Source organism: Rattus rattus, chromosome 15 (genome assembly GCF_011064425.1).
Source record: "Rattus rattus isolate New Zealand chromosome 15, Rrattus_CSIRO_v1, whole genome shotgun sequence".
NCBI classification, from domain to species: domain Eukaryota; kingdom Metazoa; phylum Chordata; class Mammalia; order Rodentia; family Muridae; genus Rattus; species Rattus rattus.
The window spans coordinates 2,181,700-2,325,878 of NC_046168.1; the positions used below are offsets into that span (position 1 = coordinate 2,181,700).

Consider the following 144,179-nt stretch of genomic DNA (forward strand, 5'->3'; position numbering starts at 1 on the left):
GGCGCACTGGTGCATGCCGTGCTTGCTCTGTGCACTGGGGATCAAATCAGTGCACGCGAGGCAATTGCTTTATCTCACATCCTCAGGCAATCATAGGTAACCTGCATTATTGGCTTGTATGCAGGAGTGTGTGCGCATGGGTGTGCGTGCCTGGGGATGAACCCAGGGCCTGTATGCTGGGCAATGGTGTGCCCCTGAACTCTGCACCAGCCCTTTGGTGTGTTCACTAGCAGCTCTGTGTTGTGGCTGGTATGTAACAGAACCTATTTTACTTGATTGAGAAATAGACCGAAGGGGTTGGGGATTTAGCTCAGTGGTAGAGCACTTGCCTAGCAACCGCAAGGCCCTGGGTTGGTCCCCAGCTCGGAAAAAAAAAAAAAAAAAAAAAAAAAAAAAAAAAAAGAAAAAAAAAAGAGAAATAGACCGTGTTCATCATTTGTTGCTCTCTGACAGTTCATGAGCAACTTATGTTTGGTATTGGAAACCAATGGCTTAGATGGGATATGACTTCCGATTGTGCCATAAGCAGAGAATCAGAAGTAAAAAAACTCTACTGGGGCAATTCATTTTATTTTTAATGTTTTTTATTGGTGTGACTTGGGTATATAGGATGAAATCAGCATTTACTCTTCGCTCACTATCCTCATCAACCTACCACAGACCTCCTTTCTAACTTACCACCCTGCATTATTTTCCTGGGCACTCAGAAAGCCCACTCTGTAGCATGGACACACGGGCAAACGAACATTCCAGTCCCCTCTCAACCTTGCTCCACCCTGTGTGGTGTACACTCAGCCCCAAGAGATTTCTTCAGGCAACTAGCTTGCTTTCCCCTCAGAATGTCCCAGGGAAGATTTGTCTCTCCTTTTCCTTCCACATGGGAGGGTTGAGAGTAATCACTCTTGCCCATCTCCTTAGCCTTGTTATGGGGAATATTTAGTGCTGCGGCCATGATGTGCGGGCGATATCTTGGATGTGCTAATGTTCTTTCCTGCATCGGTGCACACAGTATTGATTGTAAGCTGTCAACCTTTCTGCATGCCTTTCAGGGTCCCAGGAGGCTCAGCTGCAGGGAGGGTAATGCATCAGCCAGGAGCACATGTGCTCTGCTAACCAACACTACTCTGAACTCGCTCGCTTGCTCGCTCTTAATGCATCTTGGCTCACTGCCTCCCAAATTTCCCTTTTAATCCCCCTGACTCTTCTCAAATCCTTTGGTGCTGTTTGGGTCTCCATATGTGGAGTTGTCCTCACTCAGTAGCCTCTGTTCATCATGCCATCCTCTGAGGGCTTGGGCTGGCACCGACTTCGTTGCTCATATGCACCATGCTTATTCACTCAACAAACATTTATTGAGCATTTAGTGTGGGCCAAACATTGAGATGAAGATAAAGAGTGGGCCAAGCAGTGTTTCATTCCTGTGGAACTTAGGGAGGTAGGAAAAGGCCTGACTGAGGAGGTGACAGCAGCTGCGGTCATCAGTGTATGCCCTAGGACTGGATAACTAACACTTGCTAAGGTAGGATGGAAACTCTAGCTTCTCAGGTGAGTGACTCCTAACCTGGCTTTTCATAGGCCCCATGGGTGACTTTCGTTAAGGCCAACCACTGCTTTCCCATCGTGTCCCTTACCTCTCAGGACTGTCTGCTTCCTGCCTCTTATACTCAGCTGCACTGTACCATGGTAAGTTCCTTAAATACCCCCTCCCCCGTGCTCTTTTTCCTGCATGTCCCACCTTGAGGCCTGGAATATTCTTTTCTGTTCATCTGGAAAACTCCCTCCCATCTTTCTTCCAAGATTCACCCCAGGAATTGCCTCCTCTGTGGCCCCTCTGTTTGGATGACATGGTTTTGTGTGCTCTCGATGCCTGTCCTGCCTAGCACGGCAAAAATTGTTCTATCTTATAGAGCTCTCACGGAGCCATACGGTACCTAACAGTGTGGGCCCGGCACCCATCTGCGAGCTTGGAGAGTATCAGATCTTTCAGTGTTCACACTGAATTTACTGGCTATCTGTCTATTAGGAAGGCCACTGAGGCACAACGATGTTATTTGTCCAGGGTTGTTCAACTTTTCAATGGTAGAGATCTGGTTTCTTCTCAGGAGGCAACCAGAAGGGCTGGTGGGCGTGGCCCTGGAGATGCTTAGCCAAGATCCCCAGCAGCTGCTGTTGCCTGTGAGGTTGCTCTCAACTGTGTGGGACAGGGTATGTGAAGATATCTGCATCGCTACTGCTTGCAGACCAGCCTGGCACAGGCTTGCCAGGCATTGCTTGATCAATTATTAAATGTTTAGTGAATGACGATCACTCAGAGTAACAAAATGTCATGTTAAATTTTGAGACAGACAACGTTTAGCTCCACTCTCTGGGATCTTTGACACCCTCAGAGATATCATTCTGTCTGGAAAGGCAAATTCTGCTGCGACTGGGGCAAGATCACACTGCAGGCTGGTCCTGGAGGCCTCTGGGTTTCCTCCCAAGGTTCATTTTTGGAGAAGTAGCCTCTACATTCACCCAGATGGGTGAAAACAGCTAAGGGTGCCTGAGATGGTGGTCTGGGGGACTTTGGTGGGCTTTGCCTAACCAAGAGCACCAAGGATGACTTTCAGGGGACAGTGACAGGGTAAGGGACTAGCAGTGGATGTTCTGGCCCCACAACAATCATTGTCTTTAGTCTCTAAAGGCAGGAGAAGGCAGAAGTGAGAGGTCAGGCTGGGTCTGTCCTAATGGTTTACCCAGTGTGGCAGACCTGAATGGGGGTAGAGTGGGAATAATCAGAATTGAGGTCAGAGTTGGAAGTTTGAGACCTATGTGGGTATCTGGACTTTTCACTTATTCCAGGGCAGCCACCTATCTGCTCATAGAGTGGCCTTTTCCTGAGACTCCTCATTGAATGAGTAAGCCAAGGTCTCTATGCATTGCCCATAACTATGGGGGAAGAGGTATAGGATCTGGAGAAGGCCAAACCTGGATAATACTCTGGGCTGTCTGCAAATCTTTTCGTTTATATCATGGGAATCTATTTCTTTCTTTCTTTTTTTTTTTTGGTTCTTTTTTTTCCCGGAGCTGGGGACCGAACACAGGGCCTTGCGCTTCCTAGGCAAGCGCTCTACCACTGAGCTAAATCCCCAACCCCGGGAATCTATTTCTACCCATAAGGCATTGCAGTGATTTTCACAGTTACATGGTGACAGTTCAGTATACACTTTCCATCTATTATGCTTAAATTCTTGGGTGTGGAGCTTAAAAAATAATTGTAACTGTGACTAGGGATGTGGTAGCTTAGTGGTGGAGTACTTGAAAGGCATGTATGGGGTCCTAGGTTCAAATGCAAGTAGCAGTAATAACATTGTTACTGGATGAGTGAAAGCCAGCAGGGGAGGTTAACACTGGGGAACTGAAAACTAATTTCTAATAGCACAAGGGGAGCTTTGGCTTGGCATCTTGCTCTGGTGATGCACCACACCCACTCCAGCTTCACCTCCTTGTCAGAGGGCTTTGAAGTTCTGTGTCATGCTTGCCTGCTGGGTGAAATGTCTTAAATTGGTGTCAAAAATTTCAAGTAACCATTTTCTTATCACTTTGTTCATCCATTCCCTCTGTGGTTTCTGAACTCCCTTCACACCTCCTAGTGCTGATGGTATGTGCAGAACTCCTATATGCTTGTTATTCCCAGCAGAGGCAGAGTACTGTCTCAATACCTCCATCCCTTTGCTTGGGATCTGGTGCCTGATCCCCTACCCCTACCCTCAAGCCATGAGGTTACCTTCAATGTTGGTAAATTTAGGCTCACAGCAAGGACTGACTTTCTAATCTGTACTTTTCTTTATATGTAGGAGGAGATGGGGATGAGACCTTACACTTGGAAGTTTTGTTGTTTGTGAATTGTGTAAATGTTGTCATTTGTTTCCTTTACTGTAATACCACACAGCAGTGTATTGGGAAGGGGTGACTCACATGATTATATGATTATAGGAGTTGACCGATTCTTCAGTATCACCTTGGTTGTCCTGACATTGTTGCCATCCTTATGTCCTGAGGTAACACCTTGTTCTTGGTTGCAGTGACACTGGTATATACAAACCTGTTCAGATGCATTTAGATACAGAGACACTGTGTCTTGCAGTTGCCTGTAGTGTTCAGCATGGTAACATGTCATGTAGGTGTGTGGCTGAGGAGCAATAGGTGTAGCACACCTGCCATTGGACTGTAGATTATCAAGTGAATCCAAAGGCAGGCTGGACTGATGCTGGGAGTCTCAGAACATACCTGTTATATCATGTCTAGAGTTTTGTGGGTAATTATGTTGATGCATATGTAATTTTTAGAACAAAGCCTTGCCCATGAGAAGTGCTGGGTGATGTTAGCTTTTCCTGTAGCTAACAGGATTCTAACAGCTCTGCTTCCCTCAGCTACCTTGAGTTAGAGTCCAAGCTCTCAGGGTGATGCTCTTTGCTGGCTCTTTGCCAGATGCTGAGCAGTGAACCCTTTATCATCTCCTATCCTTGGCTAGGCTGACAGGCTGTCATTTCTCTATTGGCCAAGTGGGAGTCAATGGTGTGCATTGAGGGAGGAGACACCAAAGTGAGCATGGAAAAGTTCATCCTCCTCAAGGAGCGTGGCTGTTATGACTGGTTTGTTGGGCTTTTAATCATGATCAGAGGAAAGGCAGGAGTTAGACTTTAAAGACTTAAGAGGCAGGTTCCCACCACCTGTTTACCTGGCACCATACGCCCTTGTTGCTAGTTTAGGTGACTCTTATTTCTTATAACCTATCTTTTTTCTTTGGGAGAGAAATCATGGCAGCCTATTAAGGTCCAGGTTGTTGAGTTGCTTTACTTTTAGACACTGGGAAACTGAATGTTACCTTGGGAGAATTTAAATCAAAGCACAGAAAGATGTGCTTCTCATTTTACTTAATGAACCCATGCCCTCCACTTGTAATCTGATAGCATTTACAGCATACAGTGCAGGGTCCTTAGCACCACACCAACTGCTAAAACCATAGAGGTCTAGTTTTCAGGTAGCTCTGAGTGTCTTCTGGGTTTGCTAAGTACAGCCTACCTGCGGCTCAAGGAGATGATAAAGGGTTCAGTGCTCAGCATCTGGAAGAGCCAGCAAATGATGATAGATGGAGGTCAGTGCTGCCTGAGGCTTTGCTTTAGTGATATCCTCTCCTGTTCCTGTCTTTATGGCTGTTTGTTCAAGGTTTCCTTTCATGTGCAATGAAGAAGAGTCTGGTGGCCCTGTGCTCTAACTCATCTGACGAATCTGCACCCTTCCCATCTTCAGCTCCCAGTGCCCTGAACTGAGTTTGTTAGACAATGTGAGGCTTGTAGTTGAAGTCCGCTGACTTCAGGGAGTCTGTGGGCTCCTTAAAAACCACTATAATTGTTCATGAGTATGTTTTAGGGAGCAATGATGACTTCAATATGTGCAGACCATGGATATATGCTAATGCCTACAAAGGCACTGATGTCATGCTATCTCAATGGTTCCCAACCTTCCTGATGCTGAGACCGCTTAGTACAGTTCCTCATGTTGTAGTGACCCCCAAGCATAAAATTATTTTCATTGCTACTTTTTAACTGTTACTGCTATGAATCATAATGTAAATACCTGATATGGAGGATATCAACTCCTGTGAGACGGTCGTTGGATTCCCAAAGGAGTCGAGATCCACAGGTTGAGAACTGCTATGCTAGTTACTTGGAGTTTAGTGAGCACACATTTGGTGGCTCACCCAGGAGGATGTGGATGTGTATTTCATTTATGCACAGTGAAGCAAGTTATGCAATTACTGTTAGAAAGAAACATTAGTATTTCAGACCCAACATTCCAGGGATGATGATGTTTGGATGAGGGTATCTTGCTTCTGAAGAAAGGTGACTTAGATACATGATAAATGAACAACAGTATAAGGGAGTGCTGATGCTCAGTTTGATAGAAATATGATTTATACAAGCCCACTTGGCATAGTCAGAGGTGGGAAGTCCCAGGGAGCTAGAAAAGCCAAGAAGACAAGCATCTTCTTGGGACTGGATGCTCCTTGTCCATTACAGCTCTCTAGGAGCTGGAGGACTTTCTGGTCTCATCAAGCTACTTCCTGCCCAGGGAGCTTATCCAGGGGCCATGAAAGATGCTCAAAGGGCAGCTTGAATTGCAGAGAACTTGAGAAACATAAGGAAAGTCAAATCTTCATCTAATGTGCCGCCGGGTGGAGACACAAAAGCTTGCATTAAAGCTTCTGAAATTTGGATGTATATTACAAAATTACTACTTAAGTAGCTAGTTATTTCTTGCCAGAAAGCTGTTAATATACAGACAACAGCTTAGAAATAGAGACAACAAGATACATCTATTTTTTCTTCTTCCAAGCAAACTCAAAGTTGGGAGTTTTAATAAATACAGAAATTGAAGGAAAATTTCTTTTTAGCAAAAATCTCCCATCTCAAGTTATTTATTGCCTACTAGAAAGAAATGAAGTTAGGGATGGGGTTGGGATGGGACAGGACATATCAAGACAGAGCAACAGACAGAAGCTAAGGTCCCATTTTCTGGACACACTTAAGTACCTTCTAAGTGTAAATCCTTCATTTTCTACCTTTCCTTCGGAAATGACTTTTGTGAAATGGTGAGTTCATATTCTCATCTCAAGAGAAGGATGGACCAGCTGTTGTGATTAGTGTAGAAAAGGAATACTGGCTGTCAGAACTGCTATTTCTTGGAGGAATATAAATTTTGCTGTAAGCAAATGTGACTTAAACATAAGGTTGGTCTGATTCCCTCTCCCCCGCACCCCTCACCAAATCTCATTGTTTGGCGGGAAAGAGCCCTTAAGTCTATTTTTCCAGTTTGTTGAGTTTGAAGTGGCTTAGAGATGTGGGCTTAGGCTATACAAAATCAGCATCATTCTGGCCTTTGTTGTAGACACAGCGAGGACTGATGGATGGCTATTTCTGAAAAAGAGGAGGGAGTTACTCAGGAGGCATTAACCCAAAAGAACAGGCCAGTCTTTCTTGCGGGGAGGGCAGCTATGCTGTTCCACCTCAATGCTTTATTGAGAACCCCTGATACTAAGCAACCGGGGCACGGTCTTTAGAAGCCAATGGGCAAATCCTCTGGCAGAGGTTGAAGGGAAAGAGGCAAGGACCATGTAGGCGGGGGATTAGATGGAGCCATTTAAAAGGAAACAGAAATACAGCAAGAGTGACAAGCAATGGAAGGATCTGGTCTCAGCTGGTCTTGCCAAGTAAACCCTGGGAAGCCCTGTGGAGAAAGGACTCTGTTTAAGTTCCCTAAAGTGTTTGTGGTGGTTTGGCCAATCACATTCTTAGTCTGTTTCTATGGGGTTTACCAAAAGACAGAACAGTGTCATGACACCCCTTCCCTTCACATTTTGCACCCTTTTCTCAGCCTCATGAAATAAGTCTCTGGCTTCAATAGAGCTGTTTAAAAGGAAATGGGTGGGAGATACACTGGTCAGGCCTGATTTATTATATTTTTATCCACAAAGAGGAAATTCTTAAGAGTAAACAGTGTTTATTTTTTGTTGTTGATTTTTTTTCAAACAAATGGAATTGCTTAATTAAAAAAAAAACCTTATCTCTTTTTCTCCTTAAATACTACAGACAATCTCATTTTATCGCAGCAGACACCTAGAAACAAAACACAGAACCCACCAGAGAGAACTGGGCAATGAACGAACGCATCAGAAATTCAGTGGACTGTGAAGAGTTACTGCCGTTGGCAGCTCTCAACTCTAAACAGAAGTGTCCCAAGCCTACCGAGTTTGACAGACGTTTCTTAGAATTGGGGAGTTGAGAACATTGAACTCCTTTTAAGTTCTATTCCAATTGTTTTATGCATAGGGAAATGAAAGTCAATGCATCAAAATGAAGACCCAAAGAAACATTTAAAAACTTGTTTAACTAGTATTCAGTATGTGAGACTAAGTAGTAACTCATCCTCCTAATTAACCTTGTCCTGGAATATATATAAGTTATTTGTAGCCGCCACTGCTATAATATTTTCTGAAGGATGCCAAGCTGTATGCAAGATCTTTTTGCTAAAGTCCAGACTGTCAACACTGATCTCATCTTTTCTTCGCTTGCCCCCGACGCACACTTTTCGGGGTTTGAGGATAGCCCGGGGTTTGCTGTTTTCCCTTGAGGCCTCAAGGGTCACATCACGCTTGGTGTTTCGGTCGAACATCCTGAAGAAGTTATTGTAGGAGCCCGTCATGATGACGCTGCAAAGGAGAGGGGAAACAGAGTGACTGAGTATTGTAGAATGGAGAGGTAACACATCCTCATGATATCTTTCAGGAGCAAAGGATGCTTATCCTGGCCACTCACAGGGACCGTATAGGTTTAAACTAAGAACATTGATTTCTTTCTGACTCATCAAAAGTGCCAAGCTCTTTGGCGAGGCTTGGAACAAAAGGTTGCAATAACCATTGGTAGCACTCATTTTTACTCCACAGATAACTTTTGCTCTTGAGTCACCGATCTGGTCCAATTGTGATGATCCTAGGGTTACCTACTTTCCACTAGTGTTAGGAGATCACGATGAACGGGTGTAAATGGGAATCAGCACACCGTTAACCAGCTTTCGTACACAGTGGTTTTGGGATTTCTGAAATCAGAATGTAGCTTAGCTCATCTGCCTGATGTGTCAAGTACTGAGGCACAGCTACCACAGAGCAGCCTCTCTCCTTGTAGGAGTCAGCTCTTTATTCTGCTGCTTCATAAACACTTGTCCACAAAATGGATGCCATGGTCTAGCTGGGAGAGGCAGGAAACAGATTTAACCACCCTAAATCTAAACCTTGATTAAGGCATTACGCGTAGAAGATACTTCCATGTTTTTGCAACTTAACCATTTGCAGGGATATCTATGATTCAGCAGAAGAACAGTAAATACTGAAGGCTTTCCAGCAGCAGGGTACTGAATCTTTAAAGCTGACATTTAAAATAGGTGGCAGGTATTGGGGAGATACAGGGCCTGTGCCCTCTGGGTACCATCTGGGGGTGGTATATCAAAGACAGTGATGTAGACTGTGTCTGGGACTGTCATCTGTTTTTTGGTGGAAGAAAGAAACTGATAAGGCTGGCTTGCTTTTGGAACTTTGTCAACAGTGCAGATTAAGGTTGCATTTTGTTTCACTGGCTCAGTAATGGGGTGCTATGTATGGTAAAGGTGTATCTGGGTGCTCCGTGGGGTTTACTTCCACATTCACAGTTAAACTTTCAGTAGCTCATGCAAGGGATTACACTGACAGCGAGAGTGGGAGCTCAGAATGCGCATGTGCAGGGCCAGGGAGGGGTGGGAGGTGGGTTGTAATCCAGCCTCCTGGCTCCGTAGCTTCCCGGACAATGATGTCACTTCTCCAGCAGGATCTGATTCACTATTAAACAAGTCATAATAAATAAATTTTATCCTTAAATACCTTAAGTTTATCTGAATCCTGAGCAAAATTCCAGGTTATGATGCTCTGGAAGAACTGATCTCAGGACTCAAAGTCAAAATTTCTTTACTTTTGTAGTTGCTGCTTGGTGATTTATGAGGTTAGGATATCATACTAATTCTCAACTACACTGATTCTTAGCTTCTGCAACTGAGAAATGGAGAAAACCTGCTGGGTTGTGGCTGGGATGGGTGCATGTGAGCAACATCCTTGTGCCTAGGTACCTGGTAGTCATTGGTTTTGAATCTAGGTTAATGAAGGGTGAGCTGGATAACAACAGTTGTATAAACAGTATCAGCTAACAATGGCTAGGTGGTAAAGTAACAGACTTGCTTCTCTCCCTAAGGACTCTGGTTCCTGTGGTTTAGTTCCTTTGTTCTCTTAACCAGTATAGACTGGATAATATAAACCTGGGTCCTTTGCTACATGTTTGCAACACCTAGTTCAGCTAAGTAGAAGATGGATTGGTGGTTTGGGAAGAAGGGCAAGACAGTCAGAGACCATGGTACAAACTCAAAGTTGAACTTGCTGGGAAAAAGTTCCTTGCTATTGAACGCTATTTCTGCTGCCACCTTCATCAAGGAGCTAACTGAGCCCCAGCAGCCTCTGCATCTAGTTTACAGATTGTCAAAAGAATCATCTGTATTTGTCAAACTCAAAATGAACTATTGGGAGGTAATATGAAGTATTGTAGAAATCAAAGACCTTAAAACACTAATAAATCACCCTGAAGGAATGTGATTAATGAGGCTGGCTAGAATTCTGCTAATGAAGCACTAGAGCCTCGGTCAGGTCTGCTCTAGCAGCTTCGAGGGAATGGGTCTAGAAAGCCACTTGGCAGTAATCGGAACCAGGCAGGAGAGTTCTCATCATTATCAGTGGTCTTTAGGAGGCTTGTGGCCCTAGCTTTTCAGTGCCTTTGGGTGCTTTGTATGTCAAAGACAGCATTTCCTTGTTGACATTTGAACTGTTGCCTGTGCCAGCTCTACAATGAACTTGGGGCCACACAGACTACTTCTCTCTGTAGATTTGACCACAGTCTCCAATCAGTGACCCTCATAATAATGTGTCCTGGCCAGGTCTTGGGGAACTTGATCTCCATTTGCATGTACCCCATTTGTGAAAAATTGTCCAGAGTTTCCTCAAGGGAAAGGTTCTCAGCCTCAGAGCATTTCTTACCTGTCTGACCCATTCCACACACACTCGAATTTATCAAAAATGCAGTCATTTTCGTAGAGGGAGCACAACTTGCTACGGAGGTAGTCATGAACCTGGGAGGAAACACCAAGAACATGTCAGCATCAAATAGGGCAAAGGTTCCTGTGAATAGCAACTTGGTGACATGTGATCTTCATTCCTTCTGTGTGTCCTTGCATTGCACCGGGTGGCCCTGTACTGGATGCAGACTCAGCCCTCCCTGTCTTTAGGGGCAAATCATGGATCAGTGAGCTTCTTTTTTTTTTTTTTTTTTTTTTAAAGATTTTATTTATTCATTTTATATATGACGAGTATACTATCACTGTCTTCAGACACACCAGAAGAGGGTATCAGATCCAATTACAGATGGTTGTGAGCCACCATGTGGTTGCTGGGATTTGAACTCATGACCTCTGGAAGAGCAGTCAGTGCTCTTAACCGCTGAGCCATCTCTCCAGCCCCAGTGAGCTTCTTTTATGCCAGCATGGACTGAAGAAGGATTGCTTGAAGAGATAGTGGTATAAAGAAGGAGCCAGGAAATGGCAGAATTATGTTTTATTATTATTATTGTGTGTGCCTGCGTGACTCTGTGTGTGTGTGTGTGTGTGTGTGTGTGTGTTTATGTGTGTGTTTGCATGTGTCGTGTGTGTACACAGATAGAGGGCAGAGGACAACTTTGTGGGGTTGGTTTTCTCTTTCCACTTACATGTGGGCTCTGGGGATTAAATTAAGGTCAGCCAGTGTTAGAGGCTAGCATTCATTTAGATTTTTGACACATGGCTGTTCATTAAAAGTCGGCTCCGGGGCTTGAAGCAGAACATTGAAGAAGCAACCACAGAGTGGAATAAATGCATGAGAAGTTTCAAACAGTGGTAATGTCACAGAGTATGAAAGTATAAAAAAAGGGCACCAAGAGATGAGGGGCATTACTTCCTGTAGAGCAGGATTCAAGGTTTCTTGTGGGATGGTAATGTGGCCTCAGAAGCCTGAAGATGGTGAATGAGTCTGGACAATATGTGGGAGGAAGGCTTTCCAACCATAGGGGAGAGAATATATGAAGGGCTACAAGTCCAGGAAGGAGTATGACAGACAGGGGTGAGTAAGGAAGACCAACACAGAACTTGCTGTGTTCCAATAAGGTGTGAGGGCAAATGGCTGAGACCAAGGGGACTGGTTTCTGTCTCTCTGATGAATGGCAAGAGCAGTAGCTAAACTCTAGAAAGGGTGTGGGGCTGGGTTGATAGGATATAGAACAATTCTGAGTGGGTAAAGTGGAAATCTGATGTCAAAGATGGTTCCTGGTCTTCTGAGTATGAGATAGCTGGGCAGTAGGGGCTGCTGAAATCCCTTCTGAGCAGACAGGTGAAGCCCTGGATTTGAAATCTGGATTCGTTAAAGAAATAGAAACATCAAGAAACATTGAGAATGAAGATAGAGTTGAAAGATCCAGTAGCTCTAAGAAAACTCAGGGTGAAGCCTCATAAAGAGATGACAAAGTATCAGAGGAATTCAACCACACAAGCAAAGAATATAAAAGTTAAGTTTACACAGGAAGGGCTATATGCAGGAACTATGCAACACCATAAAAAGACCAAATCTTTGTACTATAGGTATCAATGAGGGAGAAGAACTCTAAGTCAATAGCATAGACCAGATCTTCAATTATAGAAAAAACAAAGCAAAACACTCCCCTAAGGAAAGACACACACAAACTGATACAAGAAACCAAGAACAACACGCAGACCAGAAGAGAAACTCCCCATAGCATATCATCAACAAAACACTATGTATATAGAATGAAGAGCAATAAAAGTTGCATGAGGCAAAAACAAACCACAGACCACATATAAAAGAAAATCTACCAGAACAACAGCTGATGGGAAGTTTGAAAGCTGAAAAAGCCTGGAGCAACGCATTCCAAATTAAAAAGAGCACGGATGCTAAGCTAGACTACAAATCCAGCCAAACTATCCGCAATAGTTGAAAGAGAAAGGAAAACTTCCCATGGTACAAACAAACTAAAAGAATTCATGCCAACTAAATCAGTCCTATGAAGAAAACTGGAACAAGCCAAGAGACTCTAGAAAGAAAACAAAGTTGTAATTAATGAAATGTGAGCTTGAAGATCACAAATAGCAAAACAACACACACCAAACCCAAACAATCCTAAAATCTATAACCAACACATACCTTTCAATAAAAACTTTAAATATTAATGGCCTTAACATTTCAAATAAAAGACGTGTGCTAGCTAGATGGATTAGGAAACAAAACCAATCTTTCTGTCTGTAAGAAATTCAGCATTAAAGATAGGCACATGTCTATAAAGCATGGAAAAACATTACAAAGAAGCAGGAAGCAAGCTGGTATTATGATATTATGCCTTCATATTAAAATTAATCAGGCAGAAAAGCAGGTAGGCTAACTGCAGATCTTCTTCACCTTGCCTCTCCAAATCCAAACCCCTAATTTGATTCTCAGCTCTTATAGCAAGTCATATGCTGAAACCCTTGCTTCCTCTCAGCCCCCATCTCCAGAGGATCAAGCAAATCCCCCCATTGTTTCTGCTTATTAACTTTAGTGAAATCCCCTTGGAAACCACAGACTAGGAAAACAGGTAGGCTAACCTCTCTCTTCCAAATCCAATCCCCTAGTCTCATGTCAGCTCTGTAGCAGAATACCTGCTGTGGTCTGGCCTTACTCTCTGCCCCAATTCCCAGGTGGCTAAACAGATACTGATGAAACACCCTGATTTCCTCCCTCCTTGTGGACCCTCTCAGCCCTGCTTCTAGTCCATTCTTATTCCTATGTGCCAGCTCCCAATACCTAGGAACACATTGCACCCAGAACCACAGTGGCCACACCAGGCCGGATTCCAAAAGCATTCCACACTAGGCAACACACAGTCACCACTCTCCTAAGAACCAGAGATCAAGGAATAAAACACCCACCCATAAAAGACAGGACCAGATATCAGGACCTAGAATTATAACCACCCCAATCCCAGATGCCAGGGTGAAAACACAGTAGCACCCAGGACATATCTCCATGACATTGCAACTCCACTATAGTAGTCCCTGAGAAATGCAGCTGAAGCACACGATAGTCTTTATGAATATAATAGGGGTCCTTAGAGAGGAAATGAAAAGGTCCCTTGAAGAAATCTATGAAGGCACAAACAATCAGTGGAAGAAAATGCATAAAACAACTCAAGACCTGAAAGTGGAAACAATCATAGGAAACCCAAACTGAGGGAAATCTGGACATGAAAACTGTAGGAACTCAAACAGAAGCCTTAGAGGCAAGCCTCATCAACATACTACAAGAGATAGACAATAGAATCTCAAGTATCAAAGACAAGACAGAAACATAGATAGCCCAGTCAAAGACAATGTTAAAAATCTAAACTCCAGGCACAAAACATCTAGGGAATCTGGGACACCAAGAAAAGAAAAACCTATGAACAACAGGAATACAGGAAGAAGATACTGGTCAATGGCACAGAAAATACTTTAAAAAAAAAACCATAGAAGAAAATATCCCCAACCTAAAGAAGGAGGTGCTCATCATGGTACAAGAAACATACGGATCACAATAGACTGGACCAGAAAAGAAATTCCCCTTGGCACATAATTAAAACACTAAACTTATAGACCAAAGAAAAATATTGATAGTTGCAAGGGAAAATGACCAGGTAACATACACAGGCAGACCTACTAGAATTACACTTGACTTATTAACAGAGACTCTAAAAGCTAGAAGGACCTGGGCAGATGTTCTTCAGACTCTAAGTGACCATTGATGCCAAAAGACATTCCAAGATAAAACTAAATTTAAGCAGTATCTATCTGCATATTCAGCTCTATAGAAGGTGCTAGAAGGAAAACTTTAGGTTAACCCAAACAAGTTAACAACACAAAAGAAAACACAAGGAATAAATAATCCCACCAAATCAAAAGAAGGTGGGAAACAGTGAACTACCACAACAAAAAATAAACAATAACCAATGAACAGTGCTCAGTGATAACCCTCAACATCAATGATCTCTATTCCCCAATAAAAACACACAGACAGGCAAACAGTATGAGACTGGGGCACTAGATTTGGAGGAAAAAAGAGATGGGAAGATCTGCAGTCAGCCTACCTGTTTCCCTAGGAGGTGGCCTGCTGACATTTCACTGGAGTTGAGCTGGGACAAAGGGGTGCAGTGGGGGAAGGCTCTGGAAGGAGTGGGGCTGAGAGGAAGGGTGGGCTGCAGCAGATGATTTGCTACAGAGCTGAGGATGAGACTGGGGGTTGGATTTGGAGGCGAGGAGGGTGATGTGAACAATAGGACCCATCCTTCTCCTGTATCCAAGAAACATACCTGAACATCAAGGATCGCCTTGGTTAAACATTACCTCAGGGTAAAAGGATGGACAAGGATATTCAAGGCAAGTTGGTGTAGTCACTTTAATATCTGACAAAATCGATTTCAAACCAAAACTTATCAGAAGAGACACTATATACTGAGAGGAAAAATCCACCAAGATGACACTGCAATTCTTAATATCTATGCCCCAAATGATGGCACCCAGGTTCATAACAGAAATATGATTATAGCTTAAATCACATATTAACCTTCACACACTGATAGTGAGTGATCTCACCTCACTCTCACCAAGATACAAAGATTATCCAGACACAGAACAATCAGAGAAATGCTGGAACTAATCTACATCATAAACCAAATGGACTTAAATATTTTCAGAACATTTCACCAGAACACAAAAGAATACACTTTCTTCCCAGTACTTCATGGAACTTTCTCTAAAACTGACCACATACTTGGCACAAAGCAATTCTCAACAGATGAAAGAAAATTGAAATAACACCCTGCATCCTGTCTGATTGCCATGGAAAAGCTGGATATAAACAACAACAGAAAGCTTACAAACTCATGGAAATGGAACAACTCACTGCGTTGAATGAAAAATGGGTCAAAACAAGAAAGAAATTAAACCTTTTATGAATTGAATAAAAATAAAAATACAATATACCCAAACTTAAGGGGCACAGTGAGGGCAAGTTCATGGTAATAAGAGCCTATGTAAAAATATTGGAGAGATCTCATACCAACAGCCTACCGGAAAACTCTAGAACAAAATAGAAATCACACCTAAAGGGAATAGATGGCAAGGAAGAATCAAACTCACAGCAAAAATTAATAAAATTGAAACAATCAATGAAACAGAAAGTTGGTTCTTTGATAACATCAATAAGAACAACAAATCCTTAGCCAAATTAACTAAAGGACACAGAGAAAAAAAATCCAAATAAACATAATCAGAAATGAAAAGGGGGATGTCACATGGACATTGAGAAAATACAGAGCATCATGTAAAAACAGACATGGAAATCCAGAGAATCATAAGTACATACTTTAAAAGCTGCCAAATTGGAAAATAAAAGAAATGGGCAATTTTCTTGTTACATACCATGTATCCAAATTAAATCAAAATCAGATAAACAATTTAAACAAATTTACAACCACCAGTGAATTGGAAGGAGTTATGAAAAGTCTTTCAATCAAAGAAAGCCCATGACCAGATGGGTTTTATGCAGGATTCCACCAGACTTTCAAAGAAGAGTTAATTTTAATACTCAATATTCCTCAAAATAGAAACACAATGAACACTGTCCAGTTCATTTTATGAGGTATCACTTATCCTGATACTCAAACCACATAAAAGACTCAACAAGTAAAGAATTGCAGACCAATTTCTCTTATGAACATAGGGTGCAAATATTTTTTGATAAATACTTGTAAAACAGAATCAAAGAACACATCAAACAGTTCGTCCACCATGATCACATAGGACTCATCCCAGAGATCCAAGGATGATTCAATGTAAGTAAATAAGCTATGGAGAGATTAGGGGATACAAGGGAACATACCAAAACATAATAAAGCAGTATAAGGCAAACCTATAGTTAACCTTAGCTTAAATGGGGAGTCACTCAAAACAATCCTAGTAAAATCAGGAACAAAAAAAGGTTGTTTATTCACGCCATACCTATTCCGTATAGTTAGTACTTGAAGTCTTAGCTAAGGGGATCAAGTGGATACAAATTGGAAGAAGTCAAAGAATCTATTTGTAGATGATATGCTAGTACATAAATGATTCCAAAAATTCTACTGGCGAATGCCTACAGCTGATCAATACTTTCAGCAAAGCAACAAGATACAAAATTAACTCACAAAATTGATAGGCTTCCTACATGCAAATGAAAAAACGGACTGAGAAGAAAATCAGGGGAATACTGCTCTTCACAATAGCCTCAAAATTATAAAGTATCTTATGGTCTCTATAGCCAAGCAAAAGTTTGGTGAAAGACTTGAGACATAGAAAAAAAGAACCTGAAGGAATCTGAATATGGAAAGTTCTCCCATGCTCACGGACTAGTAGGATTAATATAGAAAAATTGCCAAACTCCTAAAGCAATATATAGATTTAATGTAATCTCTATCAAAATTCTAACATAACTCTTCATAGATCTTAAAAGGACAATTTTCAGCTTCATATGGAATAAACAAAACAAACAAATAAACAAAAATCCGAAAACAAGATAGCCAAAACAATTCTGAACAATAAAAGAACTACTAGAGATATCACTATCCCAGACCTCGAATTGTACTACAGAGCTATATTAATAAAATCAGCATGATATTGGTACACAAACAGACATATTAATCAATGGAATCTAATTGAAACACCAGACAAAAACCCATACACCGGTGGCTACCTTATTTTTTTCCTATAAAGAAATCCAAAAATACATAGGAAAAAGGATCTTTAATAAGTGTACTGATAAAACTGCATGGGTGTGTGTAGAATGCAAATAGATCCATACTTCTCACCCTGTACAAAACTCAACTCCAAAATGGATTGAAGATATCAACCTAAAACCAGATATATTGAGAAAGTGGGGAATAGCCTTGAACTCATTGGCACAGGAAAAGGCTTTCTGGACAGAATACTGGTGGCAGAAGAACTAAGAACAATAAATGGGTCCTCATGAAGCTGAGTAGCTTCTGCATGGCAAAAAACATCCTTAGTCATTAGGTAAATGCAAATCTAAACCATTTTGAGATTTCATCTTAATACTTGTCAGAATGGCTATGATTAAAAACAAACGAACAAACAAAACAAACCAGTCCATACTGACATTAGGATAAAGCATCAGCCTACAAAATGGGAGAAGATTTTTACCAACTACTCATCTGATAGAGCTAATATCCAAAAAAGAACTTAAAGAAACTTGACATCAAGAGAAAGCCTAATTAAAAAAATGGAATATAGATCTTATCAGGAAATTCTCAAAAGAAGAAATGCAAATAGCTAAGAAACACTTAAAAGAAATTTTCAGCATCCTTAGTCATCAGGGAAATGCAAATCCAAACTACTTTGAGATTTCATTTTACACCTGTCAGAATAGCTAAGATTAAAAAAACAAAAACAGTCCATACTGGCGAGTCAAGTAAGGGAAACACTCCTGCATTGCTGGTAAAACTGAGAAATTGTACAACCTCTGTGGATATCAACATGGAGGTTCTTTAGGAAGGTCAGAATCGATCTACCGTAAGGTCCAGCCCTTCTGCATATACCTAAAGGATGCTTCAGCACACCACAGAGACACTTGCTCAAACATGTTCATTGCTGCTCTGTTCATAATAGCCAGAAATTGGAAGCAACTTAGATATTCCTCAACAAAAGAATGATTTAGAAATGTGGTACATTTTACATGACAGAATATTATTGCTCAGCCATTAGAAAAGCAAAATCCTTGATATTTGTAAGTAAATTGATGGAACTAGAAAAAACATCCTGAGTGAGGTAATCCAGACTCAGAACAAAAATATAGTAGATATTTGCTTATATGTAAACATTAGCTGTTAAGTCAATGATCAGCAAGCTACCATCTGTATGTACAACCACAGAGGTTAGGTATAGAGATGAAATCTCAAAGTGGGACTCGAAGCAGATCTTCCCAGGAAAGGAAATCATTGTTATGGATGAGGGGAAGGTGACTGGCACAGGAGGATCAAGTAGAGAGGGCGAATAGATAGAGAAGATTAGAACAAGAAAGGGAATGTGGGGAGGGCTAAAATTAAGGGGAAATTGAATGGTAGTATGGAAGCCTGATACAGTAAAAGCTTACTAAAACATATATCTATATGAAAGTTATCTAAATAAGATGACCAAATAATGGGGAAGTCAGAGACCCAACTGGACATCTCTTATCACCAAATGGAGCTTCCAATATGAGGAATGGGTTATATCTAATTGAGGTGTTGGCCAAAGGGGTCCCATGAGAATCCCCAAACAATCCAGGCTATTGCCAAGTTGGTCTCCACAAACTGATGGCAAGGCTCTATTGCTGATGACAAGACCTATACAACCAACTGAACATGGAGAAGTCAACCTGGAGCCTACCTGGAGCCTTTGTACCTACGTTCTGGTCTCTTTTGTCATAAGAAGGCACTGTGTGCTATCAAAGGAGAAACAGAAACTAGTCCAGCTGCAAATCCTTTGTCCTGCCTGCAAAATATGCTAGGGTAGTGGTGGTACAAATCTTGTGTGAGTGACCAACCAATATCTGACCTGACTTCAGACCTACTCCACTGCTTAGCTGACCAAGAACTTGAAACTAGATAGAGCCTAGGGTAAAACTAAATACTACTATTCTACTAAAGCACTGGTTCTTAACCTTCCTAATGCTGTGACCCTTCAATATAGTTCCTCATATCCTGGTGACCACAACCATAAAATTATTTTCTATATTGCTTAATAACTGTAATTTTGCTACTGTTATGTCTCATAATGTTCATAATGTAAATACTGATGCTTTCCATTGGTCTTAGTCCTGTGAAAGGTCATTCAATCCCCAAAGGGGTCATGACTTACAGGCTGAGAGCCACTGTACTAAAAGAATATAGCAATAAAATGATTCTTAATGATCTTCTGCTATGGATAGTGTCTTGCTCATCTTTCTTCATAGATCATAGATCAGTGCCTTGCTCAGTCTTTGTTAGGGACTCTTCCTCTTGAAGCAGATGGGAACAAATATAGCGACCTTTAGCCTGACAATGTACAGAAAGTAAGAGACCTCTGAACACTCAGCCCTAAGCAGGATGTTGCCATCAAATCCCTCAGGGCTCAGGGAACCCTGTAGAAAAGGATGCAGAAAGGCGTGAGAGCCAGGAGGGATGGAGAACACAGGAATAGAAGTCTTCTAAATATAACAGGATCAACACACACATGAACTCACAGAGACTGAGGTAATATGCACAGGATCTGCGTGGGTCTGTACTAGATGGGGTCCTAGAGCTGAAAGGAGAAGTGGACATATACCTACATTGCTAACCCAGAAGCAATCTCCAACTGATAAACACTGACAAAAGGAAATTTAATTTTCTCCAAGGGAGTCTCAACTGAGAGAGAAAAGCTACTCATAAGGGTAAGTAAGCTGCATGCCCAGTAGTAGATGGACTACAGAAAACAAACTCAATGACATCTTTGGATGTTCCTTTTCTCATAATGTCATGACAAGGCTTCTCCCTACCCTCTCCTCCCCTCTCCTCCTCTCCCCTCCCCTCCCATGCCATTCACCCCCACCAACTCCACTCCCCTCCTCCTTTTCTCCCCCTTTCTTTTCCCTTCCCCTCACCTCTTTCATTTTTTCTTTCCCCTACATGTTCTTTGAATATATATAATGGCTTCTGGTTTTGTGTTTTGGAATACCTGAGAGTACAAATAAGTGGGTCTCTGCGTATATGTTTGTTTCTTGTGCATTTTCTTGGACTCTTTCCTTCTGTTTTGTCCTATTCTGATGTTTGTTTTATTTATTTTTTATTATCCATGAGATGCTTGTTTGTTTTCCAACAAGAGACATAAAGGGGCAGTTCTGGATGAGAGGGGAGGTGGGGGAGGAACTGGAAGAATAGAGGGAGGGAAAAACTTTATTTTCAATAAATAAAACTAATTAGAAGAGATTAAGAAGGGCTGTTTCTCATGTAGGGAAAAATTAATGAAAGTGATATTACAATCCTAAGCTCGTACATCCCATTTCATAAAAAGTGTACTGCTGGAATTAAAGGGGCACATTAACAGCAACTCAGTGATAACAGTTGATTTCAATATCTGACTTTGACTTTCCCCAACAGGTCATCTGCATAAACAAACAGATATCAGAAATAACATGACATTGGTCATCGAATGGACCTACCAAATCTAGAGAATATTCTACCCAAATACCAAAGAATATACATTCTACTGAGCAACCCATGGAATCTCCCCTGCAATAGACCATATCTTGAGATACAAAATAAACCTTAAATTCAGAAACAGGCAAGATATCCACCAACTTATAACTGAATAATGAAAACATAATACATATGTACAATGGAATACTCTTCAGATATAAAGGAAATGGAAATAATGGAATTTGTAGGTAAATGGATGGAACTGGAAAATATTATATGGAATGAGGTAACCAAGAAAGCCTGCATATTTCCTCTTATTTGTGGATTCTGGCTCTGAATCCTTATATTTGATCATATAACTCGGATAGCCAGGAAAGTAGACTATGATCACAGGGGAAAGGCGGAAAAGGCTTGCTAGAGAGTGGGATAATAGGAGACAGATGCTAGGATGAGGTAATGGGGGGTGCTGTAACTGGAAAGCTGGAGGGAAGGTAACATAGGAAGAGAGATAGGAGGAAAGAAAAATACTATGAAGGATGCTTAAAACATCCAGAAGAAAACATTCTTTTATAGGTTTTCTTTAAACATTTATATATCTATAATAAGTATAAATATATTATTTCTGAATGGAATGGGGTGATGGTTTCTTCTCAAAAGTCATGCATTATCTAACAAAATCCCTGATGACAAATATCCCTTCAATATGTTCTGAGATTTCATCTTACTCCAGTCAGAATGACTGAGATAAAAAACAAAATGGTGACTGTGGTGGTTTGAATATGTTTGGTCCATCGAGTGGGATTAGGAGGTGTGGCCTTGTTGGAGGAAGTGTGTCACTGTGGGCATGAACTTTGAGACCCTCATCCTAGCTGCTTGGAAGCCAGTCATCTTCTAGCGGCCTTCAGACGAAGATGTGGAACTCTCAGCTCCTCCGGCACCATGCCTGTCTGGACACTGCCATGCTCCCACTTTAATAGTAATAGACTGAATCTCTGAACCTGTCAGTCATTTCCATAGTCATGGTGTCTCTTCACAGCAATGAAATCCTAACTAAGACAGCAGCAGATATTGGTGGGAACATGGGGAAGAAGTGAACCCTCCTTTCCTGTTGGTGGCATTGCAAATTGGTACAGCCCCTCTGGAAATTAGTGTGGCCAGTTCCAGAATAGCTAAAAGTATATCCACCCTATGACCTAGTTATACCGGAGGAATATAAGAGGTCCCTCTTCTGCCCCAATATGGGTTATTGCCATTGTCCCTTATTGTCTTTCAGAACTTGAAGATAAGACTTTGCTGGGGATACTACAAGTTTTAGAAACAGGATTTGGGGGAACTGAACTAGAGCTGACCTGGAAGCTTCCTTCCTTATGACTGGCTCTTATGTGAGAATTAGCTTGCTGTACAAATTGCTGAGGGAGAGGAATAATTGGTGTCCTACCCAGCTGTGAAAGCTACAAACCACCACAATGACTGGACTAGGAAGGTATGTACAGTGGGGCCCACAGTGGCACTTTTACCTTGGAGTTAAGCAACAGCTGTCCTGTTATACCTCATGCCTGCTCAGGTGGAGGATCTTGTACAATAAGCCTAGTTAAGTACCCATGTCTGGAGAAGTATAGACTTGAGAAGAGAACCCAATACTGCCATTTTCTTAAGCCAGGATGATTCTTAAGTATATTCTAAATACTTATCCTTATATTTAAAATATAGTTCTCAATTCTCATCAAAGAAACTTCTCATAACAGACGGAGACAATTACAGAGACCTATAAGTGGCCACAATGCAGAGAATAAATGACCATGGGGTTCCCATCCCCAACCTATACATATGCAACAAACCCCTACACTGAAGGCTCGGAAAAAAAGATCACAAAGAGAGGGTAGAAGGATTGTAAGAGCCAGAGGCCCAGGACACCATGATTCTAGATAATGACCCCTAGACATATGGGAGAAAATTTGCCCATGGATTCTTAATAATATGGTTTCCTGAACAAAACCTGGATTGGTTGACATGCCAACTCAGACAGGGGAAATTCTACATGACCCTACTCCTAGACAGAGAGCTACAGGTAGTCAGTGGCTGTTAAGAGAGGGAGAATCAGTTTTCTCCAGGGACAAGCTCCTGCATAGATTGTCTAATTCAAAACAGCCAGCCCTACACACAAATACATTTCTCTAACAATTAGATTATGTGAACAAAAGGTCAAATATCAGAATTAAATGCCATTGTTCATCAAAGAGACCTAACAGATATGTCCAGAATATTGTAGCCAAACACCAAAGAAGAAACATTCTAATGGACTCAGTAAATGGACTCAGTAGGCTGTACATACACATGTGCATCTGTATTTACACACACACACACACACACACACACACACACACACACACGTAACAATAAATAAAGAGCTCATAAGTTTGGGAGGGAGAAGGGATGCAGGAGGAATTAGATGGGTGGAAAAAGGGCAGGAGTGAGGTAGATGTGCAGTCCTCATGTATGAAGTTCTTTAAAAAACAAGATTAAAAAGAAACCTTAAATTAGTGGGAAAATAAAACCTGTTTATCCACCACGATCAAATTGGATTCATCCAGGAGATATAGAGATGATTCAACATACATAAATCAATAAATGTAATAAACCACATAAAAATCAGATACAAGGACAGAAACTACATGATCATCCTCTTAGATGCAGAACAGGCCTCCGACAAATCTAACATCCTTTAATGAAAAAAATTATCTAGGGATACAGGGGTCATATTTCAATGTAATAAAGACAATACATGCCCAGCTCACAGCCAGCATGCTATGTGGAAAGCAAAAGAAAGCATTTTCTCAAATTCAGGAGCTACAAGGATGTCCTCCTCGATTCCCCATTCCAAGTACATGCTCGAAGCCTTAGCTGGAGCCATAAGACAAATGAAAGAGGACACAAAGAGAGACAGGAAAGCGTCCTTCTTTGCAGAGGATATGATTCAACACACAAGAGTCCAAAGACTCCACCAGAAGGCTGCCACAGTTCACAGCACATGAAAAGAGTGGCAGGATAGAAAATTAATATGTAAAATCCATAGCTTTCCTATATTCAAATGAGGAACACACGAGGAAGAAATCAAACAAATGGTCTCATCCATGCCTCAAGAACATCTTGGAACAAATCTACCCAAGGAGGTGCAAAGCTTGTATAATTAAAATTCCAAGACATTGGAGAAATAAACTGAAGATATGTGAAAAGGGCCATCCTAATGAAGCTATCTACAGATTCAATGCAACTACCTATATTTAAAAGCCGGCAGGCTTTCTTAGTAAATATATGTGTATGTATGATATATATATATATATATATATATATACATGTATACTGAATTTCCCTCATTCAAAACACTTTGGAAAGAAGTATTTTGGATTGTATATATGTAATGAATCAGTACAAATATGAAATTTGTTTACATTTCATATACCTTATATACAGCCTAAAGTTATTTTTATATAGTACTTTAAAATGATATGCATAAAATGAAGCTTGTTTTCGTGAGATTCAACATGGAATTTTCCACTGTGGCCTTAATGTTGGTATTCACAAAGTCTTGGGTGTCGATCGTTTTGGGTTAGATCATTTATAGTGAACATTTAGGTTCATGATGATATGACGGTCTCTGTTCTAGCTACTCAACTGTTCTCATGTGGCGTGATAGCAGCTGAAGGCTGGTATTTATCAAAGTCAGGCAGAGTGGGTGGTTTCAGCCTGTTAGATGTAGGTGGTCTACCTCTATTCTGTAGGGAAGTTTGAAAACAGCAAATGATATTGAAGTCTATATTTACAGAAACATGCCGGGTTCTGTTGGTGTATGCACAAAAATGCATAGTGGGAGCACTGCCCACACATGTCTACCAGCTCTTGGCCTACTGTTTCTCTGAAGATACTAGCAACAGTTGATCTAGCAACAGTCTGTGTCAGTGGTTCGTAACCTGTGGGTTGGGACCCTTTCACAGGGATTGCCTAAGATAGCCAGAAAACACAGATATTTATATTATAATTCATAACAGAAGTAAAATTACAGTTAGGAAGTAGCAATGAAAGTAATTTAATGGTTGGGGGTCATCACAACATGAGGAATGGTATTGAAGGGTCACAACATTAGGAAGGCTGAGAACCACTGCTCTAGGGGATGCTGGGGATCTCTGCTCTCTGCCCATGGGCCAAGGTTGTATAAGTGGATGTCTTGCTGCTCATGAAAATGGCTCCCATCTAAAGATCTTTTCCCCAAGACCATTCTAGATACAAACTGAGAGTTTATAAATTATAGATAGTATATTATTATCTTTGATATAGTATTTAAATTTAAGTGGCTCTGAGGCACGCTTTTCTAAGTTAAAATAAAATGTGATACTTCATTTGAATACACGTGCTAAGCCACCTAGTTCTTAGTGTTCTCCACATACGATCTCCAAGTCTGGCACCAGCCAAACGTGGCTTCAGAACCAGGACCTGTGGTCTAAAACTAGATTTGTTCTAAAAGCCTTTTCCCAAAATAAGAGTAACTGTGTTTGCTACCATGTGTCCCTACTCTTCTCTTTTCTAGCCAAGGCGCTCTGGCAGGCTGTCTGCTGCAATCCCACCCACCCTCAGGTTCCAGTCACAGCATTCTCTCTTTTGTTTTGAGAAGTGTGAAACTATAGGGTTATCTTCTGCAGCTGGACAAAAAGCACTAGTACCACGCTGGCCCAAATACCCAGGGCTGAGAGGCCAGTATTGTGTAGGAACATTTTAGCTGAGCCTTGAAGTCTAGGATTTAGGGGAGAATCCAACTCTTGTACATGGGGTGGTATACTCTTTGAACCATGTGGGTAACACAGTGATCATGGTGCCTATTGGCCCTGAATTCTGGTTCTTAAGCTCCATTGTGATGTGCTGTGGAACTCAGTCAGCCTTCCTAGAGTCCAGTGTCTATAACCCCCATTTTCTCCCTGCTCTTGTCTCTGAAGACATTGCTACTTCTTACAACTCTCCAGGGGATGATGTGGAATTTTGTTCCCAAGTCCATAAGCCAAAAATGGGCTGCCCTGTTGCTCGTGGCAACTGTTCTTGTCTTGTTATCAGTTCCTTTGATGTTACACATTCAAACTCAACTTCTTGCTATCTGTCCACTGGTCTCACACCATCAGAAGCACTGCCATTCCTTGAAGCAACTTGAGTATCTCCCTCTGCCTTCTATTCTTCCTGTGATCATTTTTAGTGACTCAAATACCTGCTTCTTAACTACAATCATACCCAATGGTTGTCCTCCCTGCCCCCACTGTCACATGACTAAAGCAGTATATTCTGTGATAGTCTCTTTCTATTGCTATTTCCTTTCTGTCAGGTCTTCACACCCACTGACTCAAGTGCTTTGTTCTTTGCTAGCTCCTTAAAGTTTGGCAGTCCATCATGACAACTTCACTTTTAGTGAGTATCTTAACAAACCTCTCCTTTTGAATTAAACCCCTGAAACAAAACTGCACCTCTTGTCCGTCATCTGTGTCAAGCTGGTAAATGGAAGACAAGTTTATATATATTTGTCTTACTTTATTAAAATAATTTTTGAGACAAATTTCATCTATCTCAGGCTGAGGATGTCTTTGAATTGATCCCCCTGCCTCCACTTCCTGAGTGCTGGCATTACAGGTGTGTACTACCACACCCAGTTTACACATTACTGGGGAATGAGTCAAGGGCTTCATGCATGCTAGACAAGTACTCTACCAACCCCTTTCAAGGTCCTCAAGTTTATATGAACTTCAAGCTGATCCCCCAGTGATGTTATGGCACCTCCCTTTGTTAAATGAACATTTTAAAGACTTTTTCACTATACACAGCAGATGACTTTTGTCATTCTACTGAGAAAACGGAAGTGGTAAGAAATGTGGGTGCTCCCAGCATGGCATTTATCAGCCCCTGCATCTGAGCTCCTTACACGCACTCTCCTTCCTCTGACAGATGAGCCACCCGCCCCCCTCAGGCCAGGTCTTCCCTGGACTCCGCCCTTCTTGTGTTCCTTGAGGATTCAGCACCCTCATTTTTCTCTCCACTGTTTACTCCTATCAGCTCCAAACACACCAATTTCCCTTTTGCCTGTATCCTACATTCCACCTACCAATCCACTGTGTTTTCATAGCTAGCTTCTGTGCTCAGACCCTTTTTTCATAGTCTCTTGAATAGCCTCTGAGCAGATACTCACACTTTCTGCATACTCCTCTGTGAGGACACTGGTCACCTCTACATGTCTAAGGCTAGTGCTTAATGTTCAGTCCTTTTCTTTTGAAGTTTAGCAATAGCACGGTTGGTGGCTTTTTTTCACCTTGAGATTTTTGTCCACTTGGCTTCCTCAACATTCCTAGTTTTCCTTACACTTCTCTGGCCCCTTCCACTCAATCTCCTTTACCAAGTTATCTTCCTAGTCTCAACCTGAAAACCCCAAGGGCAGGTCCTGGTCTCTTCTTTAAATATACCCACCACCTAGGAGGCTTCTCCCAGTTCTCTGGCTTTGAAGACCTACTGTGTACTTTCACTTGCCTGCCTACCTCCCATTCTGTTTCGGTTTTATTAGCTTAACCTGTTCAAAGCAAAACTCTCAATCTCCTCATCTAAATAAAAAGGCAACTCCACTTCTCTAGTTATTAAAGACACTAATCCATGGGATATCTTTCGACATTTCCCTTCTTACAACACACGTAAGACCCTGTGATGTCAGGAATCTGGGCCCCTCTCTTGTTGCTGATACCCACATTAAAGCTGCTACTCACCCATTTGCCAAAGATTGTGTACTGCCTGGTTTTAAGTCAACTTAACACAAGTTAGAGTCATCAGAGAAGAAGGACCCTCTATGACATCACGCTGTAAGGCATTTTCTCAATTAGTGATCAATGGGGGACCCGGCCCATCGTGGGTAGTGCCATCCTTAGGCAGGTAGGTCTGGGTCCTATAAGAAAGCAGTCTGAACAATCCAGGGGAGGCAAGCCAGTCTACAAGGCCTCTGCATCAGCTCCTGTCTCCAGGTCTTGCCTTGTTTGAGTTCCTGTCCTGATTTCCTTCAATAATGAACGGTCACATGGAAGTGTAAGTTGATGCAGCAGTGGGAACCCTAAGACAGTTTGTAATACCTTTAAGATTCTTCTTTCTGTATCTTCAACTGTCTCTGTTACAGGTTTTCCTCCCCAGTGCAACCAGAATGTTCTTTTAAAATTATAATGACAAAATATTCTGGGGTTGGTGATGGATCTAGAGCTCTGCGAATACACTAAACCCCGGAGAGTTACATACTCCGAAATGAGTGAATTCTGTGATAAATGAACGAATCTCTAGTAAAGCACTATAAATCAAATCTGTCTTCCTGGATGCCCTTTTCTCTGCCTCATTTCTTTTTATCTAATTAAAGATATATTAAAATAAGAATAGTTATTTCTGTCTCTTGATTGATCTCCATGGCTTTCTAATAGCCTTTCTGACGCCAAGTCTGGTCAAACTCTTTCAGTGAAAATCCCTGGAGACAATGCTTTCTCCTTTTTTCTCCCTCCACCCATGTTCCTGCCACCTTTACCCAGATTTTAGGCAAGTGCTTCTTACACAGTCTTGGCTTTTCCCCCTTTCCCCTTCAGTAAGCAAGCAGATGTCACCAACTCTCCACCTCCCTGCCCTTCCCCCATCCCGCCACCATTTAGCTTACATCAGCATCATCTCTTTTCCTGTAGCCTGCTTCTCACACTGTGAGGCGAAACTCATTGTTTTCAGTGCCATTTCCTTGTAGATCTCCACTGTACCCAGCTGGAGACAAGTAAAGCTCTCGGTACCAGAGTTTGCAAGACCCTACCCTGGTTTTGTCTTCTGGCTTAGCTTTCTGCCTTCTGGTCCACCATCAAGGTAAACTTTCTCAACCCACAGCTCTCTTTACTTCAGGCCTTTGGCTGTGGAGTTTTCTAAGCACATGCTTTTTCTAATGAGGTCATGACAGTTTCTCCTTTACCTTCCTTACCCTGAAAGGCTTCCCTGTCTTGGGCTCCCCCGGTCTCAGCACCATCCCTTTCGCAAGCGCAGTTGGTTCCTTGTTTATCAGTCAGTTTTTTCACTAGAGAATCATGGGAGCAGGGCCACGCTTGTTTTGCTCACTGTAGCTATGATATCTGTCTCATATAACATTTCCAGGTGATAACTACATATAACTGGTCCATGTGCATCCTTATTGTAAATCATATGGCACTTGTGGCCTGTAGCATTTTATCAAATACATCACTAGGAACAGCCTTCCAACATCTGCAGGCAGAGGCTGATGCAAAAGCACACAAAGGGAGTGCACTGGATACTGAGGGCTGGGCAGTGGTCTGTACCTGGTATGTCTCTACGGGGCGATTTTCCATGTTGAGATCCCAGACTTTCGCAGTCAGATAGTCTCTGGTCATGATATACCTCCCACTGTGGCTGAACTTCACATCCGAAATTGAAGAGATAATTTCAGAGAAAAACGATCTGTTGCTTGGATCTTCTGGCTCTTCAAAAACTGTAGGGCAGAAGAAAGACAAAGGGAAAACGTGATGAATACAGATAGCCCAGGCTTGTGAGCAGGCTCTGGAGTTGGGGCCAGCCAGAGAGCTAACAGTGAACTTCTAAGTAGGGCGGGTGTCTGTGGAATATAAAAGAGTTGCCAACAGTGTTAGCACTCTGAAGACAGAAAAAATGTGGATTACTGCTTTTTTCCCAAGGGATTGGCATGGGACCTGTCTCTTACTCTGCTTGCTGGGACACTGACTGTTTGGAAGCCCCAAATCTGGATCACTTTTCCCCTCATCTCTGAATGTCATGTGCATGCCCACATTGGGAGACACCTTAGAATTCTCTTTTTCTTTTACCTCTCCTCTTTCCTTCCCTTTCCTTCCCTTTTCTTCCCTCTCCTCTCCTCTCCTCTCCTCTCCTCTCCTCTCCTCTCCTCTCCTCTCCTCTCCTCTCCTTTCTTTTCCTTGTCTTTTTTTTAATGGTGTTTGGGAACAAACCAGAGTCTTATGTGTGTTAGGCAAATACCACTCAGCTATACCCCCAGCCCTTGGAATTATTTTACATGCTTAAACACTTTTCAGTTTTTTCTAAAACATGTAATCTACATAACTCTAAAATACTCACAATGCACAACTCAGCAGTTTTATGTATCATGATGTGTTTATGTAATCATACCACAATCTAAATTCAGATGTTTCTAATAACTCCCTCACAAAACAAAACAAAATAAAACACCATGACAAAACCCTTTATTTTCCATTCCTGCATCTCTAGGCAAACATCAATCCACTTTCTGGATACTAATCCTAGCAATTTCATATAAATCAACCATAGCACATAGGTTATTTGTACCTGACTTAATATAGCATATTGTTTCCAAAGTTGATCATGTTGTAGCATGTTCTTTGCTAAATCATTGCATGGAATTTCAGTATTCTGTTGACCCATTGGTCATTTGATAAACATTTGAGCTGTCCCCACTGACAGATAATGGCACCATGATTATTTATGTATAGCATTTTGTATGGACATGTGTTTACATTTTTCTTGGGTTGTGATGTAGCAAATCCCCAGACTGCCTTAAATCAAAGGTCAGGACATCCTTTGCTTGGGTGACTTAGGTGCCCCAGGTATCCTTATATATAAATGGTATCTGCAATGTCCTTTAGGGACATTGTCAGCCTGATCTTTTGATTCTCTTTCTTGCTAGGTGTGACTGATTTCTACTTCTTGTTGGCATGGCTCCTCAAGAAGTCTTTTTTTTTTTTCCTGAAAGATGAGGAGAGTGGAAGAAGAAAAAGGAGGTGGAGAAAGAAAAGGAGGAGGAGGAGGAGGAGGAGGAGAAAGAGGGGATGATGATGAGGAAGATGAAGAGAAGGAAGCAACAGCAGTAACAGCAGCAGGAGAGGTAGCAGCACCTCAGGCCTTTCAAAGGCCTCCTGAGACAGTGAGCCTCTCTCTCTTGTTTCAATGAATTTCCTAATTTTCTGGTTCTATTCTCATTGCTAAGGGCTTTATTTTTATTGTTTTGTGGATGTTAGTGTTTGAATTTGGTTCCAGTTTAACTCAGCAAGGTTCGAAAGGAACTCCTTTTGAACTACTCCTCCATTTCCTTTAGTAAAGAGCTGGCCTTCCAGGAATATCAACTCAACACAGTATAACAGGTTTCAATAAGGCACAGGCTGCTTGTGTCACATATACCTATCCTCATCAGTGACTGACTGTGGACACTGTATTGATTGTTGTAGCTTCAGGTTTACCAGTTGCCAAAAAGGACTTCACATTACTTAGCACATGAGCTTGCGCATAGCAGGGTCTCAGTAAATACTTGTTAGTACTTTTATCTTTCTTATATACTGCTCTGTGATGGCCAGTCATATTTCATTAAGACTGAGCCCCGGAATTGGCTGGCTAATCCCAAGTGGCTGGCCCTGAAAAAAAAATAATAATAATACAAACAATACTAAATGGGCACAGGGCCTCACAGGGTCGGAGGAGACAAATGTTACCAAATCACACAAACTTAGCTACAGTTCAGAATTGAGGTTTACCATGTTATAAGCTATGTATGGGCGAAATGAAGGAACTGGGACCCCCTTTTGCTTCAGTGTTAGAGACATTCAAATTTTTTTCTGGGCATATGGCAAAACATGCTTCCTAAAATTTCCCCTGAGATCACCTAGGCTTGGCATCAGAATTCAGTTGAACTTCAAAGTTTCCAACCAGATTTCAGGAAAAAGTCATAGGAGAAGAAAAAAAGGGAATATGAGAGGTGAGATGAGCTTTGCTCTCTCTCCTAAAGACATATTCTTGATGGGAAGGAATCCTGGTAGCCTAGACCTATGCTATGGGTATATGGCAGATTCACAAACAGGCATATATATATGTTTTATAGATATCAATATAATGCAAATTACATTTCTTATGCACTTAAGTATCCATCTTTGTACCTAAGTATCTATCTTTGCAACTCTGTATCTATTTACAAACTCTGTATCTATGTATTTATTGTTTCATCTAATGCTCAGATGTATGAGAATTCCCATTATGGAACAGGGAACAGGCCAACAAGACCAAAGGAGCAAACGTCCCAGGACCCCCACTCTTGTCCACTCCACATAGTTACTTTCTCTTGCTTTGTTCCTATACTCAGGCTGACCCATAATGCTCATATGCGTAATGCGTGCCATGGACTCTCCTCCTCTACTCTTCCCACTCCTGTCATGGGGCACTGAGTGAGAATTCAGGCTGGGATGAATTAAAACCAACTATATCTTGAGTTTCTATGTACTGCATGGTATGAATCCATTCAACATTCATAAATCTTTGAGCTCTTTCCCATGAATTAATCAGTCAATAAAGGTGTCCTCATAGCTGGCAGGAACACAGTGCAAGTTTGGACTTCGTCTGCATTTAGCCTTTGCTTTTCCTTCTTTTTTCTTAATTATTGTTACATATACATATACATATAAATACATAATTACAATCTGCTGAGTCCATTTATTATCATCTCTGGAATAGGTCACCTCCAGGCTATCATTTGACACGCATGACTTTGGCTTAAAGGTCTCTCCCTTCTAAGCCACTATCACCTTGGCAGATGAGAGGGATGTAAAAGGATTGTTTGTAATGAGGGAGGACTGAACTCAGACTCATGCATGGGTTTTACATCGATCACTTCTGCAGACTTGTCTGCCGTGGAGAAGAGCAGCTGCCAGATTTTTCCATTCTGAGACCTGGTTGACAATTTCTCCATAACGGGGACACAACTGGCAATTTCTGTACGGAGTGAGGCAGATGGTAATTTTTCTTTGGAGATTTGCAGGCAACAGTTTTGCCCCTGGAGAGAAAAGGCTCACCGATTGAGATGCAGCCAGCAATTTTTACTACATAGGAGACACATCCAATAATTTTGCTCAATGAGAGAATTGGCCCACGGTTTCCCCACAGAGGGTAAGAACTCCCTAGGGCTGAAGACTTTGGCCTTTGCCCAGCTGAGAACAGTGAGAGAAATACTTTAAGATTTAGTTAGTGGCTACTGTATTTATTATGTTGGAGTCCTGATTTCCAGACTTGGGCTAGAGATTGGGGATTGAGATCATATTCAGCATTAGAGGATTCAAAAGTAGGGAACACTGAGGCCCAGTGGCTCAATCCTTGAAACAAGCTTTTCATAAATACTTCACAAACTACTATCCTTCAGTGAACACTGCAGCCACATGATGTATTGCACAGCCAGGTAGAGAATAAGTGAATGCAGAAGGCAACATATCTGCCCTTAACTTTTACATATATCTTTTTTAAAAATTCCCTATATATACTTTCTTCATAAATGTCTTTAAAATATGCTTCCAGAGCTAAACCCTACTATGAGCCAAAATTTACTTTGGGGACTTGGGAGGGCTCAGTGGCCAAACTGCTCGCTCATAAGAATGAGGATCCCTGAATCTGGATCCTCAGCATCTATGTAAAAACCTGAACTTGGCAGTGCACATCTGGAACAGCAGCCCTGGTTGTGGGGGTGGGGACAGCCTGGCAGGCAGATCTTGGGTACTCGATGGCAAGCCAGTCTAGCCAAAATGGTGAGCTCTACGTTCAGTGAGAAAGCCTATCTAAAACTGTAAATTAATGTGTGTGTGTGTGTGTGTGTGTGTGTGTGTGTGTGAGAGAGAGAGAGAGAGAGAGAGAGAGAGAGAGAGAGAGAAAGAGAAAGAGAAAAGTAGCAAGGTGACAGTAATACCCAACATGTCCACACATACTTGTATGGGGATGTACACATACACATACCTTGCATGATGTTATACACCTATAATCCGAGGTAGGAGGGTTGCTATGTGCCTAAACTACACAGAGAGAACCAAGGAAGCCAGGGCTTCAAAGCAAAACTCTCTTTCAGAAATAAAGGGCTGGCAAGATGCTCTGTGGGTAATGATACTTGCTATCAAACCTGAGTTCAATCTTTGGAAGCCACATGGTAGAAGGAGAGAACTGATTCCTATATTTAGTCCTCTGACTTCCACATGTGTACAAGGCATGCATGTCCCACTCCCACAATGGAAGTATATATTTTTTAAAAAATCAAAGTGGCATAAGTAAAACCCTATTTTTTTCGTCATGTACAAAGCTTCACAGGAAGAGAAATGAGACAAAGAGGAGCTACACATGATTAAGAAAAACTTAGTTAGGAAGTGCACCAGGCTCTAGAGGCTTCTGTTGCAACAATCCAATTCTTCCCCATAGCACAAAAGTAGCATCAATAATAAGGGGAATAATGAATACTTAGGCTCATCTTTGGCTCAGAGATGCCAGGGTTTCAGTTTCATGAGACACCACCATGCCTGGCACATGGCATACATCCATAAGTACAAGGGTCACACGTGGCACACAGAAGGCTTAAGGTACATGGGTAAGATCTGAGTTGTATGGGTGAGCATACAGAGTGAGGTTGCTGTGTTCCTCCTCATTTATTGTGACTCGGGGTCTGTGCTAGGCCTCATTGGAAAATGTACTCCTTTTCTGTGGCAGACAGAATACTGGAACTCTACCATTTAAGATGTCCATACTCCCATCTCTTGAACTTGTAATATGTTGTAGATAAGGGCAATTACAACTGCAAACTGACAGAGAATGTGATCTGGATGTAGTGGCGCACACTTGGCATCCCAGCATTTGGGAGACCGAGGCAGGAGTTCCAGGCCAGCCTGAAATATAGAGTGAGACCAAGTCTCAAACAATGAACACACACACACACACACACACACACACACACACACACACACACACACACCCCACCCCCAATCAAAAGTGAAATCCTAGTACTTGGGAGGCTGTGGTGGGATAATTGAATTTGAGAGAATTTATCTCAAAAACTAAAAAGAACTAGAAAGTGCTATCACATTATCTGGTGGGTCTGATGTAATGACAACAGTCCCCAGAACTCTACTGACACTGGCTTTGGCCCAATGGAGCTCAAATCAGACTTGACTTCCAGGACTCTGTTTTCTAGTCCCTAAGTTCTCTAAACTGTGATAATTTGGGACTGCAGGAATAGGAAACTGTTGTCCCTCTTCCCATATCAGCAGCAAAAGGAGGGGACAAGAGTTCATGGGCTCTCTACTAAACTTCGTAAGCTGCTCCTGTTTCCCTAGGTCATGACAACTCCTCCTCTCTCTTTGGGTACTTGAAGAGCCTACTTGCTAAGCAGCTGTCTTTGCATGGCTCTGAGCTGCAGAACTACCCTGGATTAGTCACTTTTTCCTTTCCATTGCTGCTGGTAAGCTCACGGTATGATAGACTCCAGAATCCAGGAGCTTCAAACAGTGGACCAAGCATTGAGATGGTTGAGCAGATTAGTGAGAGTGCATACGACTTCAGGATACCAGTCATGTGCTAGATGACTGATTCCAAAGCTCCTCCCTGCTCAGATGTCGCCAGAGAGTCCCTACTGTCCCCAGCCTGAAGGCCAGCCTACACCGAGCCCTATATCAGCATGTCAGCATCCCAGGCCTGCCTGGTCTACTCATCATCTGCCTCAGGACCAGGCAGAGAGTGAACAGTATAAATGCACACAGCATGCAGCAGAGACAATGGGGTCGCTTGACTTGAGTGTCTTTACTCTATACAAGCAACAATTTCCATTCAGCTCCATTGATGGCTGCCAGGCAGGAGAAGTGTGTCCCCCACACAGTCAGCTTGTTTCATCTGCAATGTCTACACATTTCTGGAGAATCCTGATTTTGATTTTTAACATTAGTAATTAAGTATAAAAAATTAAGAGTGAGATTAAACATAACTCACCTGTGAGCCACATAGGTTAAATAGCTTGTGACATATGGTTGACAAGCTCTAAAGGTGCTGAGGGTGTTTATGAAGCATTGTGCACATTCTCTGACTTGGTCCTTTCTCTTTTGCTAATCTGTCTTGCTCTTGTTTCTCCCACTTGAGATTCAACTTACAGGGCATTCCCGAACCACTCCAATGCCTGCATTGTCCCCTCCCCATTTTACAAGTAAACTTGGCCTAACTTCAAACTTGTGTTTTGTGTGTGTTTGTGTATGTTTGTGCACAGATTTGTGTGTTTGTATTGGTACCTGTGTGTGTTACACAGATGTCTGAGGTCAATGGCAAGTGTCTTCCTCTATCACTCTCCACCTTATATTTTGAGACAGGGTCTCTCACAGAACCCAGCACTCGATCATTTGGACACTGGCTCACTGGCTGTCTGAAAAGCTGCAAGGATCCACAGTTTTGGGATTACAAGCATCTGCCATTGCATCCCGAGCTGGAGAAGAGAACGTAGGTCCTTATGTTTGTGTAGCAAACACTTATGACTTGGTTACTCCCAGATCCTCTTCCTATTATTTTCAAAAGTCTGTAGATTCACGAGGGGTTAGAAAATTCCAGGTTGAAGAATAGGCTTTCCAGAAAGAAAGAAATGGTGATCGCAGCAGCACCTGTCCCTGCCAGGCACAGCGGAGGCAGAATCAGCTCTACTGCATAGCTGAGGAAAACAGGATGGGGAGACTGGGCCCTTCAGGAGCCTCTGGTCCCTGAGTGTGCATATCATATGGGCTTATTAGCTCTGAGGGTGGGACCTTCTCATGCGGTAGCCTTGGCTAGAATCTATGATCTAAAGGGAAGGGAAGAGAGACCTGCGCTTAGCTCAGTACTGGCCTGTCAATTTAAAGTCTGCATTTGGGCTAGTGTCCACAGAGAAGTTCATTAACTGTGGACCTATTTGTCATCCTTTTGTGAAGAATAGTCATTTATTAGCTATACAGGTCTAGTCCCTTTTTGAGAACTGCCATTCTGGAAGGATATTGATTGAAGGGGACGTCTCTGAGCACAGTCTATCCAGCAGGCAGCAGCAATAGGAGGTGGCTCCAGTCCAGACAAGATGATGAGTTGGCAGTGGGGGTCTCGACAGGAGCCTAATGAAGAAATCTGTTAACAGGCAGGCCTGGCTTTATGAGGGCTCATATTGGTCTTTCACTCCATTATAGCCCTCTCCCTGCAAGGCTAGTGTGGGGCAGGGTATCCATGAGCCTTATGCCTCTCTCTCTGCAGAACTGTACGTTCCTGTGACCATGAGCTCCAGAATCATGAAGGCAGTGTCCTCAAGTCCTTGGATTTCCTGCCACACATCACAGGTTAGAGACTCAGGACTCTCTGCTCTGCCCTTTTTCCCCTCAGAAAGAATTCTCTTTGATCCCTCCTTCTCTGTCTCTGATAATTTGTTCCCAACAGGAAGCTTCTTGCAGCTGTTCCAAGAACAGCTTCAGCCCCCTAGGGAGTCTCTGCCCAGGTGGAGGAGATGGCAAGTGAGTGGCCTGTTATTAGGGGTGAACGCTGGGAAGCTGGTTGTCATGGTACCGTGAAGGCTAGGGCTGCACTCTCAAGCTGTTCCTGGTTCCCAGGCTTTATACATAATCATGGCTAGGAGAGGCAGATGCATGGAGGGGAAGAGAAGAGCCATATCCTGCTGACAGCGATCTCCTAGCAGACCAAGGTGAGCAGTTCACACTGAGTGGGGGCAATCTCCCTCAGCAGGGAACAGGCATCGCAAGGACCTTGTGTGGGCGGCTCACAGCCCCTCTGTCTTCTCACGACCCCTGCATGAATGACTGTGTGCTCCCAGAGCTTATTTTCTCCAGAAATACATTGTCATTAACCCACCACTAATCTAGTGTCTGGTGGCATCTAAAGCATTGTACAGGTGGAGTAGAGACATTGTTAACGGAGGAAATTCTAGTGCTGGGTTGGAGCTGGTAGCGGACTGTCTTACGGGCCAGGTCACATGTTAAAACTCTTAAGCAGGCAAAACATGGGGATTTAGAGTTGCCTACCATTGGTAATTGACTAAAACATGAACTGAGTGTTGACTCTTTTGTCCACTTCTATCCCCCTAGGACCTTGCCATATCTTGCAGGGAGAGATGGTCTCAGAAAATGGACGTAAGCTAATCTAAGCTTTAAACCTTTGTATAAATAGGCAAGCAAATGCTTCATTATCTCGGTGCTCTCAGCAACCACAGTTAACAAGTAGAGTGATCTCTTTGTGGAATTAACATAGTGTATCAGGGCCAATTCATAAAGCACCTACTACCTGCAGGGCTCTTTCACAGCTCTAGACAAACCTTCAACATAGGCCTTTCTTTCCTTTCCTATTCGTTATTTTGCTGTTGCTATGACCAAACACTTGACTGCTGTGGGGAAGAATAATTTATTTTGCCTTAAGATTTGAGAGGCCACCATCATGGTAGGGAAGGTATGGTGTAGCTCATGGTGATAGCAACATTTAGCTAGGACTTCTTATATCTCTATGGGTCAGGAAGCAAGGCAGGAAATGTTGGCACCTAATTGGCTTCTTTTATCCCTCTTTATTCGTCTGGGGACTCCAACCTTTCCTCAGACAAATATCTGTGGGAAGACCTTCACAGACAAATCCAAAAGTATGTTTCTAGGTTCCACCATTTGACAATAAAGATTACTATATATTCCAAGGTAAATCTTAACTTTCTAGCCATCGTGCTTTGATGGAGAGAGAAGACATTTTATAACCACCACAGGAAACAAAGGGTTATCTTTCAGACAGCATTGTTGCTCATGGACTCCCTTCAGTGCATGAGGTAAGCCCTCAGCAGGTTCTACAGAAATAGGTCTGTATTGTGTTGAACTGGGCATGATGCTACATGCTTGTGATTCTAGTGCTTGAGAGGCAGAGTCAGGAGGATCAGGAATTTAAGGCCAGTATGGGTTACAGAACAAAGTGTGAGGTCAGCCTGCACTACAAGAGACCTTGTTTCAAAAATGGAAACAAAGCAACTAGATGATAAAACCCACAATGTGTTGATTTCCCAAAAGTCAGACTCTTGTACAAAATGCTGATGCTTGCTCTAGCTTTCTTAGGTGCCTGTCTTACCTGGCTATATCTTAGGCTTGGTGAGGCAGAAGGACAGGTTATATTTATACCTGTCATTACCATCAATGTTCAGTCATGGGTTTTAGAGATTGGTTTGCATTTAGCATTTGGCTTTTTGTAATTAACTTGCTTTTCTGAGCCCCAATTTTCTCATTTTTATCTCTGACTCCATGGACTTTTGTGAACAATAACACACTAATAAATGCTGAGTGTTTGCCAAGGGCAGGCATCATTTCACTGCTCCTCATGGCAATCCGAACATCCAGTAATTGACCTTGTTTCATAGAGGTAGACGGACAGGCTTGGAAGAATTAAGCCAAGAAACCCAAGTTACACACTTGAGTTGGTTTCACCCCAGAACAACACTGATGGCCACCATGGTTATATATATATATTTTCCTCATCCCCATTAAACCCAGGTTTCCAAGCCTCAGGTCTGTCATAAACTGCGATAGCTGGTCTTTGAGATTTCTCCTATAAACCTCAACAGAACACAAGGAAGACACCTTCTTGCCAGCAGTTGTTCAGTGGATTTAAAATTCTCTAAAAGACAAAAGTTTTCTTAGAATTAGACTTTGCCCTTTTAACTTTCCCCCTTCCCATTGCCATTTGATATCCATTTCTGGCCCAGAGACCATGACTTTCTTCTGTGGTCTTCCAGATCAATGTTGTCAAGATCCAGTTATGACATCGAGGTCAATAAAGAGCACCAGATAATAGGTTGATATTAATATAGATGACAGAGACCCATCATCACTCGGAGTCACTGGGCATGTAGAAACACCATTGAAGTACCAATGAAAACATTATTACAATCAACACTAATGCTGGTGAGTTCCTAGTAAGCAAGCATTACCTTTTCCTATAAAGAAGCAAAAATGTCGAGGAATGGGTCACTTTGACTCCCCAGAGAGCAGCTGTTATTCTCTTCTCTGGTGTCCTGGCTACCTTGGGCAAATGACTGCCAACCAAACACTTGGCTGAGTACCTTTTATGCCAGGACAATCTGTTTCGAACACTCCACTTTTGAATGCCTTGAGAAAACACAGGACAACGACAGGTGCTTGCTCCAGCTCTTGCAGGAGCCATCTCTAGCCTGGACTATTTCAAATGGTTTATAGTAGACTTCCTGCTTTTGGTGACACTGAAACTATTTCTACCTGGGTCAGAGGGGAAGCACTTCACCTGTTCACCTAGCAAATGGACTACTGTGCTTGGTATAAAGGAACAAGGCTGTGTGTGATTGGTACAAACATCCCCTTTGTCTGTCAGAGTAGGATTTCCAGACAACATGTTGAACCAAATGAATGGGAGATAACCTTCAGAACTGTTTACCATCATGATGTTTTTCTTAAGTGGTTGTGTCTTGTCCTCTCTTCTCCCCTCCTTTCTACCTTTCTCTTCCTTTCTCTTTCTTTTTTTTCTGTACTGGGGATTGAATGTAAGTCTTGTTGCATGCTAGAAAAGTTATTTGCTGCTGAGAGATGGTCTTATTCCCTTCAAGTGTTTCCCTTTCCCTTTCCCTTTCTCTTTGTCTTTGTCTTTCCTTCCTTCCTTCCTTCCTTCCTTCCTTCCTTCCTTCCTTCTTTCTTCCTTTGTATTCCCGTAGAAGAGGCTGAACTGGTATTACAAAGAAAGAAGTGGTAGCTGAGGCAGTAGCAGTGAGTAGCCAATAGGCCAAGATGCAAAATCTAAGTGGTGCGGCACATGACAGCTAAAGGAAAGGCAAAACCATGGAGAACATCACAGCTATAGAATGAACCACATGGCCTTGACAGTACCAGGGGCACAGCCATAGGAACCACTGAGAGGTTCTGATAACAGCAGAGTCTGAGCCAGGGAGCTACAGTATAGCAATGTCAGAGAAGCACTGGCAGCAACCACAACAGACTCAGCAGCAGCAGCAGCAGCAGCAGCAGCAGCAGCAGCAGCAGCAGCAGCAGCAGCAGCAGCAGCAAGAGCAAGAATAAGAGCAAGAGTAACAGCAACAGCAACAGAAACAGCAACAGCAACAGCAGCAGCAACAACAACAATTACAAGTAAGATGATAAAAGCAGCATTGGGGTAATTAAGGGTCAAAGGGTTTAACACCCTTGTCCCAAGAACAATGGTAATGCTGGCTGCTGTTGAGGGAGGAGGAATCTTGGCTTCAAAGGCCTGCTCAAGAATTTGTTACTATAGGACTAAAGGTCTTAGGACCCGTGGACTTGGTGAGAATTTTGGGAACACCAAAGAGTGTTTCTTGTTGCTGATCCTGCTTGTCTGCTGGCACTGACATCAAATGTCCAGAGATAACAAAAGTTATCACAGAAGAGAGCTTCTGCTTCCAGTAAACTCCCAAGTAGAGCAGGGCCCTGGCCAGTAACAGTACCATCCTTAAGTTACATATAACTTTGTATCAAATAATAATTTTGTATATGACTCTATTATAGAGCCATGGGATGACTCAGTGAGTAAAGGTGTTTGTCACAGAGCCCAAGTTCTTTCTGTGGAACATAAAAGGTGAGAGGGAGAACTCACTCCCAAAAGTTGTCTCCTGACTTCCATATAGTGCATGTATGCATTCATGTACACACATGTGCTAAATCGATTTAAATGCAAAAATTAGAGTTCATTACATAGGTTATTAAAAATTTCAAGAAAGCTTGTAGGACAAAAATGTAAAATTGAAACAATTCTGAGTCTGAGGTAAAGTTTTCTGGGAACTGGAAAATCTTATACACAATACCTCCATCACAACTCATTTAAGAATCAGCACTAATAAATGAATGTGGCAATAAAACAAGTTCTAACAACATATCGTTATACCTGCAGACCAATGTATATCGCTCAACCCTCAGCAGAGAAGCTTCTTGGAGTAAAGGGGAATTAACGTGGAGACCCACGACTGGACCCTGTGCAGAAAGTAAGAGACCTTGGAGCATTCGGCCCCGAGTGGGATGTCTTCATCAGATCACTCCCCTCGGGGCTCAGGCATCTATGCAGAAGGGGAGAAGTGGAGAGTGTAAGTGCCAGACGTAGTGATTTTTAAAGAATGGTCCTTTGCAGCCTCAACAAAGTAGATGCACTTACGAACCCACAGAGACTGTGGCAGCACACATAAGCCCTGCAGAAGCTCAAGCCAGAGCAAATTTCATCACAGATGAGGGAAAGCTCCATAAAGACCCACCCCTAGCCAAGAGGCTCCTGACAAGTGAAAGATAGCTGCCAGGAGAAAGATAAAACAGTTCTCTGATGGAGTGACACTGGGTATATCAATCACACTGCAGGAAAGGCTGCATGTTTAGGAGCAGTTGGCCAACACAAATTGGACTCCATGTTTTTAGTGGCTTAAAAAAAACCCTTCCTTCCAGAGAAATAATGTGAAATTGAGTGGATATAGGGGTGGAGAGGGTCTTAGATGGAAAAAAATTCTATGAAATTCTTAAAAAAAAAAGAATCACTTTTATTATGTTCTGAGAAATGTGATGTTTAATCTCACATTTGATCTCATGACACTCATTCATACTTTTAACCACCATGGTTGGCTATGGTTGGCTCTGCCTCTGGTCCCTACCATGAATAACTTCCCCAGGACAACAAGTATGCATTTGACTAACACCAGTTCATAATTCTGTGGTCCAGCGATGACAGGAACATAGGAGGTTCTTAACAGAGATGGATGATGTTTGAGAACACAGAGGGTACACTGGGGAAAAAGGCATGTGAAGTCATTTTTCAGCTCAATTATTTTACACTTTATTCAGAGTAAACTCTTTTTGGGTGGTGCTGGGGTTTGACCTCAGGGTGAGTCAAGCACTCTACTCTGACGTCACAGGTGCAGTTGTTCGGCTTGCAAAGCTTTTTGTTTTGTCATGTTTTTCAAGAGAGGGTCCTCTGTGTAGCCTTAGCTGTCCTAGGACTAGTCCCGTAGACTCGGCTGGCCTTGAACTCACAGAGATTCACTTGCCCTGCCTCTGCCTTCTCAGTGCTGGGACTAAAGGCATGCGCCATGAGCACTACCTGCTTGCATTGTTTAGTCAGCATCTGCTGTCTTTGACACTGGGAATCTAAATTCCATGTTCAGCTTAAAATAAACTCTATGTTAGAAACACTTCATAATTCCCTGTCCTGCATCAGCATATGCCCTTCTATCCCACCACACTCAGCACATTATTATGTTAATATTTGCTTCAGTTTCCATGTTTTCTCCCTAAGCTTAATGATCCTTTTTTCCCCCCTCACATGTAAAATTTCAATTCACAACTTTGTCTCAGTGCAGGGATTTTCAAAAGCCATTACAATTTCCGGATGTACTGGATGACCCCAGGGTTAAGGACGCCCATACAAAAGATAAATCCTATTGAAATGCTTATTCTGAGGTTAAAGATAGAAAAGAGACTGTCACAGCTTGAAGGAGCTTTGCCTAGTGGAGCATTCATTGCCTTCCTTCTGCTACAGAGCTCTGTTCTGTGCTTGGTGATGATGGGAGGGACAGCAGGTCCTCACAGCAATCCAACAGATAAAGGACCTGTAAGACAGACTGAAAGCCGGTGGACAGGATGGCAGTCCCCGAGATTCAGTTATTGATGCCACCTGCTGAGCTGTCAAAATAGAATCATGTGACACACACAGGGGCTTGAATTAGCTGATATATTTAACACGGGTCAATTACACACATAAGAGAGCCTCCCCCTTCTCTGTCTTTCAATGCACACAAGTACTAAGGGTGGTGGTATTCATTTAAAGTAAGAAAAACCAGATCACTGTTAATGTTCCAGTCTTCCCTGAATCAGTTACCAAAAACAAAAATCAAAACCAAGCAAGCAATTAACCAAACAACCCAAAGACACACAAGTAGACACAGTGGCACATACCTGTAACTTTAGCATTTGGGAAATCAAGGCAGGGCTGTCTGGACTAAGCAAAAGCTATGGCCTTTAAGAGTTTTCATTAAGATCATTGAAGATAAAAAATGAGGAGGGACTGCCAAGGTTTCTTAGTGAAATGTGTCAATTCAAACATTTTATGAATTTTTCCAAGAATCTTAGAGCCCACAGAAGTTATGAATTGGTCTGTGCTCAAACCAAAACCTTGTTTCTCTGTATGTGAATGCATATATATGTAAATGTATATGTATATGTATATATGTATATGTACATATATGTATGCTTGCGTATGTGCCAGAGGTCAACCTCAAGCATCCTTCCTCAGGAACCCCCATCTCAGTTTTGACTCGGGATCCCTCATTGGCCTGCAAATTGCCAAGTTGTCTAAGATGGATGTTTATTGAACCATCAAGATTACAAACACGCACCGCCACATCTGGTTTTTGTGTATGGGCTCTGTAGATCAACTTAATGCCTTCACAACTGCAAACACTTTACTGAGCCATCTCCCTAGCCCCCCTTATCCTTGGCTCTCAGCCTGACCCTCCACAGCTAGTTTACAAATGGACTTACTAATGTATACCCTGGCATTGCTCCAAACCATGAGATTTGACATCTTAAGAACGTTCTCATTTCCCAGTATTCACTCTTCCTTCTGATGCTTCATTCCTAAATGGTCGCAGACACCCATCTACTCCTCTCCCTAAAACCTTCCTCGATGTCCCTTTCCCTACTATAGTAACATTGAAAGTCCTTACCATGGCTTGCAGGGCTATCATGTTGCCCAACTCCCATGTCCTATGGGTGGCATACAGCAGGTAGGGTACCAGTTGTGTGAAGGGGGCCTGAATGTAGGTCCTCACATGCCCTAGGTCACCAGCTGCCCCAGCTGCTCTTTCTCATAACAGACTGCCCACCCTCTCTCATTGATGCTCACCTACCAAGCACAGTCCCCCCCAGAGCCTTTGTATTGCTGCAGCTTCTGCTCCAGGATCTCTCTTTGCCAAATATGTTTGTCCATGTGATTGGTGTTTGATTACTTCTCCTTGAGTAGGTACTGCAGGGATGGAAGGCTCTGTCTTTTGAGTGCTTGGCAGTGATACACAGAAGCGGAAGACATGAGTAATAAATGGCCACTATTTCACAGACTCCTCCCATACTCAAAAGTTACTCTGTGTTTTCCAATTTATAAAAGCATTGCAGCTTTTGAAATCATGGCCTGCTTATTGCCATTTTCCCTGTTTTCATGAACTTTAACCTTAATATAAGTTAAGTATATATAAATTTATATTATATATAATATGTAAATATATAATATAATAAAATATAAATTAACCTTAATGCAAGTTAAACATGATAAAGTGAGTCCTTTTCTCCATCTCTTTCTGTTCATTCTATCCCTCTCCCTTCCCTCCCTCCCCAGGAGATTGCAAACTCTTCCTCCCACTTGCTAAGAACATACTCTATCACTATTCTAAACCCCAGCTGCTAGAGATGCATTCTTAAAGTGAGAAATGAATGAATCCCGTCAACTACTCCTTTATGTGAGCCTTCCTAGCCCTTCAAAGAGAAGCACCAGATGCAACTATCATTTTGCATGATTACAGTCGTTTGCTTTTATAGAGGATTTTTTCAGCACTCTGTTATGTGCCTAGGGAGCCATAAACAGTGTCTAGCCATAGGGGAGATTTGATTTAGTGAGGGAAAACAAAACAGATCAGTCAACACATGGCATTTGATGTTCAGAGAGGACACCTAAACTGGCTTGGGAGTCCAGGAAGTCTCCTTGGTAGAAGGTTCCTTAGCTGAAACTTTAGGTGTATGGTGGGCAAAAAGTTGGCCCCAAGGATATCTATATCCTAACTCCGGCAGACTATGGACCCCTTCCGTGACAAAAAGGAAGTAAGACTGGATGGCATTATGGCTGCTAATTAGCTGACATTAAAATGAGATTTTTCCTCTTCATCTGGGTGGACTCCATGCGAATACAAGAGTCCTTAAGAAGATGGGGCAGAAAAGAAGGCAGCGGTATGATGTGAGGTTTTCATTTCCCTATTGCTGGATTCTCAAACCCTGGAGTGGGGGCAATCTCCACAAGCTTAAAAGCTCCAGAAAGTCAATTCTTTCAGTGTTCTATGGGAAGGCAGCCTAGTTTTAGCCAGTCACACCCAAGCTAGATGTCTGGACTCCAGAATGGCAAGATGACAGCAATGTGAGGCTTGAAGTCACTGGGGCTGTGGGGTCTTTGTTACAGTGTTTAGGAAGCACTGGATTTCCTGACATGCCTCTGGCATGAAAGAATGGGCTACCTTAGGATCCTGACAGCACAAGATAACATACTTGAGAGGTCAGGGAGCCGCCACAGAGAAAATACATGCCAGGTAGTCCCCTGACTCTGTTTTCCTTGAGCTATTTAGATACTCATCTGTGCCCTTGACTTGTTTATAATGGCTCATCATGGATGGCAATCACAGGTAAGGTGGCCCAGACATGTTCTAGGGCCAGAGCCACCTGGGACCTCAAGGTGACCTTCTTGTCTTGTGTGTCTTGGTTGGGAGTAGGTGGGGGAGGCTGTAGCCATGTGCAGGTGGTAATTTCAACCTCTACTGCTTTCTTGCCCAAGACCCTGGGCAGAGGAGCAGGCAGGACCTGGGACAGTGTCAACTGTTAATGAATGACGCTTACCTCCAAAATTAATAAGCTTTCTAGTCCTTAGGAAAATCCACTCAACTGCAGTCTCCAGGATGACTAATTGACAGAACTGGTAAATTAATCAAAAATGGAAATGAAGACGGAAGAAGGGGGAAGGGATTCTATTTTTACTTGGATGTGGGGCTTGTCTGCACTGCAGTTAATTGCTGCTAAAGTTGAATGGAGTAGACATCTGAGTGTGTGTGTGTGTGTGTGTGTGTGTGTGTGTGTGTGTGTATTCTGTTTCATGTAGAAAGGCTGTTTGGCTCTTCTTCAGGTGGGGTGTGTGTCTCCGTGTGTTTGTAATCCTGTCATCAGGAAAAAGGCATTTTAATAAAGGGCTTTGTTTCTCTAACCTAACCAAGCTCGCCTGCAGTAAACAGTGTTAATTACACCCCAGATCAATACTGAGCCCCCTTTGGAGACTTTAGGATGAATTGCAGCTGCAGTTAGAGTTGATGCCTTTGGACACATTCCATTAGGGGCCCGAGAAAGGAGACACAGGTTTATTAGGGCACCTAGTGGCTTACAGAACCTGGGCTTGGCAATTAAGTTTGGAGATGAGGGATGAGAGTAGATTTTACTGCCCATGCAGAGCTGACTTAAAATTACAGCCAGAAAAGGCCAGGGTAGGGCATGGGGCCAATGGGAGTTGCATAAATTGCAGACCCATAAGTTATCATTCTGAAAACAAGAAAACAATCATGTACTTTCCCCTGCTAAATACACAGGAGATAGGTGAGGTAGATAGACATAGGTTCGAATCTGATTCTAACCCTGAAACCTGGAGCTAGTTTCTTCACTTATATGTCTTATCTATAACTAGAGCACTGATACCAATCTGCAGGGCAGTTAGATAAGACATAGAGATTTCAAAACAAACAATGCATCCTCCTACATGCCTTCTACCTTTGGAGGACAATGACATTTCTGATTTGTGTTTTTGGGTTGGGCGTCAAACTTGGCTATGTTTTCATAGCTGTTTTCTAAATGAGGCTACTCACTAGAACATGTCAGTGTTTAAGGCCTGAGGTACCGCCATCTTTGTTTCCTGAATACAAAAGACCTGACGGTTCTTATACACTGTCCACGCGAGACACGTTTACATGCTCTCTGGGAATGAAGACTGAATAGAAAGTCTGCCTTGGTGCCACCCGAAGGAAGGAATTCCTGCGAATTTGATTTAGGCTGTGGTCTTGCCCTTCTGAAAGGATCTACTTGGTAAAAAAGAACCATGAAGACAGGCTTGCTAGTGGAGTCTTTCGAGGGATCGGTGCTGTGGGCTCCCCCACTACTGTAGAGAGGTACCCTGGCTCCTTCTTCAGGACCTCCATGACTAGCTGGATCTCCTCTAAATCCCTAGTGCAAGCCAATTCCTCCCAACAGGGTGGAATCATCAGAGGCATGCCAAATGAATGCAAACATGGCCAAAACACAGTGGAGTAAAGATTCAGGTGAAAGACCTAATCCATACTTGGAGGGTGATCTGATATAGGCATCACATGACTCATTTCACTAAGCAGATGTACACTACAGCATATCAGGCACTACAGTACACTTTTCCTTTCCCTTTAATAGTGAAAGGCTATCACAGGACCAAATCTCATGATCATGTCCCCAGTGTCATCTTTGGTGGCATCACAGAAGAATTTGATACCATCAGTCCTAGTATTTTTTTTTTTTGCCATTCCCCATGCTTTGCTTACACGCCTTGATTTCCTCTTACCCCAAGAAGCTCATCTCCTAGCTTCTCCTCTGTACCCCATTGTTAAGTGTTGACAAGCCTTGGTCCTGGGTCTCCACTCTTCTCTGCCCACACTATGTCTCAGTAAAATCCTTTGGTCCCACAGCTTGAAATACCATAATATGTGCATGACTCCTCAACTTTATACCTATAAGGTAATGTCTTCCTGGGCTTCCGCATTAATGTATATAGTTGATCATTAGACTTCTGTAATTGGATGACTCATAGACATCCCTATTTGGGGATAGCTGAAGAAGCAGGCTTCTTTCTACAGCAAATCAGTTTCCTCTTCAGCCTCCTCACTTCAGTATCTTTCCACTGTACCATCACCTAAACCAATACATGGCTTCAAATTTCCCCCTTCCCTCTGCCTTATCATTTCAAATCTCTCAACAAGCCTTCACAGCCTTACCTTGAAGTAGACCACACCTATGTCCCTCCCTTGGTCAGAGTGTCTATCAATTCTCCTGAGATAATGGAAAGAGTCCCCCAATTGGTTTCTTTGCTCCCAGGCTGGCTACTCCATTCTTGAGAAGCCTCTTAAGGTTATAAACACATTCCAGCATAACGGTGCTCTCTCTGGAGTGTGCGTGCATGCATGTATGCGTGTGTGTTTGTTTGTTTCATTGGCATGGGGGAACATGCATATGTATGCATATGTGTGAAGCCAGAGGTTGATGACAGATGCCTTCCTTCCTCTCCACCTTATATATCGAGGCAGGATCTCTCAATGAACCTGGAGTCAATGGATTCAGCCAGTCTAGCTGGCTAGCATGCTCTGGGCTTCTCTGTCTCTGCCTTCTGAAGGTTGGGATTACAGGCAAGGTACATGCTTATCAAGCATTTACATGGCTGCTGAAGATCTTTAGTCCAGTTCTCATGCATAAGGGGGAAGCACTTCATCCAGCGAACCATCTCCATAGCTCCAGCTAAGTCTTTCTTCATGCCAGAATACATTCTGAGTAATGCATTGTGAGAAACTGGGCAGTATAAAAAGTGATGGGTTGTCAGTAGGTAGTATAAATTTAGGGGATCCTATCATTGACCAAAATGACTTTATTCAGCATAAGACTATATTCAGTTTCCTGCTCATGACTCCTTAATCCCACTAGGAATGAAATCAATGGATTTTTCCTGGTTACACAAAATATGGCTCATAGCTCATTGTTTTTGGCCTCCTTTTTATATTGCTTTCAGCATAATCATCTCCATCCTCTGGACCTTGGTTTGTTCTTCAAATATAGGCATTCCTGAATAGAACCCTCATCATCACTGGATAATCCTAGTAATTTACCTCTAGCTCAGAGGCTTTCCCTCACAGCACTCTGTAGAAACAGCTTCACCCCAGGTACCCTCTGCCCCTCTATTATTTCCTATTGCTTGCACCACTAACTAAAAACTGTTTGCTTATCTGTATTTTGAATGTACTTGCTCCCTTGCCCCATGGACTGTCGCCTTCTGGATGGAAAAATCCAGAAGATGTTTGATAGATCTTAGTTGTATAAATGAGTCCTAGTATTCTGATGAAGTAGAACAGAAACGTGGACTGAATTCAGAGTATGCCACCCTGGAATGGCCTGTTTAGCTCTTGTGACATGGATACCTTGTAGCAGGGATGTGATGCTTTCCCCCAAGGTGGTAAGGGTGGGAAGAGAGCACAGTCAGGTTTCTCACAGCCCCTGCACAAAGTGAGCATACAGTATGTCCCTTATCAAGAGCAGTGGGGAGATGGACAGATAAACAAAAGGCCAGAAGGATAAGAAGGCAGTGAATTGCATAGATCTGGGTCAAACCATAGCTGTGTTTGTCTCTATAAACTCTGTAATTATATCAGTTTTTCTCTTTTCCGATTGAGTAATGATGGTGGGTGCCTCACAGGGTAGGATGCACTGGGCCCACACTTGCACATTTGGCTTGTTTCCTGGATGTTGTGAAACATCACAGAGGTCAGCTGTGATGATGGTTGATGAAGTCGCTACTTCTTCAACTATTGCTGCCTCTCCTCCTGGTTTCATTCTTAAAATAAGATACACAGTAGGGAAAAGAGGGGAAGGAAGTGGGGGAGGGGGAAAGAGAAGGGGAGGGTCTCTATCTTGCATCATGTTTATGTGTCAGACACTATTTTGAGGGCTCTTGAGTGTTTCTGCATTTAATCCTCCAAGTACCTACAAGGCAAATATGGCCACTGACTACTGTTTGCATGTGAGTGAACTGAGGCAGAGAGATGTAACCTTCTCAAGATTGCTCAGTTTGGTCACTGTAACATAGGCTGATAGTGGTCACCTAGTCGTCCTTGCACTTCTTAGCCCAGTCTCTTGAGTTCACTCACTACTGTTTGGAAGGAAAGAGTAAAACTTTCTTGGGCCATGTGTAGGGAATACCAGGCTGGACTCCACAACGTCTGGCACACTTCATACACTCATGATGGGCACTTTGGGGCATGTAGGGAGTGTCCCTTTCCCCCTGCAGACCCCATGTTGGCGTTAAGGTACCCTGGGTGCTCTCCTTTTATTCATGGACTCTCTAAATTATACAAGTACATCTACCACCAAGAGCCAATCTATAAAACAGGCTCCTTTCCCATGTCTTCTGACATCCTTCCTTATAGGTAGTCTCTTGTGGTCTCTGGGAACAGCCCCACAGTGCTATATTGTAGCTTTATATCCTGCTAAGCTCTTCACAAGCTACTCACTTGTTCTAGTCTTCAAGTGTGTCCACAGGACCCCAGAAAGTAAATTCTGTTTATCCCTGACAAAGTACTTCATTCCTACTTGTGGATTTCTTTGCTTCTTTTCATTTTTAATTAGTGTGCAAATTTACTTTCATTTTTAAATAAATCGTTTATATATATATTAAGGACATTTTGAAACAAAATGCTTCATGATTTACTATCAACATTTTCTGCCTTTTAAATATTTATGTTGCTAATATAATTTGATTTATTAAGGTTTAAACTCACACTATACTTATTATCACTGAAGGGTGATTTTTGAGTAGGAAGTAGACTTCTTAGCTTAGAACCTCTGAAACAAGTCAAAATTCTCTTTAGAGAAAGCTGGTTTCAGCACCATGGAAAGTTCCCAAATGACTGTAGAACTGTGACACATCAGTGTACAGTTCTCATGGACCTGTTCCATTCGTCCTGTGTCTCCACTACAACTGAGTGACTACAAAGAGCCTCACTTACTATGCTCACTCTGTATGAAGACTGTGTGAGCCTTGTGTCTGTCAATTTTTCTGTCCTTACTGCCTGGAGGGATAGCAATAGTTTGGAGGAAGGAACAAGACCAGGACACACACACTGTGCCTACACACTTGCATAATTCCTCATGTCTCCTTCCTGTAGGAGCTGAATTTTGCCACCTTCAGCTAACATTGGTTCTATCTTTCCCCCATGCCTCAGAGTGTGACTGTTTAAAAGATGTGATCGTATGGACATGACATCACTAGGTGAACCCTAATCCAAGACAACTCTTCTAAAGAAGGAATGTTTTGAATACAGATGCCTACTGGAAAGAGGATGTGTACACACACAGAGCAAACAGGTCTCTTCAAGTGAAGGAAAGAAGTGAGTGCCCAGCCAAGTCAACCCTGCCAGCTGCCACCTTTCTGAGAAATATGAGACAGGGGCCCACGAGATGGCTCAGCTGGAAAGAATGCTGCTGCACGGGCTTGAAAACCTGCACTGATCCCAGAGTCCACAGACAAACACTGAATACAGCAGCACACATCTGTAATCCCAGCATTTCTATGGGAAAATGTGAGGCCAAGATGGGAGAATTGTCCAAGAGTCTGCAGGACAGCTAGACTGGAGTATGCAGGATGACACAAGCCACACGAGGAGGAGAAAGGAGAGAAGGGACTCCTGAAACTTGTTCTTCACACAAGCTTAAACATTTAAGTTAACAGAATGAATAAAGGTGTGGTAATGTATGTCCACATTCACCTACATGACCCATGTTAAATAAAATTTTAAAGTTGAAAACAGAATTGTGAGACAGAAACATCTTGGTGTCTGGGTCACTCAGTTGAGGTACTTTGTTAAAACAGCCTTGATAAGTGAATACACTGATAGTCATTGGACCATCCACCCGTCTCTTTCCCATAGGTGCTCAGTCTGGGTCCACACCAGATACATGGCAATTAAGGGTCATAGTGGAATAGTGTTCCAGGTAGAGGTAGAATTTATGTAAAAACCCTGAGACAGGAAGCGGGGGAAAGATGTTGGAAGTCCTGGAAGCAGGTTAGGGTGGTCAGGATCCCTGGAACCTAGAAGGTGGAGACAGGGCAAGAGATGATCCCTGCAGATTCTGGGCGGAGTTCAGACTTTAACTCTTTCTGTCTTAGCTGACATTTGTACCACCTGCCCAGTTTCCTCACATACTCTGCAAACATGTATGTGGAAGGAGAGAGGGCAGGATCTGCCAGCAGAGTGTCATACTCCGCAAACATGTATGTGGAAGGAGAGAGGGCAGGATCTGCCAGCAGAGTGTCATACTCTGCAAACATGTATGTGGAAGGAGAGAGGCGGGATCTAGCCAGCAGGTGTCATACTCAAACATGCAGGAGAGAGGCAGGGATCTGCCAGCAGAGTGTCATACTCTGCAAACATGCATGTGGAAGGAGAGAGGGCAGGATCTAGCCAGCAGAGTGTCATACTCCGAAAACATGTATGCGAAGGAGAGAGGGCAAGATCAAGCCAGCAGAGTGTCATACTCTGCAAACATGTATGTGAAGGAGAGAGGGCAGGATCTGCCAGCAGAGTGTCATACTCTGCAAACATGTATGTGGAAGGAGAGAGGGCAGGATCTAGCCAGCAGAGTGTCATACTCTGCAAACATGTATGTGAAGGAGAGAGGGCAGGATCTAGCCAGCAGAGTGTCATACTCTGCAAACATGTATGTGGAAGGAGAGAGGGAGGGCAGGATCTGCCAGCAGAGTGTCATACTCTGCAAACATGCATGTGAAGGAGAGAGGGCAGGATATGCCAGCAGAGTGTCATACTCTGCAAACATGTATGTGGAAGGAGAGAGGGCAGGATCTAGCCAGCAGAGTGTCATACTCTGCAAACATGTATGTGGAAGGAGAGAGGACAGGATATGCCAGCAGAGTGTCATACTCTGCAAACATGTATGTACAGGATCTGCCAGCAGAGTGTCATACTCTGCAAACATGCATGTGGAAGGAGAGAGGGCAGGATCTGCCAGCAGAATGTTGCTGCCTTCAGCACCCTTTGTCTCAGGCGCCTCAAACTACAAATGCAAACACCTCACCACCACCAGAAGGGATAGGAAAAAAAAATCAGAAAATAGAGAGGGAGAGGACAAATCATCCCTTCCAACCCCTGCTGAGCATGCAGAGTGAGGGACATATGGAAATTAATATATTCGGCTCTGATAACACTGTTTTCCTCGGCGTTTTGATTAAACGCCGACGGTTATTAAATACCCTCCTTCTCCCTGCTCATCCCTGAAAGCCAATGTTGCTTTTCATTTTGAACTCTGATGAACTGTCGTGCCGTTCACACACCTCGGCTGAGCCTCAGCCAAACCTCAGCCGACTGCAGGCTGGCACTGGAGGAGGATGGAGAAAATCAATATGAAATGTCAGGCAGGAGGTCAGGACACCGGCCTCCCCAGCTGGCAGGAGCTGGGGCTGGGTGGCTTTGGAACAAAGGGAGGTGTGCTCTGAAGAAGGTCAGTCTTTTGGCCCAGTCAGGAAAAGGAATCTATTTCTTTTTGATTAGGTTAACAGGCTCGTGTCTTGCAATGCAGAGCTAGGCTGGGCTGCGGTGCATAGTAGGCAGGTTTGATGATGAAGGCTAGCTTACAGGCCACTCACTAGCTCCTGGGACTCCCTAGGGACTGTCCTCTGGACTTTGATCTTGTAGGGGTGCCTGGCATCAGGCCTGGAGGGAAGAGCCTGGGGGGGGGCTCCTGGGTATGTGCCCTTTTGGACTTCCTGCTTCTGTGCACATGGATGAGGCTTCCCTATACGCTTCTCTCTCCTTGGTCTTTACATTTCAGATGAGCAGCCATTGCTTTGTGAGATCCCCACAGTGGTAACACACAGCACAACATGCTGCTGTTTTCACGCCCCTCAGCCCATGGGCAATGCTGATGGTTTGTGATTCTCTGATGGAGGCAGGTGTCTTTACTTTTTAGCGTGCCTAATTTTCTCTGTCAACTTGACTGGTCACAGGTGCTCACATGCTTGGTCTGACATTCGGGTGTTTCTGCAAGGGTGTTTTGGGATATGTTTAACATTTAAATTAATAGACTGAATAAATATTGACCTCTTAATGGGGATGAATCTCAGCCAGTCAGGCAAAGCCTTGATTGGGAGAAAGAGCTGGTCCTCTTGTGAGTGACAGAGCCATTCTCCACCTTACTGCTTTGGGGTTGGGATGATTTTCATGCCTTTGTAGTTGACCTGAGACACTTGGATCTTCAGCCTGGTGGCCTGTGGTGGCTTGCTGACTTCAGATCTCAGGACTCAATCATTCAATCTTCACACAGAGGTCAGTACTTTATACTAAATCTCTGTATACATGCCACCAATCCTTCCTCATCCTCTGCAGGACCCTGGCTAATACAGTGAGCTCTAAGAGACAGAGAGATGTGCATCTGCCTTTGCTCCTCCTTGTACCTCCAGAGTTGGATACAGTGCCTGGCATACGGTGTGTGCTCAGCGAATGTGAATTAAATTATGAACAATGGGGCTCCTGTACCTGGCAAAATGGTAGGAGTTCTAAGTGGCTTACAGCAGTAGGCGTGGGGATTCTAGAGGAGTGCAATGACCATTCTGTTGCCATCGATTGTTCCTACCTCATGCCCAGAAGATGCCAGCAGTGTCTTATTCATGTAACAGTATTGATCTTTTCTGCTACCTGCCCTGTAGGGACTCTGGGGATTCAGGAGGATTGCCTGAGGTCACCAAGTGCCAAAGCTTAGCTGTACTCCCCAAGTACTGTCCTAAACCATTCTCATTCTAAACCCTTCAAAGGCCTTAAGCGTTCTCCAGTTTTTGTTCTGGGCTTAGCAATTTCTCCAGTCAGTTCAGTGTTTATGACTCTGCATTCAGGATTCAGGTGGGCCTGACTATCTCTAAAGCCTAGGCTGACATTGAGGCACTGCTGTGAGGCACTTCTTGGGGCCCCCTCTGGGATATCTCTAGGCCAGTGGTACTCTCTGGGATATCTAGGTCAGTGGTACTCCACCTTGTTCCACATTCACTTACCAGAGAGAACCTGTCCCTCAAGGCAGGTCCCAAACTGAACACAAATGCTTCATACCTAGTATGACTTCCAGTAGCCCCCATCCCACACGCTTTTCATGTCAATCACTGGGTGTGTCTTCCTTTCCCTATCCCTTCCCCTAACCCTGGATCTACTCCTACCTCCTCCCACTCTCCCAGTGGGCTAACCCAGTGGTTCTCAACTGTGAGTCGTGACCCCCTTTGGGATCACATATGAGATATTTACACTACGATTCCTAAGAGTAGCAAAATTAGTTATGAAGCAGCATCAAAAATAATTTCACAGTAGGGGCTCAGCACAGCAGGAATAACTATATTAAAGGGCTGCAGCATTAAAGGACAGGAAGATTGAGAACCACCATCTGATCCTTTCTTCACCCCCTTAGTATCTTCACTACCTTTACACTCCAGTAAATCTGCCAAGATCTACCTGGAATACTCTACTGCTGACTGTGAGTGCCGTCCTATCTCCTTATCCGTATCACTGTTTAACAATCTCTTCACCATATCTGTGGCTACTCCTTGGGGTCATCCTCCTCACAGCAGTGAGTGATCTCCACACAGAATTCAGATCAGCTCGCTGCTCAGCCAGTCATGGCTGGCAAGGTTTCCTCTGCACCTGCATGCTTCACACCCCAAATGGGGCTTCCCCTTCCCAGAACGTTAAACGTTAAACGTGGGGCTGACTCCCAAATTAGCTTAACACTTGTGATTTCTTTGCTCCCGGTGTTAAATGAAATGGAACCCTTCCAGGATCCCCCCTCCTCCCGAATGCCAGAGGCCAGGACACCTCACCCCCAAGGCCCTTGTGGTGATACTCACACTTGGTGTGCCTGTCACACAGCGCGGATGCCCGCATGTCACACAGCCGGATTGTCCCCTTGCTGCTGCTGTATACAAAGGTGTTGCAGTGGTGGGGGTGGAACTCGGCTGCTGTGATCACTTCTGTGAGCTCCTCCATATTGGCTGGCTTGATATCTACGATATCTGGCACAGACGAGTCAAGGAAGGACCCGGGACGGGGGAGAACTTGGGGCATTAGCAGCTCTTGCTATGAGTAGATGCGAGCCTTTTCTACACACAGGGGGATCTCATTGGCAGGCTGGTGGCGGAAGGGCAGGTAGTAGTGATTTCTGGTAGCTGGGGCTCAGGGGCTTTAAGAAAAGGGATTTTCAGTAATCAGAGGCAGAATTAGAACTTAGGTTTAAGATGGGTGTGGTGGCTCATGAGCCTAACTCAACTCAGGAGGCTGAGGCAGGAGGATTGCTGTAAGTTCATGTCCAGCCTGTGTCACGCTGTGAAGCTGTGTGTCAATGAACTTATGTTTCCTGACTCTTCCTCTCAATTTCATCTTCTGTGACTTGTAGAAGACAAACTGAGTCTTGCCCACAAGACCACTCACGAGTGTTTGCCACTCTGTAATGACAGCTAAGGAGCTACTAAGTCCATGCTAGCCAGACTATTCAAGTTGAATTCTTACTGGGATTCCTTGGTGATATATTTAATCTGCCTTAGGCTGCAGATCCTTTCCCATGAAGTATCTGAACAGTACAGCAGCTGCTCAATGAAGGTTTATTAAAGGCCTCTCAGTGGGCATATCCTGAACTTTGTCTCCTTTAATCCTTACACCAACACTGTGAATAACACCCTTTATAGCCATTTACAGGGGTGGAACTGGAAATTCTGTGAACATTCAAGAAGTTTCCTAAGAGACATGGCTAATGGACTGGGGAGATTCTCAGCAGGTCAAGGTGCTTGTTACCAAAACTGATGACTGATGACCTTAGTTCAATCTCTCGGGTCCACGTGGTAGAAGGAGACAAACTTCCACAAGCTGTCTTCTGACTTCCACATATGTGCTGAGGAACACACACACACACACACACACACACACACACACACACACATACACACACACACACATACACACATATACACACATCACACACACACACACACACACACACACACACACACACACACACACACACACACACCCCACACACCCACACCACACACACCACACACATACACACACACACACACACATCACACACACATCACACACACATTACACACCCCCACACACACACACCCCCCCCCCCCATCTCACACACACCACACACACACCACCTACACCACACACACACACACACATCACACACATTACACACACATATACACACATACACACACACACATACACACACACACACACATACACACACACACATATATCACACACACACACACACACACACACACACACACACACACACACACTTCATCAACCACAGCCAGTGAGTGACAATACTGGATCTTTACTCCAGGTGCAAAGCCTAGGAGGTTTCACAAAGCCCAGTTTCCCTCCTTTAGAATATTCAGGCTATCTAGTCTCCAGGAGCTGTGATTTACTAGGGCTGAGAGTTTGAGTGGGAACTTAAGGATTAGAAAGAAACCATCTATGTGTAGTGAGGAATTTGGGATCATGTATAATATACTCAGTTTTAGCTTCCAGGTTCCCATCTTCTCAACACGTTCCTTTGCCATAAAAAGTGTGTGTGTGTGTGTGTATGTGTGTGTGTGTGTGTGTAATATACATATTATATATGTATATGCATGTGCTCATATGTACATATATATTTTCTTGTATATCAGAATGAAAAACTTCGGCTTTTGTTTACAAAGGCAATCCAGTGGAAATAAAAACAAAATCTCTTCAAAGGCTGTTCATCCGAAGGGAAGGAACTGGCTTGTATGTGCCCTGATACCACCTACCAAAAGTTTGAGAGGCTCCTGCCTGGAGCTGAGGCTCAGTCTACGGACCAGCTGCACTTTGTCACTGGATGATGGGTGCAGCAAAGTTGAGAAGGGGACCTGCATGTCCCTGACTCCACTACTCATAGGTTACCTGTGTGATGTTTGCTCCTGTATGCATCACCAGGGTTTTGTTTTTTTTTCTTAAAACCCATCTTTAAATTTTGTCACATTTCTGTCTCAGCTAAGCAGAAAGGCAACATTCCCAAAATGATGGGCTTAATTGTTTACATGAAAGCAAACAGATAGTGCTTAAAATGAAAATGTATGGGCTAGGAATCATCATGTACATGGGGACAGACATGCTCCCAGTTTGAGCCCCAGTAGCACCAATTAGGTAACAAATGTGGACACATACTAGCAAGCGCCACCTAGGCTCCTGCTACATCTGTCGCCACATACGATTTGCTACAATGACTTTACACCAGGCTGTGCCTCTTCCTATTCGATTATCTCTTAGGAACCCCCACTGTGTTCCTTCTAAAATTGGTTTGAGCCTGTGCTAACATTGCCTGTTGGCACATTTTCATCTACGAAAGCCAGATTCAAAGATTTCTTGGTTGGTTGCACGGGACATATGCACTTCTGGATTCATACAACACCACCTCTCAACTCAGCTTCTGCATTTGGGGTATACACCTGGAGCACAAACACAAACAGCTTGGGAGGGTGCTGCAGGCTGCAACTCTGATGTGCTTTCCGGTGGCTGACCTGTGCCTTAGGCTTGGTGGGTATGGCTTTGGGTGGGGCAAGCAGAGTTTCCTATGGGCTGCTGTCAGGTTCCATCAGAAAGTGTGCCTCCATACCCTACAGTGCCAGCAAGCATGTTTTCCTTTTCCCAAAGTAAGGAGAGAAAATCTGGTGTCAGCTTCTTTGCTTCTACCAGTATAGCTCAGCAAGCAAGCTGAACTGGAAGACATCTTCCTTGTGTGGGAGAGGGAAGTGATACAGACACAGATTATTTTTCTCTACCTAAAAATAAAGCTCCAAAGTCAGGAGATGTGAAAACAAAAGAGCCTAAGCACATCTGTGCCTCCAGGAGCATCTTCCTACCAGCAAGGACATCTTCCTGGAGCAGCGCCCAGTGGATCTGCCCCTGTCCACTGTTTCTAGATCCATTCTGCCTCCCACCCACTTTCATCTGAAGCCACTTGAGTCTTCTCCAAGGTCTGAATCTTCCTCCTGTTCACAGAGCTTGACTTTGACTCAGGTTCGGCCAAAGGAAGAAGCCAGGATTCTATCCCGTTTTAGCATGACCACAAATAGCTGGTGTCTACCAAGTGTTGAGCTTGTCTGGACTACATGTCTTACAGCTTCATCCGTCCTTCATTTCAGACAGATGGAGGCAGTGCCATTAATAGCCCTATTTTACAGATGGGGAGATGGAGTGAAATGGGTTTTTTTCTTTTGTAACCAGGAAAAACTTCTGTGTCTTAAATTTGTTCTTTGCCATTTTCGTCCATGTATTCATTAATTTTGATTATTCTTGACCTCACCCACCTCTGTCTCCCTTCTTCTCCTTTTCCGTTCTGTAAGTCCCTTTTCTATATTCATATGCTTTTTTTGTTGTTGTTTATTTTTTTCAGAGCCCATGAGCTTAACAGGGATGATCAGTGTAACAGTGGCTTTACACCACTTATTTATTTGGAGTCTGCCAAAGTGCACAGAGGACATGTTGGTGGAGCAGGTTTCCCTTCACTGTGTGGGTCCTGGGGATTGAACTCAGGTTGTCAGTCTTGGTGGCATGAGATTTACATTGCTGACCTCAGAGATAAATCCCTTAGGGTTGTCGTATAGCTGCATGGGGCAGAGCTGGGGTTGGCTCTCAAGCTTCTGCAAGGATTTTTTACACGCAGCCACACTGCATTCTATGGGGAATGGCCTTGCCCGGCCAGTTTCCCTGAGTGGTTTTGCCTGTCTCTAGGGAATGAATACTGGCTTACTGGTGAGGGCTCTATCTCCTTCCCATCATGCCCCTGAATGCTCACCAACTGCAAGGCAGTTGGTACTTTCTAGAACCAGAATTTTGACTTCTTATGATATAACTTTCTTGAAATAGAAGTTGGGACAAAAGCCTGACAAGGACTTTCTTGTCCTATTTCCTAAGGGAAGACTTTGCTGAATTCTAGAAACACGTGAGAGAGTCTAGTTGGCCCAAATTTGATGTCTACTGAGGAAGACAGGAAAGAACACTCAAAGATGCCCAGAAATCCTAACCATTATTCTCTCAAGTTCCAAGGGACACACATTTTCCCCCTGCATATTGGGATGGAGGGGGAAAGGGGCTTAGCAACACAAGGTGCCCTGTATTACTGGAAAATGGAATGAGGTCTTTTAACAGTCAATTTCTCCATCTGATCTTTTGAGCACTCTAAATCATTTCCTGGTTGTTTCAAAGAACTAAACAGCAGAAGATATCACTAGGCTTATGACTAATACACAACCCAGACAGCCAACAGATTGCCATTAAATTAACCCTGGGGCCTGACGGATCCGTTCTTTTGACCCCAACTGCTTGGAGTCTTCCTTATTAATGCTAAATCCAGGCAAATTACCTCTGCTAACAAAAGGGGTTAATGTGGCTCTCCAGGGGGACTCTGGAGACAGCTCTGAGGATGGGAAGGGGCACAGCCAGCCCAGCAGCTGAGCTTCATTCTTGCAAGGCAGAAGGCGGGAAGGTGAGGGCACCCCTGTGCCAGGCAGTTGCCTAGGGCATCCTTGAAAGTAATAATTGAAGACACCAGGAGGTCACCCCTCCAGGGATTTGCTTCAAACAAATAAGCAGCCCAAACCATAAATTGCATCAGCAGTAGGATGAGGGGTGGAGAGGATCAGGGTGGGAGGGCAGAGGGAATGGAAGGCCTTTCACAGTCATTTACAGCATCCAAGTTGGGAAACCCCAAGCTCTATCACTTGGGGACTATCACTCCCCTGCTTCCAGACAGTGGCAAGATTATGAAAGATTGACAGCCACCTAAATAAATAGACAGAAACACACGATAAAGTGAACTTTCAAAAAAAAAAAAAAGAAAAAACGATGTCGTTAAATTATTTTTGCAGTGCAGTGTCTGAGTATGGGAAAAAATAGCCACTGTATGCAAAATTCTAATTCTGGGGACATAGTACAATTTAAACCTATACCCAAGAGCCATGGGCTTAAAGACAGGTGGGCCATGTAGTGATGGGTCTATGAGGGTGGATCTGTGAGTGGTTTTTTTTTCAATCCACACCATTCCCACATCTTCATTCAAGGAGGTAGTATTTTAGAGTATAATGATATTTAAGACAGATTTTATGTTATCATATATTATTTCGGGTGAGGGAAGTTAGGCACAAAGTAGATTCTATAGTCTGGTGATTCAAGAAAATACGATGAATGAGAGACAGAGGGGAAAGGACAGGAAACACAGAACAGAAGCAATGTGCATGTCACCTGTGACTAACTGGAGTCCACTCATCTACTTATGCCATGATGTTCCTGGAAAATGAACAACCAGCTAGTGGTCTTATAGGTACAGTGAATATGCCAGAGACCAAAGCAGAAACAACCCTGGTCTACAGGGTCTGTGTTAGAGGAACTGTGCTTGACAGATACGGTAGATAGCATCTCTTTCTCCCTCCCTCCCTCCCTCCCTCTCTCATTTGCTTTTCTCTCTCTGTCTCTCTTTCTCTGTTTCTTTGTCTCCGTCTGTCTGTCTGTCTGTCTGTCTGTCTCTGTGTGGCGGTGTGAGGGGTGGAGTACCCCAGAATATACAGAAGAAAAGCTCTTTACAAATAAAGAGTTTGTATTTCTCACTCCCCACCCCCCACTCTCTTCTTTTCCAACCAATATGGCTGAATTAGCAGGCCTTCTCACAACGAAGGGGCAGAATCAGAGGCACGAACTCATTGGTTGTGTAGTTTCATTGTCCAAGATCTCTATGGTGAATATGTCCTATTAAACCAAGAAAGCAGCCAGCATTTAATCAACAGGAGCCTCTTTGTTTAGAGTCATCCCTGAGAGCTGAGACAGGCTTCTCAGCTCAGTGGGGAGAGTTCAAGACAACACTGGGATAGACACCGTAACTGTAGCAAACGTGGCTGGGAGAACAGGCTTTGGTTTTCATCCCATTTCTATTTAGCCGAGAGAACTTGAGAAAGTCACTTTATCTCTCCAGGGTTCAGTGTATTTGCCTTTAAATGAATAGAATCCCATTAACGGCCTCTAAGGATTTTAATTTTCAGAAGAGATAATGGAGAAAAATTACTTAAATCATTTTCATATTAGACAAAATCCTATCTTCTGGCGCAAGTACATGTATCCAAGGAAACCATTTCCTCGCAGTGTCTTGGGGTCAGAGTGGTTGTCCATGCGTGCCTCTGATTCATCGCACTAACTTTTTTGATACATAGTGATTTTCCCCATGTTCTAGCTAAGCCAGCCAGGTTCACAAGAGCTGAGAAGGATCCTTCAGGGCCATTACAGACATAGGCAGGCTGTGCTACCTTTACTGGATGAAATTATTTGATTTCAAAAGCAACAGAAGTTACCTACATGCTATAGGCTCTGTAGCATAGGTTCTCCTAACCTGAGACCCTTTAATATAGTTCCTCATATTGTGGTAACTCCTAGCCATACAGTTATTTCTCTGCCACTTCATAACTGCAGTTTTGTTACTATTTTGAATCATAATGTAAATTATCTGATATATATATATATATATATATATATATATATATATATATAGCCACTGTGGGGGTTGTGATCCATAGGTTGAGAACTGCTGCTATAAAAGTCTGCCAATTCTGAAGTAGAGAAATAGTTACATGTCGGCTTTGAACTCTGACCTAGAACAGTTGGATTTCCTTTCAGGGACATACATTGCCATGAGATCCTTATTTTTTTTTAAGGTTCAAATTTGATCCTTGGATATTAAGCAGTGATCACAAAGTAATCACTTTTATTAGCCTAAAAGGACATTGGTAAGACATTGATGGTTTCTGAAGCGTACTTCAGGGAATATTCCTGTCTTAGCAGCTTTAAAAAGCCAGTGTGCAAATATCCATGGACTATTTGCCAAGTGCCAGGCTCAGGCTGAGGGGCTGACAGAGATGCATGATGCCATATTAAATCTACAGGCTGCTTCACAAGACTGGCTGTGGCACTCCTTATGACTAGGGAGCTCTTGAGAGGCCCATAACCACAGATTCTTCCTGTACACAAGTCAGAAGGCCCCACATTGTCTTAGAGGAAATTTCGGATCCAAGAGTCCATTCAGGTGCCCTTACTGTCTATGTCCCAGAGGACACATGTAGGATATTATGTGTTTGATTGTGTTGGCATGGTTGAATGTAGATTTACTATAATTTGGAGAAAGGCTGCAAAAATTTTAATCTTCAAATAGAACCAGTTATAAAATCTCAGATGATCTTGAACATGGAAACTCATGTATAAAGAAGGGGAGAGTTTCGGGGTGTGGTACCATATACCAGTAATCATGGTTCCCAGGAGGCCAAAGCACTTAGGTGGTGAGTTCCAAGCCAGCCTAGGCTATACAGTGAGACCTTGTCTCAATAGAATGGAATGGAATGGAATGGAATGGAATGGAATGGAATGGAATGGAATGGAATGGAATAGAATAGAATAGAATAGAATAGAATAGAATAGAATAGAATAGAATAGATAAAGAAACTCCAAGAGATAGCATATATCTGTAATCTCAGTGTAGTCATGGAGGGATTTTACAGATACAATTAAAGACCCCCCTCATCAGCTGAATCTACATTAATAAAAAAGGATCACATTTAGGGTGGGTCTGTCTAGAGGGCATTTATTTATTTCTTTATATTTATTTATTCTTGAGACAGGGTTTTTCTATGTAGCCCTGGCTATCTTGGAACTCACTTTGTAGACAAAGCTGGCTTCAAACTTAGACATCCTCTTGCCTCTGCCTTCAGATGCTGGAATTGAAGGTGTGCACCACCATGAATGGCCTAACTGAAGGACATTTAATAGCCCAGGCCTCATCTGGGGATAGGGCTCATTTGGTAGAATGTCTAATGCACACAAGGTTTTAGCCCTGCATGCCCTAAGAGTGGCAGCACAGGGAGGTAAAGGTAAGAGGATCAGAAGCTCACGACTGTCCTTGGCTATAGAGCAAGGCCAACCTGAGTTATCGGAGACCTGTTAAGAGAAAGCCTAGACATTTCCCTGAGAGCTGACAAATTTAGTTTCTGTTGATTGCTGCTCAGCCTTCCCTCCCGACTACTGCCTGTGATAACCTTCTACTCATGTCTGTGGGCTTCTACCTGCCTGTCCTTTAAGGTCTGTGTGTGTGTGTGTGTGTGTGTGTGTGTGTGTGTGTGTGTGTGTGTGTGTGTGTGTGTGTGTGTGTGTGTGTGTGTCTAAAGATTGTACTTGCCTGGATAGCCATACACCTACAAGGCCAACTCATGGGCATGGGTCCATCACTAGGTTGCTAATCTCTCTTTCCCAGCTCAAATATTTTTTTCTGCAATCACCTGGATTCCACCTCTCCAACTGAACTCTATCCTACTCACTTTCCCATATTACAGGGCCATGCCATGGGGAAGGAGCTCCGCTCCTGATGTCACCTCAGTTTACATAGCAAGTGCTCAGGAATGTTTATGGTTTTTGCTTGACTCATTCTTGTGATTCAGGGGTCTCTTCTAAGCATCCTTTCATTTTCAAGAGCAGAAAACCCATGAAGGAAAAACCTTTCAGGGCTGCTTTCAATGGGTTTTGGGGTGATGTCTCAGTACATGCAGGCTATGTGCTGTGCTTGTCATCAGAGGGATGCTCTTCAGGGCCAGGGATCTGGTTCATGGTAAAGCATTTGCCTGGCATGCATGAACTTGATCCCAGCACCAGAAAGAAGAAGAGGTGTGATATTATTTTATATGAAATGCCAGCCTAAAATTAATTTGTGCCATTGCCCCCACGGTGGGATAAAAGACATCTTAAGAAGTATGTATCAGGCAACCGTGTCAGGCTTGTCTGAAACTGATCCATTAGTGTAACGGGAGGCAACTAATCCATGATGCTACCTACCAAGGGCGGTACTAGAAACTAGAAATCAAAGATTAGAGACTATTTGCACCCTGGATGGCACAAAGTGACAAAAGAAGCCACCTTACAAGGATGCTAGGTGCAAGGTAAAAATATCCAGGTTTTTGTTTGTTTTAGAGGCATCCTGAGACTGAACTTATACAAGGAGCAGCCTCACCTAAACACATCTCTGTGCCAAAGTTAGCAAAAGGTTAGTCTTCCTCTGAATATCTCAATTCAATAATCAGTCCCTCAGCAAAAATTCCTTTATTTCCTGGTCCAAAACACGTCTTTAAAAATACATTTGAATAACTAGATGTTTTTTTCCTTAAAGAGCTTGTCTCGGGGAAACACTCACATGTGTTGTTATTTGTAGCATGTCATTCTGAAAGTGCATTTCATTTCCTTTTCTCTTTTCTGTCAACATCAGGCTTAGTGCAGTGCGCTTGGCACTTTATATGAAGATTATTAACCTAGAAATGTGCTATTATGGTCCTGATGCATTGAGACAGTTTTGCTCACTTTAAGATGGACCTGTTATACAGGAGATCTGGTTGGCTTTGGATGCAGGAACGAAAGGTAGGCTGATTGGTATGCTGTTCTCTGGTGCTAAATGTGAGACCCTGAACCTCAGAGACTCTTGTGTCTATATGCTGATTAGAATATAGTAAGCGACCTTTTATAATATCGTCCAACTCTAGAGCCAAAGGAGGAGTCTAGAATTGAGATACGATCCAGGCAGTGAATTCAATAGAGCACAACCACCTCCCTGATTGACTTTTCAGGTTTTTATCCTTTTGAGAAGAAGCATGATTTTATCAGCCCTTATTCTACTGATCATTTACTTAGGAAGCTATTTCTCTAAGGTGTGGTGTGTGTGTGTGTGTGTGTGTGTGAGAGAGAGAGAGAGAGAGAGAGAGAGAGAGAGAGAGAGAGAGAGAGAGAGAGAGAGAGAGAGAGGGGGGGGGGAGAGAGAGAGAGAGAGAGAGAGAGAGAGAGAGAGAGAGAGAGAGAGAGAGAGAGAGAGAGAATATCTCACAAGCCTTTGGTAGAGTTCTCCCTTATGAAGGATGAAGTGGAGAATCAGGGTCTGGGGTCTGGGTGGGTAAAAAGCATACTGTGAGAATGTTCTCAGTCAGAAAGTCATGGGCCTGGGTGAGAATTCATTCTTGTTAGACTCAAAATCCTAAGCTGTCTGCTATGAAGTTAGTGTTGGGCTTCCTTTTGCCCAACGAGACTTCCTTTCTACTTGTCTTCCTGAGTTAATTCTCGATATACGGTTTGCAATTTAAGTGGAGATTTTAGTGTCTCTGAACTCACGGGGCTTGTATTTTCTACCACTTGGTATAACTAACACACAACTATGAAAACAGTCCATACACTTCTTTGAAGCATCTTGCTTCCTACCTCAGTGGTTCTCACACCATGCTTTGCAGGAGTCCCAAGCCATGCTCCAGTCTCCTGGGGAGATAAAAGGCTCAACAGCAGAATGCACTAAATTGGAGGCATTTAAGAAAAGGGTTGTTTTTGATACTTTTTTGAGGCTGTTGTGGAAAGGGCTGCTACCTTCTCCAGAGGTGGCTACACTTCAATGCTGAGAGGCAAATGGCCCTAGTTTGCATAGCCTTCCTGCCCGGGGCAGTCTGGCTGAAAGGCATTATATAGATATCAGTTATTGTCTCCCACATGATGACAGTGATTATTTTACATATGGCAGCTTTAAGGGTGAGTGCTATGGTCTCATTTGTATGCTGGCATCTGGCAGGCTGTCACACATCTGCAGAAGATAACCTAAACGGCACTATTAATATGTCCCCTTTGCATTCTCCCCAAGGCATCTGTCTCCCCAAATGCCTGAGAAAGTTCCTTTCCCTCTTGAAAGCCTAGAGGCAAAATTCAGAAAACGTGCCACCTAGGCTGGGGAAGCATAAGCTCAGAGTGACATCTGGCTGAGCTCCAGCAAATCCCTGGCTCTTGGAATAGATGTAAGGAGGGAAAGGGGACCGCCATCTACATTCTAGCAGCAGCTGCTTTGCCAGGAAAAACCTGCAGTCAGATGCCCCCATTCCCAGGTCCACACAGTGTGTCATGTCCAGTCGCAGACTAAAAGGCCAGTTCTCAGTCTCTCCAGATGTATCTTAGTGCCAGAACCTGGTTAAAGACACCTCCCCTGAGAAGCCTCTGGCGATTATACGGACGTCTCTGTGGTAGGGACGAAGTAGCTTTGTATCCACTGATTAAACACCCTTTCCATGTTTATGTGTGAGTTTCATGCCTGTGTGTGTGTGTGTGTGTGTGTGTGTGTGTGTTAATGTGTAAGCCACAGGACAGCCTCAGCTGTTGCTCTTCAAATTATCCCACTCCTCATAAAGACAGGATCCGCCACTAGCCTATAGCTTACTAATAGGATGACTGGAGAATGAACCTGCTAATATTACAAGAGTGTCCATCACACCTAGGTTATTCTTTTTCTAGATTCTGGAGATCAAACTCAGGTTTGATTACCATGATTACCGAGCAAAAAATTACTGACTAACCCCTTCCTCCAGCTTGTCTTTACCATGTTCAAGTTAAATATCCAAGTTCAGTTTCATGGTGAAGAGTGTCCCACAGCGCTCCTCTGACCAGTGACTATGACGTCACACTTGTTCTGTGCAGCAGCTTTCCTATACAGAATGCTGAATCCATTGGAATGCAGCAATGGGTCATCCAAGGCTCCTGCCCTTAGAAAATTTACATTCTCGTAGGAGCGAACTAAAAATGTGCACATAAAACCATTTCATATCTCAGTAAGCATGACAAAGACAGCAGAATATAGCTGCCAGTAGCCACTGGAAGCTCCATAGAGACAGTAGATTGGACTGAGGCTGGGATCAAGAACTCTGGGGACCCATTTTCAGACAGAGGGTATTGAAGATGCAAAGAGAGTAAGAACAACTCTTAGTTGGAAATAGAAACATGATTTACTGGCTGAGGAAGAGTGGATGAGGCAGGAGCAGCATGACAGGTGTCAGAGGGAGTCAAGGCCCAGATGGTGTGAAATCTTCTAGACCTGGGAAACAGAATAGATTTTTCAGCACTCTAGAACATTACTGGAGTATTAGATGCACAGGCAAAATGCCAGGTGGGTCACATGGTAACTGGTAGGCAGGGCATAATTCCTGAAGGAGAGGAATCAGGCAGCCATAGGGAAGGGTGCCACATAGTGGCCCTTGTCAGTGAGTGTTTCAAAGACTGGGGATGGAGGCACCTCAGCTGTCTGAGCTTCATTTTAGAGGAAGTGACAGCACAGTTCATGGATGTGTGGGGCCAGGAGGGTAGAAGCTAGCAACTAAAGGGCAGAATCAAAGTTGATTGGAGCCAGTACCAGTACCTCACCTGCCTGAGGGTTAATACTATGAACTAAATTGGGAATTGGAGCTAAGAGTCAAGAGTTAGGAAGGATTTGGCAGGCAGATGCTAGAGCAGTGGTTCACACCCTGCAACCTTTAATACAGTTTCTCTTTTTGTGGTGATCCCCAACCATAGAATTATTTTTATTGCTACTTTATAACTATAATTTTGCTACCATTATGTAGTATAAATATCTGTGTTTTAACAAGGGTCTTTTGGGGGTTGCGATCCACAGATTGTGAACAGCTGCTCTAGACATTCAGCGAAGATCAGTTTTTATTGTTAAATGCAAGGTCAATATAATGAGGTCAGAGAAGTGGCTTTAGTTAGACACTCAGGAACCTTCTTTGCTTTTCTCAGGATTAGTAAAGTGGGAGATAATGATGCTTACAGTGTTTGTATTGTTCGAGATGCTGGAGAGCAAACCTGGTATTTCATAGACAAGTACCACTATCCTCAGCCCCATTAGGGTCATTAGGTGAAGCCTTTAGTAGCCCATGGTAAGGTGATGTGGGAAGGGATAACAGGTTGCTGGTGATGCAGTCTCTATGTAAAAGGGGTGTGTCCATTCTGAAAATCGAGCCACGTAATTTCATGAGTCTACATATTATATTCCAATAGAGAAATGAAATTCAGATACTTCAACTTCACATGGGTTTGGGTCCCAGTGAGTGGCAGTAACCATTTTTGTTGCTACTATGACACAATAGAAGCCATTGTCCCCATACCCCTGGTACATATGCTCTACACAGACTAATTTTGAACCTTTTAAAAGGAAGGAACTGACTCTGAAAAAAATCCCAGATCTTCATTACTGATAAAGTTATATCTACATATTTTTTGAGACAGGATCACAGTATTCTCTAGCATATCTGTATGTGATGCTGAGGACTGAACTCAGGGCCTTGTACATACATGAGCACCCTACCAACTGAGACGTGCTATGTGCTAACCCATCTCTAATTTTAATTCATGACACATAAATGCCACCACATGAATACATTCTTGAATTACATTCCAGAGCTAGCCATGCTGCCCTACCCATAATTTAAGATTTCCTTCATGGATGCCAGCCATTTCCATTTTGACGGTCTTTTCTTCTGTTTCTTTCTCCCTAGCCCACTCCTACCTGGATACCCATGAGTTGGACCAATGGCCCATTTGTTTTTAAGGAAAGGATACTAAAACTCTGATTGGTTATCTCAAAGTTCCACAGGTTAATCCTTAGGTCATCAGCAGACATGTAGGTCTCATAGTCGCTGTTGACAGATATGGAGTTGATGTGGTATGTGTGCGCATTGGCAAACACTCTTCGTGGGGTAGCCTCCACCATCAAGTCCATGGGTCTCAGGACAGGCACCTGCAGATGAGAGAGGCACAGTGCTCAGAATACACAGTCTTATTTTCCTTGTACAAAATGGGTTCGTGCTGTGTCCTTACCACACAGTAAATCGCAACCCGGAAACCAAGAGTTACAGAAACCAGCTGCCATTCTTAGCACATTCTGGGCCTTTCAACGATTGACACCTGTTACCCGGACAACATTCAATCGGTATACACTTGAAACATTTCTCCAGTCCCTTTGAGGGGATTTGGATCCTACCAAGCGGACATAGTCTTCAAAGCTCTCACTCGAAATCTGTTTCACAGTTTTTATATTTAATTACTTTTTATTCGTTGACAATTTTATAGACAAGTCCTGTGTTTATATCATTTCTGCCCTTCCACCTCTCTCCACCCCTCTCAAATTCATGACCTCTTCTTTATTATTGCTACAAACATACAAATAGGTGTGCATATACACACACACACATTTACACAATGCAACCTACTGAGTGTTTAGTGTTGTTCATGTGTACTCTTTCCTTCCTTCCTTCCTTCCATCCTTCCTTCCTTCCTTCCTTCCTCCCTTTCTCCCTCCCTCTCTCCCTCCTCTCCTTCCTTCCTTTCTTCCTTCCTCCCTTCCTTAAACAGTAAATCTATTCTAGGAAGGAAATTGTGAGATAAGCTTAGGAACGTGTCATTTAGCTTCACCCGCCCTTTCAGCAAGACCAGCTGAGCATCGTACAGTCCCAAGGGCTGTCTGGTGAGCACAGGTCCCCGGTCTCACCATCGTATGGCTGCTCTAGCTGGTGGTGGGGCCAGGGTGAATTATCTCACACAACAATGCAGTGAGTGCTCTAGAGAGGAGGCATAGAGCCTAGGAAGTCCTGAGGGGTTTTCTGAGGGTGGGTGAGTGTGTATAGACATGAAAATGAGGAATAAGCCACCAGCCTAGCAGAAGGCAGGTCCTAGGCAGAGAAACAGGGCTGAAGTGAAGGTGGTGATAAAGTCTATTGCAAGAGTGAAGGTGACAGGGTAGACTGGGGGTGGGCTGCCTCTATCAAAAAGGTGGGGAGAAGGGGTTTCAGATGACACAATCACGGTCAAGTTTTCATTAGACTTTTCTGGGAGTGGAGATTAGTCAGGAGTCCAAGATTTAGGGGTGCACAAGTGAATGCTAACCAAGGGCTTACGTGAGTTGAGGTTTCACACTGTGAAGCTAAGCCCCATGAATTTGGCCCTGAAACAGTTACCGAGACATTTGTGCCTGGTCAGGCACTCTTCACATAGAATCCCAGATAATTCTTTCAACAAATGTAAAACAGGTACTAGCACAGAGTAGGACTACAAACAGAAAACAGAGAGGCCAAGTTACAGTCCCAAGATGATTCAGAGATGAGAAAGCACAAGAGGGATTTGATCTCAGGACCCATCTGACTGCAAAGCAAGCCTTCTTTCCACATCTACACCAGGCAGGAACATGTCAGGGTGGAGCTGGTCAGTGTCTTACAAGTGACATGGATAAACAGTTGGGGTAGGGGAGTCATTACTGATGTCACATAATGCTGTTGGTCTGAAGCCTCTGCAGGCATCACAGAGTTTTGACAGTAAGTGGATGTCTATGTTGTGTGTTTTCAGAAACACATGCCATATTTTTTTACAGTTGTTCATAAAGGTGCTTGCACTTGGAACCTTTCAGTGTTCCTTCCTCTGCTCCCCAGAGACGCCTGAGTTCCACGAAGGCACCCCGGGCCCAGGGCGGTGGGATATGACAGGTTTCCTTGCAATTCTTGACCTCTAACCTGGTCCTTCATGTCTACATTGCGTCTTCAGATAGCTCCCGTGGCTGTGCTCGATGCAGAAGGGAGCGTGACAACGAGATAAAGAGGCATTTCAAAGTGGTATCTGCCAGCCCAAGGCTACTGCCTAATGTGATGAGCCTGACTGCTAATGCAGGCTGACATGACCCATGATGGGCTGCATAATGGGCGAAGGCTCTGAGCAGGTGTTGGGGATGGAGCCTCTGATTCTTTGCACAGATAAGGAGTGTGTGTGTGTGTGTGTGTGTGTGTGTGTGTGTGTGTGTGTGCATACATGGGTGTATGTATGTGTGCATGTATATTTCTGTGTGTATGCATGGCTGTGTTTGGAGGGAGTCCCTGTATCATTCCTGTGTTCAGGTAAAGCTTAGGAAGGACCAGATGGTTGGATTAGGCAGCCGTTTTGGAACTGTGGTTCTCACATGATCTGATTGTTCCTTCTGGGGTCATGGCAGGGAGAAGAGCAGGGCATGATTTCAAGAGTACCAGGCAATGTCTAGGCTTTCTTTGGAGAACATTGTTCTGGGATCCTTCTTGTGCTATAAGCCAGCCATGGTGTTTGGAGTCCAAAGTGTCAACTCCATCCCAGCCATGATCTCACTCAATCTTCCTGGAGCCAACCTTGGAAGAAGCTCCATTTGCCACCCTATAAGGGAGGATGCAGCCTGGTGTCACAGAGAGAGCAGTGGGGGAAATGAGACCTCCAGTCTGGCCTTGAACCTGTGACTCCCCCTGCCTTCTTAGCCTCTGAATGCTAGAATGCCCAGTCAGACTGAAACCACTTAACTCAGCTGAAGCTGTTGTCTGAGCCTTGCTGGCAGCTGCTAAGGCTCTGTACCTAGAGTGGCCCAAGCTCAGGTGCAGCAGTGTCCTCTCTGGGGCAGCTCGCATCCCCCCTCTCCTCTGCTCAGGTTCAGTGTCTTCCTGAGTTCAGTTGTGCATATGAGTTTTCTCCTGCATGTGAACGTGATACCAGGAGGGAACAACACAACTCTCCCCAGACACCTGGCATCCTGTTATTATGGCCACTGATTGATTTCTCCAGGGAAAAGGGGCAGCCTGAGTCTGACCTGCCACAGACTTACAGAAAGCCACTCTATTCAATTCCTCCTTCCAATGGTACCCTCTCAGACAGAACTTCCATGAACACCCCGTCATCTACTGCCTGAAATGGTTTAAACACTTAAGTCAGTCATCAGTGAATTATCTTATCTTTATGGTTCCTAAGGGACAAATAAGAAAGGAGAGGTACAGAAAGACTGAGTAATTAATCTGAAGTCACACAGCTAGCCTGAGGCAGAGCAAATATACCTGCACTCCTTGGCTCCGGAGCCAGCTTGACTCTGTCCTCCTGGTTCTGTACCAGGGTGCATAGATACTTGGGGAGGGGGTGAGCTGTACTGGAGCTCAGTGGGATTTATCACCCAAGGGACCTTGTATATGCTAGGGAGGTGTAGGGAGACTCAGAAGAGGATGCTGACGCAAGATCGACTGGAAGAAGTAGGGGTGTAGGGGAGTGTGATGTTCCTGAGAATTGGACCATTAACTCATTCAGTCAACAAACTATTAAATCTCTCCTCTGTATCATGTATGTCCCTGGATATACACAGTCAGCCTAGCTTCTGTGGTCTCTCTCTCTCTCTCTCTCTCTCTCTCTCTCTCTCTCTCTCTCTCTCTCTCGCTGTGATATGGCATCTACAGGAAGGCTTCTCTGAAGCACAGTGTGTGAGCAGATGCTAGAAGGTCATGAGCCAGGGGTCCTATGGATGCAAACACACAGAGGCTGAAGCACGTGCAGAGCATTGAGAACAGTGAAACTAGAGAGGATACAATGAGCAGAGGAGAGGAGAGCTGGAGAAGATGCCAGGGTCGGGATGAGGATGCTCCGGAGGCTGGGAGGAGCAGCCCACCCACACTGCCAAGAAGCCTCTCTTCTCGCTGTAACCTTGAACAATACGGACACTCGGCCAATTATCAAACCCACCTAGGGGGTAGAGTCTGGCATGACGTACCCACTATTAAAGGGTAATTCAGGGAAACAAACCAAATCAAGTGTGTACAAAGACTGTCAAATAAAATGGGCCACTAACAAATTAAATTACTTTCCATTTTTGGTGGGAAGAATGCCAGTCAGTCATTTTTCATTTTAAAAATTATGCATCTTAATTCCATTTTTTAAACACAAGAAGGAGCATCGAAAGGCCTTGTGTGCTATCTCTGGTGAGGTTTGTTTTGGGTGGCGTGTCTCTCCTGCTCCTCAGAGAACCAATGGAGCATCAAGCCTTGCTCTGGTCAAAAACCTTGCTTCCTCTGTGTATTGGTCGTGGACGGGTTGGGAAAGCAGGAGAGACAGGTTGGCTCAGTTTACGATGACATATCAGAGCTGTTGTTTCCAGAATGAAGCTGCCAATCAACAGCATCCCGCCAAAACCCCGAGGAATCCTATCCAAATAATATCATTTTTAGATTTCCCCACTCACACCCTTCAACAGCCTCAATATGGCCCTAATTTCTTCTTTTACAGGCTTTGTCATATGCCCCAGAACAAAACCCCTTTAGACCACATCAGGCTTTGTGCTTCAGGATATTAAATAACAGAATTATATTCTTTCATTTGGCAAATACTTATTAAGTGCCAATCACTGCACCAGACAGTGTGTGTACAGGGTGAACAGAATAGATTATACGGTGGAACTGAAAGTGCAAAGGAAAGAAAGACACTCATGTCTCAGTCAAGTGTACTGTTACAGACCGCCACTCACTCCACACTGACTTTTCACGAGAGAGACAGAGAGAGACAGAGAGAGAGACAGAGAGAGACAGAGACACAGAGAGAGACACAGACAGAGAGAAAGACAGAGAGAGACAGAGAGATAGAGACAGAGACACAGAGAGAGACAGAGAGAGATAGACAGAGGCACAGAGAGAGAAAGAGAGAGAGAGACAGAGAGAGACAGAGAGAGACAGAGAGACAGAAAGACAGAGAGACAGAGACACAGAGAGAGACACAGACAGAGAGAGACACAGAGAGACACACAGAGAGGGACAGAGACAGAGATAGAGACAGAGACAGAGACAGAGAGAGAGAGGGAGAAAGAGAGATGGAGACAGAGAGATATAGAGACAGACAGAGAGACAGAGAGGCAGAGAGAGAGAGGCAGAGAGAGAGAGGGAGAGAGGGAGAGAGAGGGGGAGAGAGAGAGAGAGAGAGAGAGAGAGAGAGAGAGAGAGAGAGAGAAAGAGTGCCAATTTAGATTAAGGAATTAGATAAGCTGTTTTGAACAAAGGGAAAACCCAGTTCTTAGGTCAGCTCTTTATGGGGCACAATGTTGCCTTCAGGTGATGTCTGGAGATAGCCTTTGGAGTAGCCGAGTGGATGTTGCTGGCATTAGTGAGTAGAAGCCAGGGATGCTGCTAAATGCCGCACAGAGTGCACAAGACTGTTAAAAGGATTACTCAGATTGATATGTCAAAGGTATGGAAATGGAGAAGCTGGGCTCTTCAGGAAGCCCTTCTGAGATAGAGTATGAGTTGAGCAGACAGAGGGAAACCTCTATCGGGTTGCAGGATGGAGACATCAGGGCTGGGGATGGAAATCAGTGGGGTCCACATGCTCTGTCTGTACAAAGCCCTGGCATCAGTTTCCACTATATATATGTTCTGTATACATACTTAACATTTACTTGTATATACCTATGTATCTGCATGCATCACCAATCAATTATCCATCCCTACCTACCTATCTATCTATCTATCTATCTATCTATCTATCTATCTATCTATCCACCATTATCTATCATCTATCTATCCATCTACCCATCTTATCCATCATCTTCACTTATTAGAGATTTAACTCCTATTAGCAGTAGTGTGATGGATCACATATCCTCCCCACAGATTTTCTGGTGTGTGTGTGTTCATATATATATGAATGTATATATGAATGAAACTCAATGTATCACAGATGATTTTCATAGCAGAATAACGTTTTCACATTCTCAGTGTCTGACTTCTAGCCTGTGTATGAGAGGAGAGAAAAAAACACCTTTCCCTCAGAAGATAAACTCGCCATCTAATTACCACTCCACGCAGAAGCCCTAGTCGCTGCCAGTTCTGTGCTATTTTCCCCCAGAGATTTCCATTCTCTGCCAGCATCACTGCCTTTCAAAGCATGCTTCCCTGATCACTGCCTTCCCTGTTATTTCCCTCAATGTTACACATTGTGTAATTTCACACGAAGGAGCAAACATCCTGAAATGTTACCGAGCAAGAGAATTCCAATTAACACACAGCTGTGGAAGCGTGGGTAGAAGAGGTAGCGGTGGGTAGGCAGAGGCGGTGGCTTCGTTTGGTTACAAATAGTCGCAGACACCTCATTTGCCTCTTACATGCTATTGATGGGCACAGTTACAAAATTCAGTGATATTAGTTATTAGGATAAATATTCAATGACTATTTTGGTGGTAATAGAGCTTTAGCCATGTTAACTGTGTTATTTATGACTAAAATATGCAGAATCACTGGTATAAATACAAATTTGATACTAATAACGAATCTTGCCAGTGAAGTTTCCTGGTAAGTCATCTACACAAAGGAGGCCTACATGAAGAGGAAGATATCCTTATCAATGCCCTGAAAACAGGGCCTTTCATAGTTCTGTCAGAGCCCTTTGGAGCTGAGGTGTGTCAGTTCTGTCTCCCACCTGCAGGTGGTAGTACTGATTACTGGTGTCTTTCTCAGGGGAACAAGTTAACTTTCAATGACCTTTCAAGGTTGAAGGATCTGATTCCTGGTTCTAGCTACCTTCTCAAATCCCATAAGCCCCCTTGTTTAAAACTGATGCATAGGCCTCACCAACAAGAAGTTAAGTCACCATACCTGTGAGATGGAATTCAAGGGCTGGTATTTTGAAAACCAAACCAAACTTCCAAACCAGGTAATACCTTATACATACATATATGTATGAAATTATCAAAGAACAAAGAAAAACAGAAAAGGAACTTTTTTTTTTTGCTACATATAATGAGTTCCAAAGAATTGGCAACAAAACAACTAACTCAATAAAAATATAAATCAAAGATATAAACAGAAAATTCAGAAAGTGTCTGGAGAGATCCAAACATTTATAGATACACTGATCTCACCAATGCCAGAAAATTAAGAATTTTGGAGGGATGGCTCAGTGGTTAAGAGCATTGATTGCTCTTCTAGAGGTCCTGAGTACAATTCCCAGCAACCACATGGTGGCTCACAACCATCTGTAATAGGATCTGATGTTCTCTTCTGGTGTGTCCTAAGACAGTGACAGTATGCTCACTTACATGAAATAAATAAATAAATAAATAAATAAATCTTAAAAAACAAGAAGAATCTCTAAAAACTCTTGCAAATGATTAGTTAGATTCCTTCTTAAGTTTTCATTCCTAAGGAATCTACTGTGGCAGTCCATGTTCTGAGCTCACTGCAGTTTTATGAGGAGGTTAGCTGAGATATAAGACGGTCACTTCATTTTCAAAACTTAGAACATTCAGGCATTGGGAAGCAGTGGTCCTTAACAGGACCTATGCTGCCTCGCAGTGGAAAAGGCAGGGCCGAGATGGCTGATGTCACATCTCACGCAGAGATTAAAGCAGCATTCTCCATCTCCCTAATGCTGAGACCCTTTAATACACTTCGCCATGTTGTGATGACCCCCACTGTTTTCACTGCTACTTCACAACTAATTTTAGTACTGTTATCAGTCATAATATAAATATTTGTGTTTGTGGATGGTCTTAGACCACCCCTGTGATTGCCACCCACATGTTGGGAATCGCTCAGTTAAAACCATAAGCCACTGGCCTGGGGAGTAAGACCTGCAACAACAACAACAACAACAACAACAACAACAACAACAACAACAACAACAAAAAGTCAGAGGTGGATAGCAAAAGAAAAACAATGTAACTTTTAAGTTAGAGCGGTTTTTTTTTTTCCTTGAATGTGAAACTGCCATTCAGCACTTGCCAAGAAATGTTTGGGGATATTAATTGTCCATTGTTAGTTATGATTACATTATATCAAAATCAGACTCCTTTGAAGGAGAGGCTGAATAAGTAACAGTGTGCCTATACTCTAGAACTATTTCCATTTCAAAGATTAATTCACTCAGAGGACAATCCATATAGCTAAACAGTGTGGCTAGTATGAGAATCGTATTCATCCACTGCTGTTAATAACAACATGTTCAGATAGAAACACAAGGAAGATATAGAAACACTCACCCCCAAAACAGTAACATTCTTACCTTGGGCAGAGTCTTAATATGCTATTATCTGACTTACTGATATAAATGTATTTTCCTTTTGTAACAAAAAGAGAAGGAATGGGAAAAAAAGAGAACACAAAATTGAGGACCAGGGAAGTGGGTTACATCAGGGAGTCAAGGGAAGACTTGGGGGTAAATAAGACTTGGGGATAAATATGAAAAAACATAAACATTGTATGAAACTTTCAAAGAATTAATAAAAATATTAAGATATTTTAAAACAGTAATAATGCAAACTGACTTTTCTATACATGCTTTTTGCTCTACTCCACTTTGCTTAGTTTTCAGACATTGACAAAGAGCATCCTAGAATGCAATTATTAATCCCTTATGAACTTTCTACAATTAGGAAACATTTAATTGTTTCAGTTTATTTGGTTGCCTTATTCATCAAATTTACACATTAATTTTTTTAAAAAAAGGAAAAAAAATCACCGTATCCAGTATTTCACCAGGACAGCACTCTTAGTCTTGTTCAGTCTGGCCCATAGCTCTAGCTACTGAGAGGCTGAGAGGTAGGTGATTACCCATGAGCCTTGTCAACAAAGTAAGACCACATGCATAAGGAACCGTTTGGCCAGCAAGATGGCTCAGCAGCAAAAGATTCTTGCCACCATGGCTGAGGATCTGTTTGATCTCTAATATTTACATGGTGGCATGGAAGGAGAGAGAAGGGAGTAATTAAAGCTGTCCTCAGATTTCCACACGTATTCCTGAAGGTGTGTGAACACACACACACACACACACACACACACACACACACACACACTAAATTAACAAACACATATAATGACAATAAATGATTTCTTCATCATGTGTTTGCCTCGTCCTGGGGAAAGCCAAGCCCTCTAGTGAGCAAACATCCCTAGTCCTGTGAGGTAAGAGCTGCTTTCTGGGACTGTCAGCATCATTACCATGGAGAGGGTGCAGTAGGAGCGATGCGAAGCAGAAGACTGGAGGGACCAGATCCTCTCGTAGGCTGTCAGTGCCCTTGGACTTACTCTCCACTTTTTTCTGTGATCTTCCCACTTTCATCTCCCTGGCCCTTTCCTACCTCATGGCTCCCACTGTCACTGTTAATAGAGCGTTCTTTATTCTGTGCATGCACCCCATCCCGTGGACAGTAATCGACAGCTGTGAGAGCCCTAAGAAAGCAGATCTCTAGTTTCCTTCTTTAACCCAGCATTTTCCTGGGGTCACTTCTCGCTAATGGTTCTTCGTTCAAGGATAGCAAAACTAATTAGTTACTATTCCACAGGCAGAAATTATGTTTGGAATGTCACTTACAAATCTTCAAGCACTGAGTCCATTTATCTCTCATATAATTTTTCTTCCAATCATAGAAGTTCAGTGAGCCCTTTTTGTAGAAATGACCCTCTCTTCCCTTGTCCCTTGCCCTGCCCCTACCCCTCCTGTGTGGCTTTTCTGCTGCTTGAACTCAGGACTTTGAGCATCCTAGGCAAGTACACCCCCAGTCCTGTAACATTCTTTTTAAAATTAAACTATAAACCATACCAAGTAGGTAAATGGTGAAAAAAAAAGGAGGAGGTTCATCCCGGATGATATAAGCTTATATAATTGCATCTCTTGGAACAATGCACCATTTTATTGTCCAGCAAGAGCCTGAGATCTTCTGCCCTTTATACAGGCTGTGTTTCCACATCCTACACATGATCAGCTGATTCTTTTCTCCACACTCAACAATAGGCCTTGTCCTTTAAGGTCGTGTCCTGTGGCTATTTCTTTCAAGGTCCCAGTCACCATCCATTTTCTGACTCATCTCAGACTCTTTGTTCTCTGATTTAGTGAGAGGTGATCGATTAAAAAAGGGTGGTGGCTCAGAGGCTATAGCAAGGCTTGATCATGGACTTGAAAATCCCAGTACTTTTTCTCTCTTCCTGAAGGGAAGGGTATGAATTATTTTTCCAAAGGTCAAAGCTATTAGCCTCGTTGACAAAATTGGAAAGCTCTGAACCTTACAGAAAGGAAAATCTTAAAATAAATAAATAAAAAAGCAAAACAAAACAAAACAACAAAACACTGCTGACTACACAGAGGGAGAAAGGGACAAACTCGAATCACTCAAATCCCTGCATTCATGTCATGCACTCACTTATAAGCGGATGTTAGCCATAAAGTACAGGATAACCATGCTACAACCCACAGACCCAATGAAGGGACGTAATAAGGGAGGATGCTTGAATTTCACTCAGAAGGGGATATAAAATAGACATTAGAGGTGGATGGAGGGAGGAACGGAGTGGGAGAGGGGGTGGGGAGAACAACTAGATAGAGTTCAGGTGTGAGGAGAGCAGGATGTAGGGTGGGAGAAAGAACGGAAGTTGGTAATGCTGGGGCATCTCTGGGATGAACCAGAGACCTGGGATAGGACAGGTTCCTAAGAGTCTATGGGGGTGACCCTAGCTGAGACTCCTAGCAACAGGGGATATAGAGACTGAAGTGGCCAACTCCTATAGTCAATTAAGACTTCTAGTGGAGGGAGGGGGACACCAACCCACCCACAAAACCTTTGACCCAAAATTTGACCTGTGTACAAGATGTTAGGGGCAAAATGGAGCAGGGATTGAGCTAGTGGCCAACTAATGACTGACCCAACCTGAGACCCATCCCATGGGAGAGGGCAAAACTCTGACACTATTAATGATAATCTGCTATGCTTGCAGACAGGAGCCTAGTATAACTGTCTTCTGAGAGGTTTCATCCAGCAGCTGACGGCGACAGATGCAGAGACCCACAGAAAATCATCAGGCAGATCTTGGGGAGACTTGTAGAAGAGTTGAGCAAAGCATTGAGGGAGTCAGAGGGGTCAAGGATGCCACAGAGCCAACTAACTTGGGCTCCTGGGAGCTCACAGAGACTAAACCACCAACCAAAGAGCATGCATGGCTGGACTTACTTAGGCCCCCTACACATTTGTAGAAGATGCGCAGCATGGTCTTCATGTGGATCTCCTAACAATTGGAGCAGGGGCTGTCTCTGCCTCTGTTGCCTGCCTTTGGGTCTCCTTCACCTAGCTAAGCTGCCTTGTCTAGCCTCAGTGGAAAAGGATACCTTTAGTCCTGCTGTGACGTAATGTTCCAGGGCAGGTTAGTACCCATGGAGGGCTTTGCCTTCTCTGAAGAGAAGGGGAGAGGTAATGGGGGGAAAGTTATTGAAGGTCAGACTGGGAGGGGAGGAGAGGAGGGTCTGTAATCAGGATGTAAAGTGAATTTTTAAAAACTCCAAAAAATGTTAATACTACAAAAAAAAAATCATCCCTGCATTTGACCACAAAACGTCCTGCACGTGAGTCCCATCACGTGCATTTAATGTGTGGATTATCATGTTCACATACACAAAAGAGGGAAATAAATCCTCACATTGATAACCATTACCACTGTGTCCCTGCTGTGGGCAGAGGCCCCTGGTGAGCACAAGGAAGGCAGGCAGCAAACTGCCATGTGTAGACAAACGAGGTGGCTCTCACGGCTCAGCGTCTTGGTGTGCTGGATGGGCCACCGAAGCATACTGATGTGGACTTCTTATAAAATGCCCTTCGCTTTTGCATAGCTTACCAAATATCTTTCAATATCTACACCTTAATATCACATTATCCTGTACAGAGTTTGTAAAAACTGAAGCATCCTGGGGACATAAGGATTCTTTACAAGAGTTTGTTTGTTTGTTTGTTTGTTTGTTTGTTTGTTTTAATGAGTTCTGACCTTTGTTTTGGTGGGATGACTTAGGAACGTAGTCACTCTAAAGTTGCCATTTTCCCACTCTTTCTGGTTTCCCATAAGCTCGGCACATACTACCTCTTGTAAACTGCACGAAAATCTCTGGAAGCTCAGTGGGGTTAGATCACATCATAAGCATGAAGCTGTTTAGTTAACGGCATAGGTGGGATATGGGGAGTAACTTAAAGCACAGACAAGAGTTAAGGTTTTCTGGGTGTTTAAAAATGGGGCAAACACAAGAGGGAAAAGGGAGGTTGGTAGACATTTGATGGTTTTATATTCATGCAGGTGGGATTAAGCAGAGACACAATTATAAGCAGGAGAAAGAGAGATCTCAGCGTAGATGACAGACTTGTACTAGTTCCACGGTGGCAGGGCCTCCTAGTCACGTGGTCTCTTTAGCCCTCAGGGAATTACACATAGATTCTCAGCACATTTTTGTTGAATGAATGCTAGAAAACTTTTCTGAAGATAAAAATCACTATTGCAAACTTGCAAGCAAAACACATTATGTACCTAGAACCCACCCAAGCAAGTATGTGTCCAGACAGAAAGCTTTGAAAATAAAGGAAATGGAAGATTTTCTTATTCACGGACTTCTAGTACAGTTTTTCATCAGAATCATGTGAGAGGAAGAGGGAACGTCGGCCTCTGAGATGGGCAATCTGAGACCTAGCTCAGTTGGTATGGGGTAAACTGATTTTTAAAAGTGCCTCAAATACTGGAAGAACATTGAGACCAGTGCTCATTAAAACCCAGGCACTCAGGATTCCCTTTAGATTTTTAAATTTTATATGTTTTGCATGTGTTGCTATTTATTTACCATTTACTTTAACTTGATCTATATTTTAGTTCACTGCATTCATTTTGACCAGGAATTTCACATCAGTGTAATGCATCAGACTGAAAACACAACGGATTCAGATGAATTGTCAAACCTTATAAAAATAGATTGGAAAAAAAAGTGTTTAAATTCTAGTCAGATTCAGTCACTGGGAAAGACTTAGGGTTTAAAGTTAGCTATGAATAAAATAAAATGTAAAACAGAACACATATTTCTAAGTGTTCTGAGAGAGGTTAGGACTGTCATAGCAAAAGCCAGGCTTGGCGTAACCAGAATGGTCAAAAGGAAACAGGGCATACTGAGTTCCTGGTTTTTGTGATGCTGCCTGAGCCCGTGTCTGCCATTACTGTAAACATCCTACGCTTTGAGAAAATCGGGACAAGGGAAAGCAACCTCAACACTACCCAGAATGATGGTTCATATGGGTGGCTTTAGTTTTTATAGAAAATTTATTTTTCCAGGCCTGGTGTTCTATCCCTGTGATTCTAGCATCTGAGAGGCCACACGGTGAATTCCAGGGCAGAAGTTGTGGCCTCGTATGTGGGGGGTCTATATTTCATCAAGTACAATATTAGATCTCTGTTAGGTTGTTCATTGCTAACTCACTCTTACTGTCATAAGAGGGAACTGGAGGGCTTGGTTTGACATGGTTTTCCTCCACAGTGGGGATGCCTGGCTGCACATAGAGGGCTCCTCTCCCATTCCATGTGTGGCAGAGGCCTTCAGATCCTGTGTCTTGGACACTTGCTTCCTGTAGCCCTGATGGCATCTAATCCTGTGGGCCGGTCATGTGTGACCTCATCAAGCACGTTCTCCCACACGCCTAATCAGACAAGTGCTTTCATTAAGCTTCATTACCCAGTGTCTTAGGGTTTCCATTGCTGTGAAGAGACACCATGAATAAGTGTCTTTTAGGGCCAAGTTTAACTGGAGCTAGCTTCAAGGTTCAGACGTTCAGTCCATTATCATCGAGGTAGGGAAACATAGAATCGGAGAAGAGGCTAAGCAGTCTACATGTTGTTCCAAAGGGAACCAGGAGAAGACTGGCATCTGCAGGCAGCTAGGAGGAAGCGCTCTTCCACACTGGGTGGAGCCTGAGCATAGGAGGAGACCAAAGCCCACCCCCACAGCAACGCACTTCCTCCGACAAGGCCACAGCTACTCTAATAAGGTCACACCCCCTGATAGGGTGACTCCCTGGGCCAAGCATATTCAAATAGCCAAGACCAGGTACCTCTCTGCCGGGAGGTCTCATTTTTCTCAGTAAGCCCACATGATACCCCCTGTAGACAATGGTTGCTGAAGCCTTACCATGTCTTTCTTTCCAGCCACAGCTTCTGTGACCTCAAAGCCCACTGATGTCCCTGTGCAGTAAGACAAGGGGCTGAGATTCCCCTTAGGGGATGAGAGTCTCCTTAGCTTCTAGATCAGCGGTTCTCAAGGTTGTGACCTCTTTGTGTTCACAGAGCTCGCACATCAGATTTCCTGCATATCAGATATTTTCATTATGATTCATAACACTAGCAAAATTAGAGCTGCGAAGCAGCAATACATTTATGGTTGGGGGGGGTCACCACAATGTGAGGAACTGTATTAAAGGGTCACAGTACTGGGAAGGTTAAAATCCACTGCTCTAGAGTGTGTAGAAGTCCCAGTGTAAGGAACAGAGCAGGATGGTTGGATTGAGAACTAAATTAAATGATGTGCAAAAAGAGAGCAAGAGAAAGACAGACAGCTAGAGTTTAAAAAGAAAAACAGTGCGCTTCCCCGACTCCCATCTGCAAGGAGAATGGAAGTGGCCAAGAGGAAAGCAGGCTGTTGGAGCTTCAGTGGCTGATGTGTGCCCAATAGAAAGACACGTGGATGGAAAGTTATTTGCTTCCGTGTGCAGAATGGAAGACATCAAGAGAAGCAAGGGAGAAGATGTGCGTTTCTCAGGAGAAAAGGAGGAAGTGCGATTCTTATCTTCAGGCCTCTGAAAGCCAAGTATTGGCTTTGATGTTGAAGAACTCAATGCACGTAGCAGACCTGGGCTCTTGCTGACAGACTGCTGAGGCTTGAGCACTCAAGAGATGTCCTAGACTTGCCCTACCAGGGCTCAAAGGGTTTCTGCAGCCTAGAATCAATAGAAAAGCTTCTCAGGGATGCTGCTAGAGATGGGAGATGCTTTGTCCCAGTGTAAAGCCTTATTGTCTCAGGAGCAGAGACTGCTGCCGGAACCGATGAGTACGGGCAGCTGGAGAGAACAGAAGCTACAATGGCACGATGGTAAGGTGTCGCATGTAAACCCTGAAGGTGGCAGGAAACACCCTTCTCCGTGCACATGCCTGCAGAGAACGCAACAAATTTTGATGTTCTCCCTGGAGCCTAACTCAATATGTTCCCCAATTGCTTATTTTTTCTTCACGAGAACTGCTAGTTTAAATGGCATTCTATTCTGGGTCTATTTATAACCACACATGCATTTTTTTTAATCTTAAATTGTAGAAAGTAAGATAAACCTAGATCTTGGTTTACGGCACCAAATATAGTGAGACATTTTCATTTTCTAGGGTTGCAGATTTAGGCGGGCTAAGTTTGTAGCGTGTTTGGAATGTACTCTCTCAGCATATACACTGCTTGCATCGCTCATAATTTTTTTTTCTTCCCAAGAAGGAACTAATGTCTGCCTGTGCTGCGGCATCTGATTCCATTCGATAATCAGAAATTACATGAAGACACAGTCTTACCAAACGTAAATATGGAGAAGTCTAGTTCTCTTTGATAATCTACCTTAGTACTAATGCTGATGGGGTCATTTCTATAAGAAAAGCGGGCTAATTAAGATGGTGGGTTCTTTAGAGGACACTTCTGGTGTTCCGTGTTGCAGTTCAGTTTTTCAAAAGTTGTAATCACTTCTCCCCATTAACCCCTACATGTCTGTGTATGTGTGTGTATATGTGTATGTATGTGTGTGTATATGTTTGTGTATATGTGTGTATATGTTTGTACGTGTATGTATGTGTATAAATGTGTGTATGTGTGTGTAATGTATGTGTGTGTATTTGTGCATGTATATGTGTGTGTTTATATATATGCATTTATGTGTATATGTGTGTATATGTGTATATTTGTGAGTATGTGTATATGTGTATATTTGTGAGTATATGTATATATGTGTATATGTGTATAAGTATGTGTGTGTGTGTGTGTGTGTGTGTGTGTGTGTGTGTTAGACCAGGGGTTGACATTGTGTGTCTTCTCCAATCACTCTCCATTTAAATGTTCTAAGACAAGGTCTCTCAATGAACTTGGCATTCTCCAGCTGGCTAAACTGGCCCACCGAGGAGCTCGGGATCAGCCTATCTCTACTATCCCACCCACGCTAGGATTACAGCAGCCCCATAGGACAACAGACACTCACTACCACACCTGGCTTTCATATGGGACCTGGTGGTCCAGGTTCAGGTCTATGCTCTTGCAAAGTGACCACTTTATGGACTAAGCCATTGCGCACTCCCCCACCCCCCTCGGCCCAAGTTGGAGAATGTAAAAGGGGCTAATAAACTTCGGGGGGGGTGGATACTCTTATTTTTCTATTAGTGGTCAAGACAAACAAGAAACAGAACTTTTCATCTTGCCTTTAAGGAAAGATAACCTACCACTCAGAAGTAGTTTTCAAATGTTAGTCCTTTATTTGTACCCACAAAGGAAAGGCATGGAATATATAGCATTTGACAGTGGATTATGTGATCTAAGGGTAAGCTCTGGTTCAGGCACAGAATTCTGTATTTGGATGACTGACAAATGGAAGCTGAGATTTGCAGCCAAGAGTCTTGAGGGGCTTTAAATAGCTTCCCCTCAGGTTTCCGTTCCTGCCAACACCCAGGGTCCTTCGTGGAGATGCAGAGATGTGGCTGCAGCTTCTGAGGGAGTCACGCCTCAGAAGACCTCTCCTGTCTCAGAGAGAACTTAAAGGTTCTCTTAAAACTCATTATAGGGTGGAGGACCCACTCACATCACTTACTGCAGAGACTCGGGTGGGTTTACTTCCTAATGCCAGCTCATCCATACTTAGAGAGAACGGCTGACTGTGAGATGCTCGACTCCAGGTGACAGACATGCACAACACAACTTCTACACCGAAAACTCAAGGGACATGGAGAAAGAGAGGGCATAAAGCTTGTAAGAGCTAGAGATGAGCTTCTTCCCCTGGCTTTGTCTGCTTGTTCCAAACACCCCAGAGTAGGCTCACAACTCAGTGTCTCTCAGCCTCTGTGCACAACAAGAGGCCATTCAGTGCTGGTCCCTCTCCAGGTGGAATCTTCTAGGCTCTCACATTCTGCAAGGCACTTGGTGTTTGGTACGATATACAATGCAAAGAGCATTTGATTATTACACTTGAACGTATATGCACCATATACATGGGAAGAGGGCATCAGACCCCCTGGAACTGGAGGTACAGGTGGTCACAAGTCATCTTATGGGTGTTGGGAACCAAGCCCAGGTCCTCTGAAAGAGCAGCAAGTGTTCTTAACCACCGAGCCATCACTCCAGACCTAACTTTAAATTGTAAAAATCTTTATTCGTTTTGACTTGCTGTCCTTAATTTGCTTTTTTCTTTTTTCTTTTTTCTTTTTTCTTTCTAAGGTTTATGTTGTTAGTGTGTGCCTGGAGATACCCTGATGTCCTAGACTGTGACACAGGCTAAACTATGTTTGGCTCGTGTCAGAATCTATGCCTGTGAATGAAAGGAAAAAAGTCAGGAATAACATCTACAATTGTTAGGTTGGTTATACAATGGGAACATCGAGGATCAGAGAGATAGCAGGTGCCATCCTCTTGGAGTCTGAGGAAATTCCTATGGCTTCTATTGCTACATTAGAAGATGTTGGCAAATGTCTGAGAAACAAATGGTCCCTTCCAGGAACCCATGGGCGTTTGTCTCTGTCATTCCTCTGGGTATGGAGCTCTGATTTCTTTGCATGGACAGGAAAGCAAATCTGTCTTTGATGCTAAGGAGGAGCTCTTTCCAGGGTGCTGCACTCCTAACCAACCCCAGTCATTTCTTTCTCTCCCCAGCACCAGTCTGCATGGAAGATGGAGGTGATGATTTATATGTTGTAAGCGGCTCTGACAGGTGTACTCCGTCTTGACTTCCTCCATTCGCAGGACTAATAGGAAGCTTATCTTTTCCTTTGTGTAATAGGGAGCTGTCAGATTCTATGGCCCTCAAACAATTTAATCATTCATAGAAGGGTTCACCTTGTGGGGAGGACACCTTGGTATTGGAGGAGGGAGGTGAAGGCCATGCCCTACCATGTATCAAAATAGTGGCAGTCAGGGGCTAGAGGGCAACATGGCCTAACTGACAAGTGGCACTTGCTTCTTGAATTTAAACTCTGTCGCCACCTATGCATGCAGCTCCCCTAGTTTGGGTTTATTTTCTGTTGTGGGTACAGACTATTTAGCCATCCAAGCAAAGAAGGGCTGTTCCAAAAGAACTACCCATGCAGATCAGAGAATGCAAACCAGGGCAGACCAGGGTCCTTAATATAGCCTGTGGTGCTTGGTGTAGTCTGGGTGGTACTGCACTCCCCTCCACACGTGCCTGGTGTTCCTGTCACCCTCTTTCTTCCCATACTACGCTATGATGACTCCTATGTGTGACCTTGGCCTTCTGCATGTCCCTTGCTTTCCTGCAAAGTGTGAAAGGGAACTCAGCTTCTCTCCTCCCCTTTCTTCTCTCTTCTACTTTCTTCTCTTTAGACAGGGTTTCATGGAATTGAACTTGATATATAGTAAAAATGACTTAGAGCTTTCTGAGTCTCCTACTGAGTGTTGGAACCACAGGATGTGCTGCCTGCCATGCCTGATTTTGTGTGGTACTGTGATTCAAGCCTTGGGCTGTTCACATGCCGGATGAGCATTCTAAAACTGAGTACATCAGCAGCCAAACTTCTCTGTAGACTGACCTTGAACTCCTGATCCTTCGGCTTCATTCTCTGTCATGTTTGTCTACCTGGGCATGGCACTATGATGAGACAAGTTTTTTCTAAGTTTGTAACAAGATTTGCTGTAGTGACAAGCAAGGACACATTGGTTTTTCCACTATTTTAAAAGGTATGTTTCAAACTCATGAGATCTAAGACTCATCAGAGTGAGAATTATATACGCTTCCTATAATTGTTTGTATGAAGACTGAAAGGTTCATATACATAGTAGATTAGATAGAAATTATATAAGATGGAGATGTTTTCATGACCTAATGTGGAATTTCTGTTTCAAGAACTTATTGGACGTAGGCTAGATCTGAATTGGCTACAGCAGGAGAAGCCACTGCCTTTGGGAGTCTAGCTAACATGGAGGTCAAGGGTAAGGGGGGTGCAGCTGAGAAGTTAGGAGGATACAATGGGTCTGCATTTGCTAGCGGAGTTACTTTATAGGAGTCACTCCTCCATCTGGGACATAAGTCTCCTCAATCCTGACATGGGATTAGAGTAAAGAATAAATGTGGGTACAGTGCCTGCTTGGCATGGCGTCAGGCAGAAGGATGTTTTCAGTTGACTAGGAGGAAGTTCTACCAAGTATCTTTCACCATGAGGTGACCCTGACTGGGAGGGGAGAACTCCTGTTCACAGACCCACGTCTTTCAGCCAGCAGTTTACAAAATGAGGTTCATTGCTATACCACCTCCAAAATAGATCGCTGACCTATTGTTTGAACCAGAATCAGTGACTAGCTTCATGAACTAAAGAGGAGCTAGAGTGAACTAGCTTTCATGGAAAAGAGGAGTGTCAGAGTAACAGATGGGTGGCCTAGTGTCACAGATGATTCTCCTGCATTGGCCACAGATTACATGTTTAGTAGACTATTATGAACAGTAATTACTTCCTAATTCGAGGAAAAGGTTCCTTATGGATAAGTATTTTTGATGGAAAATTATTTCACTTCAAATCCTTTCTAGATAGTACACATTAATTTCTTAAAGTTTCACAGAAACTCTGAAAATGGATTTGTTTAAATATGCTTAAACCATAACTTCCTACATTACTCCAGCAAGATGCATTTGTGAGATTGTTTATGTGCTCTGGTAGCTTTGAACACTTCTATAATAAAGAGGAAGGCATTAAACACTGACCCCAGTAAACACCTTCTAGGTGAAATGATTTTTTCCTGTAGCTCAACCATTCTAAGGAAACCAAAAAATTCTTTGTTGAGAATAAGCTTTTTTTTAAAAAAATATAAAACTATCCTTCATATAAGTTTTCCTGCAACTGTTTCTTGTTTTATGCATCAAAGAAAAGATAGTATCTTCACATCCACAACCCCCCCCAGGGATGTATTTCAAAATCTTGGCTGTCTGGAGAGGACTGGTGTTTAAAATGCTTACATCAATGCATCAGCTCGTGCTTCGTTGGCAATGTCCTAAGATCAAAGTGATCATGTCCTCTGTTGGGCTTAATTCTAAATCCATTTGTGTTAATTATTTTCTACAAAGATCTTATGTATAATGAGCAGAGGACCTAGAAACCCTCTTGTGATTTCAAATTAATTTCTTAGTATAACTTGGTAGGAAAAGGGAGTCTGACACACACACATTTGATCTGCTAAGGATGTCAATTTGGAAAACAAATCTAAGTCAGGTCTATTAACACTCTCAGGTATGTTAAACCATGAGCATATACATGCCCGCACACCCATTTCAAAGACTTAGACAATCTTTCCCACTTTCATCATCCAGTACTACCTGAGTTTTTACTTACTTTTAAAAGTATAACCTGAAATTACTTAGATGAAAGATAGGAGGAACGCACTTCTCTGGGACAGTGTGAACGAGGGCTAAAATGGTGACACTCTCTATGTCTGTAAAACTTGAGAAAGACCATCAGGCTGCCTGTGCTCAGGGTTAGGTAAACCTTCCCACAGTCCATCCCTGAATTCACATCATGGAATGACCAAAGGTAAGGAGGGAGAGCCTTCCAGAACCTGGGATGTCTAAACTCCGACCATGGTGTCTCAAGATTAGATGACACCCAACACCGTGGAAACATTTGGTTTTTGTTTTGGTCACATCTGATGCTTTTCTGATACCATTGGGTGTTTCAGCATCTTACTCCTGTTGAGGATTAGGCCATGGGCACATTCTAAAGGACTGGGGAGCAGGCTACATGGATAACTCGATCCTAAGCCAGGTATAGGATTCTGATCGCTGACTATGTTGGATCTAACTGCAGTATGTCAAATGCAGCATGCCACAAGTTCCTCTGGGATGAGGGTGATGTGGCATCATTAGGGAGTGAGTGCGGATTGCAGTAGCTCTGACTCTTCACCAACTTCCTATTTTATCATCCTGACATGTGCAAGAATACCCAGTCATTCCTATGTTATAGATGACGGCTGCCATTTGGTCAAAGAATGACCCCCTTCTTGGTGACTCTTACACAGGGTGGTGTTAGGAGCACTGGCTTTGGAGACAGATTGAACAGGTTTAAAATACAACCCTGTCGCTTGGTAGCTATAGGTGTGGGCAGGTTGCTTCAGGATTAACAACCAAGTGCCTCATTTGCAACACGGGCATCATAGAATTATCCACTTCATGTGTATGATGTCGGGGTACAATGAAATGTGCGTATAATCTGTATTCCAGAAGGCACATGCTTAATAAATGTCTTTAGTGGTTACTGTTAGAATGTAGCACTGGGCACAAGGTGGCTGCCCCCAAGATATGACTTGCATGGGAGGGGAAGGAACTTGCTTAACAGGATTAAGAAACAGCTAGAGTTAACAACCATAGTGAGAGTCCCAACAAATCAATCCAAATCAAATCTCTCCCTTGGTGTCAAGGCAACTCTATTTTGATAGAATTTGCTTTCATATTGATCTGTGCAGACTTTGAGAGTCAGAAGGAACAACTGAAAATCATCAGAGACGCTTCAGTTTGAAATAGATCTTAGAGGCTGTTATGGCAATGGCTGCCAACAGTACTCTCTGGGTCATAGTGGATAGACATGGGTAAGTGCCTTGGCCCCTTTCCTTCAGTTTCTGAGTAGCTGGGTAAATGTGTGTGTGTGTGCATGTGCAGGGGACATGTGTGGGGGTGGGGTGGAGCATAGGCACTTTCTGACTCTGATGACTAGATGTTTTATGCCATGGCCTAGCTCGAGGTACCCTACCTTCCTACTTTCCTACAAAACAACAAACCCTCCTTTGTTGATGCTCTCTTGCCCCAGCTTATTCACATGGATGTGAGCTCAAACATCAATTTCAATGCATATGTAAGACATCTAGCCTTTATAAGAGGCAGGATAGACATATGAATTTTGGAATTAGAAAGACAGAGATTCAAGTTTAAGCACTGTCACTTATTAACCTGTTAGGCAAGTTCCTTAACCTTTCCAGATTCAGGTGCCATGCCCCTAAAAATGAGGACCACACTGGTCCCTCACATTACAGGTCTATGTGGAAAATTCAGTTATGCCAAGTGCCTCTGGAACCCGGCAGATGCTTGCTAAGTAAGTATTAGCTGCTTTAATAATTCCAAGTGAATTAGTTCTTTTGGCTACCGTTGAACACAACTACTATTGTCTCCCTGAATATCAAACAAAGGAATCAGCTGACAAGAAGAATAGAACTCTTATAATTCTCATGCCTAAAAGGCTACAGACAAGGAGATTTGTCTGGAGCCTAGCTGCCTGGGGTCCCGTAGAGTGTTCTCTGATCCCATAACTGAAACTCCATGACACAGACAGATACAATCAGATAATGGCAACAATCAATAATGATAACAGAAATTATTATTTATTTTCATAAACACGGAATATGTGCGTCCCGCTGCGTTACACACATCACATGCCAGTATTCACTTTGGGGGCAGTCAATCAATGAGAGCTCTCAATATACGCCTGCAGAGGTAGGAGGGGGAAGACGGAGCTAGGGATGAGAAATTACCCACGGCAGAGTGACACATTCACCAAGTTAATCTAATCCAGGGGGGCCGTCGAGGGCCGTTGCCAGCCTGTGAATATGAAACAGACTTGATTGATTTTTCACTGCAGAGGCTAAAACTCCATTGTTACTGGCAACAAACACCAGGAAAGATGAAGCCGTGAAAAGATTGTATATCAAGCACCCAGTGCAGCCATAAATCAGAAAATGGAGTCTAAAAAAATTAAAAATAGTTGGAGGAAGGCCATTTCTATGTCCTAAGAGGCCTTGGTTATTAAAGCATAAACGCCAAATTGAAATTAGGGGCAGTGAAAGCCAGCCCCGACTCAACCATTTGTTTGCCCTGGGACTGACCCGGCTGCTTCCTCTTATGAGGAACGGGACTTCTACACCACCAGAAGGGAGCAAACAACAGCGTGCATTCTCCTGCATCCCAGCTACAGTGCCCATTAGCATCAAAGCTGGTGTAGCCCTCAAGACTGATCTGGGAAACCCCACCCTTACCCTGCACGTCCTCCATTCTGTGCTGCCATGGCAACCTTATGTGTTACTCTTAGTAACTGAGAAGTAACACAGAGCTTCTGTCTTCTGTCAGTACTTCTGTAAGTGTGTGTGCCAGAGTTCCTCACGATTGCCTAGGAAGGCTATTATCTAAGTGGTCGGGACCAGAATCCCTTGTGATGCGGTGGTCCAGTGAAAGTTTCTAAAATGTATGCTGGGTGACCACGAAGCACACTGCATTCTGAGAGCCATAGTTTAAAGTGATCCACAGGCAGTTTGTCTCCTCTGTGCTGTGGGGACGGAGTGGCTCATTTGTCCTTCTGAGACTGCCTTTTTATAGGAGCTGGTTTGTATGACGCCTATCACATATCCAGCATTGAAAAAGTTCTCATCCTTGTATAAATCAAGGGATTAAGCCGAAACAGCTCTCATCACGTGAAAAGCAGGATTCCAGTGCACATAAACCTGTACTCTGCTTGTGGGTCTACTTCTTACTGTCTTTTAATTGTCAACCCAGCACTCATCTCTCTGTACCTCAGTTTACAAATCTCTAAAATGGGTGCGATTGCCTAAGTCATAAGATTATGAAAAGGACAGAGTTGTAAAATATATGCAAAAACTGCTTAGCCTCAAGCCTATCTTAATGAAAGACTGAAGAAATGTAGTTATTTGTCATCAGCTTAAACTGGGAGAGTGTCTAATCAGCTCTCTTAAAAAGAGATCAGGTAGTTAAATAGATAGTTTCATTGAAAAGTTTTTTCCATGGGCAAAAGCCATGGGGAAAAGGAATGAAAAGATTTGGGAGAGACTAATTTACCTAATCCCATAAAAACTGAGAGTTGAGGCAGCAGCTGGTGGATGTCTGTGAGGCTCTGGCCTGCAGCTGTCTAAATAGCCATCCCTATAGTTTGTGAACATCCTGGTCACAGTAAGGTGGAAACGGGTAGGTTCTGCAGATTTCAAGAATATGTGACTGAGCTTGGAGGTGGGTGGAAATGGTCATGGGCAGGAGGCCAGAGTAGGAACACACAGCAGCAGGTAATCATCCAGGGAAGAGTCGGTTGGTCCCTGTGAAGCTACCCAATAGGAAAGTAGCCCCTTCAGAGCCCTCGGGCCTCTAAACACAGCTCATGAATAAGGAAACCTTGACAAGGATTTCCAAGAGATGGGAATTAATGATGGTATTATCTGAGAGATGGGAATTAATGATGGAATCCCCCAGCACTATACATGCAAATTAGCATTTTCTTAGAGAGCAAAAGCCATGGAGAAGAAGGAATGAAGAACCACTACTAGATTTTGGGTCAGACTAGTTTGCATGCCAGCACGGCCATTTTAGAGTCCTGAGACGTGGGCAAATGCTACGCATCCCCTAATGTTTAGTCTCTGCTTTGGTGTATCCATTCTATTGACAAATGGTGACCTAGTGCCCAGCACATGCACTGCTCTAACTGAGGATGCTTCACCACCTCCTTTTCCATAGAGTGTACACTCTTCTGAGGGATGAGGCAAGCTAGGTGATGACCACGTGGTTTAAGTTATGCTCAGCGCTAAGAAAGATAGATCAGATGAAGGACACAGAGAGTGACCGGGAAGGGGTGTGCACTACTTCTCATCAAGTATTCCAGGAAAAATTCTTTGATAAAGTGGCGCCAGGGTGACGACTGACAGGGAGTCTATGGCTTCCGATGACCTCGAAAGTAATACAAGCTTCCTGGCAAAACTACTATCCTTACCGGTGTAAGGATAAGCCGGAACCTAACAATCAGAATGCACCCAAGAAACAATAACTATATGATAAATATAGTTATTTAAATACTATTCCCATTAGCTGGGAGGGAAATGAAATCCATTAGAAAACTTAACTCCCATCCTCTCCCTCTTCTTTCAGAAAAAACGAGTTATGACAAGTCACGGCATGAGAGCTCACACCTTCGAGAATCTATTTATAGCAGGTTTAAAGGCAAATGTCACCCTGGCCTAGGTTCCTAGGGCAATGTCAACCAACTCTAATGAGGCACACAGTATCTCCAGGCTCACGCTGCTGGGAGAGAGTGCCGAGGGTGATTTCTTACTACCTCGCTTCCATCCAGGGCTGAGTAATTTACTTGAATACCAAGCCTGTTGCCTAGAAAGGGCTCTAAGGGCCCATCGCCCCTGGGAGCCTAGGGGAGAGGAATATGGAGGAGCTTGCTGTGTGCAGCTGCACAAGGACTCAAGGGGTTTGTTTCTCCATGTTGTCTTGGGAAACTTAATGACTGAAAATGTGAGCGAGTGAGAGAGCAAGTCTCTCTCTCTCTCTCTCTCTCTCTCTCTCTCTCTGTCTCTCTCTGTGTGTGTGTGTGTGTGTGTGTGTGTGTATTGTGAGTTCCTCTGACCAGGTATAATAAAGGCACCGATTGCTAAGAGTGACATTTTAGTGGCCAGGAAGACAGCTCAGTGTATAAAATATTTGCCTACAAGGGTGAGAATCAGAATTGAGATCTTCATCTCCCACACAAGTGGAAGTTGTGTGTGAGCTCAGTGTTCACATGAGAGACCCTGCCTCGATAAAGAAGGTAGACAGAAACTAAAGAAGACACTTTGGAATCAGCCCTGGGCCTCCACATGCACGCACACATGTGAACATGTATGCTCACCTGCATACATACATGTGTTTGCACATACACTTGTGTACTCATGCAAGTGAACATGCATATACGCTTGTACTCACACCACACACAAACACATGTATATGGGAGTAAAGCCCCGATATATGTGTATAAGTCTCAGAGCCCTGGCTTTGGTTTAAGTCTTAGCTCTGGAATGACAAGTAACAGAAAGATAGGAGCAAATTGCTTTTTCTCCTGAAGCCTGTAGCCTGGGTCCAGTAGCAAAGTGTATCAATGTCTCTTTTATAACCCTGCAAGCTGATCATGGAACTCCCTTCTTGGAGTTTCGTGTCATGAGCAGTGGACTCAGCTCCTGGGGCAGCTTGCTATACACAAAGAGCATAGCATGCATGTGGTATAGCAGAGACTCAGTAAAGACTAGATCCCAGCAACTTCCTTGCCAAATACCTGCCCACTTCCCCTCATTGTGAGTTCTGGAGATGAACCGAGGCATTAGGTAAGAAAGCATCCAGTGGGTGTTACTCAATTATCATCATGATTATCTTGGGTCTATAAGGATGCTGAGCAGGGAGCCATTCTTCTCCTGGGCTCCTTGGGTAACAAGTGATTGGATTTGAAAGAGCATCTTCCATTAAAGAAACAAAAAAGCCAGATTCATAGTCATGCTTTTAAGGAGCTGAGCCTCTCAGAATTGAAAAAAAAAAAAAAAAAGATGGGTTCGTTACACAGCGAGGATTAATTAGCTATCAGGTGTTATTAAATGTTCCCACTCTTAAGACCCACGTGGAATCGGATACTGTGGAAATGAGCAAGTGGAAATCTTTGCAGGGGAGGGGATGGGGGACACAGTTGCTGGCGGTGCAGATTTCGACGGCAGAGTATGTTGGTAAAGAATAGTCTAATGTCGCATTGGAGTGTCCTCTCTTTGGGGTCACTGTTCTGAATCTATGGTTTTCAGGGTTGTGTGAATGGGTTCCCTTTTTGTTGTTTTGTTTTTGTTTTTTTTTCTTCTTTCTCCATCAAACCTTTATGGAGCTTTAAAGGGCAGAGTGTGGGATGTGGATGTTTACATGAAATGGGTGTTATTTTAAGACCTCAGACTGAGGAGTGGAGTAAAACATGGGTAACATAATTTTTATAGTGAATACATTTATATTGTTGTAATTACTGCTTGCGTGATTGAAAAGTAACAGAAGTTGAAAACAAAATCATGAGTCTAAGGGGGTTGGTGGATGGTAGAATCCAGTGACCACAGACCCTGGTCTTTTAACAAACCCCAGTGTCAAGTGTCAAAAATGCAAATTTGGTCTCAGAATTCAAATTTCTCCAATCTTATGCTCAATGGCTTAAAAGTAAGGAGAAAAAGAAAAGGGAGGGTGCCATCCAGCACCACACAGCTTTACGAACAACTGGAGCTAGAATTGTTATTTTCTAACTGGCAGCTACACCTCAGGGCCCCTGTCAGGAGTGATCTGAAGCTCACTTCATTAGCAACGTTGTCTTGCCACAGTGGATCTCTACTCTAGTGGGAATGTAAATAGGTCTCTCTTCTCTGTCACTGGGATGGAGCCCCCAAGGAGTTAGACACATATATGGAATCCCGTAAGATGCCATTGGCAATGGGAAGCCACACTGGGCACTGCAGATGGCTCTGAAAAATGTCACGCACGTAGCAAACAAAGGCAGATGTATCAGTTAACACATTAAAGATAATTTCAGAGGCACCAAAATGCACTGGTGTCACATTAAGAAACGAAAAGAAAATACTTCCTTTTAGAATAATTTGATCAAGACTGAGCCCAAATTTAAATGTTCCCTCCTTGTATCTTCCCTCTGTCTGTACCATGTGGTTACTGGTCTGTCTGTAGTCTGTTGTAAGTGTGTATATATGTACATGTGCCTGATGTTTGTCTGTTCATAAAAAAATGGAGTTTTCTCTGTCTTTATTGAACAGTACAGAAAATGCAGCATGGGATAGAAATCTTTAACAGAATTTTTCAAAGGAAAACGTTACTAGTCCTAACTGACCCAGAACAGCAAACACTACTGCAAACAGACACTATCAGCCTGTATCTATTTTGCTTCCAACATTTATGGTGACTATTTGCTTTAAGGTTGTTTCCACCCCATTGGCTGCTTTCAGCAAATGATTACCATAACACATAAAGACACTACTCTGGGTCAGGGTCAATAAAGGCTATAAAACTTAAGACCCTCTATGCATAGTAAGGTTGTTTACATTGCTCTCTTAAAGGCAGGTTAAACTTCAACAGACCAAGTACATGCACAGTAGGACAGCAGGTTAAGTGCAGAGTCTTAAATGATCTCAAGGTGTATTGACTTTGCTTCAAGTTCTAGACAAGTTCGGTTTCTTTGAATGCAAGCAATATTTTCAGAACAACGTATCGCTACAGGCAGAATCTATGGCAGAACTCAGGGACACCCAGTCAATTTGTTTTCCTCACAGGACTGTCATGGACTCAGGGATAAAAGACAGTCTTAATTCCTGTAATATTTCTGGCACATTCCTTACGACTTATCTACAAGTAGATTATGGAATGAACAAAACAATATAAAAAGAAAATATGATATTTCCTTCTTACACACACACACACACACACACTCACACTCTTTGAGGGTAAGAAAAGGGATGATGACGTTGGTGATGGTGGTGAGGCTGATGATGATAGTGATGACTGGTGATGTTGCTGATGATGGTAACACTAAGTGGGGAGCTAGCTTGGAGTATCCTCTGAATGCCAGATACCACACAGGCTAAACTCTTTTTCACATACACAGTGTCTGGTTGAATCTGCATAAGAACCACAGTGAATGGTGACCATCTGTGTTCTAAAGATAAGTCACTGGAGAGTCAAGTCAAACACCCACCATCCCCAGCAGGAGAGGAGTGCAGTCATACTTCTAATCCACTTCCGCCTGCTTGGACCTTCCTATCCTTTATCAGGCTTCTTTGAAGTCTCCCAAACCTCTGCACTTTCAGAACAGCAGGGTAGGCAGACACCTCCCCAACCTGGTCTGACACGAGAACTTGCATGAGAACAGAGCAGCCAGTGTGTGGGGCCTCAAAAGGAACACAACTAAAGACATGGTGTCCATCAGTACAGGATAAGCCTAATAGCCCGATCTTGTGACCAGCAGAGTGTTAGAAAGCCTTTGATGAACAAATAGATGAATGAATGAATGGATGGATGGATGAATGAATCAGTGAGCTGATAAAGGAACACAGTGATCACCAGTGGCCTCTTCTGCGTCTGTACCCGGGTGAGATCCTCTCTCCCCACTGGCATGTGCTTCACTGCTGGCTGTTCCCTTTTCAGGTTTGGCCCTCTGTGTAGCAGCTGGTGTCTGGGAACACACTTTAGAGTGCTAGAAGTCCTGTGGGGTTAGGGCTGGTCCCAACATGTTCTTACTTTACTGTTTGCACTGAACAGATTCAAAACAAACCATCCAGTCTTACATCACTTTTACCTATAACTAGAGCAGTGGCTCTCAACCTGAGGGTCATGATGCCTTTGGGAGTCAAACTACCACTTCCCAGAGGTTGCCTAAGACCATTGGAAAACACAGATATTTGCATTATGATTCATAATAAGTAGCAGAATTACAGTAATGAAGTAGTAACAAAAGTAATTTTATGGTTGCAGGGGTTGTCACAACACGAGGAGCTATATTAAAGGGTTGTAGCGTTAGGGAGGTTGAGATCACTGAGCTAGAGAGTCTTCTCTTAATGCTCCATGTTTAGAAATTCATTTTACTAGTGACCCTCTCTGAGGCCTTTCCAGGCTTTCAGAACCAAACGCCATCTCTTTCTCCTTTGGACAAGTAACAGTTCACAACTCTCTCTGTCTGAGCATCTGTCTTACTCTGTGTAGAGTTAGGGCCATTTGAGTGTGAGTGCTGTAATGGACCCCTCCTTACCAGGCTATGCACATCTGGAGGCCGTAAGGAAGCCACTCAGGCTGAGAGCAAAGTCTATATACCTGCTGAGCGTAACAGCCACAGAGGAAGAACTTTCCACCCCTGGCTTTCACAAGTTCATAGACAATGGGCTTTTAGTTGCAGGGGAAGAAAGGAAAAATAACTTGTCTGACTAAAGTTCAAAAGGATTAAGCAAAGGCTCTGTTTTGAATACAATTTCCTCCATAAAAGATTCATGTGTGGAAGGCTGAGCCTCTGTTCTCTAGTCACCCAAGGGTGAATGGATCATACAGGCTTTCATCAACAAGTCAATGCATTATTGAGTTCATCATTTGGTGGAATTAGAGGAAGATAGGGCCCAGTAGGAGAGAGTAAGTCTGAGGATGTGTCTCTGGAGAATAGCTTGTCTCTGGTTCCATCTAGTCTGTCTGTCTCTTTGCTTTCTGACCACCACGAAGCGAGTCCTCTCTACATATGACTTTACTATCTTCCTCAGCAAAACCTGGAAACAATAGAGGCAGCTGAGCCTGAATGAAATCCTGTAATCTGTGGTCTAAATCAAATGGCTCCTCCTTTTTAAGTAGTGTCGTTAGCTAAAATAGCACAAAGACAAATGCAATCACCATGGAAGATTCTGGTAAGTGGCAGGGTACAAACCCAGGTTTGTTAGATTCTGAAGCTTGGGCTCTTAAGGGCAAAAGTCAGACTTTCCACCTCACTAGTCTTGAGCCCCTTATTCCAACTACAGAAGGTGTTCAAGACACACTGGGTAATGTGAGTAGACAGGCTGAGAATGTCTGGCAGTGGCCATGTGGCAAGTCATTGGGGACAAAACAGAAACATGGATTTGTAGTCATTAGGGCCTGGCACCTTTCCCACTCCTCCATCTGCCACCAGAGATGGGTAGGCCGAGAATCTGCCCAGTGCCTGCAACCACACATTAAAGTTGTAATCTGCTGTTGTGGCCAGCACATGCCCAACTTCAGGGGGGCAATCCCCTGTCCCCTGCTAGCCCAGGCTGCTGAAAGACATGGCTGGAACAGCGACACTCACCCGCAGGGTTGTGATGGTGGCAGGATCCCGGAGACGGCCCTCCTCATCTTTCAGGTTGTAGCCTTCTGGCCTCTTATCACGCTCACTAACTTTCCATAGCTTCACAGTTTTATCTGTGGAGGACAATCAGAAGTCATGATGGCTGGGCAAGGAAGGTGGTAGTCAAGGTAACAATAGTAAGATGAGCTATAGGAACCAGCTTCTCCAAATTCTGTGCTACATAAATCTCATGTCATTTGAAGGAAAGGTTCACAAGGCAAGACAAAAGCAGATTGTGTTGGGACAATGCCCTTCTCTGATGATGCACTGTTCGAACATATACCTTACATTTTAATTTGACTCATTCTATAAAAAGACTGATTGAAACCCAGTAAGAGTAGTCACATACAGAGTTCACTTTGTAACTGTTAGCTCAAGGACAATTTTAATCTAATGTTCATGATCACTTTGGGCAGTAGGACACTGTTACCATTTTCATTTTTGAGCATCCACCCTTAGACACTGTCTTCACCGTGCCCATGAAGGCCCTTCATAACCTGGTACTCTTGACTTCCTCGACCCTCTGATACTGCTGACCATTCTGTTACCCAGCTTCCTGTGCTACTGTTACATGGATTCTTTCTGTGCCTAGCCACTAAGCACACTCCTCTTCAGGGTCTTTGAACATACTGCACCTTCGGCCAGTAAAGCTGCTATCTGTCTGTCTAATACATATAATACACACACACACACACACACACACACACACACACATATATGATATCTATGTGTATGAATATATCTATATATGTATCTATCATCTATCTTCTATCTATCTATCTATCTATCTATCTATCTATCTATCTATCTATCTATCATCAATCATCTATCTACTGTCTGTCTGTTTTCCTTCCTTCCTTCCTTCCTTCCTTCCTTCCTTCCTTCCTTCCTTCCTTCCTTTCTTCTATCTGGCACTGAGGGTTAAACACAGGGCTGTAGATGCTAGAAAAGTTCTCTGCCAATGAATTATCTCCCTGCCCCATGACCTTTATGACCTTTTCACATGGCTCACTCACTTTTGTTTATGCCCCAACCTCAGAGTAGTTTATGTAAAATCTGTATAAAACCACAGTGGCATCACAACTCTCCATTCTTTCTTCTCTCCTTTTCCTTGATTACCAGTGTTTCTTTTTCTCCCTCTTCTTCTTTTATTCTGTTACTACAGTTCACTATCAATTGGCTATGTTGGTCAGTTTTTATCATCTGTCACTAGAAATCTCTTGAGTTTCATCTGTCTTGTTTATCACTGAACTTTCAGCATTTAATGGTACCTAGGGTGTGGTTGAGGCTTAATAATATCAATATCAATGTTAAGAAATATTAACTTGACTATGAATTGATCTCCTTGCTATAATATACTTTTCCAATATTCAGGGAATACAACAATATAGAGATGAAGCAAAATGGTCTTATGTCGTAGCATAACACAGCTGCCTAGTATGTACAAACCCTGAGTACCAGTCCCTCTCTTCTCCTCTCCCCTCCCTCTTCTCTTTCTTCTCTCTTCTTCTAGCCCCTCTCCCTCCTCTGCTCCTATCTCTTCTCGCCCCCACCCCATCACTTTTCCTGCTTCCTGCTTCCTGCTAGTTCCCAACTATAAACTAGAGCTTAGACTGTTTTACCTCCATTCGTCTCTTAATGACACCTGTCCTTTTCCATAGCAATGAAACAAAAGACGAGAACTCCAGTGCCCCCTGGTGCTGACAGCCCAAGGCAATGATGGAAGGAATCTGGAACTCTGAGACCTGGTGAGACATGTTCTACCCAGACTCTCAATTTTACCTTTTCAGAAAACATGTTTGGGCTAAGCTAGTCTTGTCTGTGTGCCATATGTCCTTGAACGCCTTTCTTATCAGATCTCACACCCCCAGTCTGCGCTTGTCTTTGCCTTTCCTTCTGAAAAGCAAGGGCACACTTCGTTTCTCTGTATTTGTCTCCGTTGGACAGGAATTGTTGTGAGATACTGTTGGGCCTAATTCCCCCTACTGCCTAACAGATGTTAGGCTTCAAACTCAGGACCAAAGGCTGAGATGCCTATTAGCATATCAAAACAGACTGGCTGCCAGGTTCTCCCAGCATCCTTCAGTCCCTACCTGCTTCAGAATCCTCCTGGCTAGCATACCCTGTCCCTACCCTGAACTTTCCAAGCCAAAGGACTAGACTGCCTCTTCTTCCAGAATCTCTGGCACTATATAACTCACTGGTTTGTCTATGCTAGTCTCTTGGCCCAGGCACCTCTCTTGGTCTGAGGCTCCTCTTTTGCTCTCTCTCCCCTTATCTTCACACATGGCCTGATTCAGTCCAGCCATGTTCACTCTGGACCCTTCCAAATGCCTTTGTCTCTGTCTCTGGATTATTTTCTCCTTCATATCTAGAATAATCCTTCTTCTCTACCATATCTACGAGTAGTCATGGCTTCCTTTTTCTTTCTTATTTTTCCATCAGCAGGCACATGGCCAAGGACTATGGTCCTTGCGAGAAGGCACATACAAAGTAGTCCTGAAGTCAGAAATGATCATCAGGAAACAAGGAAGTGTGGACCACCCACTTAAATCTCAGTTTCAGCATGCACACATCCATATATCTTAACAGTACACAGTTGTCACTCTATACCCCACTTTATTCATAAACTGCTAGAAATGTCATCTTTCTTATGGGGCATATTAGGATAGAATGAATCATTATGCTTAATTGTGTCGGGCTAATGATAGTGTCCAAATAGTAGCTGTCATTAGAATTAGCATTATGTGCCAAACATCTGTAGTAAGAATAGGTAACTCTCTTGCTGTGAGCATCATCTCACAAGAATGCCTACACATTTCTAGTTTCTGGGGAGAAAAGCTGTCCTCATTGGGACTTCTTTGGTTTTCTGTCCTGCCTCAATTCTCCATTAGTCCCCAGGTTCCACACCATCACTTCTAGGTTCTTCACCTTTGGGAGGACCACTCTTGCAATCAGAGGCACATGACCTCACAGGACATCAATACATCATGTCTTGTCCTTAGAGGTCTTAAAAGTATTATGGTGTGGGCTGTCAGCAGCTATCTCCATATTTTAGTAAAATTCCATTTTCACACACCTAGGTATTATTCAGGCTTCCAAGCCTTTTCTCATGTTTGGCCAGACTGCTCCTTGTGGGATCCATGGATTCTCATCTCTGTGCTCACTCCCGTGATTTGTGCTGGGAGGAGAGCCTGTCCCAGCTGTGGACTTAATTTAGAAACTGCTAGCTCTACACTCACATCCCTCTGGTCCCAAGCTCTCCTGAGATCCTGTTCACACGAGGCTGCTTTTTCAGAGTGAGGAAGTTAAGCACGAACCTTATTCACAGTCACTTGATTTGTTCCTCATCAGCTGTGGCTGAGAACAACTTAAGAGCCGTTGAATTTCACCACTAAATCTTTTCTGTTTCTTGGCTTTGAAATGGGTATAAATCCATTTATTTGCAAGGCATTTTAATCTTATATTTTATGTCATAAGTGATACATTGCCATAGAGATAAATAGAAATCACAGGGCAAACACAAGGGTAAAAGTTACCCATATGACCCCCAGTTAGAAAATCCATGATCAGAATTTTGTATATATTCTTTTATAATTTTTTGGATGGTGTTTCCCTATGTAGCTCTTAGTAGCCTGGAATGGACACTACTTTCATTTACCTGCCTAGTGCTGGGACGAAAAGGCATGCTCCACCATGACCTTTCCTGTACATGTTTTTATATTTTTTCTATGCAGTATTTTGAGGAAAGGAACTACAATGTCATTATATATACTAAGTTGTGTATTTAATCATTTCCTTTCTTTTATTATATAGGATATACCTGCCATCGTAATTGGAAAAGGAGAATAAGCAGAAAGGTTAAAAAAAGCAACACTTCTCTTAGTTCCAGTAGACTAAGATTACTGTGTGCATTTTCTGTATTGTCTTCTACTATTTCTTTGTGTAACTATTTCTAGCAAGCAATATGCCATATGGGTAATATACATTTTTCCTGAACATATATTTATACCAACAACTATCCATATACATATATTTACTGAATTTATGACATGCAATGTAATATACTACAGAATATAATTTGTAATAAGAATGTGTTACCAACTAAAAGCCTAATAGTGGGAGACTTATTGTCAAACCACAGAGGAACCAAATCATATGAGGGAATAATGTGCAATCATTAAGAAAAATCATATGGTATTTTTAATATATCAGCAAGAGAAGTATTTTTATTGTTATATTATTAAATTTTAAAACCTGGCTTAAAACACCTCATAGAATATATCATCTTTCTGTTAATAAGCACATTATTAACATCTTTTTCTTTTTCCTTTAGATGACACTAGCAGAGGTTCTCTCTGTGTCAGAATATTCTGTCTTTGTTTTGTGCTCAGGTATTTTCTTAATTTTCACCATGAACACCTTAGTGCCCTGCCTTTCTCAGTACACACAGCCAGGCAGGCTAAGCAACAACCCAGATGTATCTTTAGGTGGCAAATAACTTCAAGGTCTATTTCACAATGGAATGGGAGCTTTGCTTTTCTTTAAAAGTTACAAAGTTAAAAACCTATCCTAGTAGAATTAGTATCTATACTCTACTAATGAGATAAGCACCCTGTCCCTCCAAAAGATAATTGACGGAGAATTCAATCCAGTTCCCCAGGGTTGTGTTGCCCGGGGTCGTACTTGACTTTATTATCACAGCATTTTCATTTGACTCAGAATCTTAAAGCTTTGTGGGGGGAAAAACTCTAAGGAGCATGCAGCTGTTAATATGAGAAATGGCGTTTTCTTTCTTCTGGCTTGTTCTCTGGGTAGTTTCTCACCACGTGTGGCAGCTTAAAACACAACATTATCATCTATCTTCATGTTCTCTTCTATATAGCAATTCCCATCGTCTTCCATTAATTTTTGAATGTTAACCTATTTGGCATGGGGTGGGGGTGGATTTTTAACCTCAATATTATCATAGGAAAGAAAACCGCACACGAACATGTGGATTTTCCTTAGAAGAGTTGGTTTGAGATGCAGTTGACATGTGAAATAGCATCCCAAATGGGAAGATAATATCCTTGTTAATCAAAAAACTATTTAAAAACTCAATTAACAGAACATTATGCTATATAATTAATCTTCATTGAATTTCACTTTCTTTCCCATCCCCCCTACAAAGTACTTAATAAGCCTTTGGATTTTACTGCAATAATCAATAGACTAAATTTCATAATATAATGTAATCTAGCTATGGAAGACAATCAGACACTTCTCTGCCACTGAAGTAATTACATTAAAACTACCACATTAAACCTTCCGTTCTGAGCGGTGTGAAACAACAAAGTCTGCGTGAGACTTGAACAGAAGGCAACCAACTATGAGAGAATCAATGGAAGGGAGGTGCTGTGGTTTGGCCTCCAAGAGATAGAGCTATAAACAGGACAACAGAACAAAACAAATAAACAAAAAGCAGCTACGGGAAGGAATGGCATTAACTGGAATCTTAAAAACAAAACAAAACAAACAAACAAAACAAAAAAACTCAAACCAAAGCCAGATGAGTGGAGACCTGGCCATATGGAGGATTGCTTGAATAGAATCATCACGTTTTCAGATTTTCAGATCTGTATGCTGACTTTATATTTGAGGGATTTGATGGCTCTCTCTCTCTCTCTCTCTCTCTCTCTCTCTCTCTCTCTCTCTCTCCCTCTTCTTCCCTCCCTCCCTCCTTCTACTGTAAGTTTGATCTATGATTCACTGTATATACTTTCAAAATTAAAATGATAGAAGGAACAAAGTTACAAGTGACTTTGTTACAAAGTTGCAAAGTTACAATGCACTGTCAAGATTTAGTAACGGGAAGCCTTTTGCTTGCGTCTTTCTTGTCTTTAACAAGGAATATATGCTTGATTGTATTGTAGACATTGTCCCCATATTTCTGTTCTTGATATGACACTCCTAGATCACACTTATGCATGTGTTCCGCATAGACTCATACATGTGATAAAATGAGTCACCTGCTGATCTTTTCCTTGCTCTTTGGTTTTCCTCTCGGAATCCTCTTGTTACTTATTTGCCGTTAGTATTCCCCAGTAGGATTGAATTCCAAACTGGCATTTTTTGTTGTTGTTTCTCCAGAGAGAGGTTAACATCCTAGAGTGTTATCAGCTTCTTTCATGGAGGGAATATATGAGCAGGCTTTATTCACCTGCCAATAACCTCTCCTCTCTTCTCTAGTCATATCAATTTATATCAACATAAGGGACATGGAGAGTTTGAAGGCAGATGAAGACACTGCTGCTTCTTGATCAGCTTTTGGGAGCATCCCCAACCCCTCTGGTCTTGTGCTCCTGGCTCAGAACTTGATTTTCTCAGATACAGACATCTGTTTTGCAGACCCGAAAATATACTCAGGGATTAATAACTATTTTTCAAAATGCCAACAGTATGTCGAGTTTCTTGAAATGCTTCCCCAGAATAACATGCAATGACTCTTCAGACAGGAAGTCACATTCCCCAAACACCTGCAAGCAATCTACATTAGGAAACTGCCGATAACGGGTTCCACAAAACTGGGTCATAAATTTGATATTTATAAAGTGAATAGCTACTACTTACTGAGTCCAATTCTGCGTGCACCATCAATTCTGCAGAGCATCTTACAGACAGGGTTCCTAAGTTTTTCACTAGCTCACATGGGACAAAGGGACACTGAGGCTAAGGGAAAGTTATAGGTCAGGTTGACTGTCTCTGAAAATATTGAATAGGAGAAAAAGAAAACAAATTAAACCCCCCCTCCACATACCGTTGGTAGACAGAAGAAAGTAAGCTGCATTTTGTTGAGGGAGCCATCTTATTTTATTGATTTTTTCTTCTATTTCTAAACTTTTCAGGTAATCGAACTCGGGTTCATGGCTCTGGAATGTGCTGTAAACATTGTATTCACCCCTACGATGAACCTGATTTTTACTCTGTAGGAAGGTAAAACACACACAGAATATTAAACCATTTAAAACATGTGCCAACTCACGAATTCTTTTTTCCCCTTTGAGAAAAGCCATTAGGGGCCTGCTGGGAGGCTGCATCAGAGAGTAGACACCAAGCTACTGCATCCATAGATTTAGCTTCAGTGTAGTGGTCCTGAAAGCATGCACTCCATTGGCAAATATCAGAAAACACACACACACACACACACACACACACACACACATGCACACACGCACACACGCACACGCGCACACATGCTTGTAAAGTATATATTTAAAACTATATCAACAAAAAGAATATATCATAACATATACATAGAAACAGAAGTTTCCAGGCATGGTAGTGCTTTCCTTTAATCCCGGCACTCAGGAGGCAGAGGCAGAGGCAGAGGCAGAGGCAGAGGCAGAGGCAGAGGCAGAGGCAGAGGCAGAGGCAGAGGCAGAGGCAGAGGCAGAGGCAGAGGCAGAGGCAGAGGCAGGAGGAGGCAGAGGCAGAGGCAGAGGCAGGAGGAGGCAGAGGCAGAGGAGGCAGAGGCAGAGGCAGAGGCAGAGGCAGAGGCAGAGGGAGGCAGGCAGAGGCAGAGGCAGAGTTTGAGGCAGAGGCAGAGGCAGAGGAGAGGATCTCTGTGAGTTTGAGGTCAGCCTGGTCTACAAAGGGAGTTCCAGGACAGTCAGGACTGCTGTTACACAGAGAAACTCTGTCTTACAAAACAAGGGAGGAAAGGAAAAGAAGGAAAGAAAGAAGTTAACACACAAATAGAAGATCCACTATTAAATCTTCATGCATTTCAGGAAGTGCTGAGAGGGCCATTCTGTGGAGATGTTCACACACACACTAGATCAATCCCTATGAAAGGTGCAAAGCTGTAGCAAAGGCATCTCAGAGAGGTAGGCAGAGCTGGGAGATGGACCCCAGAGGCTCGGAGATTAAGTGACTCTTCCAGGGTCACACTCATGAAGATCGATCTGAACACCAGTCCCTCCATCTCCCTTTTTATCCAGCGTAAGTGATGAGAAGATCATCTGTACCTATGACTTTCCCCTGCCCCTAATTATGCAAAGAGCAAACAGCAGGAGCTAAATAAATGATGGGAACCAGCACAGCACAGAAAGCCCAGGGTTCGGAGGGAGGGGAAAGGGGGAAGAGGAGGAAGACACAAGGGGGAGGGGTGTATTACATGGATTTTAGGATCAGTTTCCCAAAGTCTTGAGATTTGGCTTTGAAATCTGCTCAAAATTTAAAGTTTGACTCTTATTAAACGTATTTTAAATCAATGTTTGATTTTAAAGAAAAGGTTCAATTTAAAAATATATGATCCTAGAAGGACACAGGCCACCCATAGGCGTATCTCAGCGTGCCCAGGAGGGGGTGCCTTTGCTGAGCCTAGTGGTTTGCAGGCACTGAGGACTGGGGTCCTGAAGAGTCACTGTCCCCAAATGATGTCACATGGCTTTTGTCAGTTTAGCCATGTGTAAATCTGAACCCCTAAGCTCCCCCAAAATTGAACACTGAATTCCCTGATCCTCATCCTTGCTGAGTTCTATGTTCTTGTGACCCCACCTAGACTGCTTTGGAAAGTGTGTCTCCCATCATTCGCCTAATGGATCAGGCTTCCCAAATCTCCCAGTAAATGAAAATAGGTGAAACCTATAAATATCTAGCAGAAAATGTGGGGTGGGATATGACTGGTAACACACAGCCTTGGGTAATTTATGCTAAATAGCTCCTCCAGTTCCCCTTAATCATAGCTGTGAACCTAATTGGATTTTTTTTTTTTAAATTGGAGATTTGAAAATCAGTTTTCAAAGGACTTTAGATGCTGACACCTTTGCTACTCCCCTGCTCACTCACAGAGCACCGGTCCACCTTAACAATAAATTTCTAAGAGGGTTGATTTGCTACCATCCAAATCAGACTGTCAAGTGTGGGTAGCATGTGCCAGACCAATTAGCACCAGGCAGCTCTGGAAAAAACAGGAAAAATTCCAGGTCACGAAGAGCGATTCAGTTCTTACTTGCCAACTACATTTCCATGTTTCTGGGGCCGGTGTAATAGGCTGGGGGCCTGATTTAATGCTGAGCACTTGAATTTACACAGAACCCCGAGGGATTATGACGCCCTTATAGAAATTAATTGCAAATAATGTGCAATTACCAAATATATCACCCCTAAATGAGGCTATCCTCTTTTGAGGGGGAGACGTAATGCAAATGGCTCGGAGGCACAAAGTGGGCATTAAATTGCTAGGGAGGTCTCTTGTGAAGTCTTCCTCCCCGGTGCCTCCCCGGTGCCCAGTTAATCTCAGAGGCAGGCAGTGGCAGATGGGAAGAGTTGCTAGACTACTGACTACCCTGCTGGAAGGACTAGGGTGTGCCAGGAGAGGGCAAGGGAATCAAATCGGGCCACAATTCCATTCTGAGAAAACAGAAACAGGCATGGCAGCGGGAGCACGCTCAATTTATGGGAAAAAGAAAAAAGAATTCCTAGAAGAACCCAAGCCTCAGGAATGAACCAGCCACTGAAATGGCATTATGTAATATATCCAGCTTCAGGGTCCCATGCCAGCCTGTGCCATACACTGGGCTAAGAAGCCTTTTTGTTGGGTTTTAGCCCTTTAGTCTGAGCGTCACTTTCCTCTCTATTTACCCAACATGCCCTCTTTTCAACTGTTGTCAAATAAAGCCATTTTCCTCTCCTATGGATTCTGGCAGTACCTGAAGTGAAGGGAGATTGAATTTCAATACCTGGAGGACAGATCCCAAGACAACAGCTGGAGTTTGCGCCTCTGTAAACACCTGTGGAATTTTGCAGGTCAGATGAGAACAGCTGCTGTTTCCCAATGTTCATTTGTAGAAGGATAAGGCCCTGCCCAGGGAGAACCCTCTTCGACGTGCTTTTTGTGAGCTTGAACTTAGAACTGTGGATGCTAATGACTTTTTGGCAGTTTCACTGTTGGTGAGCAAAGCGTCAGGCAAGGTTAAGGGCGACAGACACAGGAGGATTAAGGCACAGTGGGGGGGCCTCCTCTTAAAAAGGGAAGAAAATGAGAATTTCCAATTGGCTGATACTTACCTCCTGTTCTCGCTGAAATATTACAACCCTACCCCCCTTGTCCCCCGTCGCTAGTAACTCTCCAGTGTGGTTGAATTCTACCGTAGAGATAATGTCAGCTGAAAGGAAGAAGACAAAAGCAATTTAAGTAACTGCACACTTACTTTGAATGGGGAGATAATAGACACACTTTTCTGTGCATTTAAGGGCTCAGGGATCCGGCTGTGCAGCGGAATTTACAGGGTTTTATGTTCTGCATTTTAAGTACCACTTGAAGCAGCAGTCGGGGATAGCGAATTTCCTAGGTGCCCCCACTGCATCGCGGGCTCCTGGAACATCTGAGGTGAACAGAGGGGCAAGGCATATTCACACTTTTCTGCTCCATGGAAGAGAGAGTTTCTTTTTGGTCATGGAAATGGATTTCCTTTGCTTGTTTTCCTCAACCACAGACCCTTCTTTCGCTCTAAGAAAATCCCCAAGACGGGGCTAAGTGTGGTGGTCAGGCTTAGGACTGAACATTGAAGGAATCAGGGTGCAGATGCCAACCACAGCAGAGAGTACAGGAGTCACTGGGGTACCCCCCTAATCCCCCCAACTTCATTAGGGCTCTCTCCTCTTGCATAAGCCCAACACACCCTCTGGTGAACACAGTCTTTTCCAGGACAAGGTACAAAAACGACCGTGCCACAAGATCAGGGTGCATTAGAGAAAAGCACAGGCACCAGACTCAGAGCACAGATAACTAGGAGGAAAGTCAGCTTCAATGCTGGTTATCCCGTGGCCCAAGGACAGGCGAACTACCTATGACTGGATTTATTAGGGCTGGTTTTAGAACATGCCAGAGATAAGTTCCCCACAATCACTTTTTCAACAATTGGGGAGTGGGAATGAGCTTAGAGAAAAAGAAGAAAGAGCATAAAGGGGAAGGAAAGGGAAGGGAAGTGAAGGGAAGGGGAAAGGGAAGGGGAAGGGAAAGGGAGGGAAGGGGAAGAAAAAGGACAAAAGAGGCAAAGCACTGTGACTATGCTGTCTGACTGAGGAGTGGCTGGAGCCTATGACAGCAAAGGCAAGGGTAAGGTGAAAAGCCATGACAGCGATCCCTGGCGAACTCAAGTCTTACATCTTATGTGTGTATCGTCATTTTCGGATGGTCTTGGTATGCTAGCTTTATTTAGATAAGCAGCGTAAAATTCTCCAGCTCACATACTGTGTCTTTTCTGCCTATTGAAAGTATTCTTAATTCTCACTCTTTGTGAGGAAGTAGAGAGAGAAAATCACGACCCTCATCATCTGTGGTGTGTCACTCACTCAAGTGAAGTGTCACCCAAGTGAGGCACCCTTAAAGAGAGTCCAAGTTTTACTCCTTATCAGGAGTCAGTTCAAACACTCCAGGGCAAGGAAGGAACACAATACCGTGGTCCATCTTAAGGAGCAAGTGTAACGTAGCACATGCTGTCTGTTGTCCTCAGTCTTTGAGGAATTAACACCCATATGTCTAGAGCTTAATGGAAACATCTAAATTCTATATACCGATAATACGTTTTCTTTTCAACATGCATCAATTTCTCCCCTTTATAAGACAGGGTCTCAGTGGGTAGACCAGGTTTGACTTGACGTCTGATATTTCACGGGTTGATCTGTACCTTGACATCTTCCTGCCTCTATATCCTGAGATCTAGGATTACAGTGTGTGCTGAGGAGAAGATCTTGCTTGCAGGCTGAAGGGAAGGCTTGGTGGGTGAAGTTCTTACTGTGCAAGCATTAGGACCTGAGCCTGGGCTCTCAGCACTCATACTCAACTGAGCATGGCAGTACCTTTCTCTGACCCCAGTGCTAAGAGGTAGAGACAGGAAGAATCTGGGACCTTACCGACTAGTCTAGCTTATTGGTGAGCCTCAAGTTCATCGAGAGACAATGTCTCAAAAAATAAGGAAGAGGAGGGGTTCAGTGGGAGTGGGAGGGAATAAATGAGGGCAGAGAAGGTGTGTATTATTGAAATATACACATGAATGAAATTGTCAAGCAATACTTTTAATACATATTAAAGATAGAAAGAAGTGGAGGAATATAAGGAATGACAACCTTTGATCTCCACAGACACATGCATGGAGGCACATGCCTGCACACTCACACAAACACGGCGCCCGCACAAGCATATCCTCGTCCCACACCAATCTTGTCAGTCGGCTGCATATGGTTTATGGGTCAAGTGTTTATGATTTCTGGTTTATAATCATCTTCACTTAGGTAAGGTGACTTCATTCCTTATTGATCTAAACTGGAAATGAATTCCATTTTCTGAGGAAATGAACCACAGAATAAGCCGGGCCATTGCTAAGTCCTTGATAAACCTTTGGAAGGCTGATTCACATAATAGTCACCCATGAACCAAGGCATAGCAAAGTCCAGCATGACTGGAGAACTTGCTACTTCACACAAAGCATCTGATCACTAGTCTTTCTCATAGCTTGTGTATTTTAAAGCTATTTTTCTCATAGCTTTGCTGGGAGTAGTCAGCTGTCAACTGTCTGCATTGCCCTGGAATGCTCTCTCTTAGACAGACTGAGGTCAGTGTGTGCTGCTGACATTTCTACTGACTCTGGCCTTTCAGCCGGTACAGAAATAGTTTTCTGACCTGCCTAGAATACAAGGTGGGCTCGGCTGTCTATTTTCTCTTTCTAGAGTCTGAAGTACTAAGGAATGAATCATCACTCATTGATCAAATTGCTCAAACACTAATGCTACACACACACACACACACACACACACACACACACACACACACACATATACACACGCGGTGGCAGGGGAAGGAGGGAGGAAGGGAAAGACAGAGACAAAGAAATAGGGACATATGAGCAATGAGAAGGTGGTGGAGAGTCCTGTTTGGAACAAAAAGTGCCAACTTCACATCATCTTTGTGTTTTTTGTTTGTTTGATTGGTCGGTTTTTGTTTGGTTTGGTTTGGTCTGATTTGGTTTGGTTTGGTTTGGTTTTTTCTAAAGCAGGCCACAATACATAGTTCAGGCTTGCTTTAAACTGGGATTTAGGCTGACCTCAAACTCATGATCTTTCTGCCTCAGCCTCTGGAGTGCTGGTATTACCCGTGTGTGGTACCAGGCTCCGTTCACTGGGACTGAGTTTAAAGGTTTTTATTTCTGTGCAGTTCATGCAGCAACATTAACACACCAACTCCAGACCGTGGGCTGTGGATCCTTTCCACTGAGAGCTAAAGGTTAGGTTTTTCCTTTGGGGGAAGCTGGGTATCAAAATAGTTAAGTAGCTCTTTGGACATGAAGATCTCACTCGTCAAGAAAAAGCCACTCTCAGCAAAGCAAGAGCTACTCTCCCAGAGATGACAAACATATGGTTCTACCCAGATTCTGAAATAAATTCCTTTCTTTAAAATATACACAGTTGAAAATAGGGCGGGATCCAAGTTTAGACCCCATAATCCCAGCCAACACCACTAGAAACCTCCATCATGGGATATAAGGGATTGCCTTAGACCTTAAAATCTCATTTGTTTTGTAGTTGCCCCCGTTGTTCAGGGCTTCGTCTTCCTTGAGAACCTCACAAGGGAAAGGGTGACCCAAATGGGGTGACCTGAATGGGGTGACCCACATGGCAGAGTGTGGAATTCCTCTGTCCTGTTGCCAAGACTTTGTATTTATTTTAAGCTCACCAGGTAGCTGGATAGGCATTGTTACAGTTCAGTTGATGTCTGTTTTGAACTTTCCTGTTTCCTGACTCATTTATCACTGCAAAGCAGCTAGAGAGAGCTGGAAGACTCCACCATCCCATCCATCTTTACTTATCTCCAGCTATGACTGCTTAATAATTAATAGAAAACTCATGAATCACCTTCACATTCCAATTTCAAAATACCAAGACTACAGATGCCCATTCTCTTGTGTTTGAAGCATGCTGTTAACAGAGTGGGGCCCATTGTGACTCAAGACAGGAGAACTTCTGTGAGTCTAGAAGGAGGAGGAACTAGACACATCCATAAGCTAGCTCTCTTAGTGACAGCGACCTCATCTCAAAGCATGATTGGCAGAAATCAATTCTTCTCCATGGGACTTTCGCCCTTAGATAAGTTTCTAAGACAACTCAATATTGCATTAAATTTCATGTCCATCTAATTAGTAAGGAAATAAATTCTTCAGCCTTTCTCCACCAATTTCTATATGGGTGGGGATAAAGCACATACTGATGGAAAAAACAAAAGCCTCAAACTGTGACTGGAGTCAAATGTGGTTTCTAAGGGAATCCGTGTGTGGATTGAGGTCGTCCCCATCTATTTGTGCTGATTTAATTTCCACAACATGGTGGCCCGCTAACCCTGTTTCTAGTTCAATTTGGCACTGTGAAGACTGACTTTTTCCTTTTAGGAGTCAATCTCTGCATCTTACGAAAGTTTCACACTAGCAATTTACCACATCAAGTCTCCTTTCCCCTGAACAATGGCTATTGACCTGGCAGCTGTATTCACAAGATGGGAGGCTGAAGGAAACAGAGGGAGCCCTGAGATTGTGACCTAGTGTCCCACAGTGACACACCAGGCTGCAGTCAGGACAGAGCACCTGGTCAAAGGAGATGCATGTGTGATTAGGTGACATAGACTGGGGTGGTATTTCGATCAAAGGACAATGCAGCTTAGATTCAGAGAGAACCAGAGTCCACTGATAGAGAGATCACGCTGACCAGGGCACTGGCTCTCCCTCTGAATATCAATCATAGTGATGGAAATGAATGGGTAATGCGGCCAAGCCTTATCTTCCATCTTAACCACATTCCTAAGATAGCGAGCTCTTCCCTACCGTATCAGCTTTTCAGCTCTGCCCACTCAGGCCTGGGCTTTTCTCCTGATGACTGAGACAGCTCTAGGCTTTTTCTGTATCTTTGTTTAGGACAAGGGTGCTGAAAAGAATGGAAAATATACTTCACAGTGTATCAGGGTGAAATTGTGGCAGTTGCTGGGTTTGCATAGAAAAAGAATTGGGAGCTTCTCTGTAGGTGAGGTGTCTTGATTCATTGGTAGTGGGGACATCTGGAGAATAGATATATGCATCCTTGCTATCCTTCATAAAGATTGCTAGTTAGATTGGCCTTAGCCTTGTAGACCTTTAAAGAAATAGGAAATTCTTTGATTTCCCATGGGTATCAATTACTCCTAGCTCTGTGAAACTGTGGTTTCCTTTCCTGGTCTTGGTTCTCAGTCTTCAGTTAGTACCCATGTTTTCAGGTCAATTTTTTTGGTGGGGGGAGTAAGCTTTGGTAATTAAAATAGTGCACTAGAACACATTTTTCCATCAACACACTAGAGGGAGGAGAACAAATGTGGTTATGGCCCAACAAGAGGAAAGATATAAGCTACATTCTTGCTGTTCATGCTCTATGCTTCTTGTCTAACCTAGACTGGATTTCTGTTTTGTCAACAGTGTCTTGGGAAACTTAATCCTTTTTCTCTAGTTGGAGAATCATGAACTCTGTCCACAGTGGTTTTAACTTCAGCCTGATGCTAGTATTCCTCTCACAGGAAACAAGTAGCATCAAACAGAAGTGTCTCACAGTTCAATTTCCTTAGGATCATATCCCAATTATGTCCTTAGCTAGCAGTGTGACAGTATTGCAAATGGCAGAATTAGCTGACAGTCTGCTCTTGTCCTCTAACCTTAATAACGGCAGACAGTGTGCGATGTAAGGATTCTTGCTGGGTTACCCTCACCCAGTGCTTCTTCCTTGTCAGATTTCTACAGTCCAACTGCAGAGGCTGGGAAATCTGGGCATTGCTCATCCATGTTTGTAGTCAGGTCACTGATGCCTGACCAATGAGATAGAGAAGTGTTCATGGGGTAGAAGAACTGCAAGGAAGGACTGAAGATTCTGATGGAAGGTTATTTTTTAAATTATTTTTTACTATTTAATTGTGTGTGTGTGTGTGTGTGTGTGTGCACGCGCACGCGTGTGCGCATGCACGCACGCATGTACGCACACAAGCCAGGGAGGTCCACATAAGCCAGAGGCATCAGATTCCCATGGGATAGAATTATAGGTGGTTGTGAATTTCTCAACATGGATGCTAGGAGCTAACTTTGGTCGTTTTCAAGAGCAGTACACATTTTTAATGGATAAACCATCTCTCCAGCCTCCCGGGAAAGGTTTTACTCTTAGGTTTCACTTATGTGTTCTTGTGATATATGTGTTTTGTCTTCTTGTGATTACATATGTTCATCTATATGTTGGTGGCATCTGTAATGAGATGTGGGATAACAGAGGAGGACTTTGAGAGAACACTGCTGACAGCTGGAGAAAGAAGACAATATTTTTAATGACAAGTGAGCAGCTAAGACCTTCCTTAGAACAGTTATGCCTGAACTTGTATCCATGCTAGTAGAATGTCTTCTCTATTATTTGAATTTAAAAGTATTCTTGTTTGCTTCTTTTTGTAGGGCTGAAGAATAAACCTTGGTTGTTACTATATTCCAGCCCCCAAAGCATGTCCTTAAGCATGCTGCTCGGTCTGTGGCTTCCTCCTAGCATTTTTCACAGGGCCAGATGATTAATGCATGCTGAATTGGAAAAAACATGGCTCTTTTCTTGGCCCCAAATTGCTTTCCTCCAGTTCTCATGTGCACAGATGCGTCTCACTCTACCATATAACCATGCTTAATTAGCAATACGGAGCGTTCTGTGTTCTCTTTTCCATGGTATGGAGGTGCTGCATTATTTTTCAACCATGCAAATATGAAAGCAGGTTCCTGTGAGAGAATGCCTACACCAGTCTACACAACATTCATTATAAAATTATGCTTTTCAAGGGATCCCACACCCTCCTTGGGAGGTTTGCTCTCTCTGCTCATATGCAGGGAAGCTCTCTGTGCTTGCTGAGTTGTGAAAATCCAGATGGTAGGAGGCAGGCAAGTCGTGAGCGCCGTGTTGTTCCCATTAAAAGGCACACAACTTCCCCAGGATGACCAGATATCCAGCATGTGAGGTGACACAAGCACATGTGGACTGATGAAAGAGGAGGCTTCCCTACAGATAGAATGATACTTCCCTACAGGGTAGTGGTGTCTTTACAATGACAAGTCTCTAAATGCAAAAAAAAAAAAAAAAAAAAAAAAAAAAAAAAAAAAAAAAAAAAGCAATGGGAAAGTGATAGCTGTTCAGACTTGCCTGAGGGCCTGTGTGGGGAAAGGTAGAATCCACTGTCAAGGTGTCTCCTTTCAGTCACCTACTCTTTGAAAACATAGAGGAATAATGAACTACTCAGGTGATGCAAACCTGGCCAATCTTTCAGATCAACAATACAGGGCACCATCAGATCATCCAAACAATGCGGGACATCTGTAGCTGACCCTGTTGTTGTTGTAGCTTCAGGTCCCAAAAAAGAGAAAAATGGTTGGTACTTCTTAGTTGGGCACTGTGCCACCTAAACACACTTATAGTGACATCTGATTGGCATATTTTTAGTCAGAAATTGTGTTGTGCCAGATGCTCTGAAGTCAGTGAGACAAGATGCCCATTCCACAGAAGCTAAAGCTCCCCTATTTGAGAGTTGGCTCCAATATCACTTTCCTAGGGAAACATATTGACTTCTCCAAGGCCAGGCCAGCTCCCTTTAATTTTCAGGCTCATTGTCCCCCTGACTTCTTCATAAGTCATATCTTGTCATTAACTCTTATTACAGTGGTATTGGGATCATTTGAATGCCTCTCTCATGCACTAAATTATAAACTCTGCAAGGATCATTCAATGCCTAGTCTCAGCATAGGACAGATGCCCCTCAATGTTCTGTGTTTTTGGTGGATTGCTGAGGGAAAGCCAATACTGAAGTAGATCATTTCATAGAGACCAAAAATATCACCAAGCAAAGTAACAAAGAAACACTAGATGGATGCACAGAGAATTTTCTTAAGGTATATGAAGCCCAGGGAGCTCTTACTTAGAACAATGAATGGTGACTATAGAAACAGATAAGTGGATCAGTGAAGAATGAAGAACAGAGTCCGATGAGCTACAGGCAGGGAAAACACACAGGGAAGAAAGGGGACCAGAGTAGAGTGGTCTTTGAGAGAAGACAGGGAGGTGAGGATAAGATAGGCAGTGAATTCTGAGCTTATGGCTGTGATATGAAAGGACTCTGTGTAAGGAGTATATAGTATTTACATATCATGGAGCTAGTGGAATAGAGCTATACTAAAAAAATTTCCCAAACACAAGTGCTCCTTGAGCTTGGGAATATTCTCTTTAGAGCGCTGACAAGTCACGGTAGATTGAGGCTTAGGAAACAGTTGTTGGAAAGAGGCTGTGGAGACAGCTTATTTGGTAAAGTGCATACCACACAAAGAGGCTCTGAGTTTGGATTTCTAGCACCTATGTAATATCTGCGTGCTTCTGCAACCTCAGTGCTAGGGTAGAGACAGGTGATCTCCAGAGTTTGCTGTCTAGCGATTCAACCCAATATGTAAGCTCTAGGTTTAGTGAGAGACTGTGTCTTAAAAGGCATGGTGAACAGTGATTGAGAAAGACACCTAATGTTGACCTCCAGCTTCTGTCTGTCTGTCTGTCTGTCTGTCTGTCTGTCTGTCTGTCTGTCTCTCTCTCTCTCTCTCTCTCTCTCTCTCTCACACACACACACACACACACACACACACAGTAGGGGGAGAGGTTGTTCTAAGATGCTCGTAATGGAGGATTTTAGACCATAGACTATGAATCCCAGTTTTCACTTAAAAAGCAGTAAGAAGTTGCTGTTGCAGCTTGAAGTGATACACACCCATGTTACCTCCTTGCATTCAAGAGATTTCTATTGTACCCAGTAAGGGCAATTGGATATTAGGCCCACTTTCATTCCTTCTTAAATTCTATATGAACCCAAGGAATGAATGAAAATAGTAAGAAATGAGTCTGCTTTCCTCCCATAAACATGAAGTTTCTATGACATAAAGGTATGGTGGCTGCTAATTTACAAGCTGTTATAGTAAGGTGGTTTTTCAATGTTCAAGTATGCCAACAACATTTTGACAGATCAGTTGAACTTTGGATGTCTTTGTTTTGACCAGAAGTTGAAGTGTTTTGAAGACAATGATAAAAAATTATCTACTTCAGTTAACATTCTATAACCTTAAAAGCAAAACCAGACACTCAGAGTAAACAGGAAGACAGAATGAATAGTACCAATGTCAGACCAATGGGACACAACCTTTAATGAACATTCATAATGAACATTAATGACATTGACGAACTGTTGTAGACACCTCTTGCTTTTCTCTCTCCACTCACAACTGGGAACTTTGAAAACACTTTATATTTCAGTTTCCAGAAAGTTAAATACAACTCATACATTTCTATAATAGTGAAAAATATTAAACAGAAAAATCAAAAAAGGATCAATGTTAATAGATTCATTCATTAATCCATCCATCCATCCATCTGTCCATCCATCCATCCATCCATCCATCCGTCCATCCGTCCGTCCAGCAGATTTTTAAATGCACCAGACTGTGTCAAGTGCTCTTTCAGGGATTGAGATAAATCAGATTAAAATAAAATAAAATAATCTGTCCACATAGAGCTTATGTTCTAGTTGTGGGGAAAAGACAGCACCCAATAGGCACAACAAATAATATTTTATACTGTGTATTTTATACAACCAATAATATTGTCTGTGAGGATCAAATAGAACTGAGATTGAAGAGAGACTGCAACTCAAATAGGGAGGCATTACAGGCCTCAAGAGACAGCCTGGAGTAGGCAAGGGATTTCCAGATTTGAGGGAGGGGCAGGCAGAGATCCTAAGAAGGAGCATGCATATGTCAAGGCATAAGGGTAACCATTTCAGGGCAAAGAAGGAGAAAATGAAGGAGAAACATTGAGAAGTCAGATCGTGCCAAGTTCTTGCACAACACAGCAAACGGCTTGGGCTGAGTGAAATGGCCAAAACAACACAATATACTTGGAGGTCACAAACTGCACCTTTAAAAGTGGTTAAAACAGAAAAATTTAATGGCTCCCTTAGACAAAGAACTACAGGCAACTATCTGATGCTGAGGAAAGGAGAGTTAGTATTTCCCAGGGATGAGCTCCCTGGTTGGTTATCTAATAACAACTGGTTAGCCCTGTTACATACACACAAGCAACACCGAATAGGCACAACAGGTGGTATTTATATATCTGTGCATATATAATGTGGGCATGTAACAATTATAATGAAGAGGTGGCCATCAATTTGAGAGGAAATGAAGGGGAATGAGATGAGCTCAAGGGATGGAGCCTGGAAGGGTCTGGAATAAAGAAGGGGGCAATAATACAATCATTTTAATTAAAAACTTAAAAACTTTATTTTGTCATATACATTTTACTATAAAGCAAAAATGGAGGGTTGTTGGGGAATAGTCAATAAAGGAACAGTCGGGTTTTATGCTAATCAGTTTGAGGATGTGGGGCTGTGTATGGAGGGGTGCAATAGAGAGTGTAGTAGATAACCCAGGGGAAAGATGGAGACACTCTGGTCAAGGCAGCCGCTGTGGAATCAGGGGGAAGCCACATTCTGCATGCATGCTGAGGGCAACCTGTTGGAATTTGCCAAAGAACTAAAATCAGGAATGTTTCTGTGGTCTCTGCCCTTAGAGTTGTCATACTGGAGATTTGAATTTTAAGGGTGAGGCAGGCTACTGCCAGAGCAGATGTTCAGTTTCATGCATAGGAAATGTGGGAGTTTCTAAACAGAGCTGGAGTGTGGGCTGCTGGAAATACGGTCTGGAGTTCAGGGATTTTGAGATCATTAGCATTCGGACAGCATTTAAAGGCACAAGATGGTATGAGATCTCAAGGAGAGTGTTTATTGGAAGAAAAGAACAGAACCATCAGGCGCTCGTCTCTAAGATGAGGGAAGGGACTGGAGAGGTCTCAGTAGTTAAGAGCACTGCACACATGTGGTGCACATACAAACATGCCACCCAACACTCATATACATAAAATAAAAATGAACAAACATTTTTAAAAAGTTGGTACAAAGCTTGGTGTCCCAAATGACAAGTGAATTGTGAATGTACCATGTTGTCCAGTACTGCTGATAGGCAAAGGAAAAGGCTAGAACACCCCTCTGCAGTAACAGTCACATTTAGCTTGGACAAGCATAATTTCTGTGGACCTTCAGAAATGAATTTAAAAGAGACCAGATGGAGAGAAATTTGAGATGATAGCTAACAGTAAATATTTCAAAGACTGTGCTGCACAGAATGATAAAGAAATAAGTGTGTGTGTGTGTGTGTGTGTGTGTGTGTGTGTGTGTGTGTGTGTGTTCCGTGAACATAGTAGTTCATAACTGAGTGCTTGTCTAGCATGTGTGAGGTCTTGGGTTTTATCCTTAGGGCAGCACAGAAAGGGGGAAGGGTGGAGAGGAATGCAGGGAGGATAGTAAAGGAATTTATAATATTACTGGAATAATAGCAGCTTATGTGTCAGGGAGAAAGTTGCAACAGCTGAGGAGAAATGAATGGCGAAGAAGAAGCACGGTGCCATTGCTATAGACACAGAACTGAACTCATACAGGAACACACCTGTACCCAGGACTTGTTATCACTAACACTTGAAGGAACAGGCTCCATTTCCACCCAATGCGAAAAGATAGACAGTAACAAAAAGTTACTGAAACCTTATCTACACATAAGCCTTAACGGGACTCTCAAGTCATTTAGCATTGTACTTAATGTCAACAAACTCCACATCTGAAAATGATTGAAATGGCATATTTTATGACATATGGGTATCTCACCAACTTAAAATCAAAGTGGAAGACAGACGGAGAGTACCAAGTTTCTCCCATACTTCGGCAGTTCAAAGATCTTCCTGGCAGCTGTGAGGAAACCAAAACCCTATTGTTCTTCTTTTGTTTCGCCTTCCCTTCCCTCCTCTCCCCACCTTCTTTTTCTTTTGAAGCCAGGCACAGAAAGGGCTCTATTCTTTTAGCCTTCAGTCTGCCTGCCAAGGAGAAGGCTGGTCACCTGTGTACCCTTTGAAGTGACACAGGTGAAGTGCAATTACCATGAGATCACTTCCACATGGGCAGTCTGACCTGCTCATGGCCCTTGCTGAGTGGCTTTCCCCACTGTTCCTATCTCATGGAAATAAGTCTGTCAGAAGTGGGAAGAATCCCTCACACTCATCCTTGACCTGGGTGAGCTTTATAGACATTTGCCAACAGCCAGACCGGAGGATGGTGCCAAGAACAGTCCAAGCAATTTGTGTGCGTGTCTTCCAGGAAGCCTGTCTTTAATGGAAACTCTGGCTGCACATTCCTTACTGTGTGGTGACGACAGAGGAAGGATTTGCTATTGTCATGAAGAAGACTCAACGAAAATTAATGCGCTATTGACTTAACTCCAAGCACATTCAGTCTTAGGGAGATGCCACTATTGCAGATTAGAAAGGCAGACTTGCTCTCTGGAAATGTCATTTACTGAATTGCTTTATTACATTCCAGGCACAGATCTAGACCCCCTGTGGATACCCCTCCTCCTAGGTCTGTTTCCAACCTCATCCAGTGAATACATAGGTTGTGCTTTGGGTTTTATGTTATGTCATTTAATTAAAATTCCAATGGTTGACCTTAAGATCTTTCTCCATTGCTTAGCCAGAGAAACGGTAGCCCAGATAGGTCAAATAACGTGCCCCAGTTTGGCAGATTAATGATTGGGAGAACTGAGATTTGGACAACCGTAGTTCCCAAAACCTGCTTTTGTATCAAAACATGGTTTTATTCTGTAGTCAGGGCCATCCTGGAACTCACTATATAGTGCAGACTGGCCTCAAACTCAGGTCAGTCCCCCTGCCTCAGCTTCTGGAGTTCTGGGATAGAACCAGTGCACCTTTTTTTCATTATATATTATTGCATATGTATATGACTACATGTATGTATGTGAGCGTGTATGGCCATGGGCGTGTGTAGAGGGCAAATGACAACTTTCCTTCTAACATGTGGGACCTAGGAACTGAAGTCAGGTTTTCAGGACTGGTACCTCTGCTTGCTGAGCCATCTTCCTGGCCCATTCTTTTATGTATTTCAATTGGTTTGAAATTTCGTATTTATTTATTTTGTGCTTGTGCATGCATGCATGTGATTGTGTGCTTGTGTGTATCTGTGTGGGCACACATGTGTAACATAAGTGTGTAGGCCAGAGAACTTGCAGGAACTGGTTGTCTCCTTCTATCACATGGGCCACAGAGATCAAATTTAGGTTGTCAGGCTTGGTGGCAGGCACTTTTACTCACTGAGTCTGCCAAAAACCTAATTTCTTAATCATAGTGTGTGTGTGTGTGTGTGTGTGTGTGTGTGTGTGTGTGTGTGTGATTTGTCAGAAAAACCCTTTTGAGCCAGAGCTGTGTTTTACTTATTAGGGTGGCAGGATATGTATTTGGGCTCAGCCTAACGTCATCTTTGTCAACACCTGCTGTTTCAGCCATGGTCAATCCTTCACCCTCTCTAGACACTCATACTCTTGGCTGACCAACTCTCCATTTCATTTTACCCAAGATTTGAGAATTAGTATCTTCTAGAAATGAAGCAAGAATGGTTTCCTTTAAAACATGGCTCACCAAGTGGGAAACGTCCTATTTGAGTATGGCTCATTTAAATTGGGTTATGGGACAAACACCAGCAGATAGTTTGAGTCTATGAAGGGTATGCGTTATCTCCCTGACTGTATTTTGAATTCCCTGAGGACAGAATCCTAGCAGTTTCGTTGACATCTCCCTAGTCCCTCCCAGTACTTAGGCTCTTACACTGTGCACAGCAAACATGGCATAGTTCGTCCACACTGGCAGGTTAGGATGCTCATGGGGGACAACTGCTGGGCTGTATAATGCCTATGCCAGCTTAGTTGCCTAGAGCTTGTTATTTCCAATAATACTTTTAAAATAAAACTGGTTCTTGAGAAACCAAGTGGTCATTTTTTTTTTCAGAAGGAGTACCCCAAATACAGTAAATGGGTAAGGAATAGAAATCACATCAAGTTTCCTTTTTCCCAAGTTATCCGCTTTTAGGGACTGTTTCATCTATAGGATTCCCCCAACCTACGTCTTGGCCTTTGGGGAGTATGGGAGGGCAAAGGGCTCAGAGAATATGACTGCTAAGAAATGAGGCAGCAAAATTCCTTCATTCCCATGCTCCAGTCACCTTTTTAGCCATGACTGTGATGTGCTGGTTATGTTCTGGGAAGAAATAAAATGTCAGTGGCAACCTGGCAACAGAAGGAATCAAAGCAGTAAGCACTAAAGGTGTTCAGCGCTGACTAGGATCTCAAGCACGCCTCTTGGGTCTTCAGCAGGATGGAAACTAATAGCAGAATGTACTAGACCCCATTCTATGGAAGCCCTGGACCACCATAAGGCTTTGCTCATTTAATGGGGAGGAAATGTTGTGGAATTATGTGGCCTCTGGATACCTCTTCTCACTCTATTCTGGCCCTGCACTTGGCTGCAGGATCCCATAAAAACACTTTATCTCTCTCCACTTTGGGGTGTTAAAACATGCCACTCTCCTTCTGCCTAGACCCCCTTCCTTTGCTAGCATCTCTTCAATTTTGAGGGTTCCCACTTAAACGGCACCTCCCGAGAGCAGCCATTTCTGAGAGCACCGTTCAAAGCCTCTCTGTAATTGCCCGTCACAAGGAGCCTGTGCTTTTCCTGGGAAATACTCACTGGAATCCAGCGATTTATATTTGTATTGGCTTTGTTACCAAATGCCCTGTAGACTGTGTAGTCAACCAGGGAAGAGATCACAGCTCACGTTTTACCATGGGTATTCCTTGCCCAGCTCAATGTCTCATAGGTAGCAGAGATAAAATCAATGTTCACTGGAAGCATGGATTCTTAGGTCACTCATTATTCTTAATGATACTTGCTACCTAGTGTCCTGGGCACATGTCCTCTAACACACACACACACACACACACACACACACACACACACACACACACACACAGACACACACACACACACACACACACACACACACACACACGGTACATCAAACCGAAGGAATTATTAAAATGTAAAGTAGCATTTTACATGTACCTCAATCTCTTTGATGAGGTACACTCAGCTATGTGCACTCATTGTGAGGTGCACACTCGCTCTTGGAATATTTCAGTTCTAGAGCCTGTCTGAAACAGTCCCTACTCTTTTAGGAAGAAAGATGTTAGAACACCAGAGGCTGTGTGAGGGAGACCTTTTTATGCCGAAAAGTCTGATCAGGTGCCCTACTTCAATCAAAAACATCTAATTGGCTTGCCGGATGGCAAAGAAGGGATTTATAGATTAGACAGTTTATTCGTGGAGGAACCAGTTCCAAAGGCCTGCTGGTCTTCACCCCATGTGTCTGGAGTTAGCAGGATGACATAGCGAAGGCTGAGGGACAGCTGTCAATGAATCAATAAATGGTGGAAAGGCCCTACCCAGAGGCATCAAGCACGCCCAGTTCAAATGATAGCTTCAGTGTTTACCTGTTGGTAATGGGGGATATTATCAAATGCATGCACATGTGTGTGTGTGTGTGTGTGTGTGTGTGTGTGTGTATGTGTGTGTGTAAATGCACTTGGAGTGGTACCACATAAACACTGACATCAGAATAACGCTTTACCTAGAGTGACAGTACTCAGTCTGTCAGTCACACCCTCCATGGTTGGGGGTGGGGGTGGCATTATACATTACATATCTTGCATATCAGATATTTACATTAGGATTCATAACAGTAGCAAAAAATTAGTTACAAAATACTGACAAAATAATTTTATGATTGGGGTCACTACAACACGAGGAACTGTACTGAAGGGTCACAGCAATTGGAACGTCTGTGTAGAAGTCATATGGTGAGCATTTAACAAGATGGTTTTTAGATGTTGTCAGAGAGATACAGTTTAGCTCTGCCATTTGTAAGTCATTTCTTTAGGAAAGTTGCTTGAGGTCTCTGAACATCATTTTTTTTTTAAAACCTGTACAATGAGGGCAATAGTGGGACACCTTTAGTGGGGTCTGATGAGAGGTGAGTGAGGTAAGGAGCAGAGAGGGACATGTCACGGATTCTCAGTAACTGTAACCATGTTTTGTTGTTTTTCCTAGTGCATCACTTCCTGGGACTCAGAACAGGTAGTGCAAGGCTCCACATAGTAGGACTACCAAAGCCACTTGCAGTAGGTAGGGCAAACCTCATCAGCAGTTGTTTTATTGTTTTAGTCAATACCATTGCAGAGCCAGCTCATATAGTCTCCAAGTTTTTGAACATTTCAAAATGACAAAGCTTTATTTGTAGAAGTCCAGATATTATTCTCTCTCTCTCTCTCTCTCTCTCTCTCTCTCTCTCTCTCTCTCTCTCTCTCTCTCCCCCCTTCCCTCTCTTTCCTCCCTCTCTCCAGCCTTGGGTACTCTGAGACTTGCTCGGGTGACATTGAACTTGCTTCTCATATGTTGGGCTTACAGGCAACACTGCCACAACTGGCCAGATTGCTATTTTCTTTAACAACAATAACAACAACCACTACCACTACAACAAGCAGCTTTCATTCCCACACTGATCCTTCTGGCCTGAGCTAAGGAGCAGCTCCTCATCTAAAAGGCCTCTGGATCCTGAACTTACGCAGTCTCCTGCTCTTCCGTAGTGAACTCCCAGCAACGCCTACGGACACCTGGGCTGTCCTGACTACCTGCGTTCCTCTTTCACACTACTTAGTCTCTGATCATCTGACTCTGATTCTAACTTCTTTACCGTGGAGTAAAGCAGGTTGTTTCACCCCATTTCTACATCTGACAAGAGGATGTGATGAGCACTGTTTCTTGTGCATGGCCCACAGCACATTCTGAAGCCCTCAGAACAGAGAAACGGCAGAGATGGTTATAGCATTGATGCAGAAGGAAGCCCCAAAACACTCAAGAGCAGTGCATGGAGTACAAAAGTCCAAGAGACTCCAGTCGAGCCTTGACCGGGGAAGGATGGCAAGTTTATCCTGACTCTGGAATCCGGTAGGTGTCCCTGAGAACATCCCACCAACGGTTATCTTATCTCCAAAGTAGACTGTTTTTCTCTCCTTTTCATGTGACCTGGTTGGAGATGTATTTGTTTTTCATTATTTAATCTTCTGTATCACCCATTGTTGATTAGATTTGATTGATTTATGTTTCTAATGATTTTAGAAACTCACCGTGCTATAACAGGAACATGTTTAGACAGCATCTGGCCACAAAATCTGGGGCCAGATGTTTGGAGACTTCGGAAGCCTTTGTAGAGATTTTTTTTTTTGTGAGAAAGCATGCCAAAGATCAAGATGGAGAGAGAGAGAGGATGCTAGACACAGGTAGGACCCACTTTGACTTGAAACTCTAGATCCTGGCCGTTCTCCAGTTTGAAAGCACAGTTCGCTGCTCATTGGCACAGCTTCAGCGGCACAAACAGACTGATCTGAGCATATTTTGTTCAATATAATCAGACTCCACCAGGTCTAGGCCCAGGCTGCCACCCTGTGAACTTTCTTGGCACTTCCTTCTGAATGGAAGCGTCCCCCTGATCATTAGGATAAAACATTTACAGAAGACATTTAGAGAGAAGCACTTTGCTCTCATTCATTCAACAAACATTTATAGGGGTGGGGAGGAGCACTGCGTGCCTGGCACTGGGCCACATGCACCCCTTCATCAGCTGCTCTTGGCAACAGCCCCTGTAGGATGGCAGCCTCTGCTCTTCCACTCAAACAGATATGACCGAGTAGAATGCAAAACAATAATTAATATCAACAGTACTAACAAAGGATAAAGATGTACACACACACACACACACACACACACACACACACACACACACACACACACGCACATGCTATCACCACACGAAGTACTAGTACTCTTCAGGTACTAACCTGTTCCCCAGTTCCCACACATAGGATAGATGTCATTCTGTCGCCTCCATTTTACAGAGATCTAAGGCACCTGGAGTTGATGGGCTTTTCACAGTTACCCAGCAGACCTGCCTTCTAACTTGAGAGTCTCACTCTGCTCCCCACTTCAGGGCTGTCCCTGTCTAGACATGGCTCACTGAAGACTGCTGTAGGTCCCATTCTGGGGTCATTAGTGCATTTATGCTCTAGGGCACATTCACACCGTATCTACTGGGTAGTGCTGTCCTGAATGGTGCTGCAGATGCTGAGGGTCTGAAACAAGAGAGGTTACCCGCAGAGCTGGCAGCAGAGCTGAGGCAGAACTCAGGGCTCCAAAGGCTACTCTCTCACAGCTGCCTGCTAACAGATGAGGCAGGGGAGTACTGAGAACTAAATAACTTGCCCAAAACTTCATGAGGACAAATAAGACAAATCAAAGGAGGGGGGAGCCTGCACTGTGCAAACCCATTCCAAAGACACAGAAAGGGGGTGGTGGTGGAGGAGTCAAAGGATGTCAGCAGAGAATAAGGAAAACAGCGTCCTCTCGAGAGCTATGTGACTGAGGTTGGAAAGCTCCTTGCCTGGCTGGTTTTTTCTGGCTCAAGTTCAAAGGGAGATGACTGACAACCAGGTGGCTACCCATAATATAAGCTACAATAAAAAGCTGGTAACAGAGAAACAGCTGAACATTTATGGACGATGAATGCAGACTTTTGTGACCGTCAGCTTGCTGGTTCCATGTTGCTCTTGAGCAAATCTCTGTTGACCTAGTTCTTGTGACAAAACGGAATTCACCAAGTCTGGATATTTCTTGTCTTTTGTTCTAAAGTTCTCTTATTTCCTTCTACTTCTCTCTAACCACTACCCCAACATGGCAGGTCCTCCATCTTCTCTTGACCCTCCTACCTACCCTCTCTTTGCCAAGCCAATCGATGACTCTCCCTTGGTCTGCATAGCCCATATACATACAGTCCTTAAGTGTTATGCCTTACTCCCAGGAAGGCTTCCTTGATTTTCCTATTCTGGCGAGGTATTCATTTAAAGCACACTTTAAGCACCCTTACTTCCTCCTATGCTACACTGTGAGGTACCTGTTTACTAGTCTCTTTATTGACATAGCATGTTGGCGATCATTGCATCTGTAGTGTCTGGGTCTGAAGGAATGTTTAGCTAAAGGGATGGGAGTGATTTTGAACTTTGCAGCATGCTCTTGGCTGCTCTTCCTGTTTGAAATCTCTTACCTTTGTGCTTACATTACATCCTATTATTAAATTATTAATTTGATAAAAATTATTAAAAGTCCCTTTAAGCGGTCATTGTTATTTTTCCTTCTGTCATTATTCTCTGGTCTCTTGCAGAGAAATCAGAATAGGGAAAAAACAATCCCCAAGGAAAGAGGGGGTCAAGTCAGAAAGGACCACGAGATGTTATAAAATCCTAAACTTTAATCTGGGAAATGGAGAGTAGGTGCTCATATGCACAAACCATGGAAATAGACGGTGAAAAAGACTGTGTTTTTTTAATGCAATTAATTAGTTAATTCGTTAATATATATAAACAGGATAACCCCCCCCCCATATCTCACATTTGTTGACAAGACCCAAAGCTCCCCACTTTGGTGTCACACTCAGTGTGTCACACTGGTGTACTTGTCAACCTGCTTGTCATACTTTTCTCAAACGTCTGCTCTGTTCTTTCAAAGCCTTCTTACCTATTTTCATGTCTACGTTTAAAAGCATGCTGTGAATCTTACCCTGAATGTTTTCTTCTCTTGCCCTCACTTTCCAGAAGCTTCTTCCTATCTTGGAAGATGAAGATGAATGTGCCTCTGTCTCAACAGATGCATGAATCTCATTAACCTCCTTCCCTGCACCCTTGGCTCTTGTCTGGTTCATTCATGGCCACTTCTGGAGGATGGTAAGTACCTCGGAGACTGGGACTTGCTCTATCTTGTACTCTTAGTGCATAACTCTGTGTGTACTGAAGGCACTGACCTGTGCTCTAGGCCCCCAAACAGCTTGAATATAAGTTACCATGGCAGGTTTTCTGTTTTTTAAAATAAAAACACGGTCATACTCTGAAAAAGACTATTGATTTAGGATTCCAATAAGATTTTGAACCTAGATTTTGCCACTCATTGACTGTATGACCGAGCACCACGAATCGCCATCACCACAATTCAATTTCACACAATGGGAACTTTCTCATGGGCTATTGTGAGAAGCAAACTAGAGCATGGGTATTTTGAGCTGACATTTGCCAGCTTATTTATTTGAATAAAGAAAACTCAATCACACCCCAACAAAAGCCCATACTTTCAACTACCCTGAGAAGAATCCAGAATCGCCACAAACCCCCAGGAAACACTGAATGCATGCTGGACCTTATTAACGGGACTACTACACACAAATGGGAGGTGACAGAGAGAGAGAGAGAGAAATACTAAAGGATGAGGATGTATGCTCAAGACAGCTGGAAGAGTGGGTGTGCGGTAAGCTGCACACACGTGCACACAAACAGAAAGCGTTTCATCCATTAGACTGTCCTTAGAGAAATTCCAGCACATCCCATTAACACAGTCCCCAAGGCAAGAGCTGGCCTTTGACCTTTATGCCTTTAATATCTCTGCAAAGATTCTGAAGCTGTAATCATCGGGAAATGGTACACAAAGGCAACTGTGTCTAGGAGTCTCGACAGCTCTCTGCTTTAGCTGTCGCTCATGTGACTCTTTCGTCACCCTAACTCCTGACACTTCCCTTCAAACTTTTGACCTTAGGATAGCTCTCTGATTGCTCAACAGGATTTTGACAGGTAGCAAAGAGGAACAAGTTCCATTGTGTTCTGACACACTCATTTACAAGACAACAGTTTAATAATTCTAATTCATATCCCCTTCTATGCACGCAATCAATAATTCATGGCAATCCCTCAGCTGCATTTGTAGAGACAACAGAAAGGGCATGATATTGCTTCTCTTCAACTCACCCTCCTTCTTCACACAGTCATGCCTGGAGCCAGGAGAGTTCAGAATCTCAAGGAAACAGTTTCCATGGTGACTCTCTCTTTGAGTACCCAACTGTATCTCACTCTTTCTGGAGTGAATTAATGCTCCTTATTGCTTTCATGCTAAATATATTGAGGATTAGATTTGATTTCCTCTGCAGTGGTACGGTTTGATCAGGAAAATAGAAAGGAAAAAAAATACAGCGTGAAGACAGTGTCTTTCTGCCACTTTCTTATCACAAAGGGCAAAGAAAACAGCTCAGGAAAAAAGCAACCAGCCATAGGCAAATGCATGCAAGCGCCAGGAAGCTGGGGTATGTCTGCATTCTTTTATAATGTTAGAAAACCTGTGTCAGGACAAATGACCTTAATTCCTCCGACTGTTGAGAGCAATATCAGTTGACCATAGAACACAGGCCACAGAAAATGCTTTTGTTTTCAATACTGCTCTCCCTCAACACTATATATACATACTACACTGAACATAGAAGTCTTTGAAGTAACAATATCATACCTACTTGAGGTCTTAATATAGGGGCTTTTGCCTTCTCTCAATAGACTGGCCTTTATTTGTTAAAATAGGAAACCTTCCTAAGTCTCCATAGTAACCTGAATTCCCCCCTAAAGAGCTTATAGCCCTAATATATTTCCCATTTATGTATTCACTTTCCCCACTAGACTGTAATAGGTAGCGTCTGTTCTGTTCATGGCTGGCACAGCACATGGCGGGTATGGCACAACAGAAAATGAGAACAAGAAGTCTATGATCAGTAACTCAGAGGCACACAAGTCTTCTTCAAATCAATGAGAAACATTCAAGGCCCTCACTTCTCTCCTGCCCCAACTCCTGCTCTTTTTCTGTTCTGCAAGCAACAATAGGTTCAAAGGACTATTCTGATGTGGAAGGAGGGGCTGAAGAACTTGCATCATGGGAGAAGAGGATACTTTCTCCACCACACAGTTTGGAATCTAGTCACCAGGCACCAAAATCAGGAAGAAAAGCAGGACCCATCCATTTGGAGCAGTGGTTTTCAACATATGGGTCGTGACCCATTGACAAGCCTCTATGGCCAAAAAGATTTATGTTATAATTCATAACAGTAGTAGAATTACAGTTATGAAGTAGGGATGAAAATATTTTTATGGTTGGGTGTCACCATAACATGAGGAACTGTGTTATAGGGTCACAGCATTAGGACCATCAGGAGAACCACTGATTTGGAGCCAACCAGTGAGTATATAGTATCTACATCAAACTAAATATGATGGCTCTAGAAGTTTGGCACAAAGAATAGAGTAGTTACTGATCCCTGAAAGCTTGTGTCTACTTTTAGGATCACCAGGAAGCAGGGCATGGTTAAGTACACTCCATCCCTCAGATGTTAACAAAGCTTTTGGGAATTTTCAGACATTCTCCATATCATGCACAAGTAGACTCCCACCATTGCCTAACCAATTCCTGTATTAGTGTTATTACTTTTTCATTTATTGCAAAGAAATTCAGATTGGGGAAGGCTAGGCAGTTTCTAGCATCCCAAGCTCAGTTAATAGAAGAGTCAAGATTCAAAGCCACACAGCCTGCTCTTTGAGTCAGTATCTTAACTACACTCCCCCGAATCTCAGGCTTAACCCAAAAATCTTCCGTAGTGTCTTCTGTGAGGACATTACCAAACTCCACTATGTTCACAAATGCCACTGGGTAACTATCAGGATGCCCAGAGGCTACAGAAAATTTTAGATTTCAAAACTACTTCACTGGCTGTGTAAATGTTGGGTTTTGTATCCCTGTAACCAGGATGTGCAGAGCTGCAGTGGAACTCCTTGGGTTTGCATCTTCATATAAAGTAGCACCAGGAGGATGGCTGAGTGCAGCCTTCTCTTAAGAAATGACCGTCTCTAGTATTTTGAGGAGCCCCCAGAAGATGTTCTTCTGTCAAATACTGTGTCTCCTAGACTCAAAGCTGTGGCATGCTGTTCTACTCCACTGCAGTCAATGGCAAATGCTGGGTGTTGGGACTCTGGCCCCTGGATATTTTTTCATTTCCTACTGTGGATTCCCTCAACTATATTAGATATAGATATGACTTCTTAAGGGCAGAAGAGAAGCATTTAAGGTTTAAAGGGCAAAATTGTGTGATGTGATATTTTTTCTTATTTTAGTTTTCATTTTTCAATGACAAATAATAACTTTATAATTAGAGGATACAATGTGGTTTTTTAATTTATATTTACATTATGGAATAATTAAGTCAAACTAATTAGCATAATCTATTACTTCATACCATTTTTTGTTGTTGCTGTAAAACCATTTAAAAGCTATTTATGTGGTAATTTTGAGCTATACATATATTATCTTTATCTGGAATTACCCTGCTGTGCAATTGATCACTAAGATTTCTCCTGTCTAACTAAAAGGCTATACCTTTTAAACAACAGCCATCCCCTCAGCTCCACCACCATTTAACTTGCTATTTCTGTGACTCTGACTGTTTTAGATTGCACATGTCTATAACACCACACAGCATTTATCTTTTTATGCTTGAGTGAACTTTCCAGTTTTAATTTTGCTTCTTTGATACATTTCAATTTCTCAATTTTCAACATTAATCATATGTGACTTTAGATATCATAAAATTGTTAACTTTTTTTTTTTAGATGAAGTGATTTCTCAACTAAAGGAGAGCAGGGTATGGAGAGATTTGCTTTAGTGAGTGTTGCCTGTGAGAGCCAGCATTAGGAAGGGAACAAAGGCCTCACCTCAGCATTACTCATGACACCGTGAGACTCTTATGGGTGGCATTCTTAAAAATGAAATCATCTCCCCATATTTAGCAATAAGAGAAATTATTACTCATCGAGCAGAAATAAAACATTAATTTCTTTTCTGCCAGAGGAGAAAATGGGCCTAGTGACTATGTTCTTTACAAAGCCAAAGGTCACAGAGTTAACCTTGGATGATGTATATAGAGAATGAAGGCTCCAATAATTGGGAAGACTATACTTCTGTCACTAAAGAGTTGGGTGTCAGGGCAGCTTGAATGGTCCTGAACATGCAGTCAGAGATACTCTATATTTCCATGAGAAATTGAGATCCTTGTGGCTGCTAATGGGAGTGAGGTGGGCAATGGGGGATAAGGTATGGGGGAGGGGGAGTGGGAGATAGGGGATGGGGTACCCTATGTGTGAACTTGGAAGGAAAAACTGGAGTGAGTGAATATACCCAGAACCCTGCACCTGATGCTCATTGGCTCCTCTCTAATCTCCTCATTGTTAAATAGCCTGGGATTTTTTAAAAAAATATTTTCATAAGCAAAATACTATGTACATCATGAAGATACTCCTAATAGATATTTCAAAGAAGTGAGAATGGATGAAATAAAAAATGGACCATGGTAGCAATTCAGGAATATATGATGATTACTAGTTCCTGGCCTCCTAAAGTGTTTGTAAGAGCAGTAGGATTGTTGAGAACCTGGCAGTCCTAGGAACTGAAGTGCAGTGATGTGTGAGTTGTATGTACGTGTGTATGTGTGTATGTATGTATGTACTACATACTATGTATTTATGAATATGTGTGTATGTGTGTATGTGTGTATGTATGTATGTATGTATGTATGTATGTATGTATGTATGTATATGTATGTATTGGTATGGGAGAATCTGAAGGTACCTAGTGTTCTGCTTATACTACTGGGCAAAAATGTAAAACTGAGTTTTGCCAGAGCCCATCACTTCAGGGTACTATATTTATTATTAGACGATTAGCACCTTCAATGTCAGGGAAGGACAGCTGTCATCTCTAGAGCCTTGCCTTTACTTTCCCTCAGTCTCCAGAGAGTTTAATTGAGTAAGAAAGAACTCAGATTTGACATCACATAGATCTGGATGTCAAAACATAGTGTGTCACTTATTGGCCGATAGATTTTGGGAGATCCAGTTCCTTCTGTAAAATGATATAGATACATTGCCATCTTTTCATAGAGAGGTGTGAGGGGGGAGAGATAAAGGAGCTAGTGTAACACCAGGCATGCAGCAATTCCTTACAAAACAAAGCCAATGAAATGGATGAAAATCTGGGGCAGAGCATGTTCATCCATGGACATGTTTTAGATTTTTCTCTATGAGAGATTTATCATCTTGCGATATCAAACTCATTTCTGTATCTGTGTAGTTGGCTTTGGCTTCCCCTCTTTATCCCCGAGGTAGATCTATAAATATTTCCCTGTGACTTGATGATTAAGGTGAGGGCCAAGGACTCTCTCCCGTGTGATGTTTCAAAACAACCTTTTCAGGAGATACTTGATGGCTTGCAGGTATATTTATGACTCAGACCTCCTGGCAAAGTCCCTGATGCTGACTCATTTGCTACCCTGAGAGAGAAGGAGGCAGCTGAAACCATCATTCATTTATTCTGCCTATCAGTGATAGCAAGAGGTCAGAGGTAAGCCATTCAGCATAGGGTGACTATAAGGATCAAGAATTTCAGTAATGCTCCTTTGACCACATACACAATAAGAGGATCTCTGGCATATACACACACTCATAAAAGTGCCTGCAAGGTCTTCCTTATTGCCAGGCATTAGTGAGGCATTGCTAAATGACAATTTTCTGTGGGATACCTTGGCCTTCAGTTCTGAATGCCCAGAAAATATCCTTTCTCTTCAAAAGCATAGAAAATACAGTGAGAGCTGATGAGAAAGTAAGAGGGACAGAAATAGAAGAGAGATATGCAATTTCCACAGTGGCTTTGGCCTTGAAAGCGAGACTGGAGGCATCTGTACTGAAACCAAAAGGAGAACTTAAAACAAGGAAAGTACATTTTATAAGCATTACCACAGACTACAATAACATTAATAAACCCACAGTGTTTGCATTCTAACCACCAATAAGCACGGCATCAACAAAATACATCAAAGACAAGAATTTTGAAGTGTGAAAACAAAGAAATACTAACAGCTAACAACTGATGGGATATTTGGAGTCAGGGGTTGAGTTATATACCCTTAAATACATTCTTTTTTCAACCTGTCAATACGACAAGACCAGGCTGTGTGTTTGTCCAAGTCCAGCTTGTAGCTGGGGAACTCAGGGATTGATGATGGTGGATAACTTGCTTAAGTGAACACACAGCTGAACTGACTGATCCTAATCTTGTCCCGTGGCAGCTTCAGCCAAGAAAAGTTGCACTGACAACAATTCCATTTGTGACTCATAAATTATTAACACACAGTTGTTCAAAATTTATGGACTCAACATTCCTCTTGGCTCTAGATACAGAATACATGGGAGAATTTGGGTCAGATATGGACTTCTGGACCTCCAGGTAATCTTAGCATCACTACCGCTATGTATACAAGCAGCTGAGGTCCTGTCATCTGTGAAAATACAGAAGAGCACATACAGAATTGTGGGAATAGGACCAGGCACGCACAACCAATGGCACTGTGGGTCTGCTGATGTCAACAGACAATGCTTTGAGAGATATGGGATTAACTGGTGTGTGTGTGTGTGTGTGTGTGTGGTTTCTAAATAGATGGGCCTGATAGAGTTATTTTCGATTCTAAATAAATGAACAAAGTCTATGATTCTAAGCAAGTGAAATCTGAATGGGTTCTAAGTAAGTGGCTAAGACATCTGGCTTTCAGCAGAAAGGTGTGGATCGGCATCAACATCAAAATGGACATGGGTGTATTGAATGCATTGAAGATGTATATGGAGAGAGGTGAGGAAGGCAGGGAGGGATGGAGAGAGAGAGAGGCAGAGAGTCAGAGACAGAGAGACAGAAGGAGATAGAGAGAGAAGAAGAGAGGAAGAAAGGGAGAGAGGGAGAGGGGAGAGGGGAAGAAAGGGAGAGAGGGGAGATGACTTAGGAGGACATGCATGCTGTAATTACCCTTGTGCTTCCGGGCCTTTACAATATGTGGTTGGGAGTTTCTGTTTTGTTTTATTTTGTTTTGTTATTTATTTATTTATTTATTTATTTATTTATTTATTTATTTATTTATTTATTGGTTGAGCTTTTACACTGACCATTACACTGAGTCGTGGCACTAACAAGAGAGGTCAGAGTGGTGACTATGGCAGAAGCAGCAGTGAGAGTTCTGGCAGTGTCAGTTACAATAGCTAATATTTACTGAGCATGCCCAAGCACTCACTTTTTATTATTATTATTTTTTCTTGCAGTAGTAGAAGCGAGGGCCTCACATAAGCTAGGCTCTATCTCTAGTCTCTCAGATGCTGTCTTAACTGCATGACATACATTATAGAGCGGGTGAAGCAGCATTACTGCTGAGTCTTTGCAAATGGAGAAGCTGTGTTAAATGCTCTCTCTGTCCAGTCTACATAATTACTGATGTTTACCATTTCTACTTTATGGCTGAGGAAGATGCAGCATAGAATGGCCACTTGCTACTGCTGCCAATAGTTTTAATAACTGAGATTCACTACAAGGTTTATTAAATTGCAAAGCTTAAGACCTAGATTGCTATAGCTCTGGTACCAATTCCACTCTTCTACTTGGTCAAATCCAGACACCCCTCAGGATTCCTCTCTTTCACTTTCCACTTTCCCCAAGAGAGAGGGCTGCAGCATGTCAATTTCCTTGGAGGTCAGTAAGGACAATAAACAGTATGTACTCAAGAACTGGTTAGATAACCCAGATTCTATGACAAGGGAGTGGTCTGCATGGTGCCTCCCATACAAAAAACAGAGATCAATATTTGGAATTCAGTCACTGGTCTCACCAGATAACCCACTCCACAGCAATGACATTTCCTCACTGGGACCAGTGGAAGATGAAGGGGTTTTCCCTGGAGCGGATGCACAGGTCCAAGGTTAACGTGTAGATGAACCAAACCACACAAGAGGAAAAGGAGTGGGGGGATGTGCTCTGTATTTCACTGCCACAGTCCCCATCTTTTTATTATTTGTATAAATCATTTGGCTTTGAAGATGCCAAAGGCCAAGCCTCCAAGTGCACTGATGAGAATAAATTGGATAGCACAATAAATAACGTGCAGAACCAGGCTGCCAAATGAAGAAGGATTTAGATTACTTAAATCCTGGGCTAGGAGTTGTCAAATCCAGTTTAATGCTGATAAGTGTGGGATAATAATTCTTTGCAAACAGCCCTATTCCTACCAAACACCCCCGTGCAACCCCTTCCATTCTTTTGCCTAGCCTGTGCAAGCTGAAAGAAACCCAAGGGGATTTGTAGAGTGAAAAGGGATGCTATAAACCGAGTAGAAATGAGCCGAGGTTATTAGACAATAATCCAAGATGCCTCTGCCTGGCTTAGAGGGAATATGAAGAGCTAATAGAATGAAGTGAGGTCTGATTAGCTACAGAAGGATTCTATATCAGAGTAGGTGTTAGATGACTAATTTGAACAGCAAGAAGGACTACACCATAGTTGAACACACTGCAAGACTGAACCAACCAGATCCTCCAGAGCTCCCAGAGACTAAACCACCAACCAAAGAGCAACCCATGGCTCTAGCTGCTTATGTAGCAGAGGATGGCATTGTCTGCCATCAGTAGGAGGAGAGAGGCCCTTGGTCCTGTGAAGGCTCGATTCCCCAGTGTAGGGGAATTTCAGGGCGGTGAGGTGGGGTGGATGGGTAAATGGGGAGCACCCCTCATAGAAGCAGGGGAGGGGGAGATGAGATGGGGATTCTAGAGGGAAACTAGAAAGGGGATAACATTTGAAATGTAAATACATAAAATATCCATTAAAAAAAGAATCAGGGACATTGCTAGGTTGGATCCTCAATGGCCTGATGATGGGGTAAATTTTGAAGTATACATGCTACAGCAGTAGAAAACAGTCATCAGATGGCCTGTTCTCAGCATTTGGGGCTATTTATACTGGACACATGTTCACACTCAGAGACTTGGCCTAGGGGATAGAAGTAGGATCCTGCCTTATAATACTAGAATCTTAGGAAGAGTCATAATCAGCTGCTGCTTGATGGAATAATGAATGACTTCATTCACTCACCAAATATCGATTGAGCAAATATGCACAAAGCATTGTTCTGAGGGATGGAGATAGTTACTAGCAATTGAACATTCACACTGGGCTACACAGTTGGTATTTGCCTCTTCAATCCTCCCAGCAAATCCATGATACACGTACCTCCCAGTGAGAGTAAATAACATGCCAAGATCATACAGAAATGAGTGACACTTAAATCCAACAACAATCTCTGCCTCCCCCAACCTTGTCTGAAGCCTTCTGCTCTACAGTGCTGCCAAAGAAGGAAGTCAGCCATCATGAAAAGTATGAGCATCTCTGCTATTGCTTCCCGGAGACCCCAGTCTTATCACACACTGTAGGTCCATTGCGCAGGTTGTGTACACACTAGAGTACTCTTTTGCTTGGGTGTCATTTAATGCTCGGTATTACCATGAGGGGACAAATCCAGGACTGGAGCTTTGTGTTTTCATCTTCACCAACAATTACCAAGTGGCACATAGGTTAGGACACTCCTTAGGTCATCCTGAACAAGTTCCTTTTACAGCCAATAACTGCGCTGTATTTTCTAGCTCGGCACTGTCTGACAGGAGTAATGATAGTCACGATTACAATTTTAAATGTTCTAGTTGTAATATTTTAAAAGGAACAGGTAACTAATATATTTTATTGAATCAAAACTACTAGAAATACCATTGAAAGATACAATGAATATAAAACATTATTGAGGCTTACCATCTCCTTATACTGTTTTAATTTCTGGCATGCGATGTACCTATATATCACTGGATGTGAGTTTGCACTGCAGCTGTTGTGTTTGTTCAGCTTGTTCTAACTAGATTTGATGAGCTGTGCCTTCTGGTGGTATTTACTGAGTGTCTACTTCATGCCTAGACTTGTATTGGGCATTTTCACATCCATCACACTTCATCTTCCCAGGGGCTTTTCAAGTAAACATCACTGGTCTCACATTGCAGTAAGAAGGAACTGAAGGCAGTGGCTCAGGCTCCTAGACTATAGGGGAAATGTGCTTTCATCTCCTGATACTTCCTACAGGGCCTTGCAGATGGCCTGACACAAAGGCTGATGCTCTCTCACCCGGGCCCCTTTCATTCTTTTTCCCCTCTACTTTAAATCTCCTAGAGTTGCTATGGTCCCTAAGGCAAGGCACAGAGAAGCCCCAGTGCTTATGAAGCAGGTCACCTTTTAGTCTAAGCAAATGAATTAGAGATGGGAAACTTCCCACTGGGATGTTAGATTTATGGTGTCTATGGGTTTTCGTGGACAGTTTTACAGAGTTTCTTAGTATCTACTGATATCAAGAAGGGTACTCAGCCTTGGGGGAACAAAAATCATCTGCACAGGGGCCTCATTCTCAGCATCACTTGGAACTCTGACCATGGTGTGTGGGTGTCTGCATGCATGAGTGCAAGTGTGTGTTGGAAGTGATTTTAAATGGCTTCTTCTCACTGCATGATATTTCCAGCATGAAATTATCTACTAGTTGCAACACAGGTTTCTTTTAATTGTTTGTTTGTTTTTATACTCCAGATTTTATTCACCTCCTGGTCCACCCTCTGAATGTTCCATATCTCATACCTCCTTCCGCACTCTGTCTCCACAAGGATGTCCCCACCCCACCCACCCCACTAGATCTCTAAACTCCCTGGGGCCTCCAGTCTCTTACAATTGATTTGTGTGTGAATCTGCACATAGGATAGACATGTCGTGAAAGTGTGGATGTTATAGATCAATGGTTCAGGTATCATTTCTAGCATTACATAGGTTCCAGGGATTGAACTCAGGTCACCAGGCCGTGTTCCAAGTGTCTTCACTCACTAACCTATCTTGCTGGTCCAATAGTAAGTTCCTAAAAGAGGGATACTCCCGAAATATTTTGTGTATTTCTGTACAAGACATTTCCAGTCAAATGGTCTTGGCTCTGTCTCTGCTGTTTGCCGAGAGTCAGGTTCTTTAGAGGCTAAGAGTAATCTGGTCAGATGCTGAGAAAACTCTGATTAGATCCATAGTTCTTAGGGAAACAGAGGTGGTAGGCTCTTGATTCTAGCTCATACAAGAAAATCTTCAAGAAATTATGTTAACAGCAATCTAATAAAATGATTGATTGGTGATTTAATTAATTCCAAATATTTATTTGCCAACTAGTATGTGTTTCTGGTATGAGTAGAATTGTGCATATCCTTTCCTAGAGGACAACATAGCATAGCAATGGACTCAGGCTAGGAAGAAACACCTATAATAGAATGTGATAAGGACATGGACAGAGTTCTGTGTAATACACAGAAAGCACAGAAACAGAAACTAGAGAAGACAGGAGAATATTCCTGGAGAAAGCATAATCTATCATCAGAGGTCAAATGAGAGAAAGTGTAAGAGATCAAATGAAAGCCAGTCTGGCCAAGGGCACAGGACAGAGGAAGGACAGCACACGGGGAACCTCACATAGTGTAGTACATTTAGAAGCCAGCAAAATTTTCATTTTGATCTGAACATGAGGTGCCAGGGCTGTACAGAGGAAGAACACATGTCCAGATGACACTGGGGGTCAGCTGACTTTGGAGATCTTGATGAGAATCTTTATGGATGGTAGGAAGAAAAGACACCAAAGCAGGCAGAATTACAATGTAAGATGTCATTGAAGTCTTGGGTACCTTAGTACTTCTCACATTCCATGACCACTGGTTTCCTGTCTACCTCTCCTACTATACTGAGGCCTTCAGTGCAAGGATTTCTGCTTTCATTATCTCCAGATGCATTGATACAGTATTTGCTGCAAAAATGCTAACTATGCATTTTGATGAATTATGTCTGTAGAAACTGTTAGTATATTTGAGGGACTCAGTCTATTTGAAGATGCATTCATTCTCCAGAGGAAGGGAGAGGAAAGGGAAGGACGGGAGGGACGGTACATTTACTTAACGTCCTTGGACCACCAGAAATTACATTTTTAAAATTGTGTATAAATATAGGCACTGTTTGAAGAATAGGGGATACTCATTTTCCTCAGATTCTAAAAGAAGTCTAAGATCTCCAAGATTAGGATCACTGGATAAAAGAGAACCTTTGTCAAATGTAGTATGGAAAACTTTCTAGCTATGGAAGGCTTTTTAGAGGTGGATCAGTTAGATAAATGACATTTCACACCAACAGTAGGAAAATGAACATTCAGAGAAAGATATGATCTAACATTTACAATGAAAGGAGACATAGAAATAGACTTTAACAAAAGACAGGTGTTATGGTGATAAGCTTACTGCTGTATTGTGATATGAAATGTTCCCTAGTGGCTCTTGCGTTGAAGGATTGGTCCTTAGCGGCTATGCTATAGTACAGTAGAAACTGTAGGAATTGGACCTAGCTAGAAGACTTTGGTCTTCGAAGGCATACTTTCCAAGATTATGTCCTTTCTCTGGTCCCTCCTCTCCTCTTTTCTGCATCCTGGATATTAGGAAGTAAGCAGTTTCATTCCACCATGCCTTCTGCAATGATGCTTTGCCACATGAAGTCCAGAAAGAATGAAACCAACTGATTATATATTGAAACCATTAAAGCTACAGGCTAGAGTAAGTTTTTCTTCCATTTACATTGTTCCTTTCAGACTTTTGTCTCAGTAACATAAAAAGAACCTAATGATATTTATAAGAGAAAATAAGAGAAATCTTTGGAGATGATTGGCAGCTATTTGGTCTTTAAAGAACAACACTGTGAGCAGATGTGAGAATCTTCAGAGAGTAAGCGAGGAGCTTTTAAAGTCACCATGGGAAAAGGCCAGTCTAAAGGGAAGAGCCGTTGACAATTTAAGCAGGTGATTCAAGGGAGGAAGATAAAATCTCTTGGCTATAAAGTCCTTAGGGTTGGGGAAATGGCTCAGTGGGTGAAGTGCTTGGTATGTAAGGATGAGGACCTGAGTGAAATCCCAAGTACCCTTGTAAAAGTCAAACGCATGGTATGTAGCTGCAAATCTAGCATTGAAGAAACAGAGATAGGAGAATCCCCAGGGTACTGGTCAGGTTAGCCAGTGTGGCTGAAGCAACAAACTCTACAAACAAGGTAGAGACTGCTAAGAAAGCACCCAATGTCCATTCAAAGATTTAAGACACACAGACACAGACACAGACACAGACACAGACACAGACACAGACACAGACACACACACACACACACACACACACACACACACGCACAGACACATATACAGTGGCTAGGGATGTAGCTCAATTGATATTGAACTTGCAAAACATGCACAAAGCACTGGTTTCAACCCCCAGCACTGAATAAATTGAGTATGGTGGTACATACATGCAGTCTCAGCACTTGGGATATGGAGGTGGGGGATCAAAAGTTCAAGGTCATCCTTAGCTACATAGTGAGTTCAGGCCAGCCTAACACACATAAGACACCGTCTTAAAAAAAAAAAATCTCTGATGCTCTTGTAGAATT

At 43.0% G+C, this 144,179-nt stretch overlaps 1 protein-coding gene across 1 annotated transcript; it reads right to left on the reverse strand.

Moving 5' to 3' along the window:
• Positions 1–7,474: 7,474 nt before the first annotated feature.
• On the reverse strand, positions 7,475–110,951 carry Ppp2r2b (protein phosphatase 2 regulatory subunit Bbeta; the record flags this gene model as incomplete). The annotated part of the gene is made up of 8 exons (XM_032886016.1): positions 7,475–8,251; positions 10,649–10,740; positions 29,273–29,442; positions 56,238–56,402; positions 69,856–70,033; positions 100,737–100,849; positions 107,575–107,740; positions 110,829–110,951. Coding segments are annotated over 8 exons (1,287 nt in total), but the record flags the coding sequence as incomplete, so codon positions are not given.
• Between the last annotated feature and the right edge of the window lie 33,228 nt (positions 110,952–144,179).